The sequence below is a fragment of the Corvus moneduloides genome, chromosome 6 (assembly GCF_009650955.1).
Source record: "Corvus moneduloides isolate bCorMon1 chromosome 6, bCorMon1.pri, whole genome shotgun sequence".
NCBI classification, from domain to species: domain Eukaryota; kingdom Metazoa; phylum Chordata; class Aves; order Passeriformes; family Corvidae; genus Corvus; species Corvus moneduloides.
Window position 1 is genome coordinate 27,741,377 of NC_045481.1, and position 144,179 is coordinate 27,885,555.

Below are 144,179 nucleotides of genomic sequence, written 5' to 3' on the forward strand. Positions count from 1 at the left end.
GCTGCATTGGTACTGCAGAGGGGTTGAACTCTGCATGTTTCATCTCTGGTGTGTTCTGTCTGTGTCACTGGCAAATTGTGAGGGTGTGCACTGTCCCATCGCACGGTCTGTTTTCCTGCAGAAGGAATCAGAAGCACATCAGCATGGAGGAAGATAAAATTCTCCCTAAATACTTCCTCTGGATAGTCACTGAACCAGGACTGTGGAAACCTACCTGCTCTAATGCTGGGCTGTGCACCTAAGACAACGACTAAGAAGTGCCCTAAGGCACAACTGCCTTACCTTGCAGGTACAGCCAGCACAAACTGCATCATGGGGATGCCCTACCTCACCTCTTTGCATCTCTGGAGCTCGAGAGTGGCCCTTTTTCCTTTCTTCAGCCCAAGCACACCAGTGTGCCAACACCACAGCTGCTCCTTGCCCAGCAGCCCCGGTGGGCCGCAGAGTGCTTGATTTCAGGGCACACAGCTCATTGAGGCTGAGATAAATGAATCAATTTACGCCAGCTGAGGATTTCATTTGTCTGCTAGTTTGTCACATAACCCCTTCTGTAGTTTGGCTAATTAGTTATTTTTTCTTTTCAAACAAGTGAAAATCTCTAGGCTTAAACTAAAGCTTTGTGTCTCAAATGATTTCTCTTTTTCCCCACTGAATCTCTGTTGAAACAGTTGCTGTATCTAAGGACACTCTAAGGATTCGGATATAAACACCCACAGTAAGTCGATGTCTGTTTTACTTGTGTTGCATCACATTGCACTACATCTGTTGACATTTAGTCATTCTAAATGCACTTTTTTATGCAAGCAGAAGGTGTAAAACATGTAGTAAAGTACCAGAACATCTTGTATATTTTGTTGTATTTCAGTGAAACAGTATACCTAGAATAAATAAATATAAGTGATGCTTGGGATTTGGTTTTTTTTCCTGCTGGGCCATGGAATGAAAAGCTTTATTATTCCTTCATGCCATTTCTATTTTAATTATGTAACATTCCTAGGGAAATTGGCAGCTAATTTTGGTAGATATTGTAGGAAAAAAATACTACTTTTTTTTTCTTTCTTTTTTTTAATGGTAGTTTTACGGCATTCATAATCTTGGGTAAAAAACAAATATTACAACTTGGGAAACTGATATTCATGACTGACAGAACTGTTTATCTGAGTTTTCAGGTCCTCTGGTGCTTAAAAATTTCCACAGCTAATCTGATTCCTTCAAAAGGTTTCAGTCCATAGAGGCTAGAAATTATATGCTTAAAAAACCACACTGAACTCTTTTAGAAAAAAGGTTGAGAAGAAGCAACGTGGCAGGATAATAAGGAAGACTGGAAGAAAAGAGTGGTGGGAAAAGTTATGAGATCAAAGCTTAACTTTGTTTTAGTCACTTATTTTGGTGGTTTCACTTAGCAAATTGCTAGTGTAGTTTTCTGGGAAATATTCTCTTATATAAAGCTTTGTTACTACTGTCTTCTATGTGAGGAAAGGAAAACATCTTGGGCTGTGATACCTGGGAAGACAGGAATAAATAAAACCGGAGATATAAGTGCTTGTAAATAAGGACAGAGTGTAACTGGGCTGCTTTTTTTTTTCTTTCTTTTTTTTTTTTTTTTTTTTTTGAGAAGTTTGGGAAGGATTCAAGAAACATTTTGGATTATTTTGAAGATTAAAGGATTAAAAGAGTTTTGGAACATTTACCTAGCACATAATCTTCAACTCTTTTTTATTATGTTTCCCAGGCTGGTGAAGTAAATGAAGAATTTCACCAGCACATTTACAAGTGTGAGAGAAGTGCTAGTGAAGAATAAGAAGTAGTGAGTATGTTGGGTGGGTTCTCTTTAAACCAGCTAGAGACAGGAGTGGGTGTTGGTAAAGGGAATTTGCTGTAAAATAAAGGCATCCTCTGTGTGGCAAAGGTGTGTCATCATGAACAAGGAAAAATGACCACTCTATGCTATATGTCCCAGTGTGAGAAAAGGTCCATTGCGCTTTGGATTCTTGCAAAAGGCTTGCTCTAAACCCATAAAAACCACATTTCTGTCTTCTCGGGGTGACTGCTCCACCAAATGCAATGCACCTCTGGTGATCTCTACCCGAATGAGAGCTCTGCTGGGAGCTAGTTGGGTATCTGCAGAGCTGGCATAGCGGAGTTTGCTGGATGGATTAGAGATGAAGAGGAGAGGGATGCAGGAGTTAATCTTTACTAAGTAGAAAGATGATAAATACACGATCCAGCTGTGATTAATCAGCTTTACCTGTGACCTACCAGCTGCTTTTCAACTGGTGTCATCCTCACCAGATTTCATGGTGTCGGCCAAAATACTGTTCAGCCACACTCTTCCAAAGAGCTTCCTATTTGAAAGTGATTATATTGAAATAAAAATAAAAACATTACAAAGACTATATTTTAACATGTTTCATTGTTTGTGCAAGTCAATCAAAGGCATGTTCGTTTGAGTTTTCATGAGATTAGTCTGAGATATGCTGAGATACATTAGTTATATGTTGCATTTTACTGCAATTACATCCTTCATCAAACTATTTACATAATGTATTTAATAGAGTTAATTATTCTCTTTGAGTAAGAAAGATAAGAATGTAATATTAGTCTAAGACCAGTGTGACTGAGGGAGAGGAAAAACTAAAATCACAGATTTCAGTGTTCCAGGGGCTAAACCCAAGCCAAAGTCCTTTCTGATCTTCAGCTCTGAGATTTTCTTCTGGCGGGATCTCCAGAGTGCTCTGTCACCAGATCTACTCTAGTCAGTGTAGAGGTAGCCCTGAAGTCTGTTGGGTTTGGGTATGTGCTCTGAAGAATGTGCCAGTTTTTGAGGAAAGTGATTTGAATTGGGTTATACCCTTCTTGGAAAGCCTTTTAGTGCTGATGGAAGCACTCCACAGTGCACAAGCAGTCCCACATCTCAGTATTTTAGCAACAAAGCCTGTTTTGACATTGCCCTTCCGGCCTCTTTTGTGCCCTGTGACCACAGCAGTGAGGCATAAGGGACTCACAGTTTTCCAGACTCTCCTTTGTATTTGTTGCATTCTGATATTGTTGCAGCTGGTTACTACAGTGTGAATCACATCCCTCAGAGCTGCTAACACCCTAGAGAGCAAAGGGCTCTAAGGGATAGATGGTCTGGAGTGCAGGATCATTGGTCTCTCCTTAACCCTAAACACTGAGCACAGATATTCTTGCCCTGCATAAATCAGCTCAGCTCTCCCTTTTTTTCCAGAAAGATTGATTTGCATGGTCTAAGTCCTGGTTGCCACCAGCCATCTTCTGAGTGGCTGGCAGCTGTAGAAGAGGAATCAATGTAGAATGTAGCAAAGGACAAATCCTTTGGAGTGCCTTGACGTGCATGTGACTGATGGTTTCAGTGTTAAATCAGACAGAAGAAAAACTACAAACAAACTAGAGGAAAAAGGACAGTGTTTTGCAGAGTGTGTTGAATAACATCAGCAGTAGGGTTTATCTGGAAACAGAAGCAGTGTGGAAACACTGGGTTTTCCTGCGTATTAACATGTATATACACCAATACTACCCCCTGACAGCACTGGAAGAGTTGTCATGTAAATCCCCTTTTCTTCTCAAATTCTCCCCAATATGTTCATCAACCTCATAACTAGCTCATGGAAGAAATTTAGGACTGAAGAAAATAAATTTGTGTAAATAAAGGGGTTTTTTTCATATTCTGTCTTTAATACCTCTCGTAATGTCAAGTAGCTTCTCCGACTGTGACTGCAATGTCCACTGTGAGTGTTATTAAAAATTCACTGCCATTGTTATCCTAACTAAATTTTAACAGAAAACAGAGCATTTTTAGGATGTTGTTGGGATGAAAGCATTAAAACCATAAGAGGACGAGAGTGTAGTTTCTGTCTAAGTGACCTTGAAGCTGGGAATGCTAAAAATGTCAGTGTGGGAAAATTCTATTTCTTATGCCTAGTGTTGCTCATCCTCTGGCTGTTTTGAGAAGTAGAATTCCTGTGGAGAGAGAACACATTCTCACAGGCAGGTGCAAGGATGAACTGAGCCTAATGGAGCTGGTGTCTCTGCCTCCCAGTGTTTTTAGGGAGGTAATGGAATAAATCTACTCATTAAATTTCAGCTGTGGTTTAACGGTTGCCCTTGGTTACTTGTATGTGTTGATTCACACAGATGTAGATAATTCATTAGCAGCCAGAAAAAAAATGGACATTTTAAAACCATCACCTTTCAGGAAAAATATAGGTAGCCCTCTACCCTTATTTCAATGAGCTGTTTATTTATTTGATTTCTGTCTTATTTCTCAGTGACTGATTTTTTAAAAATTACATTGATCCAGGATTATTATTATTATTACATTATTAATATACTTGATAATTTTCAAGCAAGTTGTGAAGAATATTTCTCACCTGACAGTCTCAATAGTAACTGGTCCTCCAGCAAGCACTGAGCAAGATTCCTTCCTTTACTGTAATAAATACTACTCGGTATTTTCCAATGAAATTTAGGAATGCTACCCAGTTTGCACAGTATCTAGTAACTAGGTTTTTTCCCCAGACTTAGTCCCCAAACAACTTTTGCTTTATTTTAAGCATGATTTATATTTAACACCTCTTTGTCAGGTGTTCTGGAGAGGATATTTCCTGATACCCATTAGTTAAACAATTCCCTTTTTCCTTTAGTGCCCAGATCTTTTGTTCTCCATATGAATTTCTTCTCAGAAAGATTTATTCTGCCCACCTTTTACCTTTCCTTTTTTGTCACCTCTTTGATTATTTGTTTTATACTTTGGACTTAATCTTTCTTGCCAAAGGAATGGCCAAAAAATTCAGAGGCCATAGGCCTCTGGAAGCGATCAATTTCCTCTCCTGAAACTTCAAGTCCTTTCATCTCTCCCCTTTTCCCAGCCTGAATTTTCTGTAAACTCTTGGTCTGTAAAGACCAGAAGGTCTTGGACCTTCTGTAAAGGTCTTGTCTGATTAGAGGAGGAGAGTACCTGATTCTTGTAATATTTCTACTTGGTTACCTGCTAAGAAATTAATCTTATTTTCTCTGTCCTGTGGTTTGGGGTAGTAGGTATGGAAAATTTCTGTGGAGAGTGTTTTATGCTTATAAATAAATTTTCTTTTGTTTTTATTCCACATTCACTTTTCAAAGACTGGCTTTACTTCCATGTTTAAAAATATCTTTTCATTTGTCGTATTCACTGTTACCAAAATAATCTGGTACATCTGTAAACTTTCACTAAGGGTCATTTTATTTTATGAATATTGATTCAAATTAGAAAAGGCATTTGGGAAATTTTCCTACTTCAGAAAAATAAGATTTACTCACTGCTTGAACACTTTCTGTTTTGGCTCATCGTACCTCCAAAATAGCTTGACATAGGACTTCCAGATGAGTACATTGGCATAATCTGTTAGCTTTGGCAACTATTAGTAGTGTTGACGAGATTCTCTTTTCACTGATAATGGTTAAGCAGTTGTGGTTAAAAGGACTTTGTTGATAGAACAGTTTCCACATATGTAAAAGGCTCAGAAAGGCTCATGAACAAAGCTGTGGGTAGTACAGCGATCGGACTCTCAGTTTTGCGGCGCTATTTAGAAATTCTGGAAATTCTGTAGAAATGTCAAATAAATCCATGCGGTTTTTTATTATTATTATTAGTTTCAGTCTAGATTGTGAACCTTTATCTTCTGATTAGAACTTGTGAATATTATCCTAACTTTAAATTAAGGGCAGGATTACTTGAGGGTCAGGAAGAAACAAAACAGTTTTTACCACTAGAATTTTACCTTCTTATGTTTAATGTTTTCAAGTGTGACTTCAAAGAGAATCACTTGGCCGTTTCAGTATTTAAGTGGTTTGGGGAAGAAAAAAAAATTCAAAGTGTTCCCTTGGCCTTTCCATCTTTATGGTCTCATTATGTTACTGATTTTCAGGCTTTAGAAATTAAAAAAATTCTTACTCTCCTGGCACTCTTCAAACTTAAGAGTCTCAAACCATTTGTGCTTTAACTGTAGTGAAAATTTCATTGAAACAAATTGGGTTGGTGTGGCATGGACTGGTCCCCTTGCCTGAGAGTAGGTGGGTATCTCTATGGATGGCTGTGCAAAGAAGAGGGGCAGAAAAATGCATCGTTACCCTTGCTTGCCTGAGAGAGGTGTTTGAAGGCAGAGGATGTATTTTAAGATTGCCATATCTGATGGTTCTTATTTCATGTGATTGAATTAAGACACTAGTAGAGATCTAAATAAAAACGTTCCCTTACATGGATGCTGATTTTTGAGGGTGTGGGGGGTTGGGGAGGATTTTCTACCCTGAAATCTCAGGGGGAGACACTTGCCATCAGATCAGTAGTAAACAGTTCATTATCTTCCCCACCCCTTCTGGTTTTTGCTTTTCTATCAAATTGATTTAAATAGATTTTCATCCTTTGGCTTTTGACTATGCCCTGTACTATTTTAGTGAATGCCAAGTGGCATTCATTGTCACAACTCAGTGAGAAAGAAAATATGTGTGTGAAAAATGTCTGGTGAGTGAGCAGAGAAAAGAGAGAAGAGAAATTGATAGAGTCATTTGTCTGGAGAAAATTAGCAAGTCAGCAATGGGTGATACCATTAGCATTAATAGGGAAATAATTTTAGTTCTTAGGTCATGGGCCTGCTGGGGTGAGTTCAAAGGGCCACAAGATGATTAGAGGGAGGGAGCACCTCTCCTGTAAGGAAATGCTAAAGCGCTGGGGCTCTTCAGCCTCAGAGGAGGCTTTGGGGTGACGTAATTGCAGCCTTCCAGTACCTGAAGGAGCCTTCAAGAAGCGTGGAGAGGCACTTTTTACAAGAGCAGGTAGTGACAGGAGACAGGACAAGGACTAACTGAAAGAGGGTAGGCTTAGATTAGATTAGGAAAAACTTCTCTAATATGAGGGTGGTGAGGCACTGAAATGGGTTGCCCAGAGAAGCTGTGAATGTCCCATTCCTGGAAGTGTTCAAGGCTCTGAGCAATCTGGTCTAGTGAAAGACATTTCTGCCTATGGCAGGGGGGTTGGAACTAGATGATCTTTAAGATCCCTTCCAGTCCAAAAAATTCTATGATCTGGTTTCCTAGAAGCAGCATAATAAGAGCTGAAATTATAAAAGTCACATTTAGGATTACTATGCATATACAACTTGCACTTTCCAGGAAATAAAGGCACTAAGAATTTCCTTGCATTTAAATTGCATATTTTTTCTGTTGTTTTTGTGAACAATACCTGAGTGACCCATTATCAGAGGCAGCATCCTTTTAAATTTTGGGTTTGTTTCCCACAGCTGCCAATGCATTTGATTTTTAGAAGACTAATATTATTTCTGTTCTTTTATTCAATTGTGAGGAAGTGAGAGAGGTGATTGCGATATTGTAGTGTTGATCTCCCACTACCTTGTCTCATGGGCAGGGATTTTTGCTGCCCTCAGTGTTTGCAAATGCATAGCTCTGAACTCGCAGTTGGTGTTGTAATTTTCCTTGGAGAAAATGACTGTGTGTTTTATGCATGTATATTACAAATTTCCAAGAAGGACTTAAGTTGGACTGCAGTTTGACTGTTACCATTAAACCTGTGATTAAAAAAAATTTCAAGCAAGCTAGGACACAGCTGTCCTCTCTGCAAAATGTCAGTGAGATCAAATGTTCAAACAGAGTAATCATAATGACAAGGTTTTTTGGCTATAAAGCATAGAATCGCTAAGGCTGGAAAAGACCGTAAGATTATTGAGTATGTTGTATGAAATACAGGTAGCTTGGACTAATTTGTTGCCACCAGTCAACAGTGGATGTGAACCTGCATTAGAACCAAGTTCTGGGCTGCAGAAATGTTTTATCTCTGAAACTGCTGGTACTGACCTGGCTGGAGGTGCCAGACTGGATGGATGCCTGATCTTTATAATATAGCTGTTGCTGTTTCCTGTGTTTTTCTGACTTCACTTGCAGTAGAATTAAGATAATAACGAGCCCTTTTGAAAAATCTGTTTTTATTTAAAGCCTGTGCATGTTTTAGTAAAATCAAAGTAATTTCCAAATGCCTCTCAACTTACAAGCCTTTAGAATACATGATACCTGGTGACAATGAACACAAACCTGCAACAGACTTGGCTGAGTTTTAAGTGCTCTTTGTTATTACTAAGCATTTAAGGTTGTTAAAATTTTCTTAGTGAACTATTTGCAAAGATACCAATAGTTTGGAATTTTGTTTCGTAGTGGTGGCAACTGTAATTTCTTCGATATTGGTGGAAATAATTAAGCTGACCATCATAGGTTTTAATAGGTGCAGTAATTTAACTCAGCTGATTTAGCTCAGCTGATTTTTCTCAAATGTTTGGACTTCTTACTAGAAACGTGATGCATTCAAAAGCTCACGGCATTAACTCAGGGCTTCAGATAAACTGAGTGCAACTTCTCCCAGGCCTCTGTCACATAGGAAGAACTAATGAAGTTGGAGCATTTCTCAAATTTTTCTACTTAAATAACAGTTCATTTACTCAAACTTCTGGAAGGTAAGTTCATGCTGAGTGACCTTGCTTAATTTTTTTTGTTGTGAATAGTGCCATTGCTTCAGTGAAGCCTGGTTTCAAAATGAAAGCTGTTTAAAGGTCAAACATAGTTTATAGCATCATTATTCTCTTCATGTGCTCATTCTTTGGGAAGGGCATTCAGACACCTGATTGTTGCAAAAATATTTTTGCAAGGCAAAAGCTCTTTTTCTACGTGCTAGAAATGTTAGTTTTGAATTCAAGTAAAATATGCTATTTTACTAAGGCTGCAGAGTGATGTGTTAAAAAACAGATAAGATTAGTATTTTTTGTATACTTTGATTTATTGATAAAGCCCATTTTCCTTTTGGAGGTACCTTTCTTGGCCTCCTGCCCCTATTCCTCAAACAAAAGTCTTTAGCTACACATAGCTTACTAGCTTAAGTACACTTTAAAAATGGTAATTTCAGAGCCCTGTATAGCCAAAATTGCTCTGTTCCGGAACGACTCACAGCATGGTCTTTAAAACAGAACACCCAGCCACTAAATGTTCTGTGTCACCTCAAAACATCTGCTGGAAAACAAGGCTATAATAGATACATTGTTCTCAGACCCTTTTTTCTTTTTTTTTGTTAAGTCCTATTAAGTAGCCAGTATTTCATTTCAGTAGAATAGGGCCCTTTTCTCTTGAAGTAGGAAAAATTTTCCTTCTACAAGGATAATTCTGTATGCGTGCGTGCCAGTTCTTTCTTTTACATCTTTTCTTTTACAGTTTCCAGTTAAGAGCTTTTCTAACTCAAACAGTGGCTGTTTACTCCTCTTAGCTGTTTCTTTCCTACCATGCATATGTCTCTCTCCTTCATTCCCATTCCCCCGTTGAACCACTGCTGTTGCCTCACTGCCTAAAAAAGGGCAGTGTTCACACGGGTGGCTGTGGTGCATTTTCCCTTTGCTCTTTGCTAAGTATCTGCTGCTCTCTGGGTTCTGTGCCACATCCACAGCCCTCAAAACAAGTAATGTGCATTTTTCCACAAACGTAACCTCTTCTGTGGTCCATGGGACAACACCGTCCTGTGGAGGAGATGTCCGGATCAGCTGGGTATTTACGCTACAGCATTGGCTTCCATCCATGATTCCCCTTCCCTCTTTCCTCAAAAGTAGTGTGTGAAATGAGATGGAGTATGCTTAATCTACAAGGAAGATTTGTAGTTGCTTTTAGGTCTACAGGTCTAGAAATTTAGAAGATAAAAATAGCAACTAAAGGTAGCTTTGGGATTCAGAGAGCTCATAACCCAAGAAGACCCTTTGGAGGTAGTCAGCCGAGAAGGAATCTCCTGAGGCCTTTCTTTTTATTCATCCTTTGATCAAGAGTGCTTGCCCCTGAAATGGCAAAGTTTAAAGACTGTCTACAAAAGCGTCTGCTATGAGCCAGCCCCTGAGAAACGACTGTATCTGTAGGCAAACTGGAAACAACATTTCCGCTGCCAGATGAACTTTCAGACAGTTACATTTTGATCGCAGTGGGGAAAGGAAAAAGGAACACTGAGTTATGAAAAACACTTCTATCAAAATAATAACAAAAATATCTATTTCAAGTTAATTGCATTCCATTTAAAGTATAGCTTATGATATCGACCTACCAGTCAGGTTTAAATTAAATAGCCAGCAAAAGAACTTGATGTAATTTGATGAGTAATAATTTTATTTTAATTCATATCATCATGTCAACTCTTCCCATTTCGAAACAACTGACTACCGACTTCTTAAATTTAGATGTGGGGAATCTTTCAAACATGTAATGAAATAAAAGCACTTCATAAGGAAGACAACACATTAATCTAAGTATAACTGTGGTATGGAAAATGTTAAGATTCTTAAAACCATGTTTTGTATTTAATAATGAAATTTGTGTGTGGAAATTTATATTGCAGGTCTGCCGTTGTAGTACATAAAATACTGATGTTTTTTATGAGTTTTGATGAATTTGGGGATGAACAAAAGAACACACAAAACAGCATAAGATGCTGCAGTTAGGTATTCCATTATTTTTCAAGAATTGGATCCTCACAGAGTTGCATAACCCTGTAGGAGTACCAGTCGCTCCAAAAGACTTGGGAACCTGATTGTGTGCATTGCAAGGCAGTCCACTGGCATAAACCGATGTTTTCTTGTGCTTTCTTTCAGAATAGCTGCAGTGGTATTCGTAGCAAAAGATGACTTTAGTTTATATCCAGCTTTTGCCTGATATGTTGACCTGGCTGAGATTCTGTTTCCTTTCCAGTCCAGTCTTTCCAATAAAACAACAGTAGGATCAACCTAATGTGTTTTGTCTCCACCTTTATTTTGTATACCCACAAAGTTTTGTAGAGTGGAACTGGAGCTGTGGCACCAAACAGCATGCAAGATTTCAGAGGCACCTGCAGTCACTTGAACTGCATTTTCTTTGTGCTTACATCTTCTGCTGACAACAAATACTCTTTGTATAGGCAGCATTCATCTTTTCCTGGTATTCGGTACTGTGCCTAAATATGTGAACTTTTTCACCAGTTCCTTGGTAGACAATTCTTCTCATGAAGAATGCCAGCGTAGACCTGGTCTCACACCTGGCCCAGCAGGGTGTCATTTTTAGATGCTGGGGTTTCCCTCCTGGCTCTGTTTGGTGACAGATGTTACCAACCATATGTGGTCACTTGAGGTTCATGACTTAGTGCTTTGCTCTTTCCCCGGCCATCCTCCTGTGAAGGAGAGAGAAGGAAGGGAGAGAGAAGTTCTGTATCCTGGGACCACCCCTGGGATGGAGCCCACTGTTATTTCTTGGTCCCCTACTCATGACAGTTGTGGGAAGGGCATGGGAGCCTGTGTAGTGTCGCTGTAGGTTTGCTGACTGGTAGGATTACTTTCTCTCCTTTACTTCCATTTTAGGGGAGAATCCAAATCCCCTTGGACTTGTGGTGGAGTCTTTTTATGATCCCTCCCCCTTCACACACTGCTGCCTCAGTGATTGCTACACCTTGATGCCTTGGGAATGGCCTTGCTCTCCATTTTCCTTCTGTAAAATAGGCTGAAATCGCTTCAGTTACCAATCCTCATCACACTGAACAAAGAAAATTGCCTTTCAGTGAATACACTTAAAGGTCTCCTAGCTTTTCTATTGTCATTGTAGAAAAAGTAAATATATATTATATGAACAGCATCGAAATGTGGCATATTAACTAAATTATAGAGATATTTGTCCTTAATATCTTACTGTGAAGATTTCCAAAGAATGCCGTCCAGATCTCATCCTTTCTGTAGCCAGAGTTGCACTTATTTTCTTAGCACTGTTTTTGTTCCCAAAATGCGTGTTTATTAGAAATAGGTAACAGAAAGCAAGGTCATCTTGTGCCAAAGGATTCTTCTAAATGTGATGTGTTTTTGCTTCAGGAACTTTAGCTGTACAAATATTTCTGTGGGTTTGGGAAGGGAACTAGTAATTTCCTTTGAGGTATCACTACAAGTATTCTGGGGCTAAATCCTTGTCTCTGCTGGGACACTGGAGCCTGGCTTGGATACAGGTGAGCTTGGCACTTGAAGCCCAGATCCTGACCAGACAGAGACTGCACATAGGGAGGCCGGCCAGGAGAGTAGCAGAACAAATTACTAATGACACCTAAAGGAGGAAAAACAATTTGGAAAACATCACTGTTTGATTTGCTGCTCATGATTTGACTGCCATGATTATAAAACACCAGTCTTCATGAAGTTTTCACTGACTGTTTGACTAAGCAGTGTCCTATCCTACAGTATGGGGACTGTGCTTTTGATTATTGATATTAAAGTTGAGAGGGAGAGATAAGAAAAAGAGAATTAATTCTAACTAATAAGTGAGAGGTATTATCATTAAAATCCCCCCTAAACTGGCTCTGCAGAAGAGTGACCTCTTTTAGGTTCACCTGTTTTCACACTGGGCCGTGAGCAGGCACAAATTCAACCTTTCCAGTGAGGAGCGAGTATGGTACCATTCTCCTACCTGAGAGCCCTGGGCTGGTAACCTCAGTGCGGCTCCTTGTCCTATGCAAGGCAAGGCTGACAGACAGATGCCTCCCCTGGGAAGAAGTGTGGTCTGCAGAAACATCAGAAAGCTGGTGATGTGGTCGACTTGTACAATTTCCCTGTAAGAATTTCAGAACAGTCCCACAGCATAATGTGGGGGTTTTTCCTCCCCATTCTCCTTCAAACTATCACTTATCTCTCGTATGATAAAGGTGATTTCCTGCCTGACAGAGATATAAAACTCACAGAAAGTAGACTTATATAGTTCCCTTCCCTGTGTTGTAGTGTTTATCTTCACATTGTTTGCTTTCAAAGAGCTCATCAAAGCATGGTTACAGTGAGGAAAGGCTGGCTAGCCAAAGCTTTTTTCCCTGGGAAGACAAAAAATATCCTCAGTACTGCAGCTGGACAGACTATGACATTTAGGAGTAGGTCATCCTAAATGACATCCTACTTCCTTGTGAGTTACCAATTCAAACTGTATCTGAATGGGGCCCATGGCTGATTAGTTATCTATGGGAACAGCCTCATGTTCCAGCTTAAAAGTGAATTTACATCCCAGCTGAAGCTCAGCAGTTTAGCTGTCAACAATCCCAAGAAAATGAAGCAATAGACATCCTCCAAGACGACTGGAACATACTGGTAAGGGAATCTGAAGAAAAAATTGCACCAGCTGTGTTTCACTTCATTGATATCTAAAAAGAGAGGGTTTATTTCAGTGCTAGCAAAACTGGCAATACAATTAGCTTTGCTATTACACAAGCTCTACACAAGAAAAGTGTGCTTGCCTGTGAAACATTTCGTGTCATAATCCATCATCTCTCCCTCATTTCTTTTGGTTTTGTCACCCGATCTGAGAGTCTCTGTTATGGACACATAACAGAGAACACGCTACATAAAAGAATGAACAAACCAAGCACTGATCACAAGGGATTTGTAGATGGAAGAAAATGTTGATCTTATTCAATCTATTTCATATGATGAGTATTGTGCTCTAGAAAAAGTGTACATAGATATTTGCACTTGAAACAGATAAAATACATATGTGTTGATTTATGGTTTAAAAGGTCTTTTGAGAGCATGTATCAGATTGAATGTCAAAAACATTTCAGAACAAGAGTTCCCATTGTCATTTGGAAACTTATACAAGGTGTAACAATTATTGTCTTGGTTTAGAGATGCAGAAAGAACATAGGAAGACTTGCCATTGTAGCTGAATGTACAAATGGTCCTAGGTCATTTCAGGGAGTAAATTAAACAGCTCAATTAAGTCTAACACAAAAAATTATTCGAGCTGACCTGTGTAGTTTTACTCTCCAAAGTGAAATAGGAACAATCCTATTATTTGTTAAAACTTTATCTTCAGTATGATTTGAAAGCCTTTGAAGGTCTATATGCAGAAAGAAGATACAAATTTATTTGGGCAGGGAGAAAAAGGTAGGGGAATGGTTTTAGCTGTAGGAAACACTATGGAGAACTGTATTCGTATCAGGCCACTGCTATTAGAACCAAATCAAAACCTCCCAGAAAGTACTGAAATAATCCACACCAATTATTGTTAAGGAAAGCTATATACCCCTTCTGGGACTTCATTTTCATCCATTGATTTTCATCCATTGATTTTCATGATACATGCATAACACAGTTAAGAATTCAGAGCAGTAAATGAAAGTTGTATTACGTGTCTATGGTGAGGTGCTAAAATCAGTTTTCTGTTAAAGCATTACGTCTGTGATCTACCCCTTTTACATTGCCAGAAATAGGAATGTACACATGAGATGGGGAGACTGAAGGAGGATCTGGAAGAGACAGATAAAGGCTTTTGGGCATATGAGTCTGGTTTCACAGGATAAAGATCACTCCTCCGTTACCAAATCAAACCAGTCAACCTATGCAATTATAAGGAGGAGCTGGAATAATATAACATTTTAGGAATGTAAAACTTAGTCCTACTTGGTTTGCTTAAGGGGAAAGACACGAGCAGATAAAGGGAAAGATACAAAGTTTATAATCCGAATTTAAAAGTCTAGTAGCAATTGAACTACCTGGTTTATAATGGTTTATAATTGTAGAAAAAAAAAATGATGCATTGGTGGATTCAATATGCAGATTTTTGTATGCCGTTGAAGGATGGTACATGTTGCAACGACGTGACCATATTAAGGAGCAGAATGTATCTGAATATTGTTGAAAACAACTGTGACTGCTGCACAGAACAGGGTTACTAAGCCACTTCCAAATAAAACAGAAGTGGGTCAATTCATCCACTGATCTGCAGTAAGAAATATTAACATCTTCTCTGATCTCTGAAGCTACATAGAATTCACTGACACTGCAGCTAACTTTTCTGTACCACTAGAACACTGGCCAGGCTTGGCTTTCTCTGAGCCAGAGCCATCTGTCAGCAACGAGTCACAACTAATGAATGATCCAAAGAGAGGGAGCGGGTGTCTCCACTGTCAGTAAATACAGGATATGACATAGTTCCAGCCCAACACCTTTTACTTCAGATATGAAGAATGCAGCCGTGGTAGTTTGGAAGGAAGTTCCCATGTACCCACTTATAAACCTTTTACCTCCTAAATGTCATAGGATTGCTCTAGTCAACACACTGAACTAATCATTAAGCAATTCCATTTTGGAGTATAGAATTTATGTGGAAAGAGAAATGCTGCCCTTTGTTCAGCTCTAGTCCTGGAGCCATGCATGCACAGCTGTGTTGGCTCTGTAACTGTGACTGATAGCATTGTTCCCATTCTCTGTAGAACCTGTGGATTTAGGGAAAAACCTGCTATTTTACATTCCATTCAGATTGATGTAAACACCATCAATCAACAGCAAAATTTACTTCTAGCTTAAGAAAGATTTTTATCTGATTTGCACCAGAGAGCATCATACAAATAAAGAGCATATAAATGAAGTGCTGGTCTCCAGAAGCTTTTTTCCTTTATTCTGATTGTTACATTTTTTTTATTGTTACTTTTTTAGTGTCTAATTCTGAAAAAACCAGAATTTTCACTAAATTCACCATTAAGTCACAAAATATCCACCTAAATATTCTAAAACCTTCAAATTAAAATGTCAAAATGTGAATGTATTCTGAAGTATGTGCAACTATTTATAAGGTCTGTCCATACTTCCTGGAAGATCGATTGTCAATTTTCCACAGATGAAGACTAGACTGCTAATTTGCTAATTTTCTTCCTGAGAACAGGTACAGCACTTGACACTCAGCCGTTTGCTGTCTTTACTTACCTAAATAGGACGGTGGATCCCAATGAAGAATTGCCTGTCCTGAGATGTGGAAGCTGAAGCTGCTGTGCCAGAAGCCAGCACGGCCGTTGATGCTGCCTCACCAGCTGGCCCTGTCAGAGCTTTATGAACAGAGAAGGGGCTAGAAAAGTTCCAAACCTCACTGGTCTTCCATGCAACATGAATGCTGCAACTTTACTTAAAAGACTCACTGAGCCAGGCATAATCTCTCCTTTAAGCACAGGCCATTGAGGGACCTTTGAAGATACAAAAGGCACCATGACAACCATAAACTCAACCAGTTTACCAAAGAGAGAGCTTATTTTTAACACTGTTTGCCTCTAGATTAACCAGAGACTTCTTGTACAACCTTCCACATTCCTAAATCCACAGAAGTACTTGGGAAAAGGGCCATGTAACAAAAACCAGCATGCCACAATTCAGGTTGCATTAGCAAGGAGGAAGCACGAGGTAGGCACACAGTTAGAGGTACAGAGCAGTGCATGCCTGACTTAGAGGTAACAGAGAGCTTCAGGACTACTACTACAACAAACCCAGGAAACTATTTTGGAGATGAAGGAGAAGAATGCTTCAAGTACAAAAACTGTATTTATTAATTTTTTTTAAAAATCCCAACTCCCAAACTGACCAGTGCCTGCTTACACAGCAGACCTGAAGATCCAGCTATAAAGCTGGGCACAAAAGCAGCCTGTCTCCAGAGGCACTGTAAAGACAGAAAACAGATTTTTGAATGTAGCCACCAAAGTAAATTCTTCTATCTTTACACAGTTTACTGCAAAAGCAAATTCTGTAAGCTAGGATTTAGGAGTGCTTCTCATTCAAGTGTGCAGTGCCAAGATCTGGACAAAAACCAATTGGCAGATTTTTCATAAGCTGGTTGTCAGCTGCAAGGTTAAAACTCTTTGCACAGGAAGCACAGTTGAGGAGGGATTATTTCAAGAGCCTGGAACAAACTCCCACAAGAAGCAATAAACACTTTAAATATAATTTTCTTTTCCTGACACACTTTGACCTTGTTTTTGCTAACAAATATAGCATATATATATATATATATATATGGGGAATTAGAATAACAAACTGCATTTGACAGTGAGCCCTTGCTTATTGAAATCTGGGACAGCGCTCACATGCAACAACTACAATGAACAACATAGTAAATATATTTATTGACTTGGTAAAATTAGAAATTTATAGCAGTATTGTAGAGTAGCTTACAACACTTAGATAATTAAATAACATTATTACTTTTTGATAACATGGTCTAGATTACACATTTTTCTTGTGATACTTTTACAGAATAGATCAACTGCATATCTTGTACAGATGCTCTGAAAAACAATCTAGTTGGGGAAAGGGCATTTAGTGCAAAACTAACATTCAACATTGAAAAACAGTGCAAAAAGCACTACTGAAAAATTTACAGTAAGCCAGTAATTCTCACACTTTGCTAATAAACCCACAAAATTTTTTTCCACTTTTTGAGTGTGTTAGGCCTTGTTTTGAAGTCATATTATTGCTTCACCAGTAGCAGTGCTGTTTCCAGAGAAGTTAGAAAGGCAGAGACCTCCATCTATAAAAAAGAATTTTGTTATGCTCTCTTAATTCCTGTATGCCTTCTCCAGAGATATCATTACTGGATTCTTTAAACTACTAACCTGGTCCTACCTAATGGAATTGTTAAAAACTGTATTTTAAATATGTGCTTGTAAAACAGTTAAGAGCTGTTTTGTGAGTATGACTTGGGTTCTTCCCAAACATAACAGTCAAAGCAGTTACAATAAAAAGTGCAGAAGAAAACTATTAAAGATTTCAATTTTACAGTTTGAAACTGACTGTGTTGGCAAGCAATTTTCTCTTAAGCTTAATAGAAAAGCTAAATTACTGTACCTGAAACTTGTACTGAAGGTATCTTCCAGTACATCTTTCGACCATAATGCAAAGACTGGACAAATCAAATAATGACTTAGGTAAAATAAAAAGGTAAGAACTAGAAGGAGTTCTCTTGCACTAAGGCTGTTTGTCTGTGGCCCTGAAAGGCAGTTCTGTTCTTTTGAATTTTGTTAAATAAAGATACTCTGGCCATCAAGAAGAACATAACTCCTAAAGACAGACTTGACCTTTTCTTAAAGCTGTTTACTGTATCAGAAACTTACATATAAGAACTTGAAAATGCCATACTTTTCAGCCAGTTCTGTCATATACCACAGCTAATACTGCAATTAAAATAGAATAATAGTGAAACTGACCCCCACCAAAAACACAGCAGGTTTTAAGTTTTATTTCTGAAATGCTGATATACACCGTATTAATTACAGGTTTTTTTTTTTTAAAGTTATCATATTAATGAAATGGGTTTAAGTTTTAATATAATGACAAAATTAAAGGTAGGAAGATAATCTGAATGTTGTAACAATTCTCAGTTGTCACGCTGCCATCCAGGTAATGGTGTTTCAGTCTTATTTCTGGCCAAGCTGGGATAGCTAAACATGAAGAGACAAAAAGTCATTAGATTGCTAATCTTATTCTTTCAGACAAACTAATATCCAGTTTATACAGCAAATATTTCTGTCCTATAAGCTTTGTTTGTCTCTGAGAATCAAAAGTCTGCTGGTAATAGAATATTTAATGCATACCCTCAGAGGAGAAGACCTGAGCTTCAAATCTTCAGATTTGAATACATCTCATGAAGTAAAGGTACAGTGTACACAGTCAAGACAAAAAAAAAAGTTAATTAAGCTGAATGAGGAGTTAAAAGCTAGCAAGTACCATTCGTGTCCTCGAAGTGCAACAACAATTAATTTAGTTCTTTAAAATGTAGTTTTGAATAATCACTTGTTCTCATCTTACTAGGACATAAAACCATAGGTGGTGACAGCTACTGAAGGGCTGCTATTTGCTGACCACCATGAGTAATTTTTATTTTGTATCTGTATTGCAATGAGGCATAGAGAAGTAATGATGTTTTTAACATCACTAAAAGACAGATTTTAGTATAGGTATGGACACCAACCTCCCACTAGGCCAGTACTTTTATATCTGTATATCTATAGATATTTATACACCAGGACAAAGGTTTAAAGATCTTGTAACTTGAAAAAGTTGCAAGAATACCCTGGAAAGACATGCTGTTTGTGAAAGTTCCAAGAACTGACTAATTTTTTTTCAGTAGAATTTATGTAAAGGCAATTATTATGAACTTGTTCACCTGCATTACCTGTGAACTCACATTGATAACAGGCCTTCAAGAGAGAATTATAAATAATGACTTGAAAACCCCACTTCAAGCAAATGAAAATAGGTAACAAGAACATGTATTAATCTCTCACAGATTAATCTGGGGTTTTTTTGGTAAAAATCCATGGAGACATAGAGTTATATAAATTGATTTACAGATAAGTAATAAATATTGTAGAGATTATCAAAGTTATCTACCTGTTTCATAAACTGTGTAGCATTAAAAAGTTCACTGCAGCCATACAGGACATGTTTGCCTTGTTTACTCTACAAAAGAGAAGTCCATAAGAAATCAATTATTTAACAGAATAGCAGAAAATTAACAAGTGGTACTTTTTTAAGCATCTACAGAAGGAAATTAAGGGATATACTAAATTCTTTTGCACAAAGCAGTATGCTAGTCTCGTCTTGGAGGCTCCCTATGGCTTGCAATTTTGATGACACATTTTCAGCATGTTGAATTGAACTTGGACAATACATTTATTTTAAGGCACAATCTACCTTAATGACATTATAAATATTTGCTTTTTGACATTGTGAGATAGTCCATTCTAGCACAGAACTACAAATAATTGGATTTGAGGGCTCCTCTTAATTCTTCTACAAAAAATCCCCCAAATGTCAAAGCTGAATGAACATTGCTTCCTGTTTTAGAAAGTTTTAAAATACTTTCTCTGTGGTTTCAGAGGCAAACTGGCAAAACGGACAGTGCTTAGAAAAACAAAGCAGTGAATAAAATCTCTGTGGTATCTGCTTGCAAGAACAGAGCTGTTGATTTTTCTCTTTTTTATTCTGGAGAAAGACTGATTGAATTTGAGAATAATTAATAAGCTACATCTGTGGAAACAAGAGATGCTGGAAGTCTACCACATGGAAAAGCAAATTTTGTTGGATAAGACTGTGTCACCTGGGAGAGGCACACAGGTTTCCAGGTGCCGGGAGGGAGAATGAAGGTTTTCATTAACCTTCCTTGTTTTTTGAAGAGCAAAGGGCTATGTGGAATAAAGGAGTCTTCCCCCTTGGCAGGTCATCTCCCATTGCTCAAGTACACAGTCTGAGTGGAGAAACATACAGCACCCCTCAGCTGTGACAACTGTGATGAAAAACCTCTGTTCACAGGCTCCAGAAGAAGAAAGAGTATGTTCAACTTCTCACTCTCCATAAGATCTAACATTACCATTTCCACAGTTTTCAGTTCCTTCTGTCCTCTCCATCTATGAAATGACCTCCTGTTTGCCCTCTTACTCCACTGAAACTTCAGCTTCCTGCCACTTTATATGAAGTGCTGAGTGTTTAACTTGTCATCACTCAAGTGCCTTGTATATACACATACACAGCAAACCTCAGCTCTGTCAGCATGCAGCTAGAACCAGAGAAGTGAACTAACCTCTAGGGAATTCAGAGATTTTTTTAGTAGGAAGTAACAAATACTCATGCTACTGGGCATCTTTTGGATTGATATAGTACCTAAAGTGGCTTTGGGTAGACTAAGGAGCAAGCTAAACATTTGACAAAGCACTCTGCCACAGGCAGATGCCTCACTGAATTAATTATCAAGGATAGTGATGAGTGCTAAGCCAAATCTAAATGATTTCTTTAATTTACATTCCTCTTCCTATCCTTTCCCCTCTCCAGACCAGCTCTGTTCCAAAATGGCTGCCTGTTACAGGGAGAAACTCAGCACACATGTTCTGACTTTGCATTCTTCAAGATTTACCTGGACATAAAGCCCTCATGTGCTTTGTAGAATAAATGTTTTTCAATGATTAATGCTCCATATTTATTCTTTTGTGTGAAAAGCCTCAATCCTGTCTACCAGAGGACAGGACAACTGTACCATGAACAAGGTTAAGATCAGGAAGAAAGAATGGTAGGCTGCTGCTGGTAAATAATTTATTACCTTCTTCAGAATTTTACTAAGGTTACTCCTGGAAAAGTGCTTAAATAATTTAATTCCTGGAAAGTGCTTAAATTCCACTCCTGCCTCCCAGGAACTGTAATGATTTAGGTATTTGTCTCCATCCACTGATTTTTGGTATACATGTGTTCTGCTAGTCTGGCCAGTTGGAACCAGAGAAATTAAATTGTTACATCAGCATTACACAGTTGGTTACATACTTTATTCCTTGTGTATATGACACCTTGTATGATTTCTACACAGAATCAAATGATGCAGTTTAACAAGAATGAGCTTCTATTAAATCAGTACTGAAAACTTCTAAATGTGGGTAAGTAATAAATGCTTAGATATTGATGCCAATCTGATATTTGCTGTAACAGATAGCACAGTATTTGCATTATGTTGGCTTCTGAAACAACATACTTTATGCTCAAGTAAGACTGTCATACAATCAAATGCTATTATCTGCAGGTCTGAGTTTGAACTGACTCCATATTGCCAAGATGCATATGAAAAAACACTGGGGTATTTCTTTGCAAGATTTATGAAAACTAGAGAATTCTAGTTCCTTACTTTCAAGGTTATGATATGCTACAGTTGCTTTATTTAACACCAGCACAGGAAAACTACTGACAGGACCCTAAAACAGGTTAATTCAGTTTGCTACATCTGCTGACAGTTTTTAACAATGTTGGTGTGTATGAACACAAAATAAAAGAGAATGCAGTTTGTTTACTCAACTCCAAAGAGCAACATGAACAAAATACAAGAAACAGTAAGTTTTTGTTGGTCTGAACTAGTAATCCACAATTTCTACTTACATTCTTTTTTTCCCAGACTCGGTATAGAATAAGGATGTTAAGGCTAATTTCATAGACTTTGTCTCCTAAATACTAAATATTACAGAAAACATGCTCTATCTGGTTTCTATCAGTAAGTTAAGGACTACAACTGAGAGAAGTACACATACCTTTATGTAGTCAATAAGATTTTGATATTCAATATAGTTGCCACCTCCAACTACAAATACTATGGCCTAAAAGACAACAGACACATTATTAGAGTATGCATTCAAGTTCTTCAATTTCAGTAGTGATACATCAGATTGTTAAACCTACAACAAAAATCATCACTATCACACTGCAGTCTCATAAGAACTGGATACAGAACCACTGCTTCCTATCCGAAAGAAGATATTTGAAGTTTTGGTAGGATGCAGAATAGCAAGCTGAGAGCTTTTAGCGTGTTACTCTCTTCTATTAAGACATACTTGATACGTATACAGTTTCAACATGTTCCTTTTTTTGTCTGGAGATGTGACCACAGGAAGAGTTAAAATATTTCCATGGATGCTTAAGAAATCATTTGGGCTGTAAATAAAATAGTTCTGTCATAAAGAAATACACTTTTTCATTATTTTTTCCCTTCCCACCTACTACCAGCAATAATTTATAATATTACAGGTAAAGACCACCATTATTTTCTGGGCTGTGTTTAAAAGAGAACAATTCATTACTAGAAAAAGGGGACTTAATAGTTGTATTATTGTTGTTAGCATACATTATCCAAAGTTGTTTGACCATACTATATGACTTTTGCATAGACTTTATGTTACTACTGACATTTTTGGTACGACCATCTGTAGCCATACATATATTTATGATACCACATGGTATTTCTTTAGTTATGGAAGATAATTAGGACGTTTCATGAGAAATCCGAGACATTTGTATATTGCCAAGGCAAATATTTTGCTTATGAAACTTGGTAATAAGATCAGATATGACCTTTACTATTTGTAAATACTTATGTAGAAAAATACTGAAAGTTACAAGCATTTATATGAAATGGTAACATTCATTATTTTGCTTTTTTCGTTTAATTGCAGAGACTCTTTAAAATAGTCACTTAGTCACCTAGTGGTCAACACTGTAGTTTAAGGCTGGACAAAGGATTAAATCTACATTAAATCAGCATTCTGAAAACCTGGTCTAAAGATGGGGGGTTTAAATTGCTCACTCAATTACAATATTAGTAAATCCCTGTTAATCACCTTCAGAAGAATTTTCTGTATTTTTTTCTCCAGTATTAGTTAATGCTTACATAGTCCTTTGAAGATGAAAAGCTTCAGAATAACAGCTAATGATAATTTATACCAGATATAATTAGTCTAAGTTCTTTTTTGCAAATAAGACCTCTCATTTTCTTAATCATGATCATCAAAAATGACTGTACTTCAGGATTTATTTATTTTTAACACATGAACATTGAAAAATAATTTCTACATGACTTACCTCCTGGAATGGATTTTTATTTCTTGGAACTGAGCTATAAAAAGAAACACAAAAAAACCCCAACACAAATTTCATTACACATTAATAGAAGTATGCAAAATACGCATCATGTACCCACTGTGTTTACGGACTACTACGTAATATTGGACAAAAATATAAAATAGAACAATAACTGCCTTTCTGCATTCATCCTCCAGGTATTTGATTTAAATGACAACAATCTTCCATAGTTTAAAAGCTCTAACTACAGTGCTGTTAGGAGCAAATACAATGAGTAAAAAATGTCACCAGCATTAGCACAATTCATGGCACTTAGAAATCCTGCCTCCTGGAGTCCTAGCTAGGTAAGCCAGTCAGTTTGCAGTGCCTGCAGACACACTTACTAATGCTTACAAATCTCAAAAACTACTATAGGCAGCAGTTATGTAAGGATTAGATTGATTGAAGGAGGAAGAGGAAAATCACAAGTTTGTGTGGTACAGACTTCTCCATTTGAGTACACAGGCAGGTAGAAGGGAGAGTGGGAGAAACCTCCCTTCCTGCATCACCTTGCAGCTTCAGAGGGAAGGGGAAAGTGAAGAAAAAGCTGTGAAGGGTCAGTCTGCTCTCCTGCCCTTTGCTCTCACAATACCACTGCCCTCCTGCCCTGTACTGGCCTGCAGCCCCAGGTAGTCAAATACATCTTATGTTCTAACATAGATTAAAAACTGCATTTTCCCCTATTTCAAGACATTTTCGCTGAATGACCACGATCGACTGACTCAACACAGATTCCAGTGTATCAGAAAAATAGGTTTCAAAAAGGAATGGCTCTCTCTAATGTGTTGCTTTGTCTGTCAGGAATACTACAGACTTCCCATAAGTAAAACTGTTACCCCAATTCTTGCATCTTTTGAGTATGATATGACAAATCCACATACATTTTGGGTCATCCTCTCAGAGGACAAGGCCTGTTTATACTTGAGATAGGCTTTACACAGGATAGAAAGATACTGTTTTGCTAAGACTGAATTACTGCAATGCAGTTCCTACTCTATTTAAAACATAGTAAGTGGAAATGCCAGTATTTCTTAAAATGGGAGTAGATTAGAAAATAAAATTAGTCACTTTTTAATTAAATCCATTAATTATACTATTTTATAGCACTTTGTCAAGACAACTAACCTATGTTTTTATTGTCTACGTAATATTTGAAGGGAGAATTAGACAGACCACTATGAGTTTTGCTCAAATATGATTTAAGGAATATAACTTGAGTTTACATAAAAATCCCAAACAAGAAATTAAAAGCTCTTCCCTATGACGATTATTATAGCTACACAGAATGCCACATTTATAAACTGCTGTAAATGAATATTTCTACATTGTTTAAAGCAATGTAAGAACTATACAGAGTGGAGAAAAAAAGTGAGAAAACCCTTTGGCTTGAGTGAAATAAATCTTTGCACTTCTGCAAAACATCCACCAAAAATGCTATAAAAGCATAACAAAACAGTGACAGTTGAAATCAAAATGAAACATAAAATACTAGCACTTTTCTGATAATTTCAAAATTTGCTTATCTTTGAAATGATATAATCTGTAATACTTTTCAATAAAACATACATGTCCACTTACTTTCCATGTTTCAAGAACAAAAGCAGAGACAGAATTTTCATGCAAATAACTAAAACCAAGCCTGAACCTACTTTATCCACATTGATCCTGTAATAAACTGGTGCAACTAAATGAGATGATTGTTTTCTCACAGGTTCGATGACAGTTATTTTTAGAAGGTATATTAAAATTAAGTATCTTCTCTGTTTCTAGGATATTAAATTAGGTGAGACTATCAGACAGTTATTGTTTAAAGATACAAAGCAAAAATAAAGATTACTGGTGTAATTCCTCTTCCTCTCTTTTACTGGCAAAATAAATTATATCCAAGTCTCCCTTCACATGCACATGAATATAAAATGCGCCCCATCCTATACAAAAGTGAATGAAGTCAACTTTTAATCATTTTTTTTAAACATATTAACAAAATTATTAAAGAAGGGTTGTATTCAAATCAAAATAGTAACTGTTTAAAAAGTGACAAAGAAATTTCTATGCACTATCCAATGACTATTTAACTTAACAGTGAGAACTCACAGAGTTTCAAAGAAACCAAGAAGTACAACTATGAAGAACTCTAACATCTATTATTGCTAAATATTGATGCACATTCCTGTGACTAAACTGATGTACATGTTAGCATTTGTTTTTTTAGATTCTTTTTTTCAGTGTTATAAAAATTTATCTGGTTGATCCAAGTTCCCAATTGTGAATTCCTTCAACACCAACTGTCTTGACTTGGAATTAATGACTAAAATGAATTACTAGTAGTCAGCAAGTAAAATAAAAATAGATTTTGTTAAGTTAGTCTTTTCATGGAGTAAAATGAAAGAAGCAAAACTCACCTGTCACTGCCTCGTAGCATCTTGGGGTCAAAATATCGGTAGTCATCTGTCTCCTATTAAAAAGTATGATTTTATCTCAAAAGATTGGAATTTTGGCTTATGAATTTTTGCTTGTATATATTACATTAAACATTACATTAATTGTTCAAACCAGTATCATTTTCCATCACATCATTCTACGTTAATTGTGGTATCCACTAGTATTTATAAAGTTTGTACACAACTGAACCAGTACAGAATAAACAACAGTGAGAAGCTATGAAGGGTGCTATTGAGCTTTTTATTTCTGGTTCATCTAAAATTGACTATCACACACTTTCCAAAAAATACACTGGTTACATAATAAATCCCAACAGAAAGACAGTATGCAGAAAGAAAAATTAAGTTGTTACCAGCTTTAGAGGAACACTGATGGTTAGTTATAAACACCAAAATTTTCCAGGTTACGGAGATCTGCTACTGATTTACCATTATAAAACAAAACACTTCTGTGGCAATGAGTGCTAAAGACAAGACAGATCAAAATCTGCTACTGTTATGTAACTTATCCTTCTCATTTCATGATTTATGACTACTATTAAACCAAAATTAAGCTCTTGAAGAAGAAATGACTTCCACAAGAATTTGAAAAGTTTTACTGTCTAAACTACGCAAAAAATTTCTTCACACAGAACAGAGAGGCCCTTCCAATATTTTTACTGGCAACAAGCAGGATTTTTGCCAATCAGTATGGATGAAAAACAAACTCCTTAGTAACTCCTTCTGACAACTTCTTGGCTTTCTCCTGTTTCTAGACTACATTTTTATCCAGGTACTGTGAAGTTCAGTTTGTCAGTAAACTGCATGCAGAACTAAGTTGATTTCATCTGTGTGCTTACATGCAAAGACCTCTGAGTTTTGGTGATTCTGTAGAGCAGAAATAATACTTCTTGAGTAGTAGACATATTGTCTGGGGAATTTACTAGAGCTCACAAAGCATGACTACCTCTAATACTAAAAAGTATTTAACATACATGTGGTGGTTACACACACAGAAAATAAATCTATTTGATATTACAAACTTTTATGTAATTACAGAAAATAACTCTCTTATCTTGAAGTTTGGCTTTTTTAAAAAAATAATTTAGATCTAATTTCACACTGAATCTCCGTAAAAAGCTTTTATTTGCTCCACTGGGAATTTCAACTACTGGAGTCTGCCAGCATTCATGATTTGGCAGCTTCATACCTAAAGGTGGTATAGCGACTCTGGGGTAATGAGAGAGCTGGGAATGGACAGATATTGATTGACTAAAATTGAGAGGTATTTGAGAAACCTTTACCTGGGATAAAGAGATGCACTTTTTCTGCTTATTAGAATGAATTACAGATTAATAACAGAACTAAAAATCAGAGTTAATAAACACATGACAAACATTTACTCCTGAACATATTACTGCTGTGTTTTTTCACTGTGGGCTTGTATAAGTAGACACACGGCATGTGGTAAAGCAATAGAAATGTGATAACCTAGGGATTTTTTGTTGTTTTTGTTTAAACACACTACACTATTCCTGCTGAAATCAGTGCTGAGGGGGCAGGGAAAAGAAGCCCCACTAAATTTTATTTTCTTTAAGATACCTACTCTGCCAGTAAAAACAACTGTATGGCGCTTTCCTCACACACAACTGAATTGGTGACTTCCCTAAGCAATTCCAGAAGAAAATGAATACTTCTGAGATTATAAACTTAGTTTTCAGTATTTCAAATTATAATAGGAAAACACCCATGGAAATGTCATTGACTTTCAGTCTGTATTTGTTTTTCTGCAGAACCTAACAGGACTACTTTGGATTAAGGAAACCTGCTTTCAGAATTTTTCTTTGTAATGCATGAAAGGTAATCCTACAATAAATCCTACCTAAGTTTGAAAGGTCCCATATACACTGAAAGGGACAGTATTAACCAAAATACAGATTCATTAATATACATCACAAATAAGATCTATCTACTTCTTAAGTCAATACAAATGTACACACTGTACTGACAGAGGCTAAACCACTTTGTAAAGGTTTACTTTTCGAAGACTGTCCTCACTCAGTAATCAAACCATTTTCTAGAAGATCCTCAGAATAATCTCCGTAACTCTATAGCAAATGATGGTCAATTTCATAACTATGGATTAAAATTTGTGTATACTTGACAATAAGATTTTTTTTGTTTGTTTAGGAAGATTTAAGGTTTTAATCAAGCTCTATTTAATGACACCAGAACAAAGCAAGTATGTTATTAGTTTTATGAACATTTGAACATATTATTTTTCATCAATTATGAACATATTACTAAAATACAACCTTAAAAGCAATTGCTTAAAATCGTGCTTTTAACAATAAATATTATTATTTAAAATACCCACAAGTAACTGATTACTTTTACGGTCATCAAGGAATGTTTCTGAATACATTTTTCAAGAAAAGGTTAACTATAGTTAATCTAGGAAAATTTAAAAAATTGCAAGATGGCATTATGGCCCCTAAGAACTGTTCTAGCATTTCCTGCTTCTGAAAAACTTGAAAAGCATGGGTGGCAAGGGTGTAGACTTATTTGTCCTTGCTGGGGAGACAAAAGAAACAGCAGAGACAAGCAACACACAAAGTAATTTACAGACAGCCCCACAGAGTTTTGCACAGGATACCATTCTAAATAGGTTTAAGATTTCAACTAACAATAATATATGTGAATGTTTGTGGTACAAGTTGTATTTACATTTAATCTATTTCCTTTACTGTTTCAGTTAATATCTAGAAAATAATTTACATTACTTACATTCATTGTAATAATTGTTTGACTTCTCAATAATCTGCTCTAATTTTGCATTAGGCCTTTTATCTGTATGTACATTTCATACACTGATTACTGTGGCTAATAAGATTCCTAGAACTACAAAGGAGATTTTTTTCTGTGTTGTAAAAAAATAAAATCTTGAACTTTTTTACTCTCTCTTTTTGTTTTGCCTGCAGTGCAGCAGTTTTCTGTTCTGGGGAATAGAAAAGAATCCCACACATCAGAAGATGAACAGAAGCCACAATGGTGTATTTCCACACATTGACCTTTTCAGATACAATTTCACTTCTGTTGATGGTACAGCAAGTCTAAACACATTCCACAATGATTCTCTGGCTTGCTTCTTTTAGCTGAAACTTACTCCCAAACTTGCTGTCAGTTTTCCTGCAGGTTAGGAGAATCAGTCTTTAGGGATTGCCTGGTCTCCTATGACTTGAAAAGTGGGACTCCCTGTTTTTTGCCATTGAGTATCAGTCTCTGCCATGGCAGTGGAAGAGGAAGCTGCTGACTGACAGATGGCCCAATCACTGCTTTTTTAAGCGAGAAGATCAGTGTTCTCTCCAAATTATCAAAGTGCTGGTAGCTGTTTTCTACTAAGCAAAATGTGAAAAAATCGAGTCCGAAAAAAACCTCCTATGACTTGTAAACTTTTCTAATTCAACTCCTAAACTTGTAGCCTGAGGAAGCTAATGTTTACTTTTTAAAAAACTGTTTGATTTTTCACCTTCTTGTAAGTTATCTATAGTTTTAATTTCAGCTTTCTATGGTAAGTGTTGTGGGTGACCTCTGCTGGTTGACTAAATAAAGTAAGCCCTGTACATTCTCCAAGTCTTTCAAACAGGAAAAACAATCCACTAACACTGGAAACAGTGTAAATGCCTTTGTTTGTTATGAGGAAGTAAATTATCTGCTAAGAATCATGACGTATATCATCTATGAAGTACAGTTTAAGAAAATAAAGGATTACTTGCATGTTGATAATTTTCATATTTTACCATTATTTTTCTCTCTGTACATACAGTTAATACCTGAAGGTGAAAGTGGACTAAGAAGAATGTTTTAAATCTACTAACCAGTGTGAGATATTACAATTGTATGTCTCTGACTGATGCTGATGGCATTAAAATAGGAAGACTGATACGATGTGGCAAACATTAAAGCTTTCTAAATGAGGAGATTTTCTCTAAGAGGTGACTTTTTCAGGACAAGTATGTGCACAGGTTGGTTGTATATAAGGAACAAAATACATGGCAAGAAGAATGCCTTCATGCATAAACACTCAGGCCTACTTTTAGTTGTAAGTTCTAGTAAATGCCTTGATTGTGTCAGTAACATGTAAGCATTTCAAAAATTTGTAACATATGAATTTAAAATAGTCTGGGTAAATTTTCACAGAAACAAGGCAAGAAGAGGACTTTTCTGACAAAAACCACCTCTGCTTGCAAACAGAATGACTGAATCAGTAGTAAAATATTTTCCTCTGCATAGCAAAGTTTAAAGATGCGGGAAATGTAATTTTCCCTAATACACCTCTCTGTAAATACTTCACTTCTGAAATTGTGCTCTTTAAAAAAAAACCAAACACCTTGACACAAAGAAAATTTCAGTCCACAGGCTAATGCAGAAATTTAGGAGCAACAGAAGCTCAGTACAACACAAGTCTAATAGAAGCACAGAATAGGAAAAAGCTAAAAAATATTAGTTCAAATGAGACACCATAAATTGCCATTGTTTAGAGACTAGTGAAAAAAGTCTTATTAAATAGTTATGAAAATGGTTCTATTCTTGAATACAGCATGATTGGATTCAACTGCACTACCATGAAAAAAATTAGCCATAGCATATTACATATCACAGCTTTAAGATTTCGTTTGTTCCACCTCTCTCTGTATGAAGGCAATTGTACTCACAGGGTTTGACTTCATCTCCATAAGGTTGTCCAAAATACGTGTGACTGGCAGATTCTGTAAAATATAATGTGTAATTAATGGAATGCTGAAATGCTTACTAAGAACTATTCCCAGTCACATTATTACTTACGGAAGAGTTTACAGAGCATTTGAAATACTATTTTAAACAGTTTTCCTCTTATGTTCTGTAAAGGTTAAGCTTATTATTATCACCTGAATTACTTTTCTGTAAAAAAAATGCAAACATCTAAGGTGCATATAGCTAGGGGACAAAGATAAGACATAAAGTGCAAAAAAAGTGTGAAGATAAGAACAGAGCTGTATTTAGCTATTACCAACATATGCAGACGTGATCAAATATGAATTCTTATTAAAAAAATACTTTGCAGTTAAGGAAAGAATTTTAAAGCTGATGCTAATAATTAAGGGTGTAATTCTAAAACAGAACTAATGTTGTCAAAGAAATGGGTAAATAAAACAACCCTGGCAACAAATGCTTGGATAAACTGCAAAGGAATAAACTGGTGAAATTCAAGATTACTGTTCTTATTTAACACGAAAAATGTCACCTTGCACGAAATACCTGAATATTAAAGAGTTAAACTACTTCAGTTATAATAAACTGAGGGTGAGTTTACGTAGCAACAGGATTGGAAATGGGTCTTGACAGAATGTATCAAAAGAGGACATTCCAAAGGATGATCTACATATTACACTGAAAAACCCATGTGAATCCCTGAATTAATGAAGGAAAAATAAAAAGTTAGCTTTAATAGAAATACCACAGACCTACATTAGGCTTACAAATATGAGGAAGAATGGCTTTTCATCTGGCTACCCTAAAATACCTGGAGAAGAAATTAAAAGCCAGAAAAGGCGTATCTTGGAAACATTGGCAAATCGACTTCTTGCTCACTCAGAATGGAAAACAATGCAAGCCATTTTGTACAGAATAATATTAACTCTTTAAAGCCACACATTTAAAGAAATGACAAAATGTTTAACACAAGAAGAGGAGAAAGTCTCCTTGAGAATATAATTATTTTCTATTATTACAAGGAACAGTTTATCTGAAGAGTTCTCATAATATATAACACACAGGCAAGCTGCATATTTAAATTTTCCTCAATCACATTTCATGATATACCACTGAGTTGTAACTCTGCAATGCAGATAGCTTATCATATCTACACATAATGAAATTCCTGCAGAATTAACTTCATTAACTACCCTACAAAAGTGAGACCCCATTTTTAAACTTTTATGTGATAGCTGATACCTTTCATGTTATGTCTATAACAGGCTGAATAAACAAACAGTGACAATGATAAGATTAAGTAGGTCAAAAAGACAAACCTTTAGTTAAGATTTCATTTTATCTAGTTCTGATATGTTGTATTTCTAATTTAAATTCTGACTCTTCAGAGTCAGATAGATATTTATTTATTGCCATCTGATGAAAGTACATATTGGGAAAATGATGCATCCTCTACAGAGAAGCAGGTTTCTGGGAAGCACAACTCAAAATTCCAGCTACAAGTTACACAACCAGTTTCTTTTTTGTTGTTGTTTGTTTTCTTTGGGGGGTGTACATTTACATGCAAGTTATGCTCAAAAATATTTTAAAAACTTAGGTGAATATTTGAAGGTGGTCATGTCATTATAAACATACTTGTATTTTCCTGCACATTACAAGATTATGGTTGCTGTACATTACACTTATATGGGAAAACAAGAAATGTTTGAATTGTAACTAAACAGAGAACTAACACTTTCAGCCTCTTAATCACTCCAGAATAGATTAACTTAATACATGTAGTTCTAAGTGAAGATACAGATAGTTAATATTTTTTTGTTTATGAAGGTCTAGTCTACTTTGAATATTCCAAAGCTGTTCTTTTTATAATGCTGGAATCAGTCTTAATTGCTACAAAGAGGTCTTCAAAGAAAATGTGAACATTATTTGTCACTTATCTGAAAACTGGAAGTTACAAAGTGATAGATCTATCCATAAGCAGAGATTTATGTTTACTTGTTTACTGTACAATGAATTTTATTAATATAACAAAGGTACTGAAATTTCCAAATCTTCACAATACTCATGATAGACTTTTTAATTGTTTTTTTAAACTTACTTGTTGCTTCAGTACCAAGTTCTTCACTCCTTCCATTACAAACTGTGATCCTGTATTCATAACACGTGAAAACAGACTGAAAAACCAAAATAAAGATGATGTGTAGGACCTTTTTAAAAAAATTTGTATTCTTAAGCTTTATACTGACATCCAATTCCCAATAAAGTCAATAGGACCTAAGCACTAAGTAACTCAGTTTGTCATAAAATATATTCCTCACATCACATGGCAAGCAAGCGTATGGGAATACACCTGTAATCTACCAGATAGATCCTCACCTATCAATGGGAGTCTTGGATTCTAGTCTTTAATCCACTGAACAGTTTATTTTAATACTTCAGTAATGTAAGGATTGGAGTGCTCCTTTCAAGTGGGTCTAATCACCAGAGTTAACAGAGATGCTGAGCATCTCCAACAAACCAAGCAGCAATTTTTCCAAGTGAAACAGCACTGGAATTCTCTGTAACCATACCACACCACAGATTCCTTATGACAGTGATGGTGCATTCCTGAAAGCAGAGCTGGTAATGAGGACTGAAATCCTCCGAAGAATGGAAAGACCCAAGTCCGATATCCTGTATGGGATATATGTAACTGTAGCACAGTTCTTGTGTCTTGAAATAAATAACTACACCTTTCAAAAAGCAGGCAGACACTCAGTCCAGGAGTCTCCAAGGAAATAGCACTGTCTTCTTGCATCCCTGACAGTCTCCAAATCCAGGAAAGAACTCATTTTGAATATACAGGGCTGTGCTTATCTTCTGCCATTGACTGCTTAAGGCTCAAAGTGATGGCTGTCATAGATCCAGTTCCTGGTGCTGAATTCTTCTCCTGTGAGAGTGCATTTAATATGCAGGTGCAGAGAGCACTGTATTAAGATAGTTTGTGAATTTAGTCCCAATCCTTTTATTTTCCTTTCTGTGTGTACTATACACTTTTAAGGGAAGATAAGTGCTTGTAATCGTCTGTAACTTAAAAATTTTACAAATAGGGAGATGTTTTGCTCTGGGCCATGTATAGCACTAAACACACTTTCAGCACTACTAAAATAAGATAGAAGAACCCAAAGGCTAACAGAAAATTAATCAAAAGCCTACCCCAAAGGTTTAGGTGTAGTGTTTCCGTAGCTGGTTGGAGCTGAAGCCATCTTAGTGAAAGCCCTGTGAAAGCAGGGATAGAAATCAAGAATTTATCTCATGGCACACACTGCTGTAGAACGTTCCACTCTAGTCATCTGAAAGTGAAAAAACCTCTGCATTTCAAACTCTTTCAGGAAGTAACTATTTATTAAATGCATCCCTCTTGCCTACAAATACAATAGGAATTAGATTTTATAGTTAAAAGACAAAGATTTCATTCAGATACCATGTAAAACTAGAATAACTGATATACAACTCTTTGGTATGAGCAAAAAAAACTTTGGAGTCTGAGCTAGCACAACTTTTCATTTAATTCAGTAAGTTGTTTCTGTCCTGGCTCATTAAGGGCACTACTAAATGTCATATTCTATAGAGTTCTGGCACTACTGGAGGTTAGTTTCAAAATAAGATTTGCATGTATTACCATAACAATGAAAGGAAAAACTTATCTCAAATGAATGTTTAAGGATAATTTAAAATGTAAGAGAAGTAACACATAAGTCCTGAATACAATGCTAGATTCTGTGAAATTACCCAATTAGCCTCATAAAGGACAAAAAAGAAATTACTTACTTCCATTGTTTTATGTAGCTCAAAGGAGCGAGATTACAACCTGCATCCATCAATGCTTTTTTGTACTGCTCCAAATCAATCTGAAATCATAAAGTGGAAAATTACAAAAGGTTGAAGCTACTCTTAAATCCATGTGGAAAGACAAGATATTCTTATCTAAATATTAAATAACCAGTGCAAAGTTACAGCATTGACCCAAGTTAAAAAGTAATTATGAGTCTTAATCTCATTGCCTACCAAGTATGGAAATAAAACTTGAAATAAAATTTGCCATGAGTAGATCTCATTAAACTGAACAGTGTTTGTGGAATTAAATCCTGGGGACTTTCAGATACGGGAACAGTCTTTTATACTAGCACCAACAGAATGCTGGTTTCTGTACAATGTCAAAACAGTAAACAATAAACAAAGGAGCTAGTATACATTTATACAGATAATTTCTATTCATCTAATCAAACATTTTTTCCATCAGATAATGTTCCTACAATGTAAGAATTTTCCTTGAAATTAATCATCCTAAATTCAAAAGAAATACGAAGAAATTGTTTCCTGAATTATTCAGATATTGGCAGATGCACTTCTCCTTTGTTCACCTGCTAGTCAACTGACTCAATCATTCTTGAATATATGAAGATAGAGTGAAATGAGTCGTATTTTCATTCTGCTTTATCTACTTCTATTGAGCAGTGGAGCAGAATAATAGAAAGCATGCTAAGATGTGTCTTGCAGTAACTCTGATCTAAATATGTCACAATATAATATTCCTTCTTATTAGTCAATCGTATCCTTTGAAATGGTGGCTAAAGCTTTGTGAGCAGATTTCCTGGTGATACTACAAAATTTATTTAAAGTTTTAGTATTTCCTGGCATTTCGTACTTCCTTTTGCAAAGAAACAGAAGTATCTACTTAGTGCTGAAATGCCACAGAAAAATCCCTCGTGGTACATTCTGGTGTTGGAAGCTGTAAAGAACATAGGTACCTCTGAAGGTGCCTGAGCTGAGCTTATGTAATAGATGAGAAATAATCGCATTTTGTCTTCTGGAGTTCCCGCTGCAATAAAAAAAAAGAAAAATTAAAAACTACAATTGTAACTATGCTGCCACATTAATTGCCCTTCAGCAGCCACATATATGTACATGCAGACCTTTAGTTATGACAATAAATGTTACCTATAACCATGGCCTTCTTCAATATAAAAAAGAAAGACATACAGCAATTTTATGAAGAGTTGGGTTAGATGTGTCATTCTTTCTGAAAGTTTTACACTTTCTCCTTTTGTTTGTAGTAAATATTATTATTGATATAACATCCTCAATAAGTTATGTAGAGAAATTATGACTTATTTTATGTGGAGATTGCAAGCATTATCTGGGAGTGGGTCCATGAAAAAGCAGACTAAAGAAAAATCATAGAAGTAAAAGCCATAGCACATTATTTTTTAGCTTTACAACTTGCTTACACAGTTCTATGGTTCACCGTACTGAAACACTTGAGGACTGCAAAAGCACTTATATGAACTGCTGGTCAGGGAAAAAGCCCCGAACTTCCAACTTGCCTTCAAAAAGGATTTTACTTCCTAAATCCTCTTTTGTTGAAGAAAAACACTTCCCGTTCTTGGGAAGCACTATTGATATGCAATCAAAATTCATCTCTCCAGATCAAAAGGTTGATGTAGCCATTACTTATATAAACTACTACACCAGATTTTGAACACCATCTTTTTTTTCTAGAAGAGAATCACTGTTAGTAAAGACAATAGTTTCAAATGAAGTTTTCAGAAGTACAACATCTCAAAACAAACACTTAAAATTAATTACAAAAGTCTGATAATTTCAGTGCAATGTTGTACAAGAATGAACTTTCTTGCACTTGGGGGCAAGAAAACGACTTTTTTTCCTGTTTTTCTTTTTCTGTTTAGTTTGTTTTGGGTTTTTTTCCTCTACTATGGAATGTGGATCATGTCAGCAGGAGACCATCTGATCTAATCTTCAACTGTTATTTAAAAGTCAGCATATATTTAGTCTGGCAGAAGTTAAGAGTAAGCGCTGTCATAACGAACATTTATGACTTGATACAATCTTCTCTGGAAAGTAGGTTTTACTAACCCTTACCAAATACCAGTAAATCAGAAGATCAAGAACTGAAGACACTTTGTATTATCTAAACCAAAAGCCAGCTTTCAAGGTAGAGATCCACCTGGAATTCACTTAGGCAAAAAAAGCTGTGACAAACAGCTGCAAAACTCAGGCCAAGTGCCTGTCAAATATTCACTACTTTTTTCTAGACTACAGTCTGAAGCAAACTGCTAAACATTCTGAAGAAGAAAACTTGGCAAACCTAGAACATACCTATTTTATTTTCAATTGAAAAACCAGCAGGCAGCCTCTAGTTCCCATTTTATCACCACTCCAGTATACAATAATATCCACGAAACTGGGAGGCAGCTAATAGTCCTGAGTGGTAGATTAGTGCAATACGGTAACAAATGGGAGGTTGAATCCTGAAGCTGTTAAGTGGACACATCTAAGTGCTTTCATGAAGAGCTCTGCAGATCTCATCGTCCACATGACAAATATCCCCACACATAATGCCAATAAATAGTTCACCAGTGGAAGCGCTGGAAGACTTGATGTATTATTCCTTCAAATTGTTTTCTGCTGGTGCTTCTCAGTGAATCACACAATATGAGGCTGGACAGTTTTACAAGACAGCATGCCTGGAAATAATCACTCTGATTTAACTTGAATCTTTTTCTTATATAAACTTAAACCTAGGCAATGCATATAAAATGCTAACATACTAGTGTGAAAACCTGAATACTTGGCTTATGAAGAAAAACTCTAGCTTGTAAATCTAATCTTGTGTAAAAACCAGGAACCTTGCTAATAGGAATGTTGATATGATACATCAGGCTTGGAAAACAATTTGCTTTACACTGCAATCTAAAAAGGCATAGAAAATGTGGATTCAGGTAAAAAGTAATTGATCCAGTAGGATATACAAGCAAGCATAAAATTTGTTTTCATATCTAATTTTATGCAAACATAAAAGCTGAAATCAAAATAGTACATGAAACATTAATTCTGAACATGGAAAAGGACTAGTTTGTATTGATGCTTAAAGAAAGTACAGATTATACATATTCTTATTAGCTTCATATAAAAAAATGAATGTATGTACTGATATACAGATTGACGCCTGACATTAGATTTTCTGAAAGTTTATTAATTTCTAGACATGACCCATTATGAGATGTTTAAAATTTTAGCTCAAATTTCTACCAACTGTGCACTATTTCTTCTATTGCCTTTTGATTATATAGCATGGACACTATTAAAAGATTTTTGTAGAAAGTCAGCAGGACGTATAGATACTCTTTCTATAAATATGAATCATTATACAAACTCCAAGCAGGCATTAAACCCAGTATGTAGCTGTAAGACTACACACATAATCATGCAGTAACAAAACTAAAGAGCACACTGGAAAAAGAGCAGGAACCCTGGGTCTCTAAATGTTTGAGGTTTGCCAATATAATTGCCAGTATGCTGACAAGTCAGAGATAATTTAAGTTTTACACTTTTGCTCTGCACGTTATTTTGCTCCAGCCAACTGGTATCAGATCATACTGAAATCTGTCAGAGGGTTATGACATGTCAGGCTGTGACAGAGTGAAAGGAGAGCTGATGTTACAATACTACAAAAAGCTGGGAAGTCATTTGGGTCTTAGCCTTTCACAGAAAGACCCTCAGTGACTCCTGCTAATAGAGAACCTGAGTACTCCTGCTGTGCAATGCTCTGATATGCATGACCCATATGTGACACAGAAGCTGGGATGCATTGCTCGTGCCCTTAGATGATGAAAACAGACATGCCACAGCTGAATCAACACATGCAAAGCTTGAGGTGAGTCCCAGTGAATTGGCCAATTTACATCTTGCGTCCCTTCTCTCCACCTTGTCCCATTCATCTTTTTCCTCGCACAAGCAGGAGCTCCCTACATTACAGCCCTTTGATCTCATCAAACTCTATGAAATTTTCATCGTGTTCGTGAGGTATGTATATGTTACAAAACGTGCAGTAGGATTTAAAATTAGTATTGTTCAGACCACAGAATGCCATGCTATACTCCTAAATACTGGAAAAGCACAAAAAATATTTTGACCCTAAAAAATAAGGAGTTAGGAAAGGATTTTAGTGGAGCAGCAGAAGTTGCTAATATTTTGGATATTACTCAACTGAAGTACTAAACTCTCTAGAGTTTAGTACTTCAGTTGATTGCTGAAGATCAATCAAAAACTGTTTTCTTTACAAGTCTTGCACAGGTTGCTCTTTACCAACCCTGAAATCTAAGCAGGTGTAGATTTATTGTGTATCTTAATAAATTTTACACCAAGTTCAAATTTAAAGTACTCACCATCTGGGTCAGAAATCATGTCCAGAAGAGATTTATCCAGAGTGGATTTGCTCATTATTTTTTCCTCATATTCAAAATACACATCCAGCTTTCGACTCTGTTTAAGAGTAAGTGTTAGGGTTAACATCTTAAAACTGTGAAAGAATATTTATTTCCTCTTTTAAAAGGTATGAAGTTTTAGTTACAAAGACCGTTTTAAAAACTTTATTTTAAAATAGATTATCAGTAAAAGTAACTAATGCTTGCATTATAATCAGCTCTCAAAAAGTTGATGGTTATTTAATTATCATACTAAAAATGAAAATGCAAGTTAAGCAAGGGGTGTCTGATGTGAATATTGAACTGGAAGAGAAGCTTTGTTTTCAACTATGGCTTTGACACAGCTGAAAACTACATGCCATCATATACATTGCTATGCTGTAAAAGGAAAAAGTAATGGTCAAGTGAATATTATGTCAAATTTATTCTGAACCTCCAGGCTCTCAGACCACAAGACAATTATTCAATGAAGATAAATGTGGGAAATTCCTTTATACGTTAAGGCATCATCCCAAGGAAACGTTGGCAACTGCCAACTTAGGTTGGTACTGAAATACTACCTCAGATCAAAGGCTTGCAGTAGTTCACTCACACCAAAGATGGAGAAGTTTATAATTAGATTATCTTGTTAACACTGGAAAAGAAGTCTCTCATTATACAATGACACATCTAGATGTTGTGAAAATCCTTTTTATGGAGGATGGCACAGGGACTATAGAAAATTGTTGAGGCAAAAGCTTTATGGAAGACATCACATGGCCATGCAAGTAATGACTGCATTGCAGCACATCTGCACAAACAGACAAGTTTTACACTTATTGATCAAGATCTTACAAGCTAAAAACAGAAAAATGCAGTCCAGAACTTATTTTAAAATGTTCCATTACAATGCAGATCATTATGCGTGTTTGAACATTAAAATGCAGCATCAGAACAAATGTTACAGCTACTCAGCTTACAAAACCTGTAAGTTTTAGTATTTGGTAACTAATTAAATCCTTATGTTTGAACACATTCAGCTATGTATTGGCTCAAAAAGGAGACAGGCAGAGTGGACCTCCATCTTGCTTCTTTGGAAGTGTGTCAGCTCCACATCGTACCCCCTGTGAGACTGAAATGATATTGCCAGAGTGAGGCAAGAGTCACCTTGCTTTTCTTGGGTTAAACAATTTGAGAAATTTTGCCTGATAATGCCAAAGCATTTAAAACTGCAATGGCACCTTTTATCCAGTGAAGTAGTTCTTGCAATGACAGACCGTAAAAACTTACAAAGTCTGGTTTCCACATATTTCTGAATTCTACTAAAATTATTCTTGAGATCACAAATAAGAAAATTAATTTTATAAAAGTTAGTTTACCTGCCCCTCACCCCCCCACAAAGTACTTCTCTAGCCTAGGGATATTAGGATATTTCACCTTCTGAGTACTGTGAGTTCCTCAAAAAAAGAGCTAGAGAGGAGAAAACAAAGTAAAATGGTATGAATTACAAGGATATTTTTGTATTGAAAGCATTTGGTGATCAGCTTATGATGCAGGCAGCTATACAATGCTTCCATTTCTCAGTCACCACTTACAGAACTCCTCGAGAAGATCAGTTACTTGCAGAGCAACAACTTAATTTAAAGCTTTTGCGGATGCTTGTAATTACAGCTTATAAAGTAAATTACCATCGAGAGTGCTCAAAAATGACCCCCTGCTACTTTTAGGGGCAGAAGAATGTCTTCTGTTGATTGTCATAGTGACTATGACTACACAGAAAGTGCATGAATGAAAAAAAAAAAGCTAGAGCTTCTTTCAAGCTGTATTTACCTTGAGCTTATGTTAGAAGAATAGTTTAAAGTCTGAATAGAACTGAACTACCAGCCTTTTTCCAAGTCCTTACTTCAGATGCAATTTGGTATCTGGTAAACCATCTGAGACCTCAATTCTACAGCATCTTGGAGATCTTCTGTGTTATAGTTTCCTTAGATCTCTCTAGAGACATAAAGCAACTGCAAAGAAATGACTACAATTTTTTTAGTCTTTCCATTACATACACTTGCTTTTTCTGTTTTAAGTACATTTGTATCTTGTTATGTGAAACTAAATTCAATGTTTTTGAGTTTAAAATATTTTTCCCAGACAACAGGCATCCAGGAAAAAAGGGATTGTCTTGAAATGTGGACACTTGATCTTATAAAGTCAAATACAATACTGTTGAATTTGGCAAAGCCAGTATTATCTTAGCTGGTGATCTGTTTACAAGAAATTTATTCAGATGGCATGTAAAAATGTACAATATAAAAAGATTCCCTAATTCCTTGTATTTGTTTACAGATCAACTGCTAAATAAAATTATGTAATTCAAACATCAATTACTTTCAATTTTAAGAACAGATTCACAATTGTTGACTTACTTGGAGCACAGGCTAGGTAAAATTCTTCTCAGCCATGTGCAACTTAATGACTGTTTGACTGTGACTGCTGAACAAAACAGATCAACAGCAGCAAAGAAAATTCACTGGTTGCATGTATGTGCTATACTTTGAGCCTAAACTGAAACATTAATGATACAAGTACGCTCACTCTGTTCAAAAACTTTGCACAATTAATTCTGAAGTGCGAACTTAGCATTCTTTGGGGAAAAAACCCCAAACCGAAAATCCTGAAACTTCAGGTCCACATTTTTTTTCTATCCACTTTGTCTGTTTTTTTCCTATCCACAACAGGGACATCAGAGGTAAGCAGCAATATAAAACTTTTGAGACTGTTTCTGATGCAACAAACCAAAGAGATGGATCAATATAGTAAGTCTATTCAGCAGCTTCTTCACTAGATAACTAATGAAAGTTACTAGCAAAGATGCTAATTAGGGCAATATTTTTCTTACACTGGTTTGCTTGGAATTAGGTGGACACCTAATCAAATTTCATATGGGTTACTGAATAGCCTTAAACACTACTAGTTACCTTTTGATAGATATCCCAGATATGCCACATCAATGAGACAGTTACTTCTTGAAGAGCCAACTTGTCTAAGAGGTGCTGATAAGAAGCAGATGTCCCATTTAATTTAAGTAAGTGCAATTTTGTTCACTCAATGGCAAACTCACAGACATGCCAAGAGGAAAAACTGGGGAATAGGAGCTAAACAGTCCTGTAGATTCAATAAAAAACACAGCAAAGAAGAGGTTCTTATGGGTGCCAAACTGGCAAGCAATGTGAAGAAAATCAGTAATAAAAAATAATACAATAAAGATGCATTTACATTTACAGTTTTTCCTTTTCTGCCTCCTGCTCTTGCTATTCTACTATGACATCTTGTTCCACACCAACCTCATTCAAGAGACCTTTCTGGCTGCCACTTCAGGGACAGGATTCTGTAATGCAGTTAAAGTGCCACACTTCAGCTTGCTTTTTAAAAAAAATGTATTTGTGAAAGCTTTCAACTTATCATCTTTAGAAACAGGCTGTTTGTAAGCCAAAACTTATTTTAGGGAAAATTACTGAAGTGCATGGGAAAGTCTATTGAGCACTGTACTCCAAAATGAACACAAAGTTCCTTCTTCTTAAAGCAAGTAAGTGGAAGCAGGACCCATTAAAATCTCTTAGAGGGTTATTTTTGTAAAGACTTGCTGGAAGCTCTTCTATCCTCTTTACACTACAAAAGTTCTTAATTTTAGAGAGAGAGAATACGCAGATGAGATGTTTTCTAAGAAACTATTTGAGGTCTTTCTCAAAGATGCTGACAGAAAACAAGCAGAAATAACTGCCTCCAGAACAAGGGAGGTTGGTCAGGTAATTATAGTGTGCTCCAATCAAGAGGAAGAGAAACTCTGGAAGAAGGCTGGAAGTGGCAGCCATAGCCAATTCCCTTTCACTGAACTGTACAGAATGATGATAGCAAGGTCACTGTAACTGAACTCAGAAAAAGCTGTTTTTACTAGAAGGTTACTGAATTATCAGTTCTGGACTACAGAAAACCAGCCTGGCCCACTGTGACATATATACTTCACAAACACATACCATTTCTCTTCACACAGTGCAAGACAAAAATGTAACCTTATTTAAAACAGAGTAGTTAAAATAGCAGAATTCCTTTACAAAATATGAATTTGAAAATTTGAAAGGCTATTGTCAATCCCAATTAAGGGGATCCCAATTAAGGGATCATTCAAAGTATTAGACCTTGAGATCAAGCAAAAGTAGAGATACATAATAAAATTATGTAGGAATTAAACAAAACCCTAAAGTAAACAAATATAAGTAATTTAAGACAGAAAACAATTCACATAAAAATCTGCCACTTAAATTCATATGTGTAGAATTCTAGCAAGAGGTTATGTAATCTACCCCCCCGTCATTTTAGAAAAGTATATGTGCACATCTTTTTATATTCCTGATTCAACATACGTCAGTAATCCTATTCATATTACAATCACATGCAAAGATAAGCATTACTTGAAACTCTAAAGCAGCTAGATAGGTAATTCTAGCTCTATATCTGTTATCTGTTGGGTCCAGACCTTCAATCACCAGCTTCAGCAGAAGAAAAACCAATAAATGCAAAACAAGGATGCATTTGTTCTAAGCACTGACAATAAATACTTGATGGTTTGCTTCATGAAAAAGTGATGCATACTTTCCATTATTTAACTAAACACTTAAGCCAAAAAACTGCCAGGACCCCTAAGGATGTGATTAATTTCTGGTTTCCTCTTGCTATGTCTTAGAAAACGATCCAAGAGAATGTGGAAAGCAGCTGTAATCTGAACATTAAAATATGACTGCAAGAAAAATTAAATTCACTTAGTATATCTAAAGCAGGTCTCATTGCATTCTTTGCATAGATGCTTATATATGTAGTGAAGAAAAACGCTCAAATAATTAATATAGTAAAAAAACCATAATGGATCATGCAAATAGTCTATTTTAAAGTATGAATGCACTTCCTGATTATTTTAGAAGGGAAAATATAGTAACCTGAAGAAGAGCATGGTGCCTCACTAGCTCCTCATCATCTCAGCACTTGCAAAAAAAATTCTGTCTTATCCTAATCTGGTTTCATTATTTACTGTATATAAAACCTATTAACCACAGAGTCAAGGTGTCATCAGAATTTCTTTTAAAAGTACTGGCTGAGACATGGCTCTTTTTGAGAGTATTTTTGAGGAATCCATTAGGTAGCATAACGTCCTGCATACTAGAATTCCACAGCTCAAGATAGAAAGATACTTTTTCTAACACTGGAGGGTGGAAAGAGAGGAGAAAATGGTCAAGAGAAAGCAGTTGGAATAAACTTTACATTCATTCAGTTAAAAGGCTTTACCATAGGCAAATTTCAACAGAAAAAACCACATGCATCTGCATTAGTTTAAGACAGTTTTCTAAATATCTGGAGATGAAGTGATGCTTTCTATATCAAAAGAAAAGATGATAGAGATGCACATACCAATATATTGAAGAAACTGCATGGCCATTTGTCTCAGCTATACAATAAGAAGGTAAAGAGCCTGAGCACTCTGCAGTACCAGAATTACGAATCATGGAGGAATGGATCACCACGCCTAGGGAACTCCCTAATAGCAGGCTCCCTGTCAGAGCAGCAAGGCAAGGGCTGGTTGAGTGCCTATATAAGGCAATTCCTTCCACCTCTAGGTAACTAAGTGTGTTGCTATCATCTGATGAATCTGACTCCAGCCCAGTGCCAACAGGACACTGGAAAGCAAAACTGATGTTACTGCCATTCTACATCTTACTCTGAAACTTGTTTTCCAACCAATAAATCATATACAGAATACTACTGGTCTAGGCCTGCCATTATCAAGCCAGTATCTTTCTTAGAAAAGTGAATTTGCAGACAAGGCATCAAAATATCAATATTGTTGAGTTAAATTTTTTTCAGTGGTATTAATGTACTGCTTTTAAATTGTCAGATATGAAAATTGACGTACCTAATAGTGCAAAAGCCCATAAACTAGCCCCTACACTAATGAGCTAAGCACAGAGAGACACTTACTATCTCTTCTCCAACTTAAATATGTAAATTTAATTTATCCATTAAATTGCAGAACTAATCCTTTGTACATATATAGTACTTTAAAAAAATTCAGTAGCAATAATAACTGAAGACAGATCTTACATGCCTTACAAATGTTAAAGCTAGCTTCAAAATACATTGCCTTCCATGAATTATAAGTAGCTTGGCGTAAAACTTTCTAATTATTGATTTTCAGTGAGATGTGGTGCTTGAACCACTTTCCAAAACTTAAAAGAATTTCAGTGTTTCTGAAAGCCTCATCTACAATTTCTGTTTTCATACTGTGAAAACAAATCCATTTTCCAAGTTATCCTAGCAGTAACCATGGCCTTCACTTGACACTAAACCCTCTGCAAGGTCTCTGACACAAGAGCAGGAGATGTAAAACAGAAAAAGGGACGAACACCCTTCTGAAGTGCTCAAATTATGCACAAGACATCTAACACAGACCCGGCTGGAAACACCACTTCAGTAACTTGCATCATTATTACGACATCTCTGGGTATCACTTTCATTGGTGAGCAGTCAACAGTGCCCTTCTGATAAACACATATGAACAGAAGATTGCTTAGACTGAAGTCATGAATTGCCATGACACATCTCTAAAAGAAACAAAACACTTCCATCATAAACTTATTTTTAGAAAGACTTCAACCCACAATAACATTTGTGGCCACCATTAAAAAAATGAGAGTATACTAGTAAATTCTGATAAGAAAAAACCTGGTCTTCCTTGTTTTCCATGCAGAGGCATTCAAAATTCATTCTCTCTCACCCTTCAACACTAAGTAATGCTACAGAGTGAATTCTGAAAAAGTAGCACCATTGAGAAGGCTCACTTTCTTATCTTCACAGCCTCAAATATATTCCTTCAGTTAAAGAGTACTACTGACACAAAACTCAAATTAGAGAGTAATTGTACCTTTATGTGCTCCAAAACGGCTGTTGCAACATTGGTATGAAGATCAATGAGTCTCTTCTTTTCCAGAAGTTCTGGAAGAGAGCTGAAGAGATTAAATACAAACTAACCTGCTGATTTGCACTGTTAGTTGAATTGTGTACTGCATATAGTAGATACTAAAACATTTATAGAATTATAGAACAGTCTGGGTTGGAAAAGACCTTTAAAGGCTATTAAAATCTAAAATTACAGAATAGGATTGGAACTAAAAAATGACAAGTATAGATGTAATGATTCTCATAACTGAAACAGAATACATAAGAGAAGAACATTAGTCACATGTAATGTAGTAAACCAGGTTTCTACCTTGACTAGCAAAAAACGTACATTATGTGGGTAATTCAATATTCCCACTGAAAGCTTGTGATCAACAACAGATATGTGCCCTGCTAACCTGAACAAATGATCTACTACATTTAGTCTATTCTGATATATACAGAAGTGTCAATATCTGCCAAATAATAATACCTGTCAAAGAATATCAAACAATTACAAAATTACAGTAAATAACAGTATCTGTCAAATAAATACAGAACTTCTGGATGTCCTGGAATTTGTCAGGTGCTTCTGCATAGAACACAATTCTCTATTCAGGATTCACAATTGAAAAATTTTCTTTTGCGAAATGGGAAACTGAATGGTTAAGTTTACTTTATGGAAAAATTGTTACTTAAGGTGTTAGGATCTACATGATTTTCACTGCTGGCATGTGAAAATCACATTTACAAAAGACTTCTCAGCATCTATATACATTCAGAACCAAAAGCACCCTGGACAACCAGTGTCTTACTCAGTTTAACAGTAGGCAGATGATCAGGCATTTAATGACAACTGACTGCATGTCCTGAAGAACCAGGAAGTTAAGTAGCCATACTTTATTTCCTCCTTTAAGCAACTATAAAATCAATGTTACCTATGATGATTGACCATTAATGACAGCTGGAATGTGAGAAGGTGACTAGTACTGCCTTTGTAAAGGACTGTGTTTTTGAAAAAAAAAAAAAAGCAAACCAAAAAAAACCAGAAAAAGCAAACAACAGGAGATCCTCAATGTTAGAACCTCTGATTTCTAATTTCTAAGATATTCCAAAGTTTTCTAGCAGCTGTAAAGCCAGGAAAAAGATAACCTTCAGAAAATGGGCAACAGAACAGCAAGTGAACCTATTTCAATTCTTACAGCAGAAACCTGCCTAAATGGACGATCTTAATGGTATCAGGACTTCTCAGCAAAATTCTACAGATTAGAGCCAAAAACCAATGCCTTGACCTGAAAACCAGCATCTTGAGAAGTACAAAACTTGAAAACTTTATAGGGCGAGCTTGAAAATACCTGCTTGTTTTTTGGAAACTGTCTGATCACACATCCTTTGTAATTCCAATGAAATTCTAACCAGGGCATAGCATACAAAGCAACTTTTCAAACTCACTAAGAGATAACTAACTAATACAGGCATGCTGGATTTCACAGGATACTGGGCATATCACCCCATTTATCCTCTGGATAATGAATGTTTCTTCTTCCTTCTGATTGGGTCTTAGTGATTAAGGCAGCAAACTATATATCTCCCTTCTTGAAGGCATCAGTGGAATGAAAAACAAATTTACAATGAGAAAGAAGCCTAAATCTAAGACTTTCACTGTCATGAAACCACTGTCACTGGTGGTTTGGTCTTCAAAAGTGGGGGGGTAAATTTCTCAGAGTTCTGAATGACTATAATCCCGCAAACAGATGTTACAGAAAATACATGAATCAAAATGTAATTGATTACACACTGTGCAAAGCAAGCAGAGACGTGAAGAAGGGGGATTTCAGTTATTTTTTTTTACGAAAGAATGCAGAGTTTGGGGGTTTTGGCAGAAGAGTGCAAGCAAATCTATGATGCACTTAGATTACTCTTGTCTTTGCTGAGGAAACACTCCAAAGTCACACACATTGTGGAAGTCACATATGCAAGCACTGGCTTAGGACATCACATAAAACTTTACCAGAATTATAAAGCATTTAAACTATATTATAAAGCTGAATAGCCTACATTTAAAGATGTTGATTTCAAAGAATACAGAAAGTACAATGACAGAAAAAACTAGAAATGGTTCACAGGTAATAAACAATAATGCATTACTGACTACTTACCTGACAGCTGAAGTTAGCTTAGCTGTATTATCTGAAAGCATACTTATTGCTCCTTCATCCTCCCCTTCTATACCCTGGGTTTTGAGGAAGGGTTTGAAAAGAGGAATAAAAATAGTCATAATAAATACAAATACCACACATGCAGATAGTCAATACATTTAGAAACTATTTTCTCATAGTGGTGTTAACGTCTGTATTTCATTTTTCAGTTAGTATGGAAGCTATATAACTGCAACACCAATGAAGAAGAAATTGAAACTTCTCATGAAATATGGTGTTTCTAGTCCTACTTTTAAGATCGTATTATGCCTAAAATTCAGCATGCACTGAAAATTTTTGTCCGTGGGATGACAGGGTGGGCTGAGCATCTCTACAAGCCCTGTTACACTTTACATAGAACACATACAGGTGATAAAACTTACCATGATACTTTTAAGTCTTTTGACTTCATCTTCTTGGGCTCTGTAAGATTCCAGTTCTTCCTGAACAGACTCAGCCACCTCTGGAAAAGGACTAATGCAATAGTCTGCATTAGGCTCAGTTAAATCAATAAACTGAAATACTAGAACCGGACAATGAAAACCTTTTTTGGAAATAACAACACGCAAATCATGCAGCAGTATCAAATCACTGAAAATAATGACATCTTACTGTAGGTTTACTTAAACTTTCTAAGATATATTCACTGCTTTCAATAATTTTATGTAATTTTGGTAAGAACAATTTTGAGCTCTGTAACAAAGAGCTAAGAGACAAAAATAATGGACAATGAATACTGGCCATGATCATTCCTTATGTGGTGGGTTGACCCTGGCTGGATGCTATGTGCTCACCAGGTGACTCTATCACTTCTCTCCTCAGCAAGACTGGGCAGGGAGAAAGCAAGGTAGAAAAAACTCCCAAAGTCATGGGTCAAGATACAGGCAGCTGAAAAAAGGAAAGCTTATGTGTGAAAGCAAAGGAAAACAAAAGGTTTTATTCTCTACTTCCCATCAGCAGATGATGTCTGGCCATTTCTCAGGAAACAGGGCTTCAGTAGGCAGAGCGGTTGCTCCAGAAGACAAACATTTAAAAAACGCCATTGAAGGCTGCATCCTTCCTCCTCCTTTCTCTTAGATTTTATTGCTGAACAGTGGTATGGAATGCTATTGGTGTGGTGTGGTTTGGTGTCGTATGGAGTATATTTTTGGTCAGTTTGGGTGAACTGTCCTGGCAATGCCCCCTCCCAAGATCTTGCCCACCCTCAGCCCACTGGTGAGGGGGAATGTCGGGGAGACAGCGCTGATGCTGTGTGAGCACTGCTCAGCAGTAGCCAAAACACTGGTGTGTTATCAACACTCTTCTAGCAACAATGCAAAGCACAGCACTGGGAGGGCTGCTGTGGGGAAATGAACACCATTTCAGACAGACCCAGTACACCTTAAAAAAAGCCCCCAAACTAGAAGATATTTTCAAATACGATTAAAAGCAGAACTACCATATATGAAGAATACTTAGAATTTATATTGACTAAATTAATATAAACTGTGTATCTTTACAGCTTACCTGCCCTTATGCTTTTGCCAAAATTTATCAGATGCAGTTAAATCATAGGACTTCTTATTTTTTTTCTTAGGTCTAGCACCTGCTGGAGTACTTTCCATTCCTGTTGATTCTTCCAAGTTAACTCTATTCAAATGGAAATCCTAAAATAAAGAAGAGACTTATGTAAATATTTGACGGTTTGTTTATGCAGTCTTTTATACTCAACGAAATACCTTTGAGAATATTTTCTAAAAAAATATTAACACAGCTATTTATTAGAGCTTCATAAGTAGGCAGGAAACAGTTTACTAGTTCACTAGATAATAGAAACAGAAATATAAGAACTCCAAAATTACTCACAATTACTGAACTGTGACCAGTCCAACACCAAACAAGGCAACAAATGTTAAGCAAAGACTTTTGATTATCTCATACGCAAGCAGTCTTCTGACACTGAACTTTGAACACTGTTTTCTGCATAGAAAATAAATTACTTAGCAAAGACTGTGCTCTAAAACACTCCAAATCTTTGAAATAGAAAAGCTTCTATATTGCAGAAAAAGTGTTTATAAGGCTTAAGTTCACTCACGTAACTACAACATGTATGTCAAAGCTGCCAAGAAGCTGATGACATCAGCAACAGGATTATTCACTGTGAGGACTATTTAGCTACACCTTCACAGCTCTTTCCCTAATTTTTTAAGCACTAGTAAAATAGTGAATGCATGATAAAGCAAAACTTTGCAACAAAGCTGCTATTTTTCCATATAGTTTTTCTTCTTCCACAGATGTATGAACATAGAAACTACATCGCTTTGCTAGAAGACACAGTTATGCTCACATGTCACCACACAGCTCCCTCCCTGTGGGTCTTCTAGTTCTTTCCCCCACTGCCAAAGACTGCTCTGTATTTTCTGCAGCTTACCTCTCTGGTTTTCAACAGAGTATTAATAAGTATTCCACTTGCTGACTTTGTCCTAGCCCTTTTCAAGAACATTTAAAATTTCAGAGGTGCTCTTTGCTTGGCAAATAATGATAGAGTCAAATCTTCCGACTACACAGAATCTGTTAGAACCTTTTAGAATAGATATTTTTTCCAGAAATAAAACTTCACTTTATTATTTTCATTAAAGTATACAGAAATGGATCACTGTGAGTGAAACTGTCAAATAAAGTTTTAAAATGTTCCTAGTTATGCCTTGGCAGGGACTTAAGCACTACAAATGACCCAGGCCAGAATAGAAACAAAACCAAGTAGCTACTCAAAGGAAACACATGCAGTTGATGAGCACAGACCTCATCTTACAAGAGATGTTTAATGTTTTAGCAAAAAAATAGTATTTTTCAAGTACACATATTCGATAAAAACTTCAAAAGAATTAATGTGATTGGAAATTTAGCTGTAATTTTTAATGGAGATCTATGTTTTGGCTCAGCTTAACTCACCAGTGACCTGGGTTTTCAAGTTAGTTTTGGCATTTACAAGTTTTCCTAAAATAATTCTTATTAATTAGTGTTCCTCCTTTCAACTCCTCATTTTGTCCTTTTAAGGCTTTCTATCCATGCCTCCCATTTTTCTGTATCCACTGATGAAAGGTTTTTTATTTAGAAATAGGAATCTCTTTATGTAAGCCTGTTTAAGTGTAGAAACAGCACGGTTATAATCTCAATGGACGCAGCACTCAACTTTGTGCCTGGGTAGTTCAACACTGCACAGCATTCCTGGACTATTGTAACTGAGACCTTAAACAAAAACCAATTTGCTTGAAATATACTTGACATAATCAACATCTTGGTAACACTTTCATGGTTACAATTTATGGCTTCTTAAAAGACTACTGCAGGTATTTCATGAAATATTATGCTCAGCATGTGAAGAGTTTTGCAGGCTTGCCTTTAAGATGAATAACTTGACTGGTTTTGAAATTAAACTTTTGCCCTTTTCATGGAACCACAGACCACTTGGTTACAATTTCACTAAAAATAACATAATCCTGTTCATTTTTAAGATGCAGCATTTAACAAGTTGGTCCAGAGAACTATTGAAACCTGATGCAGTAGAGATAAATATCCAATGATCTTTGAGCAAGTCTTCTAGTGTCGTTTTAATACCCCACCCTGTTTGTAGCACTAGTTGTCCTCAGCCTCCAGTACCTTTGATCTGCATCCTGATGAACTGAAGTCCTATCCCAACTCACGCCTGAGGCCACCCAACACTACTTCAGAAAGAAACCTGTAGAAATTCAGTACTTCTACCTGCAAGTCTCTAGCCAGTTCAACACTTACTGGAGAAAACTCGGTGCAAACTGTGGTTTTTTAAGATATGCCTTTCCTGAAGAAACTAGGCCAAAAATTGTTTATTTGTATAAAGCACCCTTAAGTTTAAGAGGAAAGGACTTGTGATAAGGAATTAATTACATAAAATAAAATTTACAAGTGCCCTAAAGCATTCCATTAGTGATGAAATATTTTCATCATAGCAATGCACTCTGTGTGTGGCTATACAGTTCACCATCAACTTTGCAGATGAGCGCATACATGCACGTGCATATTTCATGTATGCCTCTAACAGTCTCAATAATAAATCCAAAATAATTCTCAAAGGTAGATTTTGAAATTATTCCCAAAAATAGGTCTCAGTACAAAAAAAGCCTCCAGATACTAATTACTCTTACTTTTTTTTTTTTAATTATTATTTACTCCACACCTATAGACAAAATGCACAAATCTGAGGTAAACAGAATGAGCTATCATTCAAGTACATTTCTAATATTGGTTTTATAAAATAAACTTGAGGAAATAAAGGCAACTTAAGGCTATCTAAATATTTAAAAAAATTTTTTTAAAAATCTGTTTTAGATTCCTTACAGTAGGATCATATACCACTCTGCACTGAACACCTGCACCATCTTGTGGAGAAAAACCAGAAAAAGTATTTTTAGAAGTTCAAACTAAAACCAAAATTGGTTTTAAAACACATTAAAAGCACTTCTTTTTCAAAGCTGAATTGCACTTAATGGAGCTTGGCTATTACATAACATACAGATCATGAGCTACTGAAGAAAAAGGCAGGATTGCTGAATTAGCTATCTTTAGATGATATCAAGATTTCAACTTCTTAAATATTTTAGAAATTATTGCTAAATAAAACTTCTAGAGAAAATCTTCCAAGTTGTTCTTTACTAAAACAACTTCCAAATAAAAAAGACAAAACAGATTTTGGATTAAGAGAGAATCTGGTAGTAAGTTTAACAACAAACTGAGTGAAAAAATAGTTTTGGTAACAAAATCAGATTTATCCTTACCAGAACATCATGAACTAAAGCTTGGTATGTCCAAGTATGATGTAGAGGAGTTGCTAAATCTATGTTTCTGTCAACAAGGACTAATAGGGGCCTTTGGAAGCTGAAAAGATGACACTTTGTTAGTACTTCTTTAAACATGGTTAAAACATCCCAGTAACATCCTGAGTGATATCAGCCACCTCCTCTATCATATTTCAAGATAAAAGCAAAACTGCCTACTGCTGAGCTACTCCAGCCTGCCCCAAAGTCACTGGGTCTGATCACTATGATAAATTACACAAATCAAATCTTAGTAATGATAAAAGTATTATTTTATTTTGTACTAAGTGAAATTACCACTATATAAATACTGAGCAGAAGTCAAAACACTGAACAGCAACTAGCTTTTTAGGTATTAACCAATACACCTTTGTGTGGATACACATTTGAGTTCCAAACAACCGTTTCAGTGGTAATATTTAATTCCCATTACAATCCTCAAACATAAAATCTCACTTCCAAGGGTTTTTAAGTTAATTTTTCTCTTTGCTTGTATATAAAGTCCATAAAAAAATAAATTATGAACTTCTGAGACGCACTGTGGTAATTCCATCAGTACCCAATTTTGTGGTAAAAGAATGCATTCATGCCTAAAGGTCTTGAGTTACAGCTACATGAAAAATTTATAGTGAAGATAGCAAGACTGTGAGCTGACAGAACATTATTACATATATTTCTCTTAAGTACATTATTTCTGCAAACATGCCAGTTAAAGTGCCTTTGAACAGAGTAAAAGCATTTAAATTCCATGCTCTGGATTTCCTTAAAGTATATTCACTTAAATATATAATCTCAAAAACCTTAGTCACCTGATTCTGAAAAACCAAACTAGAGACCTGAAGCCATTCAACTGCTTAAACTTTCCTAAGCTTCCTTTACCTTGCATTTTAATTTTGAGGGCAATGATGCTACACTACCAGGAAAACAAGCCACGCCTCTGAAGGAAAAGCAGTGCTTACAATTCACTTCCCATGAAAATGAAGAAACTGGTATTTCACAACTATTCTCTCTCCTTTCAAGCTCATTCCTTTTGCCAGCTTTGATGTTTTTGTGCCTTTTATCCAAGTTCTGATTTTAATCTGAGATAAAAGTATGATGACTGTTTTATACCCAGTTAGGAGATTATAAACTTCCTTCAGCTACAGTCTTGCCAATACATGTCCTCTTTTCCATGTACAGTATAAACTCCTATAATACACCTTCCTAAGGCAGCCTGTGGAGTATTCAGCTATCTGGGGGCAACAGTATACAGGGATGCTACTGAGAACACATTATCAGATGCACACAAGCATCTTTAAAGGATTCAAATGGTCAAGACTTTAACAGACCTTAATTATCCCAGTGGTAGTCCTCAAGCAGTCCTCCTCTGGTCAAGAGGGGGATCAGCTGAGAAACACTTGCTTTTGACATAACTAAACTGGTAACACTGTTCACAGACAAGAAAATGGGTCCTTCTTTCTTTCAAAGGAGATATGTTCTTTTGCTAAGAGATATGTTCAGGCACGCGACAGCATTTCATGGTCCTGTAAACAGAGTGTATTTGCAGAAGTTTGGCTCTTGCTGGGTTTAGAGGCTGAACAAAATTAACTGGTTCATAACATAATTTTTGACTTACTGTCCTAGGACCATACTCTTATTAGTTATAGAAGTTTTAAAATGGGTTATGCTGTGAGATGGGAAAACTCCCTTAAAAGTATGTAAATTCCTTTAATACAGAATTTGAACCACATCCATGTCAATACAGTTTTCAATACAGTGGTGACTTACCAAGACAACTGAAATATGAAAAATAAAATTACTAACACAATACCTGAACTGGCCAGCTCCAAGTGTGTCACCTGTAAAAAGACTGTTTCTGGCATCTCTTAGATTCTCTCTGAGCTTCTTATCCAATTTCTAAGGAGGGGAAAAACAGAACCACTTTTAACAAACCAATGGCTTCCTAACCTCTCTACATGATCAACATTAAAAGGCTTATTGTGCTGTTTTTGTAGTTTATAAATGTCTTCACTGCAGGAAGATTAGGTCCAGTGCACATGGGAAAGAATGAAATCTTACATCTATTTTCTCCCTCCAGCATTTATATCGATGTCCAGGACTACAATGAAGATGTTTCCTCTATGCCTACTAATCTCCTGCCAGACAATTAGCACCTTTTCCCTAAACATGCAAGTAGAAAACACCAGTAGGAGGCATCAAGAGGGAACCACAGCAGAAGCAGTAAATTGGGCTGTCAGACACTGCCCCACAATTGTTTTATAAAAATGAGATTTTCCTCAATATGAGTGTATGCACACTGTATGCTTAGGTTTAATCAGTATTATCATTTCACTGACAAAGAAGATGCAAAGAAGATGGAAGAAATGAACCACAGTGACTCCTAATGAAGACAGTTCTGTAGAGATTGCTAATTGTGATTTCTTTTAGTCATTTTATCCCTATTTGATGATCAAATTCAATGTCAGTTTAATTTGATATACTAAAAACCTCTTGTACTTACAGGGTTTCCCAGCAAGATAGGTAAAAATGTCTTACTGATACACAGAGAGTAACACAGGCCTGACAGCCACTTTTTAAACTGTGTGGATGCATCTTAATTATAATGTCTGTCAGAAAATCTTGATAAACTCTAGCTTAGGAATTATTATTTAAGTTTCTCATAATTTGATTCCCTAACATTACAGTTTCTACAGAAGTTCCATGGAACTGAAATCCGAGAAAGGAAAATGGATGTATCTCTTTTCCAGTTTTATTTCCTCTACAAGGAAAAGGATACAATGACACTAGATCTCTGCCTAGTACCGAGAAAAGTCAAAGTAATGTTTGGAAAGTTTTAAAGCAATGACAGGTGTTTAGAAAAACAGTTCTTACCACTGCCACCATTTCAGCTGCAGTTCCTCTTGAGCATCTGATTATAGGAATAGCGCCTAATAAAAGATACATTGACTTCTACATGCATTGTAATTTTCAGATTCTGTATTACTTTACTTTTTATAAATAATTTTTACTAACATTCTGAGATTAAATACAAACTTTTCTCTTGCAGTCTTTATCTATGAAACAAAAAATGCTATATACAAATATTAAATAGAGTTTTACAAAAGTAAGTGAATACCCCAGACAGCAATTTATGAGAAATACAGTGTATACTAGAAAGAAAGCTAATGTACTGTGGAGGGGACAAACTATCTTGTACAGATGCATTAAAAGTTATTTTTCAAAAGGTTAGAAGTCCCTTGAACACAGTAGTAAGTATTATGCCACCACCACCAGCACAATATATCTGTTACAACTCACTGCATGGTAATGCTATTTTCAAAAGCACATTTTCCATTGGCTTTCAGGTTTTGAAATATTTACTATACAAATAGGAAAATTCCAAAACCATACAGTTTAAGTGACGGAGGAAAAACATTCAATTTGTATCAACTAACACTTGAAAGAACTGAATAGGTCCAAGGAAATCTCCCTTGAACAGACTGCCCCACAGCAATCCCCAACTCCCCTTGTAGGCCAGCTATCTCAGACAGACCAGTTTCAGTTAGAGCTTAAGTTAAATGTCATCACATGAAAAATGTATCAGCTAAGCATCAAGGAAACTCACAATAAAATAAGCAAACTTAATATATCTTCCTATTCCTGGAGTTATTTCAGTTAGATCTTTGCAGGGTCTGTGAGAGGAGCTTTTTTTCTTCTAATTCTGCAGTGGGTTTTTTTTTAAAACTTTGGTTTTGTTTTTTTTTTTTTAAGAATGACAAATCCAAACTCAAAGCACTATTATCTTCACTGCAAACTAGGATTTTGTTAAAACAGTGAACCCAAACCTTTGCATTTCTGTATTCTTCTCCCATTCATACTGAAGACTAAGACTCAAATCCCATGAAGGACAGCCCTTATTGTACTTTACAGTGATATAAAGCAATAATTTGAGCAAGATCATTATCCCACTCTGTGAATTATTGAGATTTTGGTCACAGATTGAATTCTGCATTTAATTTTCTATATGAAATCACTAGACTTCTAGTTATCTCACTGAATACGGAAAATATGCTAGAATTTGGAAACTTACCAAGTGTAACAAAAAAACAGAAGAGACTATCAACAATAGTGTCCATTATAGTTTCCATTTCTGTGTCTGTTATATCTGGTCGGTTAATGGCTAAAACAGTGTGGAAAAAAAAAATAGGGTTAAATAAGTTCATGCCACTTTAATACTGAGAAGGCAAATCTCTTCTAATCTGATGGCTGTTAGTAGTCAACAGATTTTGGTGCAGAAGAGATTACATCCTGAAATGCCCCTCTTAGCACATCTATTAGTTTCCACCCCCTTTTTTTTTTTTTTTTTGAGAAAAAAATTGGGAGAACTTAATTAATGCTTGCTGTATAAGGTCAAACACTACACAATCATTTCCAAGTCTCTCTGACTGCATATGTTATCTTTTGGATTGTGTTAGTATTGCATTAACAAAAAACCTACTAAGAAACATGTTCTAGAAGAGAAATGGCCATCCACTCGACAAACATTTTTCAGGAAAAAAATCCTCAAAAATTACCTGTGTAGTTTAATTATAGTATGTAGTTATCTATATTCAGAATTTCTAAATCCCACCTCTTGTATCGAGATTCCTTTTTTTTCTCATAAATTTACTGTCAGTCTCTAGATTAGGGGTAATTCCCAAGTTATAAAACATTTTACTTGACAGGAAAGAGAGATTTCCCTCCCACATTTACGTCAGAACAGAAGACATGCAGCAACATTTCTCTTAAGTAACTAACCCTGACAAGAATATAAGAGCCAACAGGCAACATCAAACCAAATCTTATCACAGACCTCAAGTCAAGCACTATCTCAGGATTCATGCCATAAATTCTATCCTTGTTTGTTTTACTTTACCTTTAAAAATTTTTCTCATAATTATCTGTCATATCCTCTTTCTTCAAAAATTAATTTCAAAGCTCTAAACATTAATAAGCCTTCCATTCTAAATTTATGCATGGCCAGCCATAACCATTCTCTAACTTTAAAGGTGCTTTTTTCCCCCCCCATCTTTTCTCCTCTAAGAACTTTAGAGATGTGGATTATATTTCAGCAACTATACTTAGCAAGCCAAAGTTTTGACTAGGCTGACAGCAGCAATAGAAGTTTCAAGTTTCTGAAATACCAGCACCAAGAAAGGCAGACCATTCCCAAAATCTGTATTTTTCTGTAATGACAAAGCTTTGAAATTCACTGGGGCTATAATTCTGTACTTATCTCCAACTAATGCTCTCCCAGTTTATAGGGGTGAAAAAACCTTACTTTTACTCTCTTGCCTTTTCCAATTCTAAAATTTAATTCCCATCATGTTATTATGTTTAAAGTACTCATTTCTGATGTTCCTGTAATCTGCATACTGTCAGTGCCTTCTAATTTTGTCTAACATGCACATTTTATGAGCACATTCCTTTTCTTGTACCATAGCAACCAACACAGATACTCAGTATTACTGCTCCTTAGATCAACCTTTGGGAAACTTCATTAAGAATCTTTTGGTAAAATGTTCTACCATGTTTTCTATACATTTCTCTCTCTCCACTCTAAGAAGGTTATGGGGAATGCATCTATTACAGAAAAGAAAGCATAGGTCTCCTACATTTTTCTGTTGTACTGCAAAATTCAATCAAATTGTAAAGAATGGTAAAGATGCATTCAAATAGCATGAAACAGCATATCTCAAATATCAACTTTATACCAATATTACTCATTTATTCTTTCTTCTACACAGTCTTAGAGAAACAGAACCAGAGAGAGCCTGAGGGACTATCTAGTTGGTCCTCCTTTCCAAAGATGAGTTAAACCCATGTAATTTCTGCATCTAAACCAATTCAAATAGCTTCCCAGACATAAAAATACCATAACATTTACAGGTAATCTAATATTTCACTATTTTTAAAATTAGAAAGTGCCCCTAATATCTGGTCAGAAACTTTCTTGTTGCATTTAAACTCATCACCTCTTGTCCCTTACTAAACAAAGGGCATGTATTATGCCCCTTCTGTCTACGAAAGTCTTTCACATAATTGAAGGATTTTATCATGCTTATTTGTCCTGACATTACCTCTCTGTAAAAGCAGTCATATAGCCAAGAAATCACAGAACTGAAATTTAACCTGTTTTGTTATATCTGCTCTTGGTTCACCCATTCAGATACATTCGTGGGCACGCGGCAGTGCTGCTGCAAGAACAGCAGCCATCACTCAGTACCCTCAGATTTACACTGACTTTTGTAGATGATGAAACCGGCAGTCTCCTGCTATACTCTCCACAGGCAAAAAAGCCCACTTCTTCCTCACCTCTGCACTCCTACTGACTGTCTGTGTCAGATCTAGAACTCACACAATAAGACAGATCAGCCACTGAGCTCTAATGGAAAACTCATCACTCTCTGTGGGAGATCAGGTTTCTGTTCCATGAGCTTTTGGAAACAGCCCACTTCTACATTGGTTTAAACATGGTGGCAAATTTCAGCGGCCCCAGAGAGGAAAACAAGCCAGATAGAAACTGATGGGTGCAAAACGTTTTCAGTCATTTAAATTCAAATTCCTTGTTAGCACAAGCAATCTTATGACAGTCAATTAAGTATCTTTATATACACAGGAACGCATCACAAAACAATTATTTTTAAAACTCTTAACATCAGGTTTTAGTGAAAAAAATAAAGTCTGCTTTTCAAACAAAAATGCCCTTCACTCTGCCAATGGAATCAATCCCCAGTGTGAGACACAACTCAGTATTATTGATCCGGTTTTAAAGAAAGGTACTGACTTTGGATATTGGGCAAGAGAGGAGAAAAAGCTCACTGCCAAATATTATACATACAGAGACTTCTCATCTCTACCTGGTCACTAGGGAGTATTCCACGCACCAAGAATTAGCTGTGTGACACTGTGACTATACTAAAGTAATGAGGAGCTGCTGCAAAAATAGGACTGTCTTAACTTTTGCTTCTTCCGTTGCATCGCATTTGTACATCACACAAAGGAGTTGGTATTTTCTAAGGAAAGAGTCAATTAAACACACACTGCAGCTCAGAAATTACTGGTTCTCTGGAGGAGAGGAAGAACGAAACTACAGCAGAGGCAGCAAGACAACATACCCTGTAACATCCAGAGTAAGGGGCAGAAGTGGTGGAGTGGTAGTTCCCTGTACATTTATCACAATTAATGGGTCAGAGGAGTACATAAAATCAGCACAATGGAGGGAGGAAGATCACGTGGATAATAATGACAACTAGTATGTATGTTGACTTGAGCTGCCATAGCACCAAAGCAACAGACCTAAGGCAGCCACTTGCTTTTCCCGCTAGGTTCCAAATCAAGTTGAACAGAAGTCTTGAGAAGAAAAAGAGTTCCAGGAGGCTGACTTCACTTGCAACTCTGAAACTTTGTGAAGAAGCTGACATGCTTGGCTCACATGCTTGCAGAAGCAATCAGCATTGCTTATTGTCTAGAATGCCCTTTCCCATCCATAGTGACTATCTAATGTGAAAACAATATGTAATTTTTCCAACATTATTCCTTGTATAAAAAGTGTTATTATCCATAAATGTCTATACCACAGTTTTCCTTTGTTATTTAAAAATACGTATTTATTTCTCAGTATCCCAATCACCATGTGATAAAGATGCTGAAATGAGTATCTAAGAACTGCTTCTTTCATGACTTTATACATCTAACAGGTTATCCTGAATTCTGAGCAGATCAAAGCAAAATGAAGTAATTGCTGGTTATTAGCTACAAATTCAAAAGTAAATTTCAACTTCAGACATTCTGGTATAATTTCCATATAAATTTACTTACCACGATATGAAACAAGTTCTTTGTTTTGGTTACACAGTACAAACATATCATCTTCTAAAGTAATAAAATTAAGATATTGATCAAACACCTAGAAATCAAGGAATAATGGTCAGAATAGTCCAGAGTGAAGCATAACAAAAAAATATGTGATTAACTGCTACTTAATTTTGAACATTTTACAGGAATACCTATTCAAAGAAATAAATGCAAGATATAATTTATGAATTAAAAAGCTTGTGTAAGGATTCAATGATTAACACAAAATATTAAGAGGACTGAAAAGTGCCAGAACTGTCCAACTGTTTCCGTGGACAAAGTTCTAGTAGCCAAGTATGACTGAAAAAACGCATATGGAGGACATTTCATTATTGTAGGTTCACTTTTTATGAATACGAAGGACTACAACATAATCAGCACTGAGCTCTCAGGCAAGAGAGAGGAAAGAGGGCAATATCTGAACAGTAAGATATTACAACTCATGACTTCTAACTTTTCTGTAACACACCTGTACATTCGGGAAAAAGTTAAACTTCTCTATAGCACAAAGTATTAATGAGACATCACAGCCAAAAAACAGATTTAGGAAAGTTAATTTTCAGTGCTACAGCAATTTCCTGCTGCTGACGACCTAAGGCTTAAACAAAACTAGTAGTGTTCATTTTATTTCACAATGGGTTCTTTCTCTCATGCCACTAGTACTTATCAGAGTGAGAAAAAGTGAATGTATTTATTACTTAATAATTTCCAGGTTTTGGTACAGCCATTCAACAAAAATAAAAGTAAATCCCTAAAACATGCCGTTAAATCACAGAGGTATAGGAGTGTAAAAAAGTGTGCATATATGAAATATTATTTCAAATGAGAACTGCACTCACACTGCTTTTTTTGTGTATTTAGGAGCTAAAACCCCACCCCAAGATATATGCACTGAAAGCACTCATTCAGCTGATGAGATCAGGAATACTCTGAAACCACTGTTATTTCTCCTCTTATCATTCAGCACAAAAGTCCTGCAGCATTTGGAGTAATGACAGCTGAAGTATGGTACTAAGCTGCATTACTGGGATGCCTGTAGGTTCTGTTTTTTCCCCAGCATGCCTGAAGATAAGAATACAGTAACACCTGTAATGGTATTAACATTAGGGACTGGGGGACTTTCTTACCTTAGCCACTTGAGTTACTGCATTAGCACCTATAGCAGCATTTGCAATATCTTCCAGTTTACTTCTCGAAATGGCAGAAATGAAGTTTAAATAGTAAGATTCATAAAGCTGGTTTCGAAGATCCTAAAAGAAAGAAAAATCACAGCACTTTTCCTGAATAAGTACTAATACATTCCTGACTAATTAAAAGAAGAAATCATACTTTTACTATGTGATGTTAAAGTTATCCACAGTCAAACTAAATCTTCAGAAGTGCTTAGCTGTCTCTTCATACAGCTCTTTACACAGTGTTTTGATTACATGTCCAGATATAAACAACCTAACACAGAACTGCAAAACAACAGGAAATGACATTTAAGCTGAAAGACAGCAATTACTATTCCACACCTTACTGCTGACCAAAAAATATCCTTTGCTCTTCTCCTTCCTTTGGCAAAGATGTCAACCTTCCATCTCCTTCCCAGGAATGTGAAAATTTGAGATTAGCCTAATCCAGTCTTCCCACTCAAAGCAGTATCAAACTGTGCAGGTGATTTAGGATTGTGTCCAGTCAGGTTGTGAACCTCTCCAAGGACAGAGACTCCACAAACTGTCCAGGCAATCTGTTCCAGTGTTCAGCCACCCTCATTAAAATAACTTTTTCTAATGTTAAATGGAGTATTTGTACCCACTGCCTCCTGATATATTCACCCTTCTACTCGCTGGGAAATTGAAGTTTTGCATAATATTTTGGGTAATATTTTTCTGAAAAGTATGTGCTAATAACAGTCACACTCTGGTGAGTGCAGGATTCCTTCACACACCCTGTTGTGTGGACTCCTTTGAAACATTACACATGCAAGTTACCTGGCACATTCGGTCAATATTTTCTTCTGTTGGCATTACAAAGTAAACAGCTGGAACATCTGGAATAGCATCCCGATCTGAATGCAAAAGCCTGACAGTAAGAAAAAAGACATCTCTAACGTGCTGTTTCTCTGATATGTGTAAAATTATACAAGTTAAAGTAACTATTTATTTGTACAGACAAATATAATTTCCTACAATTTCTTTCTATATTTAGCCAGAGTTTTAGCAAGAAAGAAAATCACATTTGTATATATTTTGGCTGAATATATTAATAGATGTTTTCAAAGTTTATTCAAAGCTTGAAAAAAGGCTTTAAAAATCTTCAAGAGGAAGCTAAAATACTGCATCCACAAAGTTCATATGTGAACTGTTGACATGGTAAAAAACCACTGTATATTTCATTCTATTAAACTTGCCTTTCCTGCTCAAAGGCAAGGTGCTTAGATGTTTTTCTCACGTTTCTGCTGATGTGTCAGCATATTAAACTGTGCTTCCATTTCTAGTCTTCACTTAGCAAAAGTTAATAAACTTGTAAAAAAATAAATGTATGTTCAAAGTTTCTTCACTACTATTACCACAGCTAAGGAATGACAGTGGACTAGGTAAATGGAATCTGGTGAAAAAGAAATGAGAAATCTCTTAAAATAATACTTATAGATTTCATATGTTTGACAGCAGACAAGTAAAATCTATGTGTAAAAAGATACACAAAGAACATACACAGTCTCATGAAACAGTTTGTGCCAATATAATTTTAACATGTATTATTAGAGAAGGATTTGTACAGACAAATTCCAAAAGAACACCTACTGGATAATTTTTATTTTTGAACAAGGGCCTCCTGAACCGAGCAAGAAATCCTACTGAACAGTGTTTGGAATTATATCTTCACTCCCTGATTCTGAATAATGCCATCTGATTTTAGGAACAAGTCAGTGTATAATCTTTATTTTAGCAGTTATTTAGTAAATGATTTTTCACTGATTTGTTCATTATTTTAGGGAACATTAAAAAATGTTCTTTTTAGAAAAGTATTCCCAATTTTTTAAAAGTACTTACAGATGCAAAGTGATCCCCATATCTCTTAGCTCTTTCACTGACAGCAAAGGTGAGATGATATCTTGGCCAAATCTGTCATAAATGAGAACCTGAACAGATACACATCATCTTATAAAGTGCTGTAAAAAGTGGATGCTGTAGAATACAGTAGATACAGGAATTCAGGTTTAGGGAACTACTATTCTAACCTGAAAAGTGCTTCAAGAAATAAACATCTACCAATTTATAATAAATCATTCATTTGTCAAGGACTTCCATTTGTGCTTACAAATAAATAAAATATGAAAAAACCAAAAATACCCCTCAGTGATAAAGGGGGAAAAAGAATCATCACTTCCATCTCCTGAAAAATGTCTTGTCAAACAAGAGTTTGCTGTCAGAAATTTGTTATTGTATGTGCAGTTTTTCTGACTGCATTTGGGAGAGAACAACAGGAAAATCAGGTAAGAGAAAAAAGGAATTAGTGAAAAAAGAAAACAGATGAAGAGACAGAATGTCAACTCCTCATGAACTACAAGTAATTTTAAAGGTAATAAAGCTAGCTTGAGCTCAGCTTTTTCAAGCTATCAATAGTTCTTCCATTGGGCTTCTTTCTGACTCAGGTATTTTTTCAGCAGTTCTGATATTCAATTTTGTGTATTTACAATACAGGAAAAAAAATTTTGCACAAGTTAATAACGTAAGACAGATGAACTTGATTTAGCTAAAATCTGCAAATTGGAACTTTTCTGAACACTATAAAATTCTCTTACTCTGGTTCCAAAAGTTCTTACCTTCCACACTGGTTCTCCTGTGCTGTTTTTAACAGGAGGAACATTGAAGTTCAGCATACGTTTCAAAGCCACTGGAAAATAAAGCCAAATAATGCTTTAATCTCTTTACACTTGACCAACAGCGATTAAACACGTTAGCAGGGTTTTATTATACATTTCATTTGAGAGGAAAACCATCACAAAATATAAATGCAAGAAATCACATTTTCATTATTTTTATGCAGCTTTGACTGACAGGTGGCTCACATCAGCTAGAATTTATGGGCTCCAGAAGACACTGCAAAAAGAAAATAAGCAAGTTCTAAAACACTAACTCTTCTTAGTTATACAAGCTACATTCTAACATGGTTTGCCTTAAAAATAATTCCAGTATCTTCCTGAAGGTGCATTCTGTCCAGTGGGAACTAGTTTGCTTTATTCCCCGATCTGCTTTTCCTACCCCACAGGAACAACACTGTACACACCAAACAAAAAATACCTTTATGCCTGACTAAAATCAGTACACAGTTTGAAAGATTTTGAGAACTCACATGAAGAAATTGCTAGTTTAAGGGGTACAAAAATAGCCTTAGTTTGCAGCAGGAAAACTCTTTGAAACAGGAATGAACTTTTAATTAAACTTTCCATTCACCATACAGACCAAAGCAGATTGCTTCACCTACCACTAATTTATAAATCTATTATATAATGAATCCTTCCTCATTTATCTGATTAAACAACACAGTATGTGCTGATCTCCCAACTTTTGACTAGCAGCAGCAGACTATATGTGCTATAGTGGCTATTCTCTTAAAACTCGTAACAAAATCATCACAGAGTTTTGCAAAGAGGAAAAACCTGCAGAGATTAGAGCGATGTATACCACTTAGCTCATAAATGGAGAGTGCAGAAACTATTAACTTTTGACTCTGGCTGAATGAACATACTCAGTGCAGTTCTTGGGATCTACAGCATCACAGGTCATGTCAGGCTGGAGAGGACCTTGGAAGACCTCCAGTCTAACCTCCTGCCCAAGGAGGCTCAGCTCTGAGGCTAGGCCAGGCTGCTCAGGGCTTTATCCAGTCAAGTCTCCAGGGATGGAGATGCCACAACCACACTATGCAATCTGTGGCACTGATTGTCCTTGAGGAGAAAAAGCTTTTCCGGACATCCAGTTTGAACACCTTGTTTATGTTATGCAATTTATGCCTGTTGTGCTTCACCCTACTGCCATACACCACTACAAAGGGGCGTGGTTCCATCTTCTCAGTGCTGCCCATAGGTCTTGGGGAGCTGCTGTAGGGTCCACCCTGAAGCCACCTGGACAAAACTCCAGACAGAACAAGCTTTAGTGCTACAGCCTCACCAGAGACCCTGACCACCTTGGTAGTCCTGCTGACTCCCTCCAGCTAATGGTCCACTGGGACCCCTCACAAGCCTTTTCGACAGAGATGCTCTCTGGTCTGGCAACCCCCTACACTGCTGCCTGTACGTGCAAGGGGTTCTTCCTTTACAAGTGCAGGAATTTACATTTGTCATTGTTAAATTTCATAAGATCTCTGCTTGCCCATTCCTCTTGCCAATCTAGGTGCCTCTAAATGGCAGCTCTGCCCTCAAGTAGAAGAGATTTCCCTAGTTTGCTGTCACCTGCACACTTAATCAGACTACACTCTGACTTGTCCTCCAGGTGACTGACAGACATTTTAAACAGGAGAGGTCACAGAATACACTCATGCAGTGCTCCAGTTGTTACCAGCCTCTAGGTAATTATGTCTGATTAATTACAACTCTCTGAGCCTGACCATCCAACCAGTTTTTTTAATGTAGCTGGTTGTTCGTTCATGTAGTCCATGATACCCTAACTTGGCTGTAACACCACAGTGTCAAAAGCTTCGCTGAAGTCAAGGTAAATCACATACTCTACTGTCCTGTTGCCTATAAATCCAGTCATTCTATCACTGAAGGTAATTAGGCTGGTCAGGCATGATTTACCATACATAAATTCATGCATGCGTTTTCCTTTATGTGATGTGAAGTATCTTCCAATAGGATTCACTCAATGATTGACTCCAAAGTGACACTAAGGCCTGGAAGCATTTGTAGGTGAAGACTGAAGCAAAAGCAGCACTGGTTACCTCAGCCCTATCTGTGTCTATCACCACTAAAAGACCAGCTCCATTTAGCAATGATCCAACATTTTTTCTTACTCACATTTCTGCTACTAATGCTACATCAGAAGCACTTCTCCTTTCTTTAGATACATGCTGCACAGCTCAACCTCAGTAGAACTTTGGCTTTCCTAACACCACCTCTATCCATGGCCAGGCAGTGTTTCTGATGTCCTGCTTCCTCCTGTGTACTGCCCTTTCAAATGACATTACTAGCAGGGAAACACGAATGTAGGAAAATCCAAGCTAGCACTGAGTTCTGAGTCTTGCTGCACTCCAGCCTTCCACTTGCTTCATACTTTTTTCTTGTTTTTTAAAGACCATGGAGGCAGCCCTGAAAGTTGATTACAGGCTGCTCCTGGATTCTTTGGCACCTCACTGCTGGTGACATCTTCAGTCATATGAACAATTTTATATAAAGCTGTATGGCTATGTACTTTGGAACTGCTAGAGCTGAAGCAGCTACATTGCAGAGTTTATCATCTAAAGTAAAACTTGGCATAAGCTCTCTGCTAAGAAAGAGTAATCAGACTAGTAATGTGCTGTGACAATCATGTTAACATTCAGCAAGTGTCCAAGTTTCTTTTTTTGTATTCACACTGCCATTTCATTTACATTAATGCTAAATGTTCTCTGGGGCAAGGATCGTGTTTTTACTGTGCTTGCACAATGATATGCTTTGGTTATGAAACCAATCCTGGTTATGAACCAGCATAAAGGTCACAACAGATGGTGCACATGCATGGTAATACCATCACTAAATCATAAGAAACATTTTTCTGAGTATCCTTTAGTTGTTGAATCTAGCTCCCAACAGAAGACAACATGGATTCATGTGTAAAGGCTGACTGAAATAATCAAGTAACAACTGTTGGTGACATGGACAGTGGGACTGAGTGCACCTGCAGCAAGTTTGCCAACAACATCAAGCTGTGTGTGGTCACAAAATCACAGAGTCATTTAGGTTGGAAAAGACCTCCAAGATCAGTGAGTCCAACCTTTGACTGATCACCACCTTGTCAACCAGATCACAGCACCAGGTGATATGTCCAGCTGAACACCTCCAGGGATGGTGACTCTACCACCTCCATGGGCAGTCCATTCCAATGTTTAACCCCTTCCACGAAGAAATTCCTCCTCAATAAGCTGGAGAGAAGAGAAGCCATCCAGAGGCACCCTGACAGGCTTGAAAAGTGGGCCTGTGCAAACCTCAGGAAGTTCAGCAAGGCCAACTCCAAGTTCCTGCAGCTAGGGCAGGGCAATCCCAAGCACAAATACAGGCTGGGCAGAGAATGGATTTACAGCAACCCTGGGGAGGACCTGGGGGTGTTGGTGGAGGAGAAGCATGACATGACCTGGCAACGTGCACTTACAGCCCAGAGAGCCAACTGTACTCTGGGCTGCATCCAAAGCAGTGCGGCCAGCAGGGTGAGGGAGGGGATTCTCCCCCTCTGTTTTCCTCTGGTGAGATCCTACTTGGAGTGCCGTGTCCACATTTGGGCCCAGTATAAGAAGAACTTGAACTTGTTGGATTAAGTCCAGACGAGGACCACTAAGATGATCAGAGGGCTGGAGTACCTCTTCTGTGAGGAAAGGCTGAGAGAGGTAGGTTTGTTCAGCCTGCAGAAGAGAAGGCTCCAGGGAGACCTTATAGCATCTGCCAGTATCTAAATGGAGTTAACAAGAATCCTGGAGAGGGACTTTTCACAAGAGCATGTAGGGACAACACAAGGGGGAATGGCCTTAAGCTAAGAGAGTAGCTTTAGATTAGATACAAGGTAAAAATTCTTCCCTATGAGGTTGGTGAGGCTCTGGAACCGGTTGTACAGAGACCTGTGGATACCCCATACCTGGAAGTGTTCAAGGACAGGCTGGATGGCGCTTTAAGCGACCTGATCTAGTGAAAGGCGTTCCTGCCCATAGCAGGCAGTGAATTAGAATGAGATGATCTTCAAGGTCCCTTTCAACCCAAACCACTCCATGAACGTGGTGAAAGAGAATAGAAAAGAATAAAGCTGTACAGAATATGAGCTCAAAGAAAATGGGCTTTATCAGAAAGACAGCAAAGAGAAGATAAGCAAAGGACTGCAGAGTAACATCAAATAGCACTATCAATGGTAGATGCCACAGGAATGAGATTACAAAACAGACTGGTACCAAAAAGTGAAGCATACTAGTAAATATTTAAGGTCCACAGAGACTGTGACAGTTGTCAAGGAGAAAGTGACATGATTACAGCTCAACTACTGACTACAACTTTTGCAAGCAAGGGAAGTAGAGGACTACAGAGATGACATCCCCTGTGCTTTAGGAGTATGTTCAAGGCTTTACAAAACAGCATCAAGGTAGAGAAGAATCAATTAAGGATTCTCACCCATGTGTAAGAAGGGATGGAATAACAAATCCTTTACTCGCAGAAATCCTAATGCACAATCAGTTTAGTTGTTAATATCGTATTCTCAGTTTCTTGAGGGTCAGCACACGCTCGCATGCTGCTGTATTGTCTTAACAAGGGCATAATAACAGCAGCTTTATTTTTGCACCATTAAACGCTGTTTTCCGTCGATCCTTCCCACCGGCAGAAGGAAGCCGAAACGGAGGGTGCGCTCCCACGGCCGCGGGAGAAGGCACCGCTCACGGCCCGGGCCCGGCCAAGTCCCGCCCCGGGGGCGCCTTCCACACCTCGGCGGCACCTATGGCCACGTCCCCGGGGCCTGGGGCCCAAGCGGGGCCGGGGTCCCTCTGCGAGAACTGCGGCCCGAGGCTCCGGAGCCCCGCCGTCCCGGGCCCGCCGCTGCAGAGGCGAAGAGAAGGCGGTAGAGGGGCCGCCACCCCGTTGCCGGGAGACCCAAGCCGGGTGAGAGGGCGCGAATCCCCGGCGGAGGCGCGGCGGCGCCCGCAGCCCGCCCCGGGGGACAGAGGCAGGCGCCGCAGCGGCAGCGTTCGGCCGGCTCCGCTCCCCGCCCGAGCGCCGGGAGGGGCCGGTGCCGCCCGCGCGGCGGGACCGCGGGCAGGCGCTCACCTGTCTGCTTCTCCCGGATCCCGGCCGCCATCTTCCCGCGCCGCCGGCCCGGCCGCCCCGCCCCGCCCCGCCCGCCGCCTGCGCAGCCGCCGCGACACGTGGCGGACTCTGAGGCCGGGGGCGGGCCCGGCCCGGCTCCTCGGCAGCGGCGAGCCGGGAACGCCCGCCTACGATTGAAAACACGGGCCTGTGCTTTGCCCTGGCTGAGAACAGGGCGGGGATGGCCTTTTCCATCTTTTTTTCTATTGAGTAGGTGGTAGTTTATGCTCTCGGACTGAAGTTTCAAGAAAGAGCTTTAATACGACCACCTCATAACTAACTGAAAGGAGTGATGTTTCAAAACCAGGCATCTAGCTACAAAAAAAGTAGTGAAATTTTAGTGAGTTATCACAACGGAATATAGTCACGAGTTTGCTTTCCTCTGCCTCAGGACGCACAAGCCCACAGGCCCGCCTCCCTTCATGCCCTTACAGCAATCCTGCCGGGGAAGAGCCCCACTCGCCCTAACTCAGCTTTCGATACAAAGGTACCTGGGTAAACATGCCATATACACCTTTATATAAATCTATAGGTACACAAATTAAACTGCAGAAAATAGTGATAACACTTGTAGGGCTAAACCCTATTAAATCAACAAAATAAAACCACGGAAGCTACATATTTAACCTTTTATTGCACTTTGAATATATACATAGTATTTCTCACAATTACAAATTATTTGAACACTGATGCTACACCTGCCATGTAAAATGTTGCTTGAAGATGCAACAGTTCAGGCACTGATCGTGCAGTTCAAGTTAGAGCTAAAAATATTTACAAAATTACATTTTCTTGCATAACATTCTACATACTGTAACTTTAAAAAAGAACATTGTTTATGTAATACAAAAATCAGAGGGTTACATTGTAGCTTTTTAACAAATATCACCATTTGGAAAATGATCTTCTGTATACATATGATTTGACACTTCAGAAGTTTTTGCATGTTAATTTTTCTTTTGTCCAACTAGAAATTGCCTTAGGTAAGAAACGGTAAAGTTTGAGCTTTAAACACGTTTTACTATATAATACAGATTCAAGATACGATTTTCAAATTTATTTTGCAGGCTTCAAAGTTGCAATTCCTTCAAGTAAAATCAGATTTTTTCTGATACTATTTTCAAAATGCATATGCAGAATGTGAGTGTGAATAATTAACTAATACTCTCAAAATCCTCTGTTTTCAAATCCCAGGACTTAACATCTTAATGAAAAAAATCAAAGCTGCAGCACGCAATGGTTTAGACTTTTACTATGAACAAGTATTTTTCTCCTTTGGAATATATTTCACTCTTAAACCAGTTTAAAAGGCTAACAGCTTTTCTGTAAGCATCCTCTGAATGAGTAAAAAAGCAAGTCACAGAAATTTCTTATTCCTTGGCTTTTCAAACATAGAGCTAAAATACTTCAGGGTGTTTTTTTAATTATATGTGCATTGTTAAGGAGACCGTACTAAACCCACTAATTATTTAGTAGAAAATTATCACTCTAGAAAATAAATAGCTTATTTGATGTGCTAATTCCAGATGGAAGCTAAGGGTTTGATGCACAAACTGTGGGGTGAAGTTCTTTGGCCAAACACAAAAAGGACTGCAATAGTTCTTTAGTGGTGCTGACAAATCTTGTAAAAGATGCAGCTTCTATAAGAATATATTTAATACACAACTGATGCATATCAATTATTCTCCCTGTGTTACAGAAATACTGAAAGTAAGCAATCTCCCTAGTTGCCAGGTGTGCCTCAGGTTATGTTTATGTAAAATGAAAACTACCCCATAATATTGCACTTCAGTGATCTGCTATAAAAAAACCTGTGGCCCTTATAGCTACATAAATTGCTCTTACAATTTCAAGACAAGGGAGACCATTCTGTATTTGGAAGTTAGCTTATTCAGTGGAATTCTAATGAACAGTTCCAATAAATTTATGATTGGTCTATATAAATTAATGCTGAAAATGAGGAAATTCCTTTCCATATTCCAGGAATACAACTTGAATATATTAAGTATTATACTGGAGTGTCTAGATAGAGCTGATCAAACAGAAAAGGAAAGACAACTTGTCCTGAATGGGTACATGTCAGTATTAGAAAATGGGAGCAAATTCTGTGGAAGAAAAACTGTTTCAAGCAATATTACACATTGTGTGATTTTACAAATTCAGTGTTTGGATATAGCATTGTATAGCAGATAGTTTTAAAAGTTAACATTTTTTACACCCAACATATAGGTTAATTCTGCCTTTATATAAAAACCTTTCAACTGTTGAGTTCAAAAGTAATAAGCAAAAAAGGTGTGAACTCTATTTTTGTAATCTCAGGTATGTTTTGAAGGCTTATATTCACATTATTTTATTATTTCTTTTTCCATTGAAGGTCTTAAAATGCAGTTTATTTAGTTCCAGGTTCTGAACAATTTCTCTTGTCACTGCAGGTACCAAAAGTCCAAGAACTGTCCTTCAAAATTACTCACATTCTGCTTGCTACTTTTGTAATTTCTGTATTTTTCACATGGAAGAATAACATTACAGAACACATTTATCTCTAACTAGGCAAGAAAAACAAATACTGCACTGAGTACACTACTCATTTTTAAAGTATAATATTATATCTGCAGGAAACTCATGACATTTTAAAAATACAAACATACAATATGAATCCTTATTATGTAAACAAATTTGTGCCAACCCACTCCCTATAATGGTAATAAACCATTCTGAAGGCTAAGAATACAAAGCATTTATTGGCAGAATGAGAGTCAAAAATTATGCAAAGATCAGAAACACAGAATATTATTGGAGAGAAGACACTGAGAAAATGCTGAGTATATAAACAGTCAAATTACATTCTCCAAGAGATCATGCACTTATTTTAAAGGAGACTTGAATATGCTTTTGGCCAATAAGCAAAACCCACTGCTAATGCTGTCTTAATTTCTCATACTCTTAAATTTTTAATGACAAGACTGATGAGATTAGATTGTTCTAGCCATTAGAAGTAGTGAGAAATGTTTGATTTAATACTTGCAATAATTTCCTTAGACTTTCTATTATTTTTTCAGAAGCACCTATCCATTTGTAATTACTGTGGATGTACTTTCTTGCGAAGGTATTCAAATATAAAGCAATCCTGCTTATATTTTCAATTCAAACCAAGCTATATTAAATAACAAAGTATATGATTACTTTTCAGTATTTTGAAGAATGTGGATACATACAGATATATACAGATACATATGTATCTATATTACATCTATAGGACAACTGATGTTCAGGACACATAGTACAGGTGGTCAAAACTGACAGAGGGAAATAGTAATTTCAAAACAGAGAGCAGCATACATTTAAAAAGAACATACTTAAGTGTCCTTTTAATTTCATAGTTTTAGCATTAGTAATATTAAAGTGTTGCTGTGTAGGAACTTCACTACTTAACTTTTACAGCTTAATGGCCCAGCCATTTATACAAACTACTACAGCACTAACATATATTTTATACAGTGCTCAGAATTCATCTAAGATTGAACAGGAAGAGTTTAGAACAGAAGCTAGAAAAGTATCAGGCCCAGACAAGATTGATGGTAGACTGCCTTTAGTTTAACTAAGAGCTTTAGAGCATGGTTGTAGGAAAATACTGACTTTAATGGAAGACGAGTTTACATATTCTAATGAGTGACAAACTTCTTTTCATACTCAACAACATTAACTCCTATATTTCGCCTTGAAAGACCAGTTATTGTTGCATGTTCAAGATTTTATTCTGATTTTTACTATTTTGGCTCTATGAGTAATTAAAAATGTATGGAAGTAGAATGCAGAAATGTGCGAATGTCAAAGATTTTGTTGAACAGAGACAAGTTCAATCTGATTGTGTTCTTGCGCTGCATTATTTTGCCTATGTTTTCTCCAGACCTTTAAAGCACTAGCCAAAACGACTGTAAAACTAAAAGTATTTTGAATTTCCTAGGTTTCTATGAACCATTGGAATGTAAATGAATCAATACAAAACAATTACTGAAAAAATATACATGGAATTAAAGAACTGCATCACAGCTTTATGCAAGACAATGCTCTGTAGCAATTATCTTCAAAATGTACCTGATTTGTTTTTGATAAATAAGTTACCTAAGTATTTGATACAATCCATATACTTACCTGTTACAGAGTTTGGTAACATTTCATACCTGTCTACAGCAAAAGCTGACATTTAAACTACTTCTGCAAGAGATGGCTGACTCTTAAAGTTGACTTCAAAAGGAAAATTACTGAAAAAATAAAAGTTTTTTTTAATTTGGAAATTGTATTCTATCTCATAACATTACAACTTTTAGCATAATTCTGGGGGAAGGGTCAGAAAATACTAAAAGTATGTTGTCCAAAAATACAGTAGCGAACTGAAAGCAGATGTTCCTGCAGAAAACTCAAGTTTCCAACATTCAGTTTAACAGCAAAAATACTTACTCCCCTTCAACTCTTAGTGTGTTTCTGATGGTGAGCTCCATTTTATTTTTGAACTGCTGATATGTCTTTGTTACAGGAAGCTCTAAGCAATTAAGAAGTCTCTTTCCAATGGGATACCTTATATGCAAAAATTTAATAGTAGGTTCAGGATCAAAACCAATGGATGGTATGTAACAGGAGCCTGTTACGAAGAGCAGAATATCCTCCAATGTCACTACAGACTCACCACCTAAAAAAACGGAATAAGTTTTTATCATTGATTGTCTATTACACATAAACCATTAGCTTGCATGTTAAGTGCTAAGAGGAAAAAAAACCCCACATGAAATCAAATCAATATGCTGAATAAACATGCAGTTATATGGCCACCTAAGAAAAAGTTTAGCAAGAAAAACCCACTTCAGTTAATTCTGAAAAATCTTAAGTGAATACAAAATCCTCTTCTGCAAGAAAAAGATAGAAAACAGTGGTCTTTAAGACTTTACACAAACTATTTAATAAAGGATTTTTCTGTATCACTTAGGTTGTGTGTTGGATTATTTTTTTAATTCACAGCAGTCCTAGATCCAATCTTTCAGCTATTTACCCCTCTAAAGTTTTGGGCAACAGTTTCAGAAATTCTAACTAGTAAGAAAGAGGGGGAAGAAGGAACAATTAGGAACTGATAGTGACTACAAAACCTTGATTTATTTACCCTACTGAACTCTAAAAAAAAAAAATCAAATTCTGTATGTACACCAGCAACTAAATAGCCTGCACATGAAAGGGGAGGATTTTGAAATTAAAAAAAAAAATTAAAAATTACTTACTTTCCACATCTCGCAAATAGCCCATCCAAAAACCAGCACCTTTAAGTTTATTTACATCTGATGAGGAATGGATTGTAAAGAGATCACAAATAGTTTCCGCTGAAAGTCTTTCGGGTTTGTGGCACAATATGCTAGAGAATGCATCTGGGTGCATTTGCATTTTCTCTAGAACGCCAAGAGTTTTCAAACCCTGCCTAAAACTAGGAGGGGAGGAAAAAAAAAGACCATGCATCAGAACTCTGCATTTTATAAAGCTGCAAGATGGGATATAATAAATCTTCCCCATCTGCAGTCTCTGTACCTTCTCAGTAAAGTTACACAGTACTCCCATTTTATCTCGGAAAATGCATTTAACTTTCATTTTAACAATCTAAATGTTTCTGTGGAGCTTTTTGTGGAGATGAAAGAAATACCAGTGATATGTAGAAATTAACCTTATTTCCTGGTACTTGATTGTGCAAGGTTTACTTTTATATGGGAACATAGCAAATCTCTTTCTTACAAATAGCTCTTTGGAAAACAGTTTAAATTTCTTGTCCATAGACAAAATGAGTTGTCTTAAAAGATAGCCTTTGCTTGGCTTTTGCAGTCTGCTTGTGCTTACATGCTATTATTTCTCCCTGTGCCGAATGCAGACAAGCAACATCCTGGGCTGTACTAGGAATTGTGTTGCCAGCAGTTCAAGGGAGGTGATCTTTTTCCTCTGCTTAGCAGCAGTAAGGCCACACTTGAGTGCTGTGTTCAGTGCCAGACTGCCCAGTACAAGAGAGATATGGACATACTGGAGAAAGCCTGGCAAAGGATGACTAGGATGATTAAGGGACTACAGCATAATCCTAAGAGGAGAGGCTGAGAGAGCTGGAACTCTTCAGCCTGGAGAAGAGAAGGTTCAGGTGGAATCTCAACATGTAGAGGTATCTGAAGGGAATGTGCAAGGAAGTCAGAGACAGGTTCTTTTCAGTGGTGCCCAGTGGCCTAGAACATTTAACAGCTAAAATAACCAACACTCTAGTTACTCTCAGTCCTTGATAGTGACAAGTGATTTCTTGCTCTACTCACTTATGCACATCTTATGTCCATCTCCCAAAATGCACAAAACCACATTACCGCATAAACAAATGGGCTAATTATTAAGTTTTACTTTTTAGCTCACTAGTTTTAAAATAAGATATAGATTGTTCAATCATGACAGAGGACCTTGGCGGAAAGACTAATTGCTCTGACCTTCATTAAAAAAAAATCCTCACATTAACAATTAGTTTTCATAGCTCTTGGAGATTGAGTTGATTGAAATTTCTCAAAGATAACACTATATTTGAAGTTTAAATCAAGCTATGCTTGTTGGAAAAATTAGCATCCAATACGTTTTACCAAGCAGATGAAGAACGCGAATTGGAAGTAAGGGCAGAGACCAATCAAAGAACAGTCAAGAGCTGCAACTTTTCCAGCTAATGAGGTCATCACTACCTCACAGAAACATCAATGCAATGCCTATGTTCTAAGCAGGCCAACTTACACTTGTTGACAGTATTGCACTCCTAATGGCACAGACAAACTCCCTAATTAGAACTCTGGAAAACTCATTTGAATTCTAAACATATGTTAAACATTTCTAAAATGTAAAGATTCTAAATTTGAGCAATTCTGAATTAGAAATGAACATAAGCTAGAGAAATTTTATAGTGCAAAGGTCTTTGTGATGCTGTAGTTTAAAAACTGTGAATCTGCCTTCTTCATAAGGTTGAAAACGGAATGTGACCAAGGAGAAGTGGAACAGAGCAGATATGCAGAGAAATAATTTCAGTCTTTCAGTTTAACTACCTAGTTAACAGTTGCTACTTAATCAACTGAAAATTACAGTACACTTCATTGAGAATAAGTGAGAACATGTGAAAGTTAGTTTTAGCAACATATTAATTAGTATTTCAGTGAGGAAAAGAACCAAGAAGTTTGAAAACTCAAACAAAACAAACCTTTCTAAGGGTAAAGTAATTCTCTTGATTACATGATAGATCAATATGTCATTCACCAGCATGTTCTTATCACACAAAGCTGTTACAGGTCTTAAACATCCAGCAGCAGTGAGGAATTCACAGCAGTCCTGTAGTGTAGACTGTAGGCTGGACAGACTATTTGCATATTTTATCTGCATAAAAAGATAAGTCAGGCCGTTGTTTACCACGTGTGCACACATATATGTGAAAAATAAGCTTTTTGATTTCAACAAAATTTATACTCAGTAAGTTCTTCTTTATCTCCAAATATAGTCTTGAGCAAGAAATAAAATGAAACTTATCGCATGTTACCATTTGTATTGTTTGTGCTACATCAACATCAGCAACATCTTCCAAAGCTGGCTTCACATTCTCTGGACCGTAGACAAGGCAATCGAACAGTGTTTTGGAAAAGAAACCAGGAGATGGACCACCATGAACCAGAGAAACCGCAATCATTTTACCAGCTTCAAAATAAAGATTTTCTTTTACAGCTGCAAATAGAAAAATGTTTACTTTATATGCATAGAAATGATTTCTGATCCTCATTTCATAATAGAAAATGTTATAGTGCTTTTTTTTCTTAATGACTTTTGCTGTCTCCTGATAGTTCAAACTCTAAGATGACATTTTTACATAGGAGTATCACATTCTTTTACACCAACTCTTCACCCACTATCAAGGTTTGGAAGATGTAACTTCCTCTTCTACTTTACACCCAATGCATATTTAATTCTGAAACATAAGAACTCAAAGAAGCTAACTTGGGGTCTTTGGGAAGCATGCTATGAGAAATAATGTTCTAGAAATTTGAGGAAAGAAAAATAATTAGCAGAGAAAGTGAGTCCGGAAGAAAGAAATTCACTTAAAGAGAACAAATACCCTAATTAAAAAGTTCCAAGTCTAGTTATATGCTGTATTTTTTCCAAGGTTGTCATCAACTTCTCCAACTAACCCAAAATTTTTAATTACAAATCCACACACCATCCCCCTTCAGAGTTGAAAAAGTAAAAAAAAAAAAAAAATCAAACCCCAATTTTTATCCTTCAGGACTACACTTGTGAACTGACACTCCTACTGGCTGAAGATTAAAAATTAAGTTATATACTTCTCAATATGTTTTTCAACCAAGCAACCAATTACCTTGAAAATCAAGGGCCAAGTTCTTTCCAGAAGAGCCCTCAAACAATGATGAATTCTGAAGGTGAAGAATTAATAATTGGAAGAAATGGTATTTTGATGCAGCAGAAGTATTTGTCTTTGATCTATTTTTGCAGTTTGAGAAATTTACTTCAATGGTGTTTGTGGGACTGAAGTTGCGCTGTCTAAATCCTTTTAAAGCATTACTCCAAATACTTTCTGCATTGATGTTAAGTCTTGTTGTTTTTGTTTTAACTTGTACCTTTAACTCCTTCAGTATATTACAAACTTCCCTTCTTTGCTCTCTTAAATGCCTATAAGAAAATTGCATGTATTTTCAGATGAAATCTATGATTCATAATCAGCAACAGTTCTACAAAAAACATTTTAACAGTCTATTAAGGAGAACACTTCTTTAAACACTGTGGCACATTCAGGTATTGCCTAAATTATTAATTATTAAAACATTTAGTATAGAATTAAAAAATTTTAACACTGTAGTGGTAAGTTTAAGTATCTCTTAAGAACCAAAAAAAGGAGGCAGAAATAATTACCCTGGCATAAAGAAAATAGTGATTTTCTTAGTACAGTGCCAAACAATTCTCATACAATGATTCGACATTTAAACAATCTGAATGAAACAAGTGAGAAATTAAGAGATTACCATTTTACATTAAAGATGTTTTGCAACCAAATTAGAATAATCTTTGTCACTATAATAAAAAATATATTTGAGTAGGAAGAAAGTTCTCATTTAAAAAAACAAGATGTTTCCTTTGTTTTCTAACTTCCAACCAAAACTATCTCAAATACCATATCTACTAGAAATAACTTACTCCCTCATCAGAATTTTTAGCACATAAGGCAGAATCCATAAATTAACTACTCACAAGAAGATAATGAATTTTATGTCCTTAAACTGAGTATTTTATATTAAAACATGATGTTTTAGCACTGACTTTAGTACAATCATGAACTATTCATACGGTACAAATACAAACACATTTAAAATTTAGGACGTCTAATTAGAAGAAAGCAATTAGGATTATTTTTATTCCCTATTTTCTAAAGAACGTTTAGCCATGCATCAGTAAGGGCAAGTATGCATTTCTGGGTTTGGATCCCCTCATTACCTAACCTACAAATTCTCACTAGGTTTCATTCTTTTCTCCTCGTGCCCCTCTAGCATTTAGAAACAGCAGAAGTCTCTCTCAAGCTATGACTTCAGGTTGTAAGTGTATATCGATCTCATTTTTGCAGTGACTATAAACATACACACACACAAATATATAGGGATACTATATATACTCACACAGAGAAATACATATGCACACTGTATATACACAAACACACACAGAGACCCTCCCCCCGCATGTTCTGTAGGAAATATATTATAAAGCCATGTGCTAGATTAGTCTTCAAAATAAGAAAAATAGAAGAAAATACTTTTGCGTCAGGGACCAGCTCCTGTTTGACTTCACTGGAGATAAGGACGTTGTCATTCTGTCAGATGCTGGAAGTTCTAGGTGTGAGCAAGGTGACAAGTTCTGGCACATTATCTTTGATGATCTGTAAGACAAACCAGTATTTTAAGAAGAGATACAACTAAAGAATACATGAACACTTCCTATTTCAAGGTAGCAGTATAGTTTCCCCCTACTTCAGCACCGAATCTCATTTGTATCTTCATTTCCATGAAGTCCACCAGCACCTGAACAACTATTTTAAAAATAACAATTCTGTATTTTATTCCTTGGTGGCCTTAGGATCTGTTTTTAGTTGCATCTCATACATTAGACGAAAGTCCTGACTGATACAGTAAGCAAAAACTAAAAGTATTAGTTTCTACAAACTTGAGAAGTTTTTATTACAGCAGAGGAAAACATTAATATGAACATCTCTAAGTCAGACTTCTAGAACATTCTTAAAATGGAAAAAATACCAATAAGCAAACAATGCTTTGCCATTTGTATAATCTAAGTTACCACTAAATTGTTGAAATTCCTTTAACAAGGATCTATCCTTACCAACTAAAAAGTGGTTTACATGCCACCAAATCCAAATAACTACAGCAAATTTCCAGAGCTCATGGCTTACTCAGAAAACTTCAATTATTAAACTTTACTCCAATTTAATTTGATTTGCAATTAAATGTAAGTTTCTGCTACAGAATAAGCCACCATTTCCTCATGTTTAAGTATTATTTTATGCAATAATCAGTTTCTGCGAGAAAACAGAAAATTACACACTGGAGTAGAAAATTGCGTGGAGATCCAGATGATTGCCGAGGGGACTTTGGAGGTGGCTCTTCCAGCAAACAAGTCGTCCCATTTGTCTTTTCAGAGGTAGCCAAAGCACGCTTTTTCCGTTTGCTATACTTTCCTGTATGATTACATTATATTAATTTAATGAATTTGCTCATTGTAAAGTATACTTACATAACTTAAAGTTATCATTTAAGAAATCACTGTCACATCCATAACTTTACCTGATTTTGCAAAGATACTTCTGCATTCCATGCACTCCCAGTTTTGCTCCCATGACTTCATAGACGAACAGGCCAAATGAGTCCCACGAGAACCGCAATACTGACAACGCTTTATTTCCCATTTACTAAAATTAAAAACTTAGGTATTTAGACAGAAGAACGAGGCTAATTAAAACAAAGAATATTCAAAAGTAAGCGCAATCCAGACACTAAACCAACAAAGCATAACTTTATCAGTCTGGTAGAACAGATTCTAATCAGGGAGACTTTCTTCACACAAGATGTACTCATACCTGGCCGCAACAAGAAAAAAAAGCTACTTATGTTCCAGCACCTTGCACTGAATGAGGGTATTAGGGTACTCCCCTGCCCTGAAGTCCATAGTTTGTGGGCACTATTTTCTTCTCATGCTGCTAGTCAGCAAAATCCTCTGTGTTCTATGGGTATCCATCAGTCAGCTTTTCCAAATGGTAATTCTTTTAAAGGAGAGCTCTCTACAGAAACATTCAAACTACTGACCTAAGTCTACTACTTTAACAATAATTTCTTGTAAAGGCTCTAAGTATTTTAACACTTCTGAAATTGCTGAATTAAACTCCAAATGATACATACACAACATTCATTTACACACATGCTATGTTGATGCACAAATTCTGCTTCAGCCTGTATAAAATGAGGACAAGGACAAGGTAACTGATAATCCATTAACTTTGGCTGTCGTGGCTTTTATAACCAGATTAAGTTAGAGAAATTTAGTATTGAAATATGATTGTAATGAGTAAAACAAACACATTATCTAGACAGTGTGCTGGCTTGATATTAAAACCTGATGCCGAAAAACATCAAAGCATTTAAGTAACTAAAAATAATAATAAATAACAACAATGAAAAACACATCAAAAAATGATTCCATCCTAAATTATACTTTCCTGCTAAAGTATCATACCTATCAGGTTCATTATAGTCTCTTCCTTTCTTACAGAGACATCTTTTAACATCACAGTGTTGATAACAATGCAGTAAGTCTTGATATGCATTTTCTTCAAGTTCCCAAGATGCATCCCTATAAACAAGGCAGAAGATTGGATATTAGAACGGATTTATGATCGTTTCAATGGGTTAACTATATTTTGAAAAATATATATGCAATAAACACACGAATATATTTCAATCATGTCATGTTCTATGTAACAGACAACAGAGAGGGGGAAGAAAAGTCTAGTAACTAAAATAATACTATAAAACACACAGACGGACTTCTTCTTGCACAGTTACTTTGATTTCAAGTATTTATTATTTTTCACATGACCTCAGTGCACATTTTCTCTGTCTCATATTATTCCCTTTTTTCTCTCACAGAAAACAAGGATATTTGTTTAGGCAGCCTACTCAAGTTACCGCCGAAACTGGTTTCATGAATGGTAACTCAGAATGTTCCAAACCGGTACAGCAAAGTTCATCAAATATTTTGACTCTTCTTCCTCTCCAGAATCTTAAGCTTCTGCCTCAAGAGGGAATTAATAGTGCTCTCTGAAAAGACTAATAGTTATTAAGGAATACTACTTCTAACAAAGAAGCATCATTCTGATCTCTTTCTATCATATTTTGAGCCTCATCAGGTTATAGAAACAGGAAAAACGGCTCGGAATTTTGGAAGCAGGTATTATAGCAAACATAACCTTTGCAATCCCTTGGCAGAAGATAGAAGCTGTATGGCTGAGTAATCAGTCAGTTACAATTCTGTCTTGACAGAAATTCAGATAATTAAACTTGGGCACAGAAAATACACTTCTCAACAATCCCTATGTTAAGGAAAAATTACTGTATTTAAGAAGTGCTTTTATCTTTTAATTGGGTTTAGCGTTTAAGTTGAATGATGGCATTAAAAATGACTTTTCAGAGCTTCCTGCTTTATGTTTGAGATAACTAATTTGACCTTTGCCAATTTTTATGCCTATCTAAAAGGACACAGGCCACTCCTTACCAAACTGAACAATCCCACAACTGAAGGTAGAACTAACATTTCACATATTAATAGTTGAAGTTCTGTAGAATAAATTAAAATGTTTATAACAGCCTGTCAAAGTTTTCATACAAGAGTGATTATTAACAAAATTACTTACCTTTCTGGAATGTGTATGCCCATTCTCAACATTTCTTTTTGAAATTTGTCCTTGTTATTACATACTGTGCACCTAAAGAAAAATATCCCAGCACTCAAAGCTTGATACTGTGTCAAGAAAAAAAAAACACAACAAAAAAAACCAGACCAATTATTGAATTACTACCATCCTTAAGATGCCAATAAATTGCGTCTTAATATTGAGAAGCATTACATTCACGGATACTGTCCTGACACGGGTGTTTAAGCTAGTATCAAATTGTGATATGACTTGACATTAAAGCAAATGGAATGGATTTTCTCTTCCTTTAAAGGAAAGGGCTCATACGCTAGAATAAGGTTCATAAATGAAAGCGCCATCCTTTTCAGTCAACCTCCCCAGATCCAGAGTAAGTTTACAAAAAGAATGTTGTAACTTTTTCTAGTCCTGGATTTAGTCAAAGAGAACTGATGATGGATATAGTTTTGGCACTCAGATTCTGCACATAACAACTTGCAAGAAAGCAACGACATAGGCTGAACTTCAGTTCCTAAAAGTAGTAAAGGCATACAGTATATATCATACATGCAGAAACATGGAGGGGCCAGTGAGGGAGAAAAAGCTAACAGCATTAAAACCCCAAAATCCTTTTGTGTCCATAACACAATTTCAGCACTGTTCTTCAAACCTAGTATGTTTCATACCTACTATCTACACTTAACACTAAGCAATTGTTCCATTACTTTTTAAACAGAAATGTGATCTCCATGGATGCAAAAAGAATGAAAGGGAGAACCTGTATTACCTGCAAGCATTCTCGATGAAACCAAGCATTTTTACAGCAAGGACTTTTCAATACAGTATACACTGGAAGATGTTCAACCAAATCCAGGCATATTGTGCACTGTGAAGCTCCTCTAGGTTCTTTGTCCGTAAACTTTTGGACTGGTCTATGTTCCCAACAGTAAGATCTAAAAACAATAATTTATGATTCCCTTAACAAAATAACATTTTAAGAACCTTCTTCATAAAATTTGAGGACAGTAAAATTAATTCATTACTGTATTTTTTATGAATAAGTGCTATGCAACAAGCTAAAAATGTAGACATACTGGTTTTGGCTAGGCTAGAGTTAAGTTTCTTAATAATAGCTTGTATGGTGCTGTGTTTCGGATTTGTGATGAAATCAGTGTTGAAAACACAGTGATATTCTAATTATTGCCAAGCAGACCTTGAACAGAGACCAGATCTTTTCTGTTTCTCACTCCTTCCCACCAGTGAGCAGGCTAGGGGTGCACAAGGAATTGGGAGGTGAGACAGCTGGGGTGGTTAACCCCAACTGACCTAGGGGATATTCCATACCATACATCCAAGAAATGTAGCTCGAGAAGAAACTTTTCTGAAAATGCCTTATCTTTACATGCACTTGAGGTAATGTGAGCCATTTTTATTAAGTGCCTGCTGGACTTCATCCACCCTAAAACTCAGCTCATAATAAGGAAAATGCACTCAAGAGTATTTTGACTACAGCCAAGATGCTAGACAGATGACAGTAAAAGAAAACATTTTTTAGACATTTGATATTAAGCCCATTTCTCCTGCAGTCCATCTCTAATAAACTTGGAAACACAACAAAATGGCAGACAGTGTGTTTTTACTGCTGAGATGCATAGGTAGGCAAACCTCTGCCATTTCAACAAAGGCACAGGAGAGAGGCAAACAAAAAAACCAAATCAACCATTATGCAGTTTATTCCACAGTTCAGAATTTACTGCTCAATTTTATAAACAACTCAACTACTTGTGTAAGCATAAAGTCATATTTAAAAGTGTTGAGAATTCAGTTTATAAGTATTAGGTATGCAACGTAACTGTTTGACTTCCATGTCTTCCACAAATAGGGTATTTTGTTCCTAGATAACCTGATGTCATTTGTAACTAGCAGCCTATCCAATAATAAGCCATGAAAGAAACCCAAGTTACGTCCGGTATAAATATAATAAATTGAAAATGGAAAAACAACTCACCTGAAGTCTTCCATAAACTGGAAAATGCATTCCCTTTGTAACCCACAAGGAAAATGGTAACTTCGTTTGCATTTAGGAGCTACACATCCAATCGAAGCACCCTTTTTCTTACAGATATTACATTTCTAGAAATAATTTTTTTGGGAACAGAATATTAACATCTTAAATACAAGTAAAATTACAGGAATTAAACCAATAGAAAAATTACAGAAAGTGTGTAAGAAAGAATAGCAGCTCATAGATTATAACTGTGACAAGACTAATGTGGTTTAGCTCTGTTACCAAGAGCAAACATATGCAGTTATTTCACAGACTTTATGTATTGGTTTATATGCATATTGTCTTGTGACATGTAAGCTAAAATACAAGCTATTTTATCAGTACCTATAGTTTAGTTGCATCTATAAATTATTTACCGTCAGCTTCAAGCTCAGCACAATGTCATGAGGTATTATGAAAGTTTAATTCACTCTTATTTATCTGCAACATACCCAGAGAATAAAAATAGTTGCAAACTGTAGAGGCCCAGGGAAGCTGACTTCAGTTCTGGGATGGATTGTAATGGAGCATCCCTGCCCCCCAGGCCACACCGTGATCTCAGAAATGCTCGGCAGGCTTCAGCCTGGACAAACTGTACTGGACTAAGCCTCTCTTGAGGTTCATCAGAAACACTGTATGTTCCCAGGAACTAACACGCATCTCATGAGCTCCTGTTTTATAACAAACAGCCTTGGAAACTTATTTTTCTTGCCTGAATAACAACCCAGGCGGAGTAGTATTTTTGTTACTGAAACTTCAAAGAAAGTTACCAACCCGAACTGCAGCCAGGATGTGCTAACGGTGCCTTCCCGGGCTAGCACGAGGTGCTGGCACCGAGCAAACTTCTGCCTGCCCGAGCGGGGCAGATGGAGACTGATCCCGGCGCGCGGGGGAGTGGGCGAATCGCCCGCACGGGTTCGCCTCGCTCTCCCATGTCTAGCGCGCCCGAAGGAGGTAGGATAAAGCGGAAGGACTCCTTGAGAGGAGGAGGAGCAAAATCCATTGAGCAAGCTGAAGCCACGCGGCTTGCGGGGGCGCTTTGTAGCCCTGCCAAAGGGGTGTGGAAAATGCACAGTAACCAATGATACATCAATCAGCGGGTGTTACAGAGGCGGGGAGAAGGGATTACAGCAAATGGGGAAGGGGTAGGCGGGGAGAAGTAACAGAGACCAATTAGCAACGGAAGAACCTAGATCTCTCTGGAAAAGCAGCCAGATATGAGAAATATGGGAAAGGGAAAGCTGCAGCTAAAGGTAAGGCACGGATTGCAGCTTTTGGGGTGCTCCCTGTAATTTCAGGGATTTTAGGCTGTGGTTCAGCTGAACCTGGCTTTGGCCATGGTTCACCGCAACAAGGATGGAAAATTACTGTAACTAAAGCCCACTCTCTGTGACCCTATAAACAGTGGTCCAAAGTGAGACCTTAAGAGCTCTCGATTCCCAGAAGACAAGGGGCTAATGTGCATGTCTCAAGCACTGATAACCACATGGCTCTGGAGCCAGCCAGGGACTGCTGGCAGTAACAAACAAGAACTGCTGGTGATAAACCAAGGACTATCGATATTAGCACACTGTGAGAAAGAACAAGATTTAACTGGAACTGAGGGCCAGGCAGAGATTCACTTTTTTGTGAGAGAGAGCCACAACACAGCACAGTGCAAGCACAGGAATGTGTGGCGGGAAGTGGGCATGGACTATAGGGTGGGACTAAGACCCCCAAAGCCCTCCAACCCATTTTCAGAAAGGCCTGAAAGAACAGACTGCTCATGATAACTAATTTACATAGAAGGCAAGAAATCTACCTTCGGGGTGGAAAAACCTATCCCTAAAAAGGTACCCCCCAAAAACCCCAGGCTAGTTTCCATGCCAAGTGTGTAATTTACTAATAAAACCTTCTGATCTCTTGTCAACCATCTGATATTCGCTATTCCTTTTGCCCAATGAGCATTTACGAAATCTTAGGTGCTTCCTTCCCCTTAAGGGTGGATTGTTAAAATTTCTGCAGGGCTTTTTCCTTGTGGCTTCCACAAATCCAATATACTTGTTACTTAAACGTAAAATTTAGATGTTAGAATGGGCTCAGCACATTGTCCATTGGAGAAAGAAAACAAACCCCACAGGCAGTACTAAGAGCACTTAAAAGTAACTTTTTTCCCCCTTGTAAATACCAAAGACATCATTCTTACCAGTTTTGCAGCTCTGTTTACTTCTTTTCTAATATCTGTGATTAAAAATCCATCCACACCTTCATCTTCTTCCCCTCTCTGCCAAATGCCACTTGACATCAACTAAGAAAACAATTCAATTTAAAACATTCACCTACCTAAAGATTTAAAGTTACATACACTATGCTTGTCAAGAGAGAAGTTTAGTCTAAAAAAGCTCATATGGAAACATTTTAATGATTAAAAAGCTGATACAAAACATCTAGGTATTTTTGTCTGACATGACAATAACCAATAACATGAAAAGAAATATTTCATAACATCAATGTATTGTATAATACTGTATGGTCCGAGACAGTGTATTTTGCCTTCCTTTTTGAAGTATACAGACTATTCAGATAATTGTCAAACAATTACTTTCAGCATATAAATCTTCAGAGGAAGTAAAATTAAATTAGCTTAGTTAATATGAATGACAATTGTGCTGTGGAGATAATGAAACACAGTAGGAAGTAACTGTACTGAAGTGTCACCTAAGAGGAAAAGTAATTCACTTTAGAGGAGATTTAAATAAACACAGAATCAAGTAACTAGGCAAATCAGAAGAGCCTGATGATAATTTAAAGTTAGGCAGCTACATTACAATCTTCAAATAACTGAAGAGTTTCACAACTTGATGCCATCTATGTTCTTTACAATCTCTAATTTCAACATAGCACCATTTTAACTAGCTTTATCAATATTTTAGTCAAATAAATGTAAGATTATATACTCAAACATATTAAATATATTTTTCCAACTGTGAGACATTTGGCAAAGATAATTAAACTATCACTAATGGGTTTCGTTGTAGAACTCTTTTCTTATATAACATATACTATATTTAAGTAAAATCACAGGGCTTTGCTCATTTTTCAAAGTAGAGACAACAAGATGTAAAAGATATTGTGATGAGCTTCCTGCAGTTAAAATATCTTGTAAGTCATAAGGCTCAGTGTTGCATGCATGCCTTTTCCTAGCTTTTCATCAGGATAGGACTTTTTCCTATAATTTGATATGGCCTTATATAGGAGACAAAATTACCACTAAAATAGTATAATGACCTATATTTCCTTCCAGCTGCTTAAAATTTCTTTAAAAACAAATATTTCTATCTTTATGCAACTTCAGAAAACCTCCACTCTCCTTAGTTTTTAAAGGATTCAGTATCTAAACTATTAAACCATTTGCAATCAACACTCTTTGAAGAGCTTGTTAAGAAAACATACCCCCTACATTTCTTCTGATACTAGACACTTAAGTTTAAAATTTGGGGAGAAAATTCAAATTTTATTTATTAACAAACAAAAACCTTTTTTTGGTAAAGTAGCCATATTATTCTAAAGACCTGTGAAAATTTAGAGCTTGAAAGGTAGTTTAAGTATACCTTTAAGAATGTGAGTTTTGGAAAATGTCAAGGTTGGTAACAAAAGCTGCAGGTTATATCCACAGCTTTGTTTAAATTATAAGCTTCTACTAATTAGTGATACTGTACTAACATGATCAGCAGAGTACATATAACTTAACTGAAAATTAGGACTTAAAAGTGTTACAATGTCCTATGTAATGTCAGAGAACAGCTCACAGCCAACAAGAATAAGAAATGAGGAAAAAAGAAAACATTTCTGTACTTTTTCCACAAGGGGTGGAATTTTCACATTTCAAATTTTGAAACTCCACTGTTGTTATGGAAGTAGGTGCAAACTGTTCCCCTTGTCTTAACATGTACCTTCATTGCTATTTGCTATGATAGTTTGGGAGAATTAATGAATTCCTTTAAATGGGCCACAAACAGAATTCAGCTTTGAATAAAGGCTTGTTGGGATTTACTTATTTTATCTGCTGCACCTGACAAGTACAAGCCTTCAAGGCTGTGAGTTAAAGCTCACAGTTCAAGCTTTACAACAAGAAAATTGTTACAACAACTGGACAGGTTATCACTATTAAATACTTACTGCACATTTTTTTTTTCCAGGTAAAACAGAAAACTCCAAGATCAACACCACACACTTACCAAACAGTAATAATGAACAGTGAGATTGTATTCCACATAGATCCTTTTTTCTCCATACTTTTCAGGGCAGTCATCTGTCCGTCCACAGAGAACACAGACTAAAATGTAGAATCATGTTTATAACCACAGTGAGTGTACTGGAATTACTATGGATCAGCTATAGAGCAGTAGCTTTCACCTCTTTTAATCACATGCAATCTTCAAGTAGATTACTGGATAAAGGACAGTAGATATCCCTTTCCTTAATGTTGAATTTTATAGTAGATACAGAAAAATGTACTATTTGTTCCTCCTCTAGTTACTAGAAAGAAAATACTTAACCAGCCTGCTGATTCAGGAGAGGTCTATCAGCCAAGCTGAATTCACAAAGCAGACTGTGCTCCCAATTGAAATATTCTTCCCAAAACACCCAAAGAGAATTGTCAAATGGCCAACAATGTCCAGGTGCATGTGAAATGTCACCTAGTTGTTTTTAGTACAATACATAAAGTTATCCCCATATTAGAATCCATGAATCAACCATTGCTTTGTCTACCTATGGGATAACATTGGTGAAAAGCATGTGAATAGTGCCAAGCCATATGCTACCACAGTTTTCAAAAACACTTAACAATTTGAGACAACACTGCATTCAACTAAAACCTTGAGGATTTACCACTTACTGAAGTTTCTAGCCCACTAACATAGTTCCATGGACATTTAACAGCTTCCCTTCAATTCCCAGGAGACATATAAAATACATTTAAAATATTCTAAGATCAAGAACAGTCACAGTAGTGACAAGAATAGGGTTAACTGCTTCAGCCTAAGAAAGTCCTGAGTGGTACTTCTCAAACACAGCTGTGTTATTTCGCTGCTAAAGTCACAAGGTTACTTTCTTAAAACACCTGCAGAAAATACTATTTTAAAATATTCTAATCACAGCAAACAAATGCAAGGAAGTTTGCAAGTTATTTATTTCTTTTTCATTTCCTGAGACAAGTGGTGGTTCCAACACAATTTCACAGAATGGTTAGGGTTGGTAGGGACCTCTGGAGATCATCTGGTCCAACCCCCTGCCAAGGCAGGGTCACCTAGAGCAGGTGACACAGGAACTTGTGCAAGTGGGTTTTGAATGTCTCCAAAGAGGGTGAGTCCACAACCTCCCTGGGCAGCCTCTTCCAGTGCTCTGCCACCCTCAACGTAAAGAAGCTCTTCCTCATGTTGAGGGGGAACTTCTTGTGTTTTAGTTCATGACCATTGCTCCTCATCCTGTTGCTGGGCACCACTGAAGAGTCTGGCACCATGCTCTTGGCACCTGCCTCAGAGATATTTATATGTGTTAAAGAGATTCCCTCTGTCTTCTCCTCTCCAGACTAAACAGGCCAATCCCCCTCAGTCTCTCCTTCAGACTGAGATGCTTCAGACCCCAAATCATCACTATGGCCTCTGCTGAACCCTCTCAGGAGGTCTTTGTCTTTTTTGTACTGAAGAGCCTCAAAATGGACACAGTAATTTGATTCTTGGAAACTCACCTGCTCTTTGAGCCTAAATAAAACAAGTTATAACTAGCACTATATATGCAGATTAAGTATTTCTGAAATGATTTAATAAAAACTTTACTCACATGTACTTTGAACATCAAAATTATTTGGTTTACTCATCCTGAGTTCTTCTGGCTGTCATGCAAAAGAAATGAGGTATTAAATACATCCAGTACATTAATGAACATTATATACCTCTTTTATGTTTTATTTAAACCTGAAAAAAAAAAGCGCATAAACTCAATAAACTAAAAGCAGGATTAGGACTTGAATTATAATTATAATTGAATTATAATTCAACTGTTATTGTGAGAGATAGGGGTTCAGAAAGCAGGATGCAAATGTCCAGAAAAAAAATTCCTAGACCAATGAAAGATACAGCAACTTTTACCTATCTCCCCAAACTAACAAACAATATATTTTATTTTCAGAAGAGAAAATAAAGTCCAATGAAACACCTAGTTATGTACAAACTTAACTGTACAGAAGAGTTCTTACTCATTTTAAGTGTCAGAAATAATGGCTCACAGACCATCTATGGAGTAGCTGTGACTTCTGCTCAAATAAAGGTTATACTAATACAAAGAAGTTGGAAACAAAAACTAGCTGTGTAGTGTAGTGATGTAACTATGAATATAGTCTCCACTCTTTGGAGAAAATGCAGGATCCTGGCCTAATCAGAGAAATCCCAATCCACAAAAAAGCCAAACAGAAAAAACTCCACCCCAAAAAGGGTGAGGAATCCAAAACTGGGACATGCATACAAGGGAATTTACACCATGTAGGACTATGTATTTTAAATTCTGAAGTGCAAAGTAATTTATTTAGAAACACTGATCTAACTTGCATTTCTTTCAAACATCATGTGAACTGCCCTCCACTGTGTGCCATGCCATGCACCCTATCCCACCTTGGACAAAAAAAACCAAATAATCCCCAGTTTCTTCACCACAGCACCAAGATGATTATTCTTTCTCAGAATCCTTCTAGGAACACATCTGTAGATCTCTGACTTGCCTTCCCTTAGGAAGCTGAAGAAGGCATTACCTAAGTTCTGCAAGCCAAGAATCATGGGTGATTGCCTGAATCTCCAGGCTATATCTCAGGTAGGCAAACAACTCCCTCTCACATGCTGAAGCAAACAGGGGAGCAACCAGTAACAAATCCAAGGTCCATACCAGATGCCTGTCAGACTGCGAGCTATGCGGTCTGGTATTTACAGTTTTGATGACTGCCAGATATCAGCTTCAGGAACAAACTTGAGGCTAATCCAAACTATTGCAAATAAAGCACTGTAGCAATTTTACTGGAGATTTAGGGAAGGAGAATTGTATTGAGAAAGGAAAAGAAAGAGAGGCAGAAGTCTCAGGCACAAGGCAATTGCCTATACCACTAAGAACCTGAGTAGCTGCACGAAAGACCTTGGCCAGAAAACAATCTAAAAGGAAAACAAACCAAAAAGCACCGCCACTAAATTAGGTGATGAGGCTTCTAAAGACACACCGAACTGACAGTCAAATGAAATAAGTGATTACTGTTTTCCCAGAAACACACTTCCCTTTTCCTAAAGGAATAAATATTCAAAGGGAGCAAAAGACAAGCACAGAGCTCACACACATTCCCTTTCTTCAGGATTTCCCCAGGATGGTCACTGTCAGTTTCACCATTCTCAAGCTCCTGCGGTACTACAACAAAGAAGCTACCTATACACGGCCACACAAGCCGTTTTGGTAGAAAGCCCTACAGGTCGACAAAGCACATATGTGCCTGCAAACAAGAAAACCACCTTCCCACCTTTCCTTGGCTCTAGTAAAATAGAAAGGAAAAAACAAACAGCTACACCACCCCCACCCCTAATTCCTTCTACTTTTCTCAAATTCTTTCAGGGAAGTGAATCCAAAGTTCAAATTTACAAGTTAAAAGATACACGGATCAACCATTGAGGCTCCCTGCATAAGTCCTATAGGGCTTTTCACAGAACAAAGCAATTCCCATCAGTCTGTTTGCAAGACAGGAACGAACACATCATCGCCCAGTGTCTAGAAAACTGGTGTAAATAAAATGTACCTACTTTGCCTAAACAGGCTAGAAAAGTCCTCAGAGTGGGTGTTTAGATTTTGCAAAATTCTGTAATTTTTTACTGCTCCAGAACGTAAGGCATTTCAGGATTGTTTTAACTACATGTTGAAAAAAGAAAAAACGAAGCCAGCCCCAAGAGGCACGGTATCAGGCACACGTTCCCCCAGCACAGGAACAAAGGAACCCTCCCGGATTCATTTGTGCACGCTGTGTGTCCTGAATTTCCACACGGCGGGGCCTCCAGGTCACCCCGCGGTTACTGCCCGGCTCCGCGTCCCGAGAAAAGAGCCGTCCCTCGGCATCCAGCCCCCGGCACGTCCCGAGGAGCCCCGTGATGGGGCTCAGGCGGCCGCGCCCCCCCGCGCCCCGCAGGGCTCAGCCGCCACCCCCGCCCGGCACAGGGGCCACGGCAGGTCCTGGGCGCGACGCCGCCCGCTCCCCTCCCGCGGCCGCACTGCCGCGTCTCCCCGGCATGCCGCCCGTCTCCCGCTCGCGTGGAGCTGAAAGGGAGCACGTTCGCTTTGGTCAGCGACTCCCGGAGCTCCTGCCCCTCCGAGCGGCGGGAGCCAAGCAGCGGCGGCTCCCCAAAGCACGGGCTGGGAGGCTGCCGCACGTCGCTCCCGGCACGGCGCATAAAGGGGCTCCCGCCTCCCTGCCCCGGCAGCCCACACAGCCCCCGGAGCGCCCCACCGCCCCTCGCGGCCCCTGGCCGGGCGGCACTCGCCTCCGCACGCCGCGGAGCCCGGGGGCGGCACTCACCGCTCAGGCCGCGCCGCGCGCCAACCGACGGCCGATTCAAACCCCAACATCCGCCCCCTGCCGGAAGCGCGGCCCGGCCCGCCCCGCCCAGCGGCCCTGCGGCCCCGGAACAGCGGGCAGCCTCCCCACAAGCCCCTTTGGGGGCATTTACCTGAGGAAACAAGAAGTTGAGGCTTTTGTAGGAAAACCACTTTTTTTTTTTTTTTTTTTTTTTTTTTTTTTTTTTTAATTTCTATCTTCTGCAGCTTGTTCTCGAGGGGCCTAAGGTGTCACAGTGTAAGGCAGCAGTGCTGACCCTTTTCCCCCCATAGCTGCAATAAAATGGAGTTTCTCAATAAAGCTCTGTATTTGATGTTTGTGCTGATGTTTTTCCATTGGAACGCCACTGGTGGTGCACTGTGTCACAAGGGAGCTCATTCCAGCGGCTTTAGGATGCAGGCGAGTGCTCGTTCCCTGTCCAGTAGAGCTGGAATGCTGCAGTCCCGAGGTCCATGCGGTGGGAATGCTGAGCGGGTATCAGGTCAACACCCACCCTCTGCAGAGCCGCTCATCCCCGCGCTACCCAGGCTGGTCTCTCCAACACCTGGTCCAGACCTTTATTCCCCCTGGTAACTTGGCTGTTGAGCCCGGAGTCTCTGAAGAACTCCCAGAGCCAAGCTACATCCCCGGTCACTGGCCGTGGCTGGAAGTTCTCTAGCGGCACACAGAGACGGAACAGAGAGGTTATCTGGGATCTGGAGTTGGTTAGGCAGGTGTGCTGACCGGCAGCTTGTTTCCACACAACTGGCCCCATTGTCCCACTACCTCTCAATTTTCCTGTGCTTGTTTGCTTGTCATGTACCTTCATCACACCCGTTCCCCTAAACATCGCGTAACACATTTTGCGCAATCATATAAATAACCTAAAATACCCCATAATGAGTGCGTTCTTTCCTGACAAATTTGTGATCATCTTTCCCCCTCATCAGTTAGAAAGTTCCAGTTTAATCTCCAGAGGATGGAATGGTTCCTTCAATGGCTCCTATCAGAGGCCTGGTCTTTGTCTTAGTCTGTTATCTCCTGGGTTTGTGTATCTGGGGCTTACCTACTTCTTCTGTGTGTTGCCCAAGTCTTGCATGTTAAATTATTTTTGACAAATTATGTTGATTTTCCTAAATGTACCTCAGTATGGGGGGTATCCCATTTTATCCGATAACTGATGACCTACCTGGTACCCAGAAGAGCTTCCATTCTCCTACATGGATTCAAATGCACATTTTCAAGAAGTGTACAGTATCATTCTTGTCCGTACCCTGTCCGGCTTGCTGACTATTCAAATATATAAAAGGAATTGTCACACTGCCAATGGGAATGATAAGCCTTAATGTTGTCTTTGGAGAGGCTGATCCCAGTCTGCCACATTGTTGATATATGTGTCCCAAGTAACGGTCTGCTGAATAAAGGATGTTATTATTATACTACCTCCATCTTTTGTAATAGATAGCACTATTTCTGGTCTATATTACAGAATACAGTATACGTATACCTATACAGTATACAGTTATGTATGCTATATGATTCCAAATACAGAATATTTCATTTTGGTTCAGCTGTTAAGTTCTGTTAGTTATGAAAATTATTATTATTATTATTGTTATTATTCTCAGTCAGAAAAAAACCGGAACATTTTTGTTTTTGTTCAGTCTTTATCAGTCAGGTAGTCCTACCCATAAGGGAGAATGAGCTCTAAAGGAAGAATTAACATTTGAATATATCTGTGTGTTTTGCTGGGTTTTATGAATTATTTTTTTTTTATTTAATGAGACAGCCTCAAACGTATTTCTATATTTATGTAAAACTCTGACAAGCAGTACATCCTCTAAATGTACTGAAGTACGGTAAGCTGTCTAAAACTCCAAATCACATATGGAGACACTCAGTAATCATGTCCTAGCTTAAAAGGTATTCAGGACCTAATCATGATGGCAGCGTGTTATAATCAATTTACATGGTTATATAATAATAAAATTAACATAATAACTAATAAAGTCCTTATTCTTTAATTGTTTTTAAAAGAAAGGTGGCCAGGTTACCGTAAAATTTATATATATATGTGTTTTTTAATCATGGACTGTCTTATTCTTTTGTTCTCACATAACCCTTTAAAAAGTACTAGCTTACTATTTACCACAAAACACAAGTGTTTTGTTTTCCTAGTTCTCCCCATTATATTTTCTCATTCTTGTTTGAATGTTTGATCTGAAATCACTTCTCACTGTTCTTGGGGTCTGTTAAACTCAAGCATACAACCTCTTGGCAGCAGAAATTTCCTCACAAAACAGCAGTTTCAGATCTCCTGGTCCTGGGTTGCTCTGGTAACAGGCAGGTGTGTGAACAGCAGTGGTTGGGGTGATATTTCTCCTGCTGTGAGACAGTGGGGCTTCACCCCGCAGAGATCATCTGCTGCCTTCATTGCTGTGTTCATTCCGGGTCAGCAGCCTGATGGGCCTGTACAAATGCAACAGCACTGTTCCACTCCTTGGCTTTTCAGATGGGACCTAAGAAAAATTGCTTACAATTTTCCCTCCCCAAGCTAAAACTATAAATGGGTCTTTTTGTATCTGGACACTTATAAGAACCGGGGTGGGGGAAAACAACTGCATTTACTGAGTGAAAGTGATTGCACACACCGTATCAGTTATCCTTCCTGAAGCTGACAAAGCACTTTAAAATTATCCTTCTACATGTGATGACCAGCTATAGTTTATATATATCTGATTTTTTACATGATAGTTTGTGGATATTTTTAGATTCAGTAAAAAAAACTTTAAAAGTTTTTCCTTTTTCTTCCTGTAAGTAAGAGTCAGAAAAACTTCCACTTCTCCCAATCCAAATGAACAAACTCTAGTCTGTAGATGCGAATGTGCTAGTTTACTTCAATAGTTCATGTTTTGTTTTATGTTTGAAAGTTATATTTAAGTATCAGCTAATACTTGCCTTGTAGAAAGCATTTTGTAGAGTCGATTGTGGGTGAGGCTGATGAAATACTTTTGATTCAGACACTTATAAAATATTCCAAAAGAAAATAATACTATTTTTGCATGGTAAGTAGCTTTAGGGAAAATAGTTAGTTGGGAAAATGTTTTGATATTCTACTGCCACTTAGTTCTCTGAATGTTGAAGCCTTCCAGTATTTCTTAAACCTTTAAAATAGGTTAATGTTTCTTGAGATGTTTGTTTGAGCATACAGATACTTAGCATAATTTGGGAGATAAGTAGGCTTGTTTATGAAATTCCTAATCCACCTCAGGCAAGAATCTTATAAAGGTAAAGTAGAATATAACACATTTTCTTTGAGCATTTAAATAAATATTTATTTTAAAGGTGGACAGGGGTTGTTCCTTTAAGGGCTGGTATTTTCTGTTTAATTTATTGTGGAAATCTTATAGGTTTTATAAATAAGCAGAAGTGAGCAAACTTAGCTGAAATCTGCTGAACCAAAGCTTTTCAGTTGGATAGACTGTAGCCAGCTTACTCATCCAGTAGTAACTAAACGAGCAGAGCGAAAGAGCTTACCTTAAGCAATCCAAGAAGACTCAGATGGGGGAGCAGTCAGGGGACACAGAAATCAGTCAAAATTCAAACCTTGAAATCAATCAAAAGTGCGTGTTAGATGATGGGTTTTTTTTCTTAAATTTGAAGGTTTCTGTCTGTTTTCCCCTTCGCATGTTACTTCTGCCAAAATCTTACGGAGACCCCCTACTGAAGAGGTGATTAGTACTAGTTTTTCTTTCTTAATAGTCTAGGACTTACGCTGCTCTTCAGTGAAAATGTCAGAAAGAGACCCAGGGTTTGGAAAGCATGGAAGCATTTAGAAACATACCCCGGAATTGTCATTGAGGGCTGACCATCATTCAGAGTTGACTCTAAATTCCTTTCATCTAGTATCCAGTCAATCATATTTTCTTTTCCTTTCATAATGATGCCCTGAATATCATTCACAAATTTTTACAGATACAAGGACAAATCTGAAAAGGAATCTGCCCTTACAAAAATGAGTGGTAGGGTTTTTAAAAATATGTATTTTTTAAGACTTTTGTGTTTAACTGTGACAATCAAGATGCTAATTTTGCCTTCTTGGGCAATGGTGAATCATCCTTCAGTGCACTATGCAAACATTTTTTTTCCATCAGACCCAGACAAGACAGAAATACAGGTCCACTCCCACATGAAACCACTGGTGCACCCCGAGGGTGTAATTGTCCTTTGCAGCACAAATACCTTTGAATTACATAAGAATGAAGATCTCAGCTCCAAGATCCAGAATGTCAGTTGGCAACTTTGTTGATTTGTAACAGTTAATCTCTTTAAAAAGATTTAGATACTAATATAGGAATTTTGCCACAAAAGCTTAGTTCTGGAGTCTGACAAAAGCAGAAGAAAAACGGTGATGGCCTCAGTGATTGCTCTGCTGATGTATTTTACTTAAGTATTTATGGGGTTTGTGTGGCCAGATTTTGGGGCTGGGGGTGGCTACAGGGTTGTGAGAAGCTGCCAGAAATTTCTCCATGTCTGGCAGAGCCAATGCCAGCTGACTCCAGGATGGACCCGCTGCTGGCCGAGGCAAAGTCCATCAGTGATGGCAGTAGTACCTCTGTGATAACATATTTAAGAAGAAAATGTTATTGTGCAGATGTAACACATCTCTGCGGCCAGAGAAGAGTGGAGTGAGAAAATGTGAGAGGAACAACTCTGTAGACACCGAGGTCAATGGAGAAGGCAGGACGGCAGATGTTCCAGCTGCCACAGCTGAGATTCCCCTGCAGCCCATGGTGAAGACTATGGTGAGTCAGGCTGTGCTCCTGCAGCCCATGGAGGACCACCGGAATGCAGAAATCCACCTGCAGCCCATGGAGGAGACCCACACTGGAGCAGGTGGATGCCCAAGAGAGGACTGTGAATCCTTGGGAAGCCTGCACTTCAGCGGGCTGGCAGGGACCTGCAGACCTGTGGAGGGAGTGTTGCCAATTTTGGGAGCTCTCCAAACACAGACACAGAGTCTAGTTTAGAAAGGAGAAATTGTTTATTCTGTGGAGGGTGCAAGGTTTCCATAAATCAAGCACACCAACTATCAAAAATTTTTAATATTTATATATTTCATCAAACAAAGGCAATAATGTTTATTGGCTATTAATTACATAATTCTCTTATTAATTAATAGCCTATTTTCTATTGGTTAATGATTCTTTTGCTTCTCATGCTAATTAGTCTGCATGCTCAGTCTATCTCTTCTTTAGAATCAGTGGGTTTCCTGGGTTGGTGGTCTGTGCGTTGGTGGCTGCAGAGTTCCCTCTGCCGGAATTACCTTTTACACAGTTGGAGCTGATTCAGCACAGTTGCTGGGTTGGTTTTATTAGTTTCTTCCTTATCTTGGATGTTCTGCCAAATGTCCTTGTGGCCCATAAATTATGCATTCTTTGTAGTTTACCCTTCTTCCCAAGCTTTGTTTAACCTCCCTTTAGGGTCTGAGATCATTAGAGCATGTCAAGCCCTAAACTGTAACAAGGCGAACAAGTAATTTGCTTTTCTAACACCTGGACATCACTTAGAGCTTGATTGTTGGCTGCTATCTGTTTCACAGATTAAATCTTTGTTGTTGATTAGGCTTGAAAGTATACAAAGATCAAACATCAACGAACACCCTTTCTTAAGAAAATTTTTACGTATTCCACATTTTGCAAGAATAAGGCAGGACTCTCTTTCATAAACCCTTCTCATTCCCTGTAACTCTCTGGGCAAATTGTTAACCTTTTTGGTGACTTTTGAAGATGTCAACATCAAGAGGAGCCCATGCTGGAGCAGGTCTCCTGTTAGGACTTGTGACTCTTCGGAGGATCCACACTGGAGCAGGCTGTTCTTGAAGGACTGCACCCCGTGGGAAAGTACCCACATTGGAGCAGTTTGTGAAGAACCGTAGCCTTTGGGAAGGACTCACACTGGAGAAATTTGTGGACAGGTGTTTCCTGTGGGAGGAACCCCATACTGGAGCAGGGGAAGGACTCCTCTCCCTGAGCAGTGGCAGGAACTGACCATAACCCCAATTCCCTGTCTCCCTGGGTCATGTCAGGGAGTATGAGGGGGGAAGGAGATAGAACCCTGAGGAAGGAGGGAGGGTGGTGGGAAGGTGCTTTTAAGATTTGTTTTATTCTCATTATCCTTCTCTGCTTTTGATTGGTAATAAATTCAGTTAATATCCCCAAGTCGAGTTTGTTTTGCCTGTGACAGTGTTTGGTGAGTGATTTCCCCTACGCTTATCACAACTCACGCACGTTTTATTATACTTTTTCCCTCCCCTGTCCTGTTGAAAAGGGGACTAGAGTGATAGAGCAGCTTTGATGAGTACCTGGCATGCAGCCAGGGCCGACCCGCAACAAGTAAAAAGCAGGAAGGTATCAGGGAGGTCACAATACCTACACTTTGTTTGCCGCAATTAAGAGTCTGGGGGGGAAAGACTTATGCACTGCTCTTACAAAGTTCACAGATAGATGTAAGGAAAATACCAGATGAGCTAAAAACAGCCAAGGAAGCATCATTTCCTGGTGACAAATGAGTCTGAGTCCTGATTTTTGTATTTGTTATCAGTGATTTCTTTTGTATTTACAGAGAAAGGAAATTTGATCATAAACGTCTCTATTATTTCTTCTCAAGTGCTGAGATGAGATTAAATTCTCAGCTCTAAAATGGCTAGACAACCTGAAATCTTGACTGTTTTAATGATTATGATATATTCTGCACCTGACTTTATCTGTGGTATGCTTACATAGGCATTCTGTGTTTATACTACTATCCTCTACAAATTCTTCCTCTTGAGGAAGACCTGCTTTGGAGAACAGAAACAATTTAGATTGAGATGTTGTCTCTTAAGTGTTATCTCATTGCAGAAATTTAGAGCTGAAATTCACTACCACAATCTGTGATTATCCAGACTTCTCACATTTTGCAAATTGCCCAGGATCTGAAAATTGGCTAGACAAAAGATTAAAAATAGCAGGTGATTACTTAATTCCTGGAATACTTGAATGACTATCAAGGGAAAACAGCCTTTATTTTTTCAAAAGTACAAATAGTTACAAATAAAGAATTTTATTATAAAATGGATAGTTTTTAAACTAGAAGCATGGAAAATTATTCCTATTAAAAAGTCTGTTCAGACATTTTTCTTTTCTCTAAGGTATGATTGTAATAGGAGAAGAAAGTTCTAATATGCAGCTATAAGACCACAGTATTAGAGCTATGCACTGGGGATCATCTCTATGGTATAATTTTAAAGGGAAATAGAAAAGTGCCAGTACCTGAGATTGTTATTTTTAATACATTATTGTGTTACTTAGAACTCTGTTTGCTGCATCGCTTACAACGAAAAATACAGTTACTATATTTGTTTCAAGTACTGCATTTATTTTGTTGATCTACATCTTATTTATGAATACCAAAATATTAATCAGATGCTGTGGAGGGTGTAATATATCCTAGCTGACAGATCTCTTACAAGGCTGCAATTAGCTCATATGAAGATCTGAAGTCACCTTCTATCTCCATTACTTGAAAATTTGAAAAGAACTTTTCCTCACATGTTTTGTTTTGGTAATCATGTCTGAGAGATAACTATTCTATGAAATTACAGCATTTTTAAACTGACTAGCTATGGAATCACTCTCGATTTTCTAGAGAATTATTTAACAATGCTCTGTTTGTCCATAGGTGTTGATAAGGACAGCATATAGAATACTTCTACTTTGTCCTGGAAGAAGTGTACTGAACACTGAACATAATGGCTTGGGAGAACAAGTGTTAGTAGCTAAGAATTTCTTCAATCCAGTGAACTTTCACTAGTACTCTTGTCAAAGAGAAGATAGGTTTGAGTGGGATGGGGTTTAGTGGTAGAAATTCTGTGAATCAACTGTGGTTGATTAAAACCAGCGGAGTGGAAGTAAGCTTCTTCATTGACATGTACAATTATACTGCTTTTAGGAGAGCGCTGTGTTTGCCAAGTTTACTTCCTCAAAATAATCTTTGGATAATTTCACCAGTGAATGCTTTCAACATTCAAATTTTAGCTCTGAAAGCCCAGGTCACTATAGTGTTAATCCGTCGCTCAGTGTCATAGCTCTTTTGGCTGTGCAGACTGTGGCTGACAAGGTAGTGTCAATCAGCTCAAGCTAGAGTTGAACTCCGTTCATCCTGCTTATGGAATGATGTTTATTCCTATCAGTAGTTGATATTTTCCTCATATCTGTCGATCAGTTCAGAATTTATTGACAGTTTTCCAAATTATTAATTGGGAAGTGTAATGTGTTTGACTTTACATAGACTGGAACAGTGACATTTTTGTTGCCCTGTCATGGAAACTCTGGAGATGAACACTGTGTCTCCCTCCTGGGGTCCACTATATTGCTTGAATTTAGAAGTACTTTTGTAAAAAAAGGAATAAAAATTGACCTTTTTTGATATCCACATTCCCCCCAAACCCCAATGCTTCACAATGTTAAAATCACTTTTCTCTATAGTTCCTTTTATTCTGATCACTTTGAACTTAATTTTTCTTTCAATGACCCTGAATAAACATGTGGCTTTCCATGTCTCAGGCTTCTCCAGCAGACTTACATTTTAGTAGTTACATAAACAAGATGATCCAAATTTACTTCATCTAGATTAAATGCTTTTGAAAAATTTTTGAAAAACTAAAAAAAAAAAAAAAAAAAAAAAAATATTACAGCTATTGACCTGGAGACTTGACCTGTTGTAGGTTTTTTTTGTTGTTGTTGTTTTTTAATTTTATGGAATAAGCTAGATCATTAGGGAGTTGCAGTGTAAATTTCTTCATGCCATGCTGCCACTTTGATTAAACTGTACATTGTGGGTGCTGAGTAAACAGAGCATGTTCTGAGGTCTGATTCTTTATTTTGTCTCAGCGGGCTGCAAATGTGGTTGCTTGTCATGGCTAAGGTGCTGGCTGCAGTGATATGCCTTCCTCTTCTAAGTTATGAAAAGGAAAAATACCATTCCATCCCATTCCATTCCGAATACCAGCCACCAGTAGTCTACTGGTAATCTGAGGCAAAGATATCTAAGGACAAAGATTGCCTCCCTCATCCTGGTTCCCTGGGGGACAGCCTTGTGGTTGGGGAAGCTGAGGTTCTTGTCCATATTCTGCCACTGGCCAAAATTGTCTCATTTCCCTCTGTCTCAGCTTCCTAAATTATAATGTATGAAAAATGATGTTGACTTTCTTTGCAGAATATTTTGAGCACTGTTCTTTCAAGAGGTGTAGGCCGATCTTCTTGATTGTTGTCATATGTTGATGTTTCTTGACTTGTAACAAATTAAAATGAAAATTTGGAATTGATTTCTCTATTGATGCAGTTGCAAGTAAAAAATTGCAGAAAATTACCACTAGATGGAGTCAATGATTTTCTAAATTATTCTACATAGCTCAATATAATAGAGTTGCAAAATGATTATGATCACTGAGATAAGTGGAATATGATAATTTAAGTAGCTCACCTGTATCCTGTTATAATTGCATTATCTGTTCTTTGAACTTTACAATTCTATGATTTTTCAGTTCATCTAAAAAGATTTTTTACAATTTGGTGCTGAATAACAATATCTTAATAGAATTCTTTATCAGACTTACAACATCCTGTATCAGTGCTCACTTTTGCTATTCATGTCTCTAAGTTGTTCTTATGATTCTCTTCAATCCTGTCATTTCTCAGGGTAAGTTCAATTCTAGTGGTTTCATCCTTTTTATTAATTAGAAATTGACAAGTAGGGTGAATTGCCAGACATAATTTTTAGTTCATGCTTAAATAAAAATACTGTTATGCATTGTTCTGAAAAGCAGCTTGGATGTCATCAACAATCATGAGATGTCAGTTGTTAAGAGTAAGCTGTGCTAAATTTACAAGCACAAAGATTATTCTGTTAGGACCTGCAAACTTCACCTCAGACCAGGATTACTGTAATATTTTTTTCATGTTGCATTACTTAGTAAAGTCTGTCTTCCTTATCTGAAGATAGCTAGCCAGTCAGAAATGTCATTAACTTTTATTCTGTAAAATAAAACTTGTTTTCACTAAAGAGTTGTCCAGATGTTCCAGCTTTCTTCCAATGGGCCATTACTAATGTGTTGTCTCTGAAATTTTGCGGGATACACAACCATTCTCAACTTCATTTTTGTATGATTTTGTCTTGCATTCAGACTCATTGCAGTTGTCTTTTGTACAAAATGAAAAACGGAGATAAGATTTCCCTTCAGTATTGCACTACTAGTAACAGGCAGATTTTTAGTGTTTTGTTGAAGAAACAATTTCTTGCAAAACAAATACATGACAGTACTTAAAAGGAACTCTTCCACCTTTTAGTGAATATGATCACTAATTCAGAACTCTTTTAATAGCACTGAATCTTATCTAATACAGCTCTTACCTTATTTTGTTTCTTCTGATAATAGCAAGGAAAAAAGTAATAAAAATAAAAACCTCACCTTACAGTTAATGTTTCTGTTACTAGGCAAATTAGTTAATGCCTTCAGTGTATTACTTTTACCCATCTTCCAAGAATATTCATTTATACTAATAAAGGAAATATTAATGATACCAAAAATAGAAGATAAAAATTTTGGATATGTATAATACATAGTGAAAAACCCACACAAACAGAAAGGTATGTGTTATTTAAATACTATAGGAAAAACAATGAGAAAAGTATAATTTTAAAATCTACTGCTGGCTGTAAAAAAAAAATCAAAATTATAAGTATTTAAGGAAAAGCAGATAGCTTGCATTTTTTTTTTTTAAATTATCCTCATCATAAAGTGATATTGGAAAGAAATGAAGAGATTTATCTGAATCCCTTACTTGCTTGCTTTCCAGCATCCTGAGTTTAGTGAAAAACATAGAACTGATGAGGAAGAAAAGAAAAACAGACTTTTTGATTCCAAACCTGTGCTTTGTTATACTTCTAAAATCTGACACAAATAGTCATATTCAAACCTATCTATAGGTAGCTTTTTCTATTCATGTTGCTGAAAGCCAGACTGAGAATTTATCTAAATTCTGCTAATTATTTTGCATAGAATCATAGAATACCCTGAGTTGGAAATGGACCTACAAGGATCATTGAGTCCAGCTCCTGGCCCTGCACAGAACAGCCCCAAGACCATGTTCCTGAGTGCATTGTTGAAATGCTTCTTGAACTCTGTTAGGCTGGTGCTGTTGTCGCTGCCCTGGGGAACCTCTTTCAGTGCCCAACCACTTCTCTGAGTGAAGAACATTTTTCTAGTATCCAACCTAAACCTCCCCTGACACAGCTGCAGGCCATTCCCTTGGGTCCTGTCACTGGTCACCAGAGTGAAGAGATCAGTGCCTGCCCCTCCTCTTCCCCTAAAGAGGAAGCTGTAACTGCAGTGAGGTCTCCCCTCAGCCTCCTCTTCTCCAGGCTGAACAGAACAAGTGACCTCAGCTGCTCCCCATACGGCTTCCCCTCCAGGCCCTTCACCATCTCTGTTGCCCTTCTTTGGATGCTCTCTAACAGCTTTGCATCCTTCTTATTTTGCAGCACCCAAAACTGTCCCCAGCACTGGAGGTGAGGCCGCCCCAGTGCAGAGCAGAGAGGGACAATCCCCTCCCTTGCCCGGCTGGTGATGCTGTGCCTGATGCCCCCGGGACACAGGTGGCTTTCCTGGCTGCCAGGGCACTGCTGACTCAGATTAATTTTTGGTTAACTATTGTTGAAAGCACAATTATTTACAGACTAAATTCATGTTCTTTTAATCAACTACTGCTGCAGGCCTATAGGCTTAAAAATACAAAGGACAATATCTTTCATACAATGCAGCTAAGACTTTAATAGTTTGTGGTATCTTTTCACATCTAAACAAGTATATGGGTTTATAAAACTGTGTTGAATAAAGGTCACACACTAACAAATGAAATGGAACACACTATATAAGCTTAATTTTGTAAAGTTTACAAAGATTATTTTTAAACCATATGTAGGCTCAGAGTCAGTTATATTGAGCATCTGATGTTATAGTCATCTCTTGGAATAATTTGTTTCATTATCCAATGAATTACAGAATTATACTGTGTGGATTTGACCTGTTTGTTTTATGTATTCATAGCTGTTATCAAGAACTTTAATGGCTTACTAACCCCCACCTGTGAATAAAGCTTTTTCTTTTGTAAAGCTGGAAGGATGTGGCAGAATAGAAATAAGAAGAGTTTTTACACCTCCTCTTGTCAGTCTGAATGATTCACTAGTCATGGTAGGCTCTATGCTCTATATCAATACAATTAAATAATCAGTACCTGTAAGTTAAATCACTTTTCACACCCACTAGTAAAAATATGACAATAAAGCTATTCCCACTATAGTTTTTTCTCTTTTCATTGAAAGTACTTGCATATAGTTTAGAGACTACTGCTACAAGACATAAAAATACCTAAAACTTCTTCTCTGTAGCTAATAAACTAAATAGAAGAAATGATACATTTCTGTAGAAGTGCAGTATGTAATTTTTACAGGGACAAGCCACTGAGAGATGGTAACATATCTTTTGTTTATTTAATTGTAGACCCTGTAAATGTCATTAGGATTCTAGACAAGTGGTATTTTGGACTTGAGAATTAACTGTGTGGTGCAGTAGTTATAAAATGAACAGATAAAACATTTTTTTAAAAAGTGAAGTATTGGTTTAAAACTTAAACTTATTCAGTTGGAAGAAGGTGCTTATTTTTTCTATGAGTTGCCTGGCTAAATCTTCTAATAGCCTGCATTGAGTCTTGACAGCTCAAAAGCTCTGCTAAAGCCATATAAAACCTGAGCTCCCTGTATTAGATTTCCTTTAGAAACACATGGAGCAGTGAAAGTTTTTTATCTAAAATGAAGTTGTTACCCAGGAGGTTTCTGTAAAGTAAAAAATAACTATGATTAATAAGGGTTAGTGTCTCTGAACTTGTGACTTTCTCAATCTACTCTCAGCTATATTCAGGTGCCATGAGAAGTCCAGCTCACTGTCTTTTAATTTAACAGTGCCTTAAAGAAATAGTGAGAAAATAATAAGGCTAATCTCTATGGGTTTATGTTCTACAAAGATTCATGCTCTAGCGGTGGCTCTAGCTCTCCAACCTTGGGCTGTCTACAGGTAAAAGATAACTCCTACCTTTTGTTGTGTTTAAGTAATGAGTACCTAAATAATGTTGTTGAGCCCTTTTGGCACCATCAGCACTGGTTTATGGAATAAAGCATTTCAAGGGAACTCTTAAGTATGAAATTTAGATGGTCAATCTAGACAGGTAGACAAATCTACACAATTAAGCATTAGTATTTTGATGCTGCATGTGGCATTCAACTTACATGAAAGCTGATTATGTATGTTATACATTGTCTTTTGGTAACTTACATTGTCATTTTAATGCAGGGAGATAATGAAAACTTGGAAGTGATGCAACTGGCCGTAAGCGAGGAAAGGCTAGAAGAGGAAGAATTTCAAGATACCTTTTTTGTAGTAGCATTTCGTTTTGCCTTGTATGCTCTTATATATAACCCTGTCACCCTGGAACCTTTTTAGTATGAGAAAATACTGGAAGTCTTCTTTAGGGAAAATATTAAAGTCTTCTTAGGGAAAATATTAGGTTTTGGCTTTTCAGACATTCTGTCCCTTTTCCAGGTTTAGGCTGAGCATAAATGGCTAATTAAAAGGCAGATGAGTTTCTGTCTTGTTTTGCAGTTTCTCAAGCAGGGAAAGTATTATATGAAGCAGTTACAGAGCAGAGCAACAAATTTTGAGGAATACATCTTGACAGACTCATTTTGTTGGCTTGCAGTGAAATGGACTGCAGACTTCCTGTGCTGAAATCTGAAAATAAACATAATTTGGCACTTATCCGTGAAACTTAAGAAAGTTACCTTTATTTTATAGTATAATGCAATGCCATTTCAGAATGCACAATATGTCTTCACTATTGATAGTCATACAAAGGGGGGTGGCAAAACTGGAGGTTTTTGGGACAGACAGCGTTGTTAGTATTGATACATTATAGGATGTACTTGGCTGCAGGAAGCTTTTGTTTTTGGATGGACATGTAGAGCAAAAGCAGAATTCTCTGCTGATATTAAAGCTGGCACTTTTATTACAGAGTTCACAGCTAATCTTAAGTGAATAAGGTAGAGTCTACATATCTGATGGGTTACTGCTGGAGGATGTCTGCAGAATAGCCAGACAGTGCTGAATGGGTTACTCCAAGACTGCAAAGAAGCCCTCCTGCTCTGCCCCCTCACGTTTTCTGAAGCACATTGCTGTTACGTGTCTAGCGAAATAGGAACCAACCAGCCTGCATCCACGATGCTTTCTGAGACTCTTTTTGGGATCAAGACATGCACATGTATGCTGAAGGTCTTCAACATGTCCTGAGTCCATCCTAAGCCCTTCAGGGCCTGTGAAATACCATGGAAATACACGTATGCTGAAGTGGCCTTTGCTCCTCTCTAAATGGATGTATGGTATTGTTCTGTAGTAGAGCTCAGTGCAGGGATGGTGGAAAGGATCGGAGAAGAGGAGAATGCTGAGAATTTTTGTTCATGTCTATCCCAAAAGATACCTGATGGTGTTTCAGAGATCTCTCACCTGAGTTTATCAGCTGTGCTTCCAATTGGGATAAAAGGCCTTGTGATAAGCAGACTCATGACAAAGTGAAGGATGGCCTGGGGTGCCACAGAGAAGGCTGATGTCTGACTTTTTCTATTGGTTCTTTTTTTTTTTGGTGTGTGTGGAGAAAAGTGCTTTTCCCAAAATTGATACTGATGGTAGGCTACCCTTTTACAGTCCCTGGAGAAGCGAGGAAAAAGAAATCTGCCCAGTTTGTCAGTTATTACCTTGCAGAATGACTAAACAGATATAAATTGTACTTGAAATATGTTCAATTAACCATGAATAATAAAGTCTATGTGGTTGGGTCAGGTGTTAGATATGAGAGATTGTTAAAACTGGTTATGTGGAAATGCTGTCAAAATGTGCTGGAGCAGAGGCTCCAGAGGATTGGGGCAGGGGGCAGAGACTTTGGGAGGGAGGTATGGTGGCAGCTATGGTGAGCCATTTAGGCCATGCATAGCCAAGTGTGGCAGGCTTGTGTGCAGGCCTGAGCATACATTGCTCTTTGGTTTGCAACAGTACTGAATTCTGCATCGATGCCGTGCATGCCCCCGGCAGGTATGTTACAGCTGGGGCAGCACGGCTGGTCCAGGGAACCAGTCCTGAAAACATGGAGGATAATGGACTGTAATTGGTGAATTTTGTGAGTGCTGAGTAAATTGCAGCGAGTATCTGTTTTCTTTACATAGGTAGATGTCTGTAATGTCCCATTTCCCAGAGTGGCTTGAATTGAACTTTGGTCTTGGGACAGTTTCTTTGAACGTTTGTCGTGATTTTTCCAGCATTAGCATAAGCAGCATTTACATCAGAATGTGACTAATATCAATAATTAGATCCTTACTCACACAGCTTAGTGAATACTCTGCTTATAATATTTAAGTCAACTATTTCCTTTTTGAGGCAGAAGGAGTACTTTGAAAAGTTCTGCTGTATGAATTCTGATTCTGTTTTGTAGATATTTGAAGTAATTCCTCCGCTTTATTTATATATCAGGTATTTTTCCTGATGATTGTCAAACTCAAGGAATGTCCTTATATGTTTGAGACATATTTTGTATGTATCTCTTTGTCTTTTTATTTAACTGAACTGTTTACTCAACACTTAATATAAATAGAAGGATACAAATGAAGTTTTAGCTGGAGTGCTGATTGATGAGTTTTCCAAGAGTAAGAGATCAATGGCATTATATATGTTTGTAAGATGCACAACACTGGTGATATTTATGAACACATGGTAGGTGTGCATAAATCAGTATGTTTGTGACATTTTATTGAAGAATCTGAGGTGGGTTGTCATGGAGATTAAAAGCTTCAAAATGCTATTTGTTGGTATTAGTTTGCTGGGCATAAGGGCATATTCGTTCTGCTACCCTGAAACTTTTGTTGTAAAGAGCTACATTTCTACCTGTATTGCAAGAGCTATTCTAGCAGGACAAGTAAATGAAGATCCAATGGGCACATTGGGACTTAAAAAAAATAAACTGTTTTCTATTTTTGATCAACATAACAGTTTTTGTTTTGAAGCCATTAAGAAGGTTTTCTTCTAACTGTAGTGTTCTGGGCTATTTATAAGGTAGCAGAAAATTGTTGACTTCTCCAAACCTCTCTGCCCACCGTCAAGAAAAAAAAAAGAGTTCTGGTAACTGGTAAATGAAAGTATTTTCTTCAGATGGAAATATTATAGAAATTAAAAGCATAGAATATGTTTTGCTGGTACTTGCTTTTACAATAGTACATACTCTAAATGAAAAGCTAGAAAATTTCTCATGTTTTTTCCTTAAGTAATTAGAAAAAAACGCTTATAGACCAGTTAACCTCGTTAAAAGCAATGTTGTTATCTGCATGAGGTCATTGATGTGTTGCCATTAGTATGGTTGGTTTTTTAACAATTAAATCAATGACAATGCTGCAACAAATGCTGCATACATACACAACATCACACACACTCTGAATGAGTAATACAGTTTTCATAACAGACTTGAAGTGATGATTATTAACTAGAATTATATATATTTATATTTAAACTGACACTACAGAATTCTTTTGAGTCTTGACAGATCTGTGGAATATTTAAATGGAGTAATTGTAGTTACCAGACCTCCTGGGATTAACCTGCTGGAAAGAAAGTGACATTTTGCAAAGAGAAAAATGAATTTATAATGTGGAAAAAAAGCTAAAAACGAGGTTATGGTGTGCCTGTTTATAACCATTCAGGAGGAAATATGTTTATATGGAGTCACTAATACACTGTAGCAATATACTTCAGTGACACTTAATTACAGAGGGGCTTTGCATGTATTTTATTGGGTTCTATGTTTCCTGAAATAGAATAAGCCACGCTGAAAGGAAACTTATCAGTTATTTTATTTTTGGTGCATTCGTATTTAGGAGTTGATTCTCTGCTATTTGTGTTTTCACCAGGAATAACTTTACTAAATTCAACATACTCTATGGTAATAAAGAAAAAAGCCATCCAAAAGAGAACAATAACAACCTCTCCCTGTGTGGCACAAACTTCTTTGGATAAATCACACCCTTTCACTTAAAACTCTCAGGGATACTCAGGTTTTCAATTAAAGTAGTTTTTTCAGCAGTAAACACTGCCTGCTGAGCTTTCCTGAACTGAATACAATCACAGAATCACCACATAGTTTAGGTTGGAAGAGAACTTTTGAGGTCATCTGGCTTCACTCAAAGCAGGATCAACTTCACTGGGTTACTCAATACCTTGCCTGATTGAGTTTTGAGTGGTGGCAATGCCACAACTTCTCTGGGAAACCTGTTCCACTGTTTGACTATGATGAAAGCATTTTTCCTAGGATCTAGCTGGAATTTCCCATGTTGCAATCTGTGCTCACCAACTCTCATGCTGTAACTGTGCTCCCTATAAGGAGTTTGGCTCTGTTCTTCCAGACCCTCCTAGTAAGCAGTAAACAGCAAGAAGATCACTAAGATCTCCCCTTTGGTTATTCTTCGTAGGATGGAACAAACCCACCTCTTTCAGCCCCTTCTTGTACACTGTGTGGCCTGGTCGCTGGCTGGTACACACTGCCAGTGCCCATGGAAATGGTTGGTTGCTAAGAGCAGAACTAGAAAAAATCAGGATTAAATGGAAGAAAGTGGTTTCAGAAGAAGGAAGTCAATAAGTATGAGACATCAGCTGTTCCCTTAGGAGCTTGTGGAGACCTTAATATCAAGTTTATGTCCAATGCAAAAAATAATGCTGTCCATGAGCTGGCAAGGAAAACTAAGCCATATGAATCTATGAAATTGAAATTTAGGAGAAACATGGCATTCATGGGTATTGAAGTGATTTAAACTGATATTCTATGTACTCTGATATTGCCTACAGCACAAATAAAAGTGGGGCATGGTGGGTGACAGCTATGTCTTCCGACATGACAGAATATTCATGTAATAAAGATTTTTATATTATATAATTTTAAATATATAATTCATATATTTAATATAATTTTAATAAAATCTGTTGTAACTTTTATAATATTTTATATTATATATAATAAATACAATATTTTCAAAAATTAACATATTTACCATATTTTCTCACCATTCTTCTATCATTGGGACATCAGGAGTAATTTTCTTCTCCTAAATGCTCCAGACTAATAAACTGTTAATGCATGACCGAGATGAGGTGAAACTCACATGATATTTCTTCTCTGTTACATGCCATTTAGTAGCTAAAACCTGAAGTTTCTACCATTGCTTTTCCTGAAACTGTGGTTATTAGTTAATTTCAACTGCTATTACTAGGAAAAAAAAATGCTTCCACTAGTCTCTTTTTAGCAGCAAAAATGTCTTCTTTTTTTTTTCCCACAGTAGAATCATTCAGCCTTTACTGAAAGCTACACTGAAAGATAGTGTCCAGAAATAGTACCTGCTGCTATGCTCTTTAGTCTCTTTCTCCCCTTGATCAGGCAGCAAAGAGGATTTAAAAAAAATACATCTACACTAATAATTGCTGTAATGAACCTTGCAACTTGTTAAATAAATACAACATTTCTTTGCAAGACATTTGACCAAGTATTTCTTGAAGGTAACAACACGCAGTTCCAATTACTGAATGACTACCCCTTCCTTGAGAAGTAACCATGGTAAAATAAGAGTAAATAAAGGAAAAAACTACCCACAAACATGCAAAGTTCCCTTTAAAATATTTTACTCTGCTCTTACACTATCTTGTGTCTTCATCAGAGTAGTGTCACCATCTTGTAGTTGTGCATTAAACTAAGTGTATAATGAATAGTTCATTGCCTTCCTTAGCTTCTCCTCAGGGGGAGAATTAAATGTGCACTCTTACATCTTGTTTTGGTGGAGTTTTATTTTTTAATTTTTTAGAAGATTTTTGCAGAATGTGCCTGAATTGCAGAAAGTTGTCAGAATGAAGGACTCGGGGGACAGAAAATTATAGAGCAGAACATTATTATGTATCCTAGTAACTATTCTTTTAATCCTGTTTCAGCCTATACAACCACAGAGGTGCAGAAGGAGGAATAAAGGCCTATTACCCTTATTTCTCAAATCTAGATGTGATTCTGCAAAGCAAGGCAGCATTGAAAGGTGAACTTCTGGGAGCCCTGATGGACAGAGGCATCTTCTTGGTGTGTGGGGGAAGGTAGGTGGTGTCATCCCACCCACAAGCTGTTCTAGGGGTTTTTCTTTTTAGGAACTACACACAGCAGTGAAAAACCATTTTGGAAAGGGATGTGGACATAAATCTTTGCTATACAAGGGATATGTACTACTACCAAACAGGACGTGACAGGTGTGTTTCTGAGTTCCTCTTGTTTGAGGCCACTTTGCACAGATATTAATTCTTCATTTGAGATGAAAGCTGAACGGGTATGGGAGTCAAAGGGTTGAAAGGCTGTATAGAGTTCTGCAAAATGCTTGCATGCCCAGCAACTATATAATAGAGAATTTTTAGCAAGATTTCTGTCTTTTTCTGTATTTTTGTCTTTTGGATTGTCACTGTGAAGGAAAGGGAACACGGTAGCAAAACTAAGTAGAATCTTTAGATAAAACTTAATAAATGTCTCCATTTCCTCACCTTATTCTTTCTTGTTTTGCTGAATAAAAATACAAGTGAGAGGGGGAAATATTTCCCTAATATGAAAGAGAGGATTACAAAATGAGCATTCAACTTGAAGAGAATGTCAGGGAACAACAGTACCTTATACTGCACTCTGAAAAATTGTAAAAAGTACAAAGGTTCATAACATATTGTAAAGAAAATTCTTTAGAACTTGCTCTGTTATCTTGGAGGTAACAGACACACCATATGCCGTGTCTGGCAGTTGCTATGGCAACTACTTTTAAAATTTAAGCATGGGGAAGCTATTGCCTAAAATCTCCACAACTTGGGGCCAAATCTTGCTTGATGCTGAGCACCAAGGGAGAGTAAAAATGATATAAATGAAATACTAAAATATCTTTCTTGTTGGCTACTGAAATTTTATCTTAAATTCAATACTAAAGGAGATTTCAAGTCGTGGACTCCTGAGAACATTGAAAAAGAGAAGAATGGGATGATTGCAATATCTTAAATTTAATACCATGCAAACTGTTTGCCATTAAAAATAAGAAAAACCTATTTGTTCATTGAGGCATTTTACATAAAAATTATGATATTTGTATGAAAATAATCTGTCACTGTTTTATGTGTTTGAGAATTCTTGCTTAGAAGTCAAAGAATAGTAAATTTTGAAGGAAATAAATGGGAAGGCAGTAGATCTTAATAAAATGTTAGTGCTTATTAGAACTTAGCAAATGCAGATTTATTTCCTTGGACAAATAGTTTAAAACTTTGAATAATGCTTGCACTATCACACCAGCAGCCTGCATAATGCACTTCTAATGCAAAAGACGCTTAAAATATCAAATAAGGATGCTTCTAAGGAAAAAGCAGTGCAAATAAAATTAAGAAGATACTGTTGTTCTTCACCTAAAAAGGTCTATTAGACCGTGGTATAATGAATGCTGTTATAAGCAAGATCAGCACTTCAGTAACTGGATTTCTGTGATCAAACTATGTCACAAATTCTGTCTTGCCCACATGCATTCTAGAAGGCCTCCTCAAGGAGTTGCAAAGGTGGGACATAATTCAGCCAGAAAATAATACTGGTGTACTGTAGCTCTTTACAAAACTACCCATACAAATTGAACTTGTGGCTTGGAGTCATTCAGTAATGGTCTGGCCCAATGTCACTGAAATGGGTGGTGTTCTCTCTATAGATGTCCCCAGACTTTGTTTGAAGCACTGCCCATTCTGCTTACCTTATATTAATACTTACCGGATTAATTATTACCAAGAATATCTGATGTTTTCAGCACACATCAATGCAACGCTGGATTTCTAAAAGTAATTTTTAAAAGTTGTATTAAAAATTCTTAGATTATATGAGATTACAGAATCACAGAATATGCTGAGTTGGAAGGGTCCCACAAAGATAGTCAAATCCAACTCTTATCCCTGCACAGGACACCTTAACAGTCACACCCTGTGCCTGAGAATACTGTTCAAACGATTCTTGAACTCTGTCAGGCTGGTGCTGTGACCACTGCCCTGGGGAGCCTCTTCCAGTGCCCAACCACCCTCTGGGTGAAGAACATTTTTCTAATAACCAACCTAAACCTTCCCCATTCACAGCTTCAGGCCATTCCCTTGGGTCCTGTCACTGGTCATCACAGAGAAGAGATCAGTGCCTGCCCCTCCTCTTCCCCTAAAGAGGAAGCTGTAACTGCAGTGAGGTCTCCCCTCAGCCTCCTCTTCTCCAGGCTGAACAGAACAAGTGACCTCAGCTGCTCCCCATACGGCTTCCCCTCCAGGCCCTTCACCATCTCTGTTGCCCTTCTTTGAATGCTCTCTAATAGCTTAATGCCTTTTTTTTATTGTGGGACCCAAAACTGTCCCCAGCACTGGAGGTGAGGCCGCCCCAGTGCAGAGCAGAGCAGGACAATCCCCTCCCTTGCCAGGCTGGCAATGCTGTGCCTGATGCCCCCCAGGACACGCTTGGCCCTCCTGGCTGCCGGGGCACTGCTGACTCATGTTCAACTTGCCATTGACCAGGACCCCCAGGTCCCTTTCCATGGCACTGCTCTCCAGCATCTCATTCCCCAGCCTGTCTGTACGTCCAGGATTACCCTGTCTCAGGTGCAGCATCCAGCACTTTCCCTTGCTGATCTTCATATGGTTGGTGATTTCCCAGCTCTCTAACTTGTCAAAGTCACTCTGCAGGGCCTCTCCTTGAGGGTGTCAACACCCCCTCCCAGTGTTGTACTTTGTGCAGACTTGCTCAATATCCCTTCTAGTCCTGTTTCCAAATCACTTAAGAAGATGTTGAAGAGCACAGGGCTGAGGATGGAGCCCTGTGGAACCCCACTAGTGACAGTCTGATGTCACCTCATTCACTGCAACCCTTCGTGCCCAACCCATGAGCCAGCTGCTCACCCATCCCATGATGTGTTTATCCAGCTGTGTGCTGGACATTTTGTCCAGAAGGATTCTGTGACAGACAGTATTGAAAGCTTTACTGAAATCCAAAAGGATTACATCAACTGGCTGCCCTTGATCAACTGGGTGGGTTACCTTGTCATAAAAGGAAATCAGGCTTGATAAACAGGTCCTTCTTCTCATGAAGCTGTGCTGGCTGTGACCAGTGACTGTGTTGTCTTTCAAGTGTTTTTCAATGGCTCCAGAATAATGTTTCCTTAACTTTACCAGGCTCTGAAATGAGACTGACAGGCCTGTATTTTCTAGGCTCCTCCTTCTTGCCCTTCTTGAAAATTGGAGTAACATTTGCCAGCTTCCAGTCAGCTGGGACCTCTCCAAGACCACTCAAAAATCATTGAGAGAGGTTTTTTTCAAGATCCAACATTTTGCAACATTGCAAGATCCTTGCAAGAAAGTGTTATTTGTCTCAAGTGTCCTGTTATCGTGCTGTTTTTTCTCACTGGGTTGAGAACTTTCTCTAAGACCTCCCTCCAAAATAATGAATTCTGTGAGTTGTGGCTCTCATAAGCTGCTATGAAATTATCAGTGCTATTATTGATAAGAGAAAGAGTTGAAACTTGAACACTAGTTTAGACACTAGTCTACTCAGGGCTCTTGAAATTAATTATTTACATTGTAAAGAAAAATATGTGTTTTAAATGCACCCTGTTCAGCTACAAGGATCGTCATTCTATCTTCCTTGCTTTGTCAGCTACTCTTTAATCAATGCACCTTAATTTAACTTCTTGAAACATTTTTTGATGGACAGCAGTGGTAGAAAAGGTTAAACTGACTTGCAAATAATGTGATTTCGACTAGATTATGAAAATGACAAATACATTCCACATAGGAGAAATTATTAATGTGTAGGGAATCTGAAATGAGTAGCAGAGATCGGAAGAAGGTGAGGAAAGGCTTTCTTTTGTGGCTGCCAAAATTTGAAGTTTTAGGGAAGGAAATATAAAACTGCCAAGACTGTGCTGAAGGAGTTGTAATTTAATTTGGAAGAACCAGCTGTCAAAATCACAGCTGGCTTTTGGACTTGCTATTAAAAGAAGTTGTAGCACGTTTTTGCTGCTACTTCCTCTATGGGGACATGGTGAGCAGCTCCTTCTCCTCTGTTCCCTCTCTACTCACATTTGGAGCTGAAAATCATTGCCATGCCCATGAGAAAGACAGCTCTTGCAGTCTGGTTGTTCCAGTTCTGGGCCTCTGGCTCTACCTCTGTACTGTCTGACCTTCTAGAAATGTCTAATATTTGCTTGGCAGACCATTTCTGAAGAGCATATGCATGGTTTTGCCAGAGATTTGACAATTCCTGATGTCACATTAAGATATTTACTTGCAGAAACCGACTTGCTTCTGAGTAGACGCTAAGGCACTGATGTTCACAGTATAGCTGATAGCTGGTAGAAATGAAATAATCTGTATTGACACATTTGGAAGTTTCACATCTTTTTCCACTTAACATGATAACGTGATAATTGCTAGACTGATGATTTTTCCAGTGACACGTCTCCTTTTGTCAATATTTAGACCTGTATATAGAAAACTTATCTATCACACCTGGCTAATTTTCACTTAATTTAAAAATAAATGAAACATATTTAGTTTGCAGGGTTAGAAGAACAAAATGAGGTTTTATAAACATTTTTCTTGAAACATTATTTGAAGGATAGGAAAAGATAATGACAAATATGTATAAAATCTGGCTCAAATGAAACTAGATTCCATGAATCAGGAAATTCTTTTAATGCTTAAATAAAACTAATTGAACATTTAAGTTGAGGCTTCTTTCTGCTTACCATTTACTGCAAGTGAAACCTAAACATAATGCCAGATAGAAATAGCAACAAATACCCAATAAAATCACTTTGATGTAACTATCCCGCAGACAGGCATATTTGTAGCCAAAGTGATTCTATGTTCCACTGTACATTTGTTCATAGGGTTTAAATATTGAATCCAAACCATCTAGGCTTCTATCATAGCATTTCTTTGCTGTGTGTGCCATGACTTTTGCTATTAGTGATAAGGGAACAATTTCTCAGTGAAGGAGCTTGGGCTGCAGTATTTTGAGTATCCTGACTTACCTGTAAACATTGTAAGCTTTAGTTTTCTTTAGCTTTGGTGTTTTCTGCAGGACTGATCCTCAGGAATGAGTGTGACCATACTGTTCTGCAAGAATAGCTGTCATGACCATGGAATGAATCACTTCACTATTACTTTGAAAGGTTAAAGTCACAACTTTTCTTCTACACGCAATTATAATTCTTGCTGTAGTTCTGTTTTCACACCCATGTCTGGCAACTGTGTTCTACCTGTTGGGGTGGAAAGTTTAGTCCCTTATCCTTGGTAGCAGCTATTCTGTGTAAGGAAAAGTGTTCACTTAGAGCTCTTCTTGAATAGTTCACTTTATTGTGGTAAACACTGATATTCCAGTCACATGATTGAGAATTCAGTCATGGTGAGCTTTTACGTACTGTGAATGGTTATGAAATCTTACATGTAATACTGGTGTTTCACAAGGTTTTCAGTATTATACATATTCTACATATCGTAATTTTGGATGTCATTAAGCTAGTTAAGGTGTTTTTCTTCCCCACATTTTTCTTCAGATAATGAGAACGCACTTTGGGTTTTCCCCTCAGAAACTTTTGTCTCACAATCAAAAGGATGGACAGTATTCTAGAAAAGGGCCACTGTGAATTTGCAACATGCACTGACATATAAAAGAGGCACAATTCTACCTTTTTCCACCAGATCATCATATTTCCTGACCCATCTTTGATATTAATTTGCTTCCTATATCACACATATGTGATCTGAAGAACAACTTTTTATTTTTGATTTTTATGAAATCCAATAAAGAATCTTTTTCTGCACAACTGCAGTCATCACAACAGCTTTGTCTTGTAGTTACATGCTTATTAATACATTCCTTCTATTCTTTGCATTATATGGTGAAACTTGTGCTGAAATGTGGAAGCTGACTGCTTTTATTATGTGTCACTCTGTGCTTCTTCGCTGAAAATCGCTGGAATTGTTTCCCTATGTCTTAGAAACAAATCTGATATTTGTCATTTAACTATATTCATATTCTGCTTTAAAGCCCATTTAGTATTTTTTATTTAAAAGATGTTATTTCACATGTTATCTCTCAATAGATGGTTTTAGTTTATCTTTCAAATAGTTGCGGTTGCTCATGACATTTCTCAAACAGCTTGCCTTTGATCAGAAATCAGGGATTCCTTATGCAGCTTTTACTGGGTTTTAAGCCTCATATATTTCACCATTATTGTGTAGGCTTTTAAAATCAGAAATGTGGGTAATAGGAAAGAAAATCAATACTCTTAGAAATATTCTGAATTATTCTGTCTTGCAAGCCTTGCAAAGGACTCTCATTCTGCAGAAAGATTATGTTGTAGCTTTCCATAACCTGCAGACACAGCTGAGTATCTGATTTCCTGAGTGATAGTTCTTTTTTTTTCCCCCTACAAAAATCTGGAAACATTGCCTTAATTTCTTTTAGTTCTTAAGTTCCTATCCAGACTAAGAGATTTAGAGAATTTATTTTTTCCAGAATAAAAAGAAAATTCCCCCAGTCCCAGGTAAGTGTCAGAACATTTTCAGAATGCTAGTTACTTGAAAAGTCAGTATTATAATAGGTTTGTACCCTTTCATATGACAGTACCCATAAACTTCTGGAACAATGGAACTAAAGTGCAGGGAATGGATCCAATATTGTCATCTTCCATTTTTTTTTCACAGCCTTGTGATACATGATGCATTTCTGTATATTTCAGCTGCTAAAATTATTTGGATAGAGAGGGAATCTGAGGATTTTTTAAAATAAAAGACAGATTCATAGACTCCATATTTCTAAAAAAAAATTAAGGTGTTATAAAGATTTTCATAAGGTTTTCAAAATGAAAAGTAAATAAAATTGGAAAATGTTATTAAACGCATAATTTTAAGTATTTTTAATTTTGATCCCAAAGGAAAGGACAGGAGGTGTTTTTTAATGCTTGACTATTTCTATCTGATAATGTTGTGAACCAGGGCACAATTTTGCCAAATCCATGCCATTTTTGGAACTACCAATTTTCTATATAAGTTTGTTCTTTTGTAGATATATTTGCACAGAAGGGGAACATTAGGACTCTGGTAGGGAAATACAGAGAAACAGAGAGACTAATTTTGCCTTAAGACTAGACAATGTTATAATCACCCTCCACAGCTTTGGGAAACAGGAGTCTTGGTTTTGCATTTAAATCTGCTTGGCAGTATGCACTATGTCTCCCAGCCACTTGGTTATTTGTAGAATTTGCTGTATTCAGGGGGTTTGAAATACTTTAAAACAAATTGAGCTGAATGGGCATCTTAAACCATTTCCTGATTGGTGTGTCTTGTAGCCCCTAATGTGCCTTTCTAGGTCTTAGTTATTTCCTTTTCATAAAAAAATAATTGCTCTTAAAAATGTCTGCTTGAATTTCTTTTGTAAAGAGAGCCAAACTGAGGAGCTCTAGGCAGATTAACTGGACTGCTTCGTTTAGTAGGCTCTCTGAGCTTTGAAGAATGCTTCAAAAGTATGGAATAAAGCTCTTTTTCTTCCTATTTTTGCAAGGGCTAACAACTTCCCAGTCTTTTAATTTGCTGTCCTGTTGCATTAGAGTTCATTATCTTTGTGTTTCAGTTTAGTAATTCTGTCTGAGTTCCTATCCTTTCTCTCTTCTGAGTCCCTGCTGAAAATGGCAATACAACTAACACAGCAGAAGCTTGTATACGGACAGAAGATATAATGAGTATAACACTTCTTGTGGGAATTAAATGCTGCATTACAGGGTTTCATTTGTAAATATCTGCAATGGAAAAGTATGTTTAAAAGTGCATTCAGATTCACTGTTTGGAGTCTCTTCTCTTTTGTACTATACCTGCGCTGTTCGCATTGCAAAACGGGATGCAGTTCGGGCTAGACTGAGGGTTAGATATGTAAATTTGGAGAAAACAAGGCCAGAAAATGGTTTTAAGGCATTTAATGACTTTAAAGACAAAAATGACTTTAAATGTACAACAGAAGCACAATAGAATTTGTGCAAATATTGGTTGATAATAGCTTTATAAATGAGAAATTCAAAGAACAAAGACTGCAAGTGACTTATTCAATGTTGTTTGGCCAGATGGTGGCAAAATGCAGGTCTTCAAATGACAGTTCCCATGTGCTGACTTCTCAAGGAGATAATCACATTGGCTGTGAACACACAGATTGTTTTCTGAGTGGAAAACCTGACTGGTCTTGTACCAGTCCAGAAGTCTTTTACAACTTAAATACACAGTGGGGAGAATGGATATGCGTAGTTCACACATGGAACTACTATTCAGTGAAAAGGCTAGCTGTTTTCATAACTGAGAGAAAAAAAAGGTATTTTGTGGAAAAAATTAGACTGGCTCTTGTAAAAGAATCATTCCCTTTGGTCTAGAAAAGATCTTCCATCAACTCCTTTGCTTCTTTAAGAGGAAAATTGGGAAAAGCTTAACATGTCAATGTAGGTATTTTTTTCTTTTGATAAGAAAGAATGCACAGAAAGGTAATCTTGATGTTCAAAGAGATCTTGTCAGTTCTGTTGATGTCAGTATCAAAAGAAGTTGATAATTATCTGAAGAAAACACATTTCTCTTAGTTACTTTCTTTTTCATAAAAAATTTCTCAGGTTAATCACAGCAGCAGATCTGCAGGGGTATGTACTGTGCACCTTCACTTCTGCAGCACATTGTCTACCAAGATTCATACAGGCAATTATAGCATTATACCTTCTCTGGCATGACTAAACTTATGTTGGTTAGACTGCAAAGAGAAAAACCTAGTAGTTATCTTAAATCTGTATTTCTTGTACAGTATAATTATACCAAAGCTGTGGGTTGGCTTTTTGCTATCTATAGGTTACATTTGGCCATGTTTTGTTTCATTTTAGGGGGACTATTACAGGTGCTGAAGGTGAACAGGTGATTTATGAAGAATTGTGAGTGCATTTCACTTCTGCATGGTTAGTGTTTATTTAAGACAAATAAGCCTCTGCATTATTATTAAATGAGGTCTTTAGCCAGAATGGCCTCTATTCCGTGGAGCATTTGTCCTGATTTAATCTGTACACCACTTCTCCAAGAGTGTTAACTTGTAAAGCCACTGGAGGACTCCTCGATGACAGTTTAATTTCTAACTGAATTGCCATCAAGATCAGTTCTGAAAATCATCAAGATGATAAAAGAAATCAAAAGGCCTTGCTGCAAATGAAGCAGAGATAATTTTTTCCTTTTTTTATAAGGAACAAAAGAAGTTCTAATACAGCACTGCTTTTTGGATTCTCTTTAAAATTTCCTTCAGAATGCAATAGCATAACACTGTCTACAACTTCCTTTGGTTGGGATCATACAGTGTGATTCAGACAATGACATCTTCAATTCTGCTCAACAGGATTTATCCGCAGAATAGTGCACAGCAACATTTATGCATTTATAATGTTCCATTTCACAGACTTTTTTAAGGTCCTATAGCTTAAAAAGCCATGTGTTTTGCCCATTATGTTTCCTTCAAAGCTGCATCCACTAAAAGAAAAAGGAGCTTGGAAATGCTAGAAATTCAAAATTTCTCTCATACTAATTTGCTCTCCTTTGGATTTTTCATAAAGACAAATCAGGCAGAACATTTCTGTGCCTTAGTTTCCTCAGCTGGAGAAGGAGGGGGGAAAAAAAGAAGCTGTGATAACTCCCACATATGTTGGGAGGATACACGCATTTGATAGGCTTGAATGGAAAGCTTTACATGAGAATATCCGCAATAACCGACGCTTTTATTTTGTCTGGCCTCTCATGAAAAGAAACACAGGGTTAATTCTGGAAGCTAATTCTTGGAGCTATGCTGTTGTATAAATATAACCTTGGCATTATTCAGTGCTATATTCTAAAAAAACACCATTTTTTTCTCTCCTCCCTGCTCCACCCCTCCCCCCCCCCAATAGTACTGCACCATAATTACAATTGCCATAGAGGCAGGAGCAGAGCAATTAAATTCCCCATAGGTGTCACATGTAATTGTTCATAGAGAATCAGAAGATTAAACATGGCAACAATGCACAGCACAAGATAGCCTAAACCTAGTTTTCCTGCAGAACTGCAAATAGTAGCAAATCGAAAGACTGTTCTCCTTAATTACCACTGTATGAGGCATCAAGCTAAAAGCAGGCTCACTCTGTAATGTTTTCTATACAATTACAGTATGTACATACAATGCAAGCCCTTATGCACCACCTAATAGACAATATTATACACACAATTATTGCTAACTTTCATTTTACAGGGAGAAATTGCTGGTGAGCCTAGGACATCGGCCTCTCAGCTTCCCCAGCAAGCAATGTGTTGACTAAACTAAGGGAACAGTTTTACTTCCTGAAGCCAGTAGAGACTATTTATACTTAAACACATTTCTTCACAACTTACAGCATGTTGTATTAGGTGAGAGCTTGTGAGCTGGATGGGCTGCAATCTCTGTGAGCTTTGCAAGCTGGAGCTTGTGGAGTACTTCACGAAGTTTACACATTTTCTCTCTCTCTGTATTCTGAAATCAGCTACCCTGCTGATCAGAAATCCATTTGGGACTTGAACTCAAGTCCACAAGAGTCAAAGAGCTGAAAAAATAAAACCAGTGTGGGGGTTCAGGGAAGAAATTGTCATTCTTGTACACTGATCTAACATGTAGCAGTCGGATCAATATGTTGTGTTGATGTTCTGAGCCAAAGTAAGTATTGGTACAAGCTGAAATATGTGTCATTGTCCTCGCTGCCACTTTTGCCAGGATTTTATATGGTTTCGTGTCCTTATTTCTTTAATCACCTTTTCAACTGCTGTAAGGCAGCAAGGTATTCCAGTAATGAATTTCTTCCTATTGTAGTTTAACTGCTCACTGAAATTTCCATTCAGTTGGAGAAACCATTTTGCTCTCTGACATGTTTTTACTGATTATCAGGGTTACCGGATACACTGTGCACTGAATTTTAATTGGCACCAAGCTATGTATTTTTAGTGAGAAAAATGGAAAATGCTTTTCATTAAATTCTTGGAATTCAAGTGCTGTCTTTGAGGATAAAATGATTCATAAGATTTACTGATTTACACATCAGAAGCAGATTATAAATCAACCTTCACCTGAGACATAAATAAAAGAAACAAAATTGTGATAGTCCCTATTTAAACAATACCTATTTATACAATTATTTATATTGTAACAGCAAGTACTATTTTACTTACTGTACAAGGTCAGCAGCTGACAAGTGGATTTTAACTTTCAGCATAATCACCTACTTTTATCAAGGAATTGAAATAACTCAATAGTACTAAAAAATATCTGAAAACAGTTGCATTTTATAAGGGTTTTTTCTAGCAATATTAGTACACCAAATGAAAGTTATCTTTTTTTGCGTTAATAAAATTAACTGTTGCAGATACAAAAAAATTATCAATACTTTTTTTGATGGATGGAAAATGAGCAAAGCCTAGGTAAGCAGATTTGTACTGTTTTTAATATGAATAGCCAGAGATGCACAGTTTTTTCATAACAAGTGAATCAAAGAGAAATACATTTTAGGAATGCATGAAATGGTTGTTAATTATGGCATAGTAGATAATCTCATCCACCTAGGAAGCCTAAGTGCTGTCTCTCCAGCTCCTAGTTCTGAAATTCATTACTTCATCTTGGAAAGAGAGAAAATATTACGTATTCTCTGAAGTCATCACAGTCCAGCCAACTGGGGGGCAAAAATGAACTCTCTACAGTAGCTTGTAATTCTACATATTTGCCAGCAGTTAATTAAGAGGTAATGCCCGTAAACCATATTTTCATTTCAAAGGCAATAAAAGGATGAAGAGAATCATTAAAGAAAAGAGAATCATTAAGGAATACTGTGGCTCAGGTAACATCATGTTTTTGTGTAAATTAGATAGACACCTTTGAGACCATTTTATTAGTGCCGATTACACAAAATAAGTGTTTTCATTATATATATTAGGAAAGAAGTTGCTTCAGTTCTATTAGTTTGGAAATGTTTCTAACACTGCAGATTGAAGCAGCCTAAAGATGAAGAGAAATGTAGCGTTTTTTCTGATTTGCAGGAGATGATAAGCCACTGTTAAGCTACAAATAATGGAAAGAGAGGAAATGAAAAATATACTAATAATGATGTTGCAAAGAAACTCTCCCAATGACTCTCTCAGTGCCTGAATCTATTTTCCTTCAAACATGGCCTGATTTGGAGTTGTTTGTACAGTTATTAATAGTTTAATTTTATTAGTTCACTGCAGAAAAACCTGATTTACATCTTGTGCAATTAAATGAGTCAGCCTCAATCACATACTAATCTCAATTTCTTGAATGCAGCATTGAAGGTGACCTCAATATGCTTTTGACATTGAACTTATGAAAAGCGTTCCAACAAACAAAATTTTGTGTTGCATCTAAAGAAAAGTACACCCCAAAAGACACTACATCTTTCAAAATTGATGGTGGTGGCTATATTCTGATTCCATTCAGACCATAATTAATGAACTTCTGGTTTTACACTATTATAAATTTTAGAAATGTAGCTGGGTAGCCATCTGGTGAAAAAGGTAATCTTGCACATACAGAAAGAATATTTTAGGATGGGAAATAGTCTAACTTGTGTGCTGAATAGCTATGTGGGAATTTGCTGCAGTAATTACCCTCCTATCATTAGTGACAAGTAATTGCTATAGCAACCCTGCTGCCACCTGTCTCACACACTCTCTTTCAAGCACACACACACACACACACACACACACACACTCACACGCTCTCTCACTACATATTCATAGTTTTGAAACAAAAGCAGAAAAGCCAGTAGCTTAATGTCATTTACTGAATCACTGTTTTTTCTAATCATCAAAATATAACCTCTTTCTCCCCTGCCAACTCCTCATAAATATTTATTAAAAATAAAACATTTGTGTTGTAGAAAATAGTGCTGTTCAACCAAAGTATCTCTATTCAACACTAATTCTCTGAGGGAGAGAAAAGAGAATTCTCACAGCTTGATTCCTTTTTTTATTTTATTGCATACATTGGGCCTGAGACTGATTTTGCAGATATGGATGTGAATTCTAACAAAGGCAGCTATCTAATATATGTAACTGGTTTAGTATTCACAACTAGGGCAGCTGAGATTTGTTCTCTTTGATTTAGACACATCCCAAACCACCATGCGACTCTGTCAGCACCAGGTATTTCTTTATTGCAGGCAAACACTTCCAATTTGCACACAATATTTTTAACTTGTTGGCAGCGGGTGGAGACTGAAGAACAGGCTGGCTATCAAGGTTTCTCTGTGGCACCATCTAACCCCGGTTCTAGTTTTCTATTTTGCTACTGCTTTGGACAATGTTAATGGAACCTGACTTTGAAATTCTAAAACAATCTACAAGAATAACAGTTCCTTTGTATTTGAAAGTACCAGAAGTTAGCAGTTCCCTTTGATTAGGCAGTAAAAGAAGAGGATGGTTGCTGAGCATTTTCGTTTGCAGCTTATGAAATGCCAGTTTTAAACCCTCAGTTATAAACATTCTTCATAAAGCGATGATCCTGCTACATCAGCACAGGACAGAAATCTGGCTAACAGGTTTGTCACCACTAGATGTCAGCAAAATATCAATAAACAGGGTTTACACGCGCAAATTTAAAACCACTAGTTCTCTCTAACCCTATCACTCAGTATGTCCTAACGTGAAGATGAAATAAAACAGCGTTTGAAATATGAAAGAACAGTTAGGAAATTCGGGAATAGCATGCCTCGACATCAGACATTTGTGGCCCACATGCTTATTCCAACTCTTTTGATCAAAAGAGACCATTCACATTTAATTCTTAATATATGTATTTTTTCCTAAATAAGGCACAGATTTTCTCATGCTGCTCACTCCATCTAAAAATAATCCTGTGCTACAGCTTTTCATGCTGCTGAGGAAGAGAAGGGAGATGTCTAATGAAGTACAGAAGTATTCAATTTTTTCAGAATATCAAGTTGTATGGAATATTATTTCAGATAAAAACTTGCATACAAAAAGTAAGTCTTGTAATATTTTTATAGAAGTGAAACCTATCCTTTTCATTGTTTTGTTGAATAAAAAAGAAACTCTTAAAATTTTTCAAATCAGTTGGGTGATAGTTTTAATTTTAAAATCACCTTGCAGATTTTAGTAAGGGCGTTAAAAGCTGTGTGCCTCCTTAAATCCACAGAATATCTCCCTGCATCTGCCAGCAATCTGAATATTTTATTTATTTGGTTTAAAAACTAGCAGGAAGAAACCTCATTCTGATCAGCTCGCTGTTTAGCGTGGAATGGTTGTCCAGTCATGTGAAGCATGGTTAGACTTCAGCTTTCAAGAAGGAAATCCATGTACTGCCCCTTATACAATTTGTCTCATTTATTTCTGATTAAATTATTCATTCTTTTTCTGACGTTTTATCTCAAGACAATATGGCCTGTCAAAATACAGGGTTCGCAAGCAGAAAGTAGTACTCATTTCCCAGACATATGCAGTCCTTCTGTGCTAAATCTTTAAGCAGTATACATTAATCTGAGGGATTTGTTGGTAAATTGTCCTGTATTTTGTCACCTGTTTGACTTGAATTGTTCCACATATTTAAGGATCAAAATGTATTTTGTTAAATAGGGTTTTTCTGCCTCATAACAACTGGGAATAATTAAAAGACAAATAACAACAAAAAAGAAAACTCTGCAAACATATAAAACATGATATGCTGTCTCAAAAAATTATAGAAATAGCTATCTAATAGTTTATGATGAAGCGGAAACAGGGGTTTTTTAATGTCCACCAGAAATAAATCAGTGCTGTAAATGAGTTGCAGGAGTTGTGGTGCTTTCTTCAAAAGTGCCGGAGGTGCATTCAGCCAGTGCCCAATACCATGATGTAACTCTGCTCCACTGTACTTTGAGATTCTTTGATGTTTTACAGAAAATACTGATCTTATGGATTTGGGTACCTATTTTGAGTACTTCAGAAAAAAAAAATTCCAGAGATTTCCCTGAAGATTGCTCTTAGAAAGGAACAATTCGCCCTGTGCTCAGTTCTGCAAACAAATAAATAAACTTTGCTTTCAGCAATGAAGAGGCATTTGTACAATTTACCTTCTGATCATCAATACACTACTAAAGACAAAATCCCATGATGATGAATATCAAAGTTCAGAAACTGCTTAAGACTCCAATGTGTAATAGCACTGGAGCGTCTCATTTCATCTCTTTCTACCCATTCAGCAACTATTACCAGAGGAGGAGGCAGAGTTTCCTGGGGACAGTTCTCGGAGGTTATACTCCCAGAGGTTGGTTGATGCTTGCAAGAAAACCCACAACAGTGCATTCTTTTTGCAGATGGAAATAGTAGGGGCACCTCTTGAGTCCATGGGCAGTAAGACTGGTTATTTCTCTAATGTAAGGGAAATAACAGAAGAAAATATCCAGTTCACACCTGACTGTGGGTTCTGCAGACCTAAGGATCATTCTATTAAAGTCAAAGCCCATTAGCAGTGTGTAAACAACATCTTAGACACTGACTGTTCATGTTGAATATATTTTTACATGTTTTCAGTTCTCATTCAAGGCAGAAATGTCAACACTTTTGCCAGACAGTAAAGGGCAGACATTAAAGGGTGCTACAATCTTGAGGCTGCCATCTGTTATTCTTGAGTGCCAGTCCTGATGGAAAGGAGAGGTGATACTTAAGAAGGATGACAACGGAGAAGCAGTGGGAGGGATTCAAGGGGAGGATGCTTTGTCAGGAATTTCTGTTGCTCTTTCATATTGACTTTTCACTAAAATCTTGCTCATACATGATTTTTTTTTCCCCCCAAAGATGAAAACTGCTGTCCTCTCAAAATCTGCTTGGTATCTTATGAAATCTCAGTGCCTTATGCATGAGATTCAAATACAAATAAAGGATTGATGGCATTTATAACATCTTCTACAGAAGGCATATTGATGGGGACTCATGAGTCACAAACAAATTGCACATATGAAAGCAAACTGTATTGGAACACATTGCACTTCCATCCAGAGGCTGTTTTAGGAGGCTAAATACTATGACTTAATCATTGTGGAGGTATTTCTTCCTGCATTTCAAATGGTAGTGGAATATACTCTCTGACACAAACGGATAAAGAAACTTATTTTCCTTTTCCTCTGTTGCCAAAATAGGGATCATCCCAGTAGGATGGCAAATGTTTGAGGATCCAAGAGGATGTAGATTATGTTTTTTCCTTCCCGCTAGACTTATGCTCAAAAGGAATTTCCAAGTCATTCCTAGGTAACTAGGGATGAGAAAGTCAGAATCTATTTTATATTTTCTGCCAAAGATCAGTGGTTTTATTTCCCTTTCTGACCATCTGCTTCTATCCATAAAACATCAAATCTACATTTACATCCGGAGACTGTTGATAAGATTCTAGATTTCTAGCTGTGATGACAGATATTTGGAATCATTTTGCCTGAAAATCAGTAATTATCTGTCAGATAGATATAATAAGTATTCTTTCAGCTAATGAAGGTGGATGATTACGAAAAGACTACCCACATTCTAGAAATTTGGTGTGTACTTCAAACCTCTATTGTCCTTCATGATATAGTATTCAGAATAAATTGTGTGTCAGTAGACTGAGACACTTCACAATACAAGTATATTTACACTGGTGTAGATGAAAGCAAATATAGCAAATATGAAAAGCATCAGACCAAGATGTTACTCAGATCAAAATTATGAGACTGTCTGGTGCTGCAAAATCAACCATTAAACATCGAGGTTTCCATTTGGAAGCGTCACTCAGAATGTGAGTTAAAATATCTCCGAAGATAGGTCATGTGGAAAATGATGCCAAACTAACTGGTAAGTCAGTAGCAATCTGCAGATTCTATCTTCTTGCAGACTGATCATATTTTTAAAGTGAAAAACTGGGGTGTTGTGTTCAGGGGTTCTCAGGGAAACATTCTGGTACAGGGAAAAGGGAAGTTGGCCAGGAATTCAGAAAAAAAAAAGAAAAAGAAGAAAAAGGGGGCACTCTCCATCTTACTTTCAGGGCTAGAATAGAAAACTGGGACACCTTGTAGTAAGGACAGGTTGGAAAAATTTTTATCACTGTGTCACCTCTTCCCTGTCTTCACTCTCAAATTCATTCATTCACATCTAGCTCAAGCCTTGTCCTCTTACGTCAACATGCAACACCATCAATTCTATATGTGATTTATTTTACATTTTTTTCTAGTTTGAGTTTTGACAACATAATTGAACCATTTTTAGCTCATACTTAAGGTCTCCAAGAGAAATTAAGCTCTGTCTTCAGAAATGTTATCCCATCTCATGTTTTGATTTCCCTTCCTCCTGATTGATCATTTTACACTCAGGACTAACACTTCAACACTGAAACTTCCATCTGACACTTTGAGGCTTAGGGTATTACTCTCTTCTCTTTCTTTTTCTATATTCTCTTGAAAGACCAAAGCTTTTAATTAGGTTGAAAACTCACTTTCCTTTTTAATAAAGCCCAAACCTCACCATAGCCCTAAACCTCACACATGTATACCCCATTCAGCACTGCCACTTCTGACTGAAGAGTCTGAGCATATAGCTTTGAAGGCAATGATGAATTTTGCATGCAGGAAGGTTGCCTGTGTTTGCTACAAACAGGCTTTTCTACCTCTTCATTCTCCCTGAGAGGATAGTCTGCTGAACTACTACAATATCTTTCACAATATTTAATCAGAACCAATAATTATCAGCTTTATAAGAAGGACATACACTTTATAACCATATTTCAATATGTTGGTGAGCAAAAGATAGTCACAAAACAATTCAGAAAACCAACCTGGAGCAATGATGGAAGAGGAATGCCTAACAGATATCCAGCAATAACTTGGAAAATATGTTAGACGTTAAAAAGAATGTAGTTGGCAACCCATCATAGTAAGAATACTACTATTGATTTATAAATGGTCATAATTGTAAGTGCTCAAAGTTCAATTTTGAGGAAGAACAGATGTTATTCAACAAAACTGCTCAAAACATTGTTTCTCAGACCACAATCACCAGCTCTTCTATTATGGCAGAACAACCATGTGAAACATGGAAGCTTTGCAACATGGGAAACTTTGCAACATGAGAAACTTTAATGCTTTGGGATTCGATGGAGATAAAATCCATTAAGTTTAAGCATGCATTACACCTTTACAGCCCTGGCACCTGAGTAGAAAATGCAGACTATACCATTTAAATCTGTACAGTGAATAGAAGTCTGCAAATATGAATTAAATTCAGTCAAAATAATTGTGTCTTTAATTCCATAAGGCTTCAATCTGCTTCTGGTTATCAGACTTGGAAGGTACTGTGTTTAATTTGCATTTGTTTTAATAAAGTAGTTGTCCTAGAAGTAGGTTAGAGGTTGATGAAAACAGATGAGTATTCATCCCCAATATGTTATGATGGTATAACCATTTATTAGGGAGGACTTCAAACAATTTAAGAAGAGGAAAAAAATGTGGAAGTAAAGATAAACTGACTTGAACACAGGTATGTTGTATGGTGAGGTTATGGAGTCTTCATCTGTGGAGATAATCTTAACACGTGGCTGGACATGGTCCTGAGCAACCTGCTTTAGCTCACCCTGCCTGAGTAAGGTGTGGGAGTAATGACCTGTCAGCCCCAACCATTCTGTGATTCTGTGATCCTCCCAGGCTTATTTCTTTCATTATCTAGAAACAGCCAAATTTTTCTACTAAAACTCTGTTTCTGCAAAGTAGGATATACAGAATATATCCTGTTTATAAATATGATCTTGTTACCACCAGGAAATAAACTGTCAGTTAATTTAATTAATTAAAAAAATAAAAACACATCTCAGATGAAAGCTAGCTTGGAAGTAGCCCAGAGGTCAGAAATTGAAATCTTTGATGTATGCTTGATTATCTCAGTCTTCAACATATGTCCTTGCATGATGCTGTCTGTAAGTTTCTGAAAATGGTGAAGACACTCCACATTTCCAGTGGGTGTAGGAACAGTGAAAACAAGCAAGAAAGTGAACTTCCTGGATAATGCAATAGAAATAGCATCTCTCTGCCCATCTGAAACTTCATTTAACCAGCTAAGGTTTACAGTCAGTCTAACATTACAGTGCTAAATTCATTCAGAGGCTCAATTGGTTTACTGCAAGTGAAAACAGTATTGCAAGCATTGATATAACTTCTGAATTTGACGCTAGGCACAGATACTTTGGTGGGTTATAGGTCATTTGAGTCTGAACATTCAAGTCTGCCTATGTAAGTCACATCAAAACAACAAAAAAAATCTAAAATGATTAAAACTTGTAAAATAATTCTGCCAAATATTGAGGAATCTCTGCAAAAAATTAAAGATTTGAAAGAGGCTAAAATGATCAAGTTTTCACTAATATTTTGCTAGTTGAATGCATTTGGGCCTGAATTTTCAGAGCATTTTAAAAAACAAGTATAGATCCAATTCATTTCAGTCACAGCTGTGATCACTTGGCACTTGTATGGATCTGCAAAGGATGACTCAAATAGATACCTAGAAAATGTGGCCATTTTTAGCAGTCATTAGCAGCCATATGAAAATTTTGATTTAAGTATCTCAATTACCATCACATTAGAACCATGTGGTAGATTCAGTTCTCACTGTCACAATTCAAATCCATTATCCTTCACCTGCTGTTTGCAGACACACTCTGGTCCTACAGACTTTCCTAGTTACACGATGGATGAATCAGTTTTCTTGATCTTTATTCTTCATCACATTTTATCCTTGATATGTTTCCAGAACAGAGTGTAGTCTATTCAATCAGGCAAAATGTGAAAATTTTCTTCCAAGAACAAATAAATAAGGATTTACAACTTAAACATACATACAACATACATGTAAGGCCTGAATTAACATTGCTGAATCAACCTTAATTCTTGGGTTTCCTAAGTTTTGAACTTAGAAAATTGACATTCTTGCACTGCAATACATGTAGTTTCTGATCTTTTTTTTTTTTTATGCCAGAAAATAAATAGCAAAAATTATCTGCAAAGTAACCATGTTGCATCTTGCATGTAATCAACAGCACAGAACTTTAGTAGCTTATCTGGAAAAATAGCTGGTAAATAATAGGCTGTTGTTTTTAAGCTGATGTTATAGCCATATTCCCAGCATGCTTCACAGGTATTTTTCTCACAACAGAAAAATTCTGGAGCAATTAAGATGGAAATAATATAGTTATGTTGGCAGATTGATGCCCTGGAGCTAATAGGCCTGTGGTCTTAACAAAGGCTAAGTGTTTTAGAATTTATGTATTAGAATGGATGCAGTTTGGAGCTGACATGCCTAAAGCACTTCTGGGCTATTTAAATTGGAATACATTGGACTGTATGTGCATGTTGGCTGCTGGGTAGAGTTGAAGCATGTCTAGTACACTGTGTCATGCAATGTTAAGCATGCTTATTGTTCAGGAAATTATGTTGCTCAATTCTAAAAGCTTCTTACTAAGATCTAGTACGATTCCTTACTACAAGATGAACTGTAGCATCTAAAAGTTCAAAACTTCACTGTATCTGGTGGACAAAACCAAGGTTTTGCTTCAAAGCAGACATAGGCTAAGAACTCCTTATGAAAGGCTTTTGTAGTATTTGAATATTTGAAAAATATTCAGCAGCCAACACCTGACATGAGAATTTCGGTCCAGAGTTTGAAATTTTAGGAAATTTAAATGCAAGTCAAATTTGAATACTAAAATAGTGAAGTGTTAGACAACCTCAAGTCTAGATATGATCTAAAATTAGTGTCTTTTATGTGTAGGAGCATGTGTAAAAATGGTAATATAAAACTGCTACTTTTTTGTTAGCCTACTGCTTATCTGCTTTCAAACAAACTAAAAAGCACATTATGGCTTCTATGATCCTATATTCTTTTCTCCCCCGTACCTTGAAACATGTATAATTCAGGTTTTATGAGGCCTCTTCAGATGGGAAATAGATGTTTTCTTTTCTTCCTGTGGGGGCAAGTACGTGACTAAATAAGGATGTATAAACTTCTATAAGTAATTTCAATGAGGAATTAATGACAAAATAATACAGATAAATCTCAGTGTTTCAGATAGAGCAGATACATATTCTCCATCAGAAAAAGACTATCTTGTATGTTCCTAACCATATTATTGTGACCTTCTCAAATGATGAGTAAACCAGAGACTGGGTAGAAGTTTGGTATGGTTGTCTTTCATGATATTACTAATATTTTATAATGTATGGCAGTGATGAATAACCTTTCATGTATGTTTACAAAGTAATGGCATAATTGTTCATGCTTGCATGATAATTAAATGTGTTGATGTTTACAGTTAGATGTAATAACATAAAGATGGTCTGAACATTTGCCAATGTATCTTCTATCTGGATCTTTTAAAAAATAATATATAGTAGCAACTAATTAGGTGACTAATCTTTATGACAATTTATGAATGGTCTGCATGATACACACACAAGCAGACACACATACACACATTTACATTCTTATCTACCTTCACAGAATGAGGTGGATGAAGTCAGTACATTTTTAGTATAAGTACCTTACTTCAGTCTAAGGCACATTATCCTTACAGAACACTTGACTGGGTTTGAATTGCAATAAAATATATATAATAGTGAAGTATTTTATGATAAAGTTTACATTATCTGATGTTATAAAAAAAATTTCTTAGAGCTCTGATTTGTATGTATATTTTAAACTAGTAGCATGAATCAATCAGCTCCTGTAGAGGAATGACAAAAGGGGTCTTTTAGACGTCTGACAAGAATTTGCATAAGAATAGATGGTTTTGTGTTTTGATAAAGGTGTTTCTTGTTCACTAAAACTGAAAACTTTGAATGATTTTTTCCCTTGTAGTGACATTATAAAGGACAAAAAGCTATGAGTATTATCACTTCAGAAATATGCACAACGCAATCTTTAAGTGTTGCAATTAACCACAATTTCATTACAGAAAAATGATGAATCATGGGCTAATAAAATATCTCAAAATAAATACTAATATATTTCTATTTTCAATGTTCTTGGGGAAACCTTGGCTTAACTTTAAAGTTTGCAAGGACTGGGGATTAATTTGGCCCCATTTCTGAAGAAACAAACATTTTATTAAAACTAACCTGTAGGAAACTTCAACACAGCAGGAACTTAATAACCTTTGTCCATTGCAGCTTTACAGAACCTAAAAAGGGGGACAGTGCAGAAGTTCTGCTTAACACATCTGATATGTTACAGTTGTAAAACTGTAACCATGAGCAGCTAATCTAATTTAAAAAAAATAATCAGAATTGATTATTAAGCTTCAAGGGAGCTGTGAACAAGGGTTAGTGATTGAAAAAATATATGGGACTTCCATTCAAACAGTCAAATTAAGTGTTCATCCCCTATTTAGGAGCCTTTTCAATATATTTTATACCCTGGGGAACCTAGATCCAACCAAGAGCCATGGCCTGTGGTTGTTCTGCCTACATTTGCAACAGCTTGAGGTATGCCATCTCACATGGTTTAGGGAAATTGCTGCCAGCATAAGACAAATAATTCCCTCCCTCTGGTCCTCAAGAATAGCTGGAAAGTGTAATCTCTCATTATCAAACCTTCTGCTTTATTCTGTCCTGGTGTAGCTCTGTGTCATTGTTCACAGTCATCTCATCTTTGTCACAGATACATTTTTTTAATGTGACAGAACTGCATTTAGTAATCATGAGCTTGACAGATATGTACTTGAAAAACAAAAAATTATAGCGGATAAATTTGAAATTTTTCGTCAGTTTAATGCAAAAATATATACATTTTTGCCTGTATGGGTTCACACATAAAGCCTTGATTATGATGTAATCCTGTATGTTCTTCATTTAAATAATAATAATGTCATCCTACTTGAAGATTCCTTGTTTTCAGTGTTTATTCTCTCCATTCCAATAATTCCTTCAAATTTTTATGTTTCAATAGCTTCAAATTTAATCTGTAAAATCAAACCTTGAATTTTAGATTTGTCAGGACCATTACTTTATTGCTTCCTTATATGTAGGTAGGTCTATCCAGTGTAAGCAGATTTCACTAAGGATAAAAAAGTGCTTGTTTGCCACTGTCACAAACCAGCCCAAAGGTACAATCTTACCATTCATACATTCAATCTTGGCTTTTACAGCCAAGAACTTTCAGATATAATTACTTTGACTTACTCGAATTATTTCACCTGACTCTAATCAGCAGCAGGGGTGCCCTATCTTGTAACATCTGAGCAATCTGAAAACATTAGGCTTTATGGGTCTTCTTACTGAATGAGAATATTGCTATTGCTCAAATTGGCAAGACAAGCTACAAGCAACTGAAAGCCTCATGGTCTTTTGGTGACTGCAAAAGCTCTCAAGCAGATCTCATCCTCTTCTAGTCTGTGGGGCTATATTATATGAGTGTAATCAGTAGAAAAAGGATCTTGATTTCTGAGTAGTAGGGAAAATGGCAGAGGACATGCTCCAACATCTTAAAAGAGCCTTGTTAAAAAGGACAGAAATGCTTACTGAAAAATCTGGCAAGAACATTGAGTTTGATATTTTATAGCAAATCAGAGGGAGAATGAAGACTGGTGTAAACATTTTTGAAGAGCAGTTCTATATCTAAGCCCTGAAAATTCTACATAAGACAATTTACACATATTTTTTTTCCTAGTAACTTCTGTCTACAGAGAGGTTATTGTATATTAGAGTGTAACGTAAGTATAATACATAATGATAAGGAAAATCAGGAGGAAAAAAAGTATCCCTGAATTTATATACCCGAAAATACACACAGAGAGTTCCCCCAAAGGGCCACTGCAAGAAATTGTCTCACTTATACAAACTCAGTGCTCTTCTCTTTGAAGTGTGATACAAAATTTTTCTTTTCCAAAAAGATACCATGTAGAGAAGAAACAGCAAAGGCTTTACTAACAAAGTGTATCACATCCCTTGATCATGGTGCTCATTCCCAACCACATTCTGGAACCTGATTTTACTTATCCCATCACAGCTAACTTCCAACTAATTATTCTCATCAAATGCCTTTAATAATAATTGGGGAAAATCTTCCCTCTTGCTCTGACTGATTTCCAATATAACCTAGGTTACTTTCCTCAAAAGAACAAAAAGCACCAGTGCAGCTAGAAACAGTTTAAGATGAATGGGGAGAAAAGAATGGCTGGACAGGATTGTCTCTCACAGTCCAACCATTGCACGTTAACTCACTTATACTATGTATGTCTGTTCCCTCTACAGGTTGATGGCCACCTAATCTTACACATTTTAGGTTTTGGAATAAAATTCTGTTTAGTGGATGATGGTTTTATATCCTCCAAGTTAATTTCCTGGATTTACTCCACTCTTCACTAGTTTTAATGCAGGAAGAGATTAGAGCATGGGAATGTTTATATGATTGTCACATGTTTATGTTGGGAATTCTTGAGAATATCACCTATACACTTGGGAATTCAGTGATCCATCACTATCAAAATTCCATGCTCTCACATTTATTCTTTTATTAAATTGCATATACATATATAAATCTCATAAAAACCTGCCACCTGTACAGGCAACATGATTAACACACTGTGCCTGGTATTGCACATGCCAGCCATGGTCAAACCTTCCCTATTGTGTCAGTCATTTCAAAGCTGCTATTGCAGAAAGATACTTTATATCAGAAGTCATTTGACTGACACATTCACTTTCCTCAGCAACTGTGCAGAAATGTTTTGTGACATTTCATTAGTAATAAGACTTTGTTCACGATAGAAAAAAATGAAAAATTCTGATTAATAAAGATGACCACACAAGTTATTTTAATATTGGGGTTTGAGATTATGCCTGATTAAGCTGAAGTTTACTGATCTCTGTAGCCTTTGAACATCATATATGCCTGGGTAAAGATACATATAATTCAGAAATGAAGTCTAAGTTGTTTCTCTCTGTTATTTCAAAGTTCCAATAAAAACCTTGTTTTCATCCTGAAAGGAGGCCACAGCACTCTGTGTCCCTGTTATGTATTTGAACAGCTCAGTAGATGATCTGTACAGACCTCCAGACCACAAATCTGGCACAGTGTGTCACTATGACACTTGTAATATCTTTATATGATGCAGTATTTTCCAGTGACCCCCTACGACATTCCTCAGGCTAAGTTTCTCTGAGAAAATTTTAATTCCTATCATGAGCTAAATTTTGCATCGTGGTAATGAGGTTTATGAACAACCAAAGCTGTAGAAAAGAGATTATATGGACACTCCCAAATTCAGCTTTTATATCCATTTCTTTCTACCCGAAGATATGTTTGGTTTTATTGTTTTTAACGCTTTTTTGGACCTACCTTTTTTGAGTGTGTCTTTCAATGCAGGTGTTACACAGGAGAAGCTGAAGGGACCCAAACCCCATCCAATCGTGGGTTAACCCCATGCAATCCACCTACTTGTATTGACATTGTTTTAAATTTATACTCTACTGAAATTTAATCTAAATAGACGATTTTGTTAAAATGCTCATTTTGACTAACAAGGAGAAAATAATTTTAAACTTAAAAAAATTCCCGTATTTTTATTTCAGTATTTGTTGTGAACCGTATTTAAGAAGGAACTGGGGTCACTATGTAATATTTTTTTGGTGATGTTTTAATGTTATTATCTAAGTGGTTATTATAAGCACCTCATCATCAGTCGTCAAGAGTTATTGAGTATTTCCTTTTGAAGAAGGGTAAAAGGTAAATAATGTCTATGAGAAAATGAAAGGTAACTGTTTTTTCAGTGTTTCAAGTGATTAGAACGGCATAAACTAGAACTTAGCCTGCCTGATATTGTGTAAAACGGAGACATGAAATAAAAGGAAGCTGGCATATAAAACTCATCAAGAAGGAATTCCGATGGGAAGGTCAGCCAGCTTTGTTAGAGTCAGTAGTGGTGGAAGCAGAAAAGAAAGAGAGATTGGTACAAAAACGCTGACAGGGATTTTTCAGAGGTTAATAATAGCAGGAAGTTATCTGACTCTTAAACGCATTGGAGAAAAACAGTGTTACTAATCACACTGATTATTGTTTCAAAGCCTAGGAGTGGAGGATTTTTTTTTCCCAAATCACCTAGTCCAGCTATTGTAACTTGATTTGGGGTAGGGAACATGGGTTTGTGTGTTCAGACAATGTTTCTCGTACTGAAATTCTAAGTTCATTATGTGGAAATTTGAGTAGATGGCAACTTTTCTTTGTTTTACACTGAACCAGTCTTGTGATAGGTACTCAGTAAGCGATGGTTTTTGGTTTCAGTGACTATTATAATGTGAATTTTATCCCCTTATCCAGTTACTATTTTTTAAGTCAAACAAGAGAAACCTGTTCCTATTGGGTTCTGGCTTCCTAAATAACCATTTGCTCTTTTTGCAGCCCATCAGTAATGACACTGTCCCAGGCAAATGATGAATAGGTATTTTGACATGGCTCTTAAAAATGCTGTTTTCATATTTCATAGTGAACAGAGGGGCTCTACAGGAATTGGTCTAAAACAGAAATTTTCTACAAACTCATTCTATACTGAGGGGAAATTAATATTCCTACAGCTGTACCTTTACCACATCATTTCATTAAAAACATGTTTAAAAAGATCATACCTGTGCTTCATCTTTCTCTTTTGCTCTCAGTTATGATATGTGGGCTAAAGTCACATCAAACTACGTGTGTACATTCCTTAGTCTTCACTAAACTTTTTTTTCCTAGGAAAGTGACTTTTTAAACTTTCATTTTTACTGTTTCAAAGCAGTTATTCTTTCAATTACTATTTTTCTCTCTTGTATACTTGAATGTCAGAAAGCTGCACCTACCATCACATGACCTAAATATTCACTTAGAGTGAAATATTTTCAAAGTGACCTTCCACAGCAGGCTACAAAATTGATAGTAAAAGCCGTTCTATTGATGCTTCTCTTTTTCTTTGTTCCTTTCTCCTAAGGAAAGTAGATTGGAAATACAGCAATTATTCTGCCTGGATATTGAAAGGGATTTCTGAGCAACCTTGCACAATTGAGCTGGCACATGTAAAAACTGTTTCTGACTCACTGAGCTGGCATATACTGCTAAATCAGCATTGGCAGGACTCCAGGCAGCCTGTCCCCAACACTGGATATTGCAGTAAGTACCAGTTCTGAGTATTGTATCCAAATTGGTTTTATTGAATTGTTTCATTCAGTGCTGCAAGGTCTGGCTTAAGAAACTAAAGCCTTGGACTAAAAATAAAAAGACCACAGTGGAACTAAATATGTGCCAGCTGAGCTATGGTAACTGAGTATACTATTAAAAAAAAGACTTTGCTTAAATTCCTTTCAATGCCCATATTTTCTTACTCAAAGGGACTTTCAAATATTTTACAAAAGTATCAATTAGTTTACAAATTATCTTTATGAAAGAGTTCAGAAAATAAGACCAAAACATACAAAGAGTGGTTATTAAATGAAATACCCATGATCTTTTTCAGCAATGTTTTTTTTTCTGGAGGGGATGCCTTAGAAACTGTGCTCTTTTATAGGTAATTAGGTAAATCTTGATATGGTAGTCAATTAGTCAATTTCTCACTTCAGTCTTAGCAGTGCCATATTTTCTTTAATTTTCTGAAGACCAGGGATTTCTACAGAGGCAGCAATCACAGTTCAGCCATTCATACAGATTTACTAGTCTGTGATACTTCAGTTGAATCTGGGCTGTATCCTTGGTGTACAAAACGTGACAGCCACTGTGGACAAGATTAATCCTACATGAATTTAGGCATGTACCAAGGACCTTCCAACATACTTGATGAAAAATAACATAACTAGGTCTCCAGTAAGATTCATTTATTAAGTGGTGTTAACTTCAGAGAGAGAGAGAACATAGTAGAGGTAAAAACATCAGGAAATAGGACATTAGAATAATGGAGCCTGAGATCATGCATCCTGTATGCCAGAAAGCCTGTATAGCTCTAAAAATCTGTGAGATCTTTTTTGGTCTTCCTGCTTGTGTAAATTGGATTAAAGACAATCTCTGTCACCTACCAGGGCTTTAATACTATATGACTGTGTAGTAGGCATACCCATAGGCTTTTGAATAACAGGAAAAGACTGTAAGAAATAGTCTGCTCTAGCCTTCTCCAAGACCCTTCGGAAATCCAGTCTTAAAACCGTCCCAGAATGGATTTAAAGATGGTCTGTCAGATTCTAAACAATTTTTTTGGTTGACATCTAAAAACTGTTTGATTATAAATGCCTACTTTACAAGCTCTCCAGTTAGTGCAGGGTCAATGTCAGTTTCCTAATAGTACGATAGGAAATGCTAAAGTGCTTGATTGTCCCTATCTGCAGGTTCTGCACATACTTTGGAATGGAATAAATCTCCATTCACAGAATAACTAAATACACCTGGTTTGAGATAAAGGTGAAGTAAGCATATTTATTTACAAAATAGAAAGATAATCCGGGTCTTGAGACAATAGTACAGAAATGAAAAGATTACTACAGCTCTATGTAGTTAGTTCTGAAAGTTTTTCTCACCCTATTTGTGTCTAGCACTAAAGCTGAAACATGGTTCATAGTTTCTGACTGAGGTACAAGCCTGCATCTTCAAGGTGTATTAATGGAAAGGAATCTGTCAGGGGCAAGTCGTAATTATTTTTATGCAGATTATTTATGAGAGCTATTCATATTCAAAATCTCCTTGCTTCTCACTCTTTCTGGTTTTCTTAATATTAAGTCAGTGGTGAAAAGTTTCCTTTCACCACTTCATTGCCTTCCCTTACCAGCTTTGAAAATGCAAAGGACTTCTGGGCGTTATAACCTGCTGAAATACTCAGTTGCTCAGAGGTGAGTCGCTACCAAAATGAAATTGAAAGTATTTTTTCCTACCTCCTAAAGTTAGACATTATTACCTTCATATTTATAAAGATAAACTGTACTTTACATTACATGTAAATGTATAAATTGACAATTAAACTCCTTCAGCTGGGATTAATGCTTACTTTTAATTAAGATTGTGCCACTTTATTTGTTTTTGGTTAAGACTGGGTGCTTACAACTGACTTTGGATGATATGGAGTTTGGGATGAACTTAGCCATCAAACCTGTCTTTAAGGTTCATGTAGCTACTGGTGATTCTACAATCTGCTAAATGTATTTACAGCAATATATTATTATAATTTATAATTACTTGGTAGTTTGTAAGGTCTGGTTTAACTCTTATTTTCTGCAATTTCAGACTATTCTTTCTCATCATATCCAGCATATGCCATGTTAATAACATTCCTTTCCTTACTGCCTTTTCTCAGCTTTTTTAGCTACTTCCTTCCAACCTGTAATTGCATGTCATGTTTTCTGGATCTCTGTCCATTTTACTTCCTCTTTTCTGGACTCTGTACATAACTTTATTTGACTATCATTTTCAGAGACTGGGTGGAGTTTTCTAGCTGATATTGAGCAGACCAAAAGTATAATTCCACATGACTTGAACAACAAGGTATTAGACTTCTGTAAATCATGTTCTCCCTCTCTTAGTACTGCCCATACCCTGTCTGTACAGCTGATCATTGCTGCTAATATGTAACACTTTGAAATTTGTTCCTTTAGAGCAGTAGCCTCCTTGCAGCATCACTTTTTCAGTTTATGAAGAACCTTTTGAATGCAATTTTGGTTTCCATTGTATTTGCACCTCATCCTAAGCTGTGTCATCTTCAAATATGATGTCTCTTTTCTATTTCATGAAGCAAATCAATAACAAAATATGGAACAAAACACTAGACAGACCCTTGTGGGTTATGTACTGGTGTATCATTATCATTAGATAATGTGGAAGGATTTGCAGTTCATTTGGTATTAGTTCTACCACTGTACACTAATTTGCTATGACGATGTTATTGTGGATAGTGCTGAAAATCCTATGAGAGCATTATAAATTAACTTTCTTATTATATTTGTATCCAAACAAGTTTACACATTTTTATTACGCATTAGCACGGATATATTCAAACGATGGATTTTAACACACAAAAGTTACAGAATGTAAATGAATGCAACAATTTCAGATGAATGAGCATTACTCAAAAAATACAGTTAAATTCATGCATATCTCTTGACACTAGAAAAGCTTCTTGGAAAACGAGAGAGGTGTATGAAAATCTACATTGAAATCAATTTTAGTGCCTTAGCAGTCCATAGATAACCAAATAGGCCTCAAGGTTTCTGAAAGAAAAATGCCAAATTTTTCCAACTTGCCAGCTGTAGCCAGTTGGTTTTCCCTATGGCATCGCTATTTTTTTGCACCATCACCTCATGAAGATATGAATGCTGAAATCCCCTGAGTCTTGTGCTCTTCTAGAACTGACTGACCCAAAGGAACTTAGCAAGGCAGCAGAATTTCAATCCCAGATGTAAGAAACCAACTTTGGTTATCACTTTAACAAAAATGGTTTCTGTCCTTAATGGCTGTGTGATGTATTGTGTAGTGTCATTCATTCTAAGAGGTTTGCTAAAAAGTTCTATGGTTAGATAATCATCAAAACTGAAATATTTGAATTGCTTTGAGCAGATAGCTAAAGGATATCTTTCTATGTCTGTGAAAGAACACTGATGATGATGATATATAGCAGACTAAATACCTTTGTAAGCCACTCTGTCAGGGATTATTCAGTGATTTTGCTTTGGAAATCTTTGTAATTCTTATGACCTATACAGTTGAAAAACCCCACAGTTATAGTTTTCCAAAAGCAGAACAAAGAGAAGAAATAAACTTTTTACAAGGGACTTGGTATTATCTGAAACCCTATAATAAAAATCTCATTCTGTTTCTTCAATTAGTTGATTGATTTCAATAGGCGTGCCCACAATCCAATCAATTTTAAAACAGCTGTAAAAATAGATTTCATTCATTGAAGGATATCCTACTCATGGATCAACAGCAAAGTTAGTAAACATAAAAGAGAATGTGATGAATTACGAATATTCTGATAGTACCATGCAATTTACCCCAAGACTGTGATTTGTCAGTGATATTTGGGGTAACCACTCCTTTGGAAACCACCAGTATAGCTGAGGAATAAAAATCTTGCTTTATCTAGCATCAGAGAGAGGTTTCTTTGCAAAAAGATCTTGTGAAACACCATAATAACTGGTTAACACTCATCTGTAAGTTTTAAAAGGGTGTTTACATAAATAAAATATCATAATAATTTCAGACATTCAGAATGTTAGAGTTGAGATCGGCTATGGTAGCCTTGCTAATACTTTGATCTATGTGTGCATTCCTGGGAACAAAGGATGTTTTTGTTGGAACTAGTTCTCAGAAAATGAGATACAACTGAACGGTGACAGCAGTCATTCATGGTGCTGTATTAAGGATGTTGTTTCTGGTGACAATAAATTACATTTCTCTCCTGTAAAGCACGGTGATTATGAAAGGTTTGAGACTGAGGGAGGCCCAATATGAAACATCCAAAGAGAGACGCTGAAGTGTTTTGCAGCGTATTTCCACTTTCAAGTATTCATAGTATTTATCTCTGTGTTACAATGAACACAGAAAAAGGAATATCTAAACAAGAAAAAAATTTCCAAGCAGGAAAAATCAGCAAATTTCTTGATTTCATGTTTCCAAAG

At 36.9% G+C, this 144,179-nt stretch overlaps 2 protein-coding genes and 1 long non-coding RNA gene across 5 annotated transcripts; 1 reads left to right on the top strand and 2 right to left on the bottom strand.

Annotated features, from left to right (window-relative positions):
• The first annotated feature begins 8,339 nt into the window (after positions 1-8,339).
• On the top strand, positions 8,340-29,467 carry LOC116445472. Its single transcript, XR_004240799.1, has 4 exons — positions 8,340-8,513; positions 21,190-21,256; positions 27,475-27,541; positions 28,663-29,467. It is a non-coding gene; the product is annotated as an uncharacterized LOC116445472 (long non-coding RNA).
• On the bottom strand, positions 16,932-69,601 carry SCFD1 (sec1 family domain containing 1). Its single transcript, XM_032112057.1, has 25 exons — positions 69,534-69,601; positions 64,365-64,435; positions 63,592-63,680; positions 62,530-62,620; positions 61,684-61,806; positions 60,521-60,608; positions 56,751-56,840; positions 55,553-55,608; positions 54,492-54,577; positions 52,643-52,742; positions 49,359-49,498; positions 48,236-48,326; positions 47,814-47,887; positions 45,641-45,722; positions 38,662-38,758; positions 35,224-35,294; positions 34,244-34,323; positions 33,629-33,691; positions 32,532-32,607; positions 30,397-30,450; positions 25,664-25,716; positions 23,223-23,256; positions 21,899-21,964; positions 19,227-19,295; positions 16,932-18,274 (listed from the first exon to the last, which is right to left on the bottom strand). Exons 1-25 carry the CDS (start codon positions 69,562-69,564, stop codon positions 18,251-18,253), a joined length of 1,899 nt encoding a protein of 632 aa, XP_031967948.1. The 5' UTR covers positions 69,565-69,601; the 3' UTR covers positions 16,932-18,250.
• Positions 69,602-70,187: 586 nt separating this feature from the next.
• G2E3 (G2/M-phase specific E3 ubiquitin protein ligase) lies at positions 70,188-93,279 on the bottom strand. Of its 3 annotated transcripts, XM_032111470.1 has the most exons (16): positions 93,207-93,279; positions 90,452-90,503; positions 88,846-88,943; positions 86,814-86,915; positions 84,590-84,714; positions 83,369-83,534; positions 82,585-82,691; positions 81,408-81,524; positions 80,462-80,586; positions 80,223-80,355; positions 79,420-79,542; positions 77,977-78,287; positions 77,146-77,327; positions 76,813-76,985; positions 74,840-75,039; positions 70,188-74,259 (listed from the first exon to the last, which is right to left on the bottom strand). In XM_032111470.1, the coding sequence occupies exons 2-16, from the start codon at positions 90,486-90,488 to the stop codon at positions 74,027-74,029; spliced, it is 2,232 nt and encodes a 743-aa protein (XP_031967361.1). In that variant the 5' UTR covers positions 90,489-90,503; positions 93,207-93,279; the 3' UTR covers positions 70,188-74,026. The 3 variants fall into 3 exon arrangements, with proteins under 3 accessions (XP_031967361.1, XP_031967362.1, XP_031967363.1); XM_032111471.1 differs by lacking the exon at positions 93,207-93,279 and having other exon boundaries at positions 90,452-92,806; XM_032111472.1 differs by lacking the exons at positions 86,814-86,915; positions 88,846-88,943; positions 90,452-90,503; positions 93,207-93,279 and adding an exon at positions 85,403-86,805.
• Positions 93,280-144,179: the final 50,900 nt, after the last annotated feature.

What these genes read in the sequence shown, in the direction of transcription:
- SCFD1 (XM_032112057.1), bottom strand. Translation starts at nt 69,564, where the DNA reads ATGGCGGCCGGGATCCGGGAGAAGCAGACAG. An exon ending in CAGTAACTCAAGTGGCTAAG is followed by an intron (nt 60,609 to 61,683) that starts GTAAGAAAGTCC and finishes CTTGATTTCTAG; the next exon opens with GTGTTTGATCAATATCTTAA. An exon ending in ACTTGGTACTGAAGCAACAA is followed by an intron (nt 30,451 to 32,531) that starts GTAAGTTTAAAA and finishes TATATTTTACAG; the next exon opens with AATCTGCCAGTCACACGTAT.
- G2E3 (XM_032111470.1), bottom strand. Translation starts at nt 90,488, where the DNA reads ATGAGTAAACCAAATAATTTTGATGTTCAAAGTACAT. An exon ending in TTCATCGAGAATGCTTGCAG is followed by an intron (nt 82,692 to 83,368) that starts GTAATACAGGTT and finishes TTCTTGACACAG; the next exon opens with TATCAAGCTTTGAGTGCTGG. An exon ending in ATTACTTTACCCTTAGAAAG is followed by an intron (nt 75,040 to 76,812) that starts GTTTGTTTTGTT and finishes CTCCCCTCCTAG; the next exon opens with TTTTAGGCAGGGTTTGAAAA.